The sequence below is a fragment of the Onychomys torridus genome, chromosome 19, assembly GCF_903995425.1.
Source record: "Onychomys torridus chromosome 19, mOncTor1.1, whole genome shotgun sequence".
NCBI classification, from domain to species: Eukaryota; Metazoa; Chordata; class Mammalia; order Rodentia; family Cricetidae; genus Onychomys; species Onychomys torridus.
In genome coordinates, this window is record NC_050461.1 from 45,957,111 (window position 1) to 46,101,289 (window position 144,179).

The following is a 144,179-nucleotide window of genomic DNA, read 5'->3' on the forward strand; positions in this document are numbered from 1 at the left end:
TCTAAATGGTGCCTTCCAACACTGACCCTTCTACCCCCTGTAAATACAAACCCCTTCCCTAGTTTTGCCGCTAGGAAACACATGCAATTAGTATCTTTCAGATCATCTTTTGTGTGTTAAACTAGGAAGTAAAAATATTGACGCCCTTGCGTTGCCAGGAACCGAACCATGCTATCGATACAAGTGCCCTACCACTGAGCTGTGTCTTCATTTTATAGTTTTCATTTTGAGACAGAGCCGCACTGAGTTATCCCGGCCAGCTTTGAACTCATGTTGTAGGCCAGACAAGCCTTTGAACTTGTTTGTGATCGATCCCTCAGCTACCTCCAGAGTAGCTGAGATAACAGGCCTGCTCCACAAAGCTCAGCTCTGCTTTTTATCTGAGGTTAATTACTGGGTACTGTATTTAAAAGTTCAACTGTGAAACCTCGGATGATCACATTTTGGAGGCCAGGGAAATGTTTAGAGTGGCTACTGCTGCCATTGCTTTAGATCCGTTGTCATAGTTAAATGTGGCTTCAACCCCTGCAAATCAAGGCCCCCCATCTTGTGCTTTGGTAGGTAGTTAAAATTTCAAGAGGCATGAAAATTCAGTGGACCATGTCTGTTGATTTGAACGAACTATTAAAAAAAAAAAACAAAAAACCACGGAGCTGAAGCTGCTTCTTAAGAGGCTAAGTCCCCACTTTAGAGCAGGGTAGAGAGGCCCACGAGAGACCCTTGGGAAAGAAGCAGGGGAATAAGGAGTAGATGCCTGGCCAAAGGCTGCAAAACCCAAACCACAGACCTCCAACCTGGAGTTGGAGAGCACCATTACCAAATTTGCAATTTGATTATATGAAATTATTTCGTAAGTATTTTCAACCTTCAATTAATCAGAATAATTACCTTTGGAACGCTTTCTATATTAGCACATTTTTTAAGATGTTAGAAAACTACTACTAAGCTTAAGAAAAGTTGTAATTCTAGAATGTATATTGTTCCCAATATGTGATGTGAAAACACTTATTTTTGGTAGTAAATTTGGCTCATGTAAGCATGCATTGATAAGCTAGGGGATTCTTGGTATGTGATGTAGCTAGTTTTCAAGGGGAGAGATCAAGTTGACATCTTTTGAAACAGCTGAACCCCACACTGCCCTGTGTGCATAGCAACTCACCTTATCTATTGGCTAGACAGTTCTGTTGTTTTTTTAAGATTTAAATTTTTTTGAGTGTTTTCCTTGATTGTATATGTGGATCCTATGTGCCTGGCGCCTTCAGAAGTCAAAAGAGGATGACAACCCCTGGAACTGCAGTTACAGATGGCTCAGTCACCATGTGGATGCTGGGAATTGAACCTGGGTCCTCTGCAAGAGTATCAAGTACTCTTACCCACTGAGCCATCTCTAGCCCCTGGCTACATAGTTAATTCACATAATTCTGCTTGGAGTCTACATTGTTTTTTGTAGAATTGTTAAGTTAAATGAAGTCATGTGTTGAACCACACTGGTACCCTTTGATGTTCTACGTTCTGAAGATCAATCATTGATCAGATTCTAATAGGGTTAGAGGAGGAGCCAACCAACAAGCCAAAACTGGGTACTGCCCCATTAACAACAGTTTACTGATTCCTTGCAAATACCACACTTGCTTATGATAGAATTTTTCACACGATGGAATTGATAACTGGGTTTTTTCACTTTCATGAAAATAGTTGTCTGGTAACATAAATGGCTTCTGCATCAGTCCCACAAACAAGACAGGGACCTAAAACATCCAAACTGTTTACAGACAGAGTCCTGCTGGGAAGCAAGCTTGTGATTTCAATTCGGTCTTTGGCAGGATCTGTGCTGAGCCAGGAACTTATTAGAGACTGGTGAACACTGGCCTGGTTACTTATACTATGAGATAGGAAAGTACTGCTTCTTCCTCCTGTGAGAAGAAAAGAGAAGGAGAAAAACCATTAAGAACATGTCCAAGGCAACTTGTAATACAGAAATGTTTATTGGGGCTCAGGATTCCTCTGAAGCAGTAGTTGTGTTTACATCCTGATCCACAGAAAGAGACACTTGGGAATGGCCTTTGCTTTTGAAATCTCTAGGCCATCCCTAGTGACATAGCCTGTCTAACCAGGCCACACCCCCTTATCTTTCCCAAATAGTTCTACCAACTGGGGACCAATCACTCAAATATATGAGCCTATAGTGGCCATTCTCATTTCAACCACAAAGACTAACTTCATATCACTAAACACAAAGCCTCTGTGGATATTACAAAAAGGTAGTAATTCCAGTGTAGTTAACTCCATTAAATCAGGGTTATGTGGGGCCTGAATAAGCACAAGATGATAAAAAAAAATGCTATTAACTCATCTTTTTTTATTTTGTTTTTTTGTTCTTTGAGATGGGGGTCTCTCTATGTAGTTCTGGCTGTCCTGAACTACTTACATAGACCAGGCTGGCCTCAAACATTCAGAGATTTGCCTACCTCTGCCTCCGGGTGCTGGGATTAAGGGAGTGTCCACTACACCCAGTTTCTATCAAGTCCTCTTAAAATATTTTATTACATTTATTATGTGTGCGTGCATGATGCATGTAGCCACAACCAAAGGAGAAAGCAAAAGGAAAGGTTTGTTTTAATTAATTATGTGTACGTGTATGTAGAACATAGAGATCAGACGATATCTTGTAGGAATCAGTTCTCTCCTCCATCACAGGGGTCCTGGGAATCAAACTCGGGTGTCAGCCTTGGTGACAGTACCTTTACCCGCTAAGCCGTTGCACTAGCCACATGTCATCTTTTTGACTAAGAACTTGTTCAGTGTTAGTAAATACTAAACATCTGAAGGGAAAATATGGATACCAAAGTTGTAGTCTTAAGGAAAAACAGAAATTTAGTTGTTCCCATTTTTCTGTTTTTATTGTCTTAATGAAAAATTGCAGAGAGGTGTCATAAACAACCAAAAATAAGGAAAAAAGAACCCAAAGTATACACACAAATTTAAGTTCCTCACTTGGGAGGTGAAGGATCTCTGTGAGTTCAATGCCAGCCTGGGCTACATAGAGAGAACCGGTCTCAAAACCAACCAAACTAAAGAAAGGTAAAGTTCCTAGTTCAAATGAATGAATTTATAGGGGCCCAAGAGATGGCTCAGTTGTTAAGAACACATACTGTTCTTGATCTGTGTTCAGTTCCCAGCACCTAAGACAGATGGCTCACAACAACCTATAACTCCAGCTTCAGGGCATCTAAATCCCTTTTCTGGTCTCTGCTGCCAACTACACATATATACACATACATAAATATAAACACACACAATACACAATTAAAACAAATCTTTCTTTTTGCTTTACCCTTTGGTTATTTTATGTGTCTGGGTATTTTGCCTGCACATATGTTGGTACACCATGTGTGTGCCTGGTACATGGAGACCAGAAGAGGCCATTGTATCCCCTGGAATTACAGGGTCCTCTGGAATGCAGCCAGGGCTCTTAACTGCTGAATCCTCTCTTCAGCCCTTCCTCTTTATTTTTTCTTGTTTGTTTTTGTTTTGAGACAAGGTCCCATGTAGCCCAGGCTGGCCTCAAACTCAAGTCTGTAGCTTAGGATGGACTTAAACCGATCACCCTGCCTGCCTCCACCTCAACTGCTGGGAGGTTCCTGTCTTGCCCTTCTCCTTGATCCTCCTGGTCTACCTACCCCTCTATACAGTAATTTTGTGTATTTTTCAGAGTTATTTTCCACTGTGGTCAGTGCTTTTAACCAGCTAGAATATGCCCTAGAGAGATGGCCTCTGTGGGCACTGCACACACTGGATCCCCTGAAACTGGAATTACAGACATACATGCAGGCAAAAGACTCATACATGTCAAAAAAAGTGAATCTACAACAAAAACAAAAACACAAGAAAATGTGAGCCAGTTTGGTGTCACATACCTTTAATCCTAGCACTCAGGAGGCAGAGGCAGGTGGATCTCTGTGAGTTTGAGGCCAGCCTGGGCTACATAGCAAGATCCTGACTCAAGTTGAGATTTAAAAGATCCTGAAGCAGCACCCAGGAACTTTACCTTGGTGAAAGAGAGAAGACTTTTCGGGTCCATTCGTGGAGGCATCCCAATGCCAGAGGGATCCATCTTCAGAGCAAGTAAACAGATGATCCGGGTTGGATGGGTGGAAGTGGACCTCCCACACTAAGAGACAGAGGGAATCGATTGTAATAGTCCATGAAATGGAAGTTCAGCGACTTAACAGTCACACATTTTCTGGCTCTCTCCAAAAGTACTGGCTTTTTTCTGTTTGCACGTTTGTCACCAAAAGATTACATTCTATCACTTTTTACCTTTGAAGCCCTTGATTTTCAACTGACTTCAAAGTTTATAGTTCCCCAGCTCATTTGCACAGGAATAAGCTACTTGATTTTTATCTATTAGTGTGATTCTAGCATCTGGGAGACAGGTTTGTCTTGAACTCCTAATCCTGCTGCCTCTGCCTCCCAGCTGCTGGGATCCCACATGCCTGGCTGACCATTTCTTAAACAGGGTCAAGCTGCAGTACTGGTTTGTTTCCTTTCTTGTGTTTCTATTTGAGCAAAGGCCAGAAGAGGGCGTCAGAACCTCTGGGACTAGAGTAATCATTACAAGTTACAGCAGTGGCGTATTTCTTTAGTCCCAGCACTCAGGAGGCAGAGCCAGAGGGATCTCTGTGAGTTCGAGGCCAGCCTGGTCTACAGAGTGAGTTCCAGGACAGGCACTAAAACTACATAGAGAAACCCTGTCTCAAAAAAAAAAAAAGTTATGAGTCAACACATGGGTGTTGGGAATAGAACATGGGTTCGCTGGAAGAACCATCTTTCCAACCCCTTGATTTTTTTGAATAATGAAATGATAAACAAAGAGTCCCTTTCTCAAAAAGCAAACAGGAAACAAAAGGATCAGTTGGAGCTTGGGCTATAGCTCAGGGGCACAGCAGAGCACTTGATGAGGTCCTGGCCCAGTCCCCAGTAATGAGGAGTGGGAATCTGTTTTATCAGAGTGGTGGCTCATGCCCGTGATCTCAGCACTTAGGAAGCCAAGGCAGGAAGACTGGTAAGGTGGAGTCCAGTCTGGGCTACACAGTAAGCACCAGGCTAACTTAACCTGGCTAACCCATCTCAAACTCCACAAAACTAATTAATTAATGAGCAAATTAGCAAATGTGAAGTGATAATTTTATACAGAACAACCAGTAATCTGACAACACGCAACAGGACAGTTTGGCCCATTGACTCTATTTCTAAAAAAAAAAAAACAAAAACAAACAAATGAAAATCAGCTCAGTAAGATGGGTAGTAATAGTGCATGCGCCTTTAATCTCAGTGCTCGGGAGGCAGAGGCAGGCAGATCTCTGAGTTCAAGGCCAGTATGGTTTAGAGTTGAGTTCTATGACAGCTAGGGCTACACAGAGAAACCCTGTCTCAAACAACCAAAGGAGGGAAAAAAGAGCATGCAGTAATACTGCAGTTCTAGATATGATGAAACATTAAAGAGCTTAAACACAGGAAAGGAATGCCTAGCTTATACTATGTAGATATTAACAGCTTTGATGTGAAATGATCCCTATGCATCATTATATGCTTATGTGAGTAACTCATCCAACAGAAACCTTCTGCATCTCCATAATACTTACTTTCAGCCTCGTGAGCCTTAAGTAAAGATACGGGCATGGTGCCTTGTCTAACATCCCAAATACTCAACATCCCGTCCTGGCCACCAGTAGCTACAACATGCTGCTGGTTGGGATGTCTGTCAACACAGTGGAGTGGCACTCGGTCACCAGTCCTTTTAAAGAAGATAGGACAATATCAAAGATGTGTGAAAGGACAATTTATCTTTGCATAACAAGAAACATACTTCATTTTATTAACCAAATGATAAAATTATGTGGCTGGAGATGCTAAATATTAGTGATGCCAAAAATTTTTAACTAAATTAAATATACTTATAAATAATAAAGTTTTAGAATTAAAGGCTACAATTACTCATTGTTCAATTTGGAAACACGGGAAGCAAAATAACAGAATGGTAAGATGTGTAAGAAAGATTTCCATTGAAAAGTACGTGTCAAGCTGAAGAGCTGGCTCAGCAGTTACTCACAGGTGCAACTCCAGAGACCTGAGTTCAGTTCACTGCACCCATATCAGTGGCTCACAGTCACCTGCAACCCCAGCTTCAGGAGCACCCTATAAACCTGTCCTGCGGGTACCTGCAATCATATGTACATAGCCACACAGACACATACAGTTTAGCTAAAAATAAATTTAAAAATAAAAATATGTATAAATTACACCGACTGTTTTATGCCTATGCTCTGAATTAATTTATATTTTTAAAAGTCTGATACTGCATTTCAGTTTCTTGAGAAAGCAGCAAAGGTTATACATCTAGAAAGGGGATTTCAGCTCTGAAAAAATTATCTTGAATTATATTTTCTTCTGAAATCACATCTATAGTGTATTTTACTCACTACCAATACAATCATTTGATAAAACAGCAACAAGCTCTCTGTTCAACAGTATACACTTCAAATATATAAGGCTCTGAATCAATACAACAAACACTTGCTGAATTTAGGATGGCAGAATCAACTCTATCACGTTATCCTTGCTTTATCAATTGAATCATGCACCAGTGTCTCTGAAATGCATTGAAATGCAAAGTTGGGGGACAGGAACAAAATGGCTCAGCAGTTAAGAGCACAGACTGCTCTTCCAGAGGACCTGGGTTCAATTCCAGCACCCACAGGGCAGCACACAAGTGTCTATAACTCCAGTGCCAGGGAGTCCAGTGCACTCTTCTGGCCTCTGAGGCACGACATGCATGTGGTGTGCACATACACAAGCAGGCAAAACACCCATACATATAAAAATAAATTTAAAAAATGCAAAGTTGACTGCAGTTACCTACCAAACATAACTGTATCACCCCAATGAAGTGACAAGTCAAAACTTACAGTGATAGTATCTGACAGGGCTCACTTCCCTGTTGTCTGAAATCCCATATTTTTAGCTGTCCAATTGAGTTTACTGTAACGATCTCAGGAGTTCGAAGGAAGGTCACAGCATGGAGTGTGCTGCTGTCCGCATTATCTGCAAGTTTCAGAAATGGTAGTAGGTGTTAACAGGCCCTTCTAGAACACTGGTTGAAGCATTACAGTTTCAGAAATGGTAGTAGGTGTTAACAGGCCCTTCTAGAACACTGGTTGAAGCATTACAGTTTCAGAAATGGTAGTAGGTGTTAACAGGCCCCTTTAGAACACTGGTTGAAGCATTACAGTTTCTAATGACTCAGCATACTTTTAAATGGAGAAATGGATAGTAAAATGCATGCCTAGATGTTCTCTTCCTCTCTCTGGTAGAGAGCATCACTCACAGGGCAGCTGTTTTCTAAATGCAGGGCTGATTTACCATTTTGTTTTTCTATTTCCTCTCAAGATTGCTATACTGTGGGGCTGGAGAGATGGCTCAGAGGGTAAGAGCACCGACTGTTCTTCCAGAGGTCCTGAGTTCAATTCCCAGCAACCACATGGTGGCTCACAACTATCTGTAATGAGATCTGGCACCCTCTTCTGTATACATAATAAATAAATTAATGTTTAAAAAAAGATTGCTATACTGAAATTTCTTTTTAATTTTTATTTTATTTATTTATTTTTTTTTCAAGACAGGTTTTCACTGTATAGCCTTGCTGTCCTGGAACTCACTCTGTAAACCAGGCTGGCCTTGAACTCACAGCCTCTGCTCCCAGGGTGCTGGGATTAAAAGCATGAGCCACCACTGCTTGGCTTTTTATAATTTTTTTTTCTTGGATTTCCTGAAGTGTTTAGACCTGAGGCCCATGATACATACTTCCAAACTTAACTTGTACCACTTCTGTACATTGCCAGCAGGCAGCAGCCCTTAGCAATTAAACAAGTGTTATAGCTCAGAAATTAAACAATTAGAACAAAGAACACAAGAAACTGATGCCTGGGTGCAGTCCTTGGAGATTCTCATCTAAGAGGTCTAGAGTGGGGGACCAAGACTCTCCTCAGGCAAGTCTGAGGGAAGCAGTTAAGAACCACCTCACTAGCACAGGTCTAAACAGCACCGGAGTCTACCATCCCCGCTGCTAAAGATACCTAACCTCTGTTGCTATGCATTCAACACTCTGCAATCGGATCCCAATTGACCTTTCTAGCTTCACCATTCACCTCTCCAATAACAAATATCTAATGTCAGCTCACCATATACTTTGTCATTTGCTTTCTGGTTACCACCTGACTATTACCATGCTATTCCCCCTTTTGTGGTGTATCATATTTTAGAATTGTTTATGGTGCAGAATCAAGAATATATTATTTGCCACTTGCTCCACAATTATGTGATAATTCCTTCTAGCTAAAAACAAAACACCACCACCTTATAATAATCTTTCTGCTTTTTTAACTGTCTTATGAAGGGACGCCGCCGTGTGTATTTTCACACTCTTTAAACACTTAGAACCATGTTTACTTAGTTCAGTCACTATGCAGTGGATAGAAGAAATAGGATTACCCTCACCTATCGTTCTTACAGCCTCCTTGTGGTCGACTCTGAAGAGATTGATTCGCCCGTCCTCTCCAACAGTGACAATCTCTGGGTTGTCGCACACAATCCCTGTACACGGCGCACTGCCGTAGGAAGGACTGCCGGGACCTGTATGGTGGTGAGCTGCCGGCCATTGCTGACTGACTGACAGGGTCTAGGCATCAGAGATGAGCACACTATTAACCAGAGCGAAGGTCAAAGGAATGAGCCCCTCTCCCCAGGGATTTTGGGTTTTTTGAGATAGGAATTCCAAGTGTTTGGGGTTGTAAGTGAGCCACCATGCCTGCCTAATTACAGTATTTTGTGTGTGTGTCTCATGTCCTTGTAGAAGAAAGAACAATTCTCCCTATTTCTTTGAATTTGAGCATACTGATGTTTAGAAAGTACTTCCATCAAATTTCTGTACATACTAACTAGACTCACCACTTTATCTCAAACTAATGATTTTTGTTACCAGGTAGCTGAATGTTCAAATATTTTTTTTTTAATTTATGGGAATAAAATAATATATAAGGGACTAACCGCTACATCTTTTTCTACATGTTTCCATTAAGAAATGGTGGCACACGCCTTTAATCCCAGCACTCGGGAGGCAGAGCCAGGTGAATCTCTGTGAGTTCAAGGCCGGCCTGGGCTACAGAGTGAGTTCCAAGACAGGTACCAAACGCTATACAGAGTAACCCTGTCTTAAAAAACAAAAAAGAAAAAAAAAAAAAAGGAAACTAATTAAAGCTGGGCATGATGGCACACACCTTTAATTCCAATACTCATGAAACAGAGGCAGGTGGATCTCTTAGTTTAACGCCAGCCTAGTCTACATAGTGAGTTCTAGACCAGTCAGAGGTACATAGTGAGCTCCTGTCTCAAACAAAAAGTGTGTATATGTGTGTGTGTGTGTGTGTGAGAGAGAGCGCGTGCGCCTGCCTGAGTTTATGTGTACCACATATATGCAGATGCCTGCTCAGGCCAGAAAGGTACATTTGATCCTCTAGAGTTGGAGTTTTAAGCTATTGTAAGGCACCTGGGATGGGTGCTGGGAATGGAACCAGGTCTTTAGGTCCTCTGAAGACCTGGTCTACCCATAAAAACAGCTGTCACCACCTCCTTCGTGGTATTTAAGCTAGAAGCTGAGCATGCATACATGCTTGCTTACTCACTTTCTCCCTTCGACCCTGTAAGACTATCAGAGGCGCTGACAAAACACTACAGGAAAACTGCCACCAGCAGATGTTGGAGCTAATAAACAGTTTATTTAAAGGATTCCAATTTCCGTAGAGGCAAACGTAAGCATGATGTAGACTTCATCAAAAAGTAATATGGGGCTGGGGGTAAAGCTCAGTGCAAGAATGCATGCTTTGACCCTCATCAACCCCTAAAAAGTGGACAGTATCCTCTCCTATTGTGACTTCTTTTTGAGGTAAGGTTGTGCTGTGTTGTCCAGGCTAGTCTTGAGCTACTGTGATCAAAGAATTCTTTTCTCTCAACCTCTGGAAATGTGGAGGCTCCAGGAAGTGTGCCCATGACTGACTCCTTTCATGTTTAAACACTGTAAAACACTATGGATTCATTACACACAATCTTCTGTAAGTCTCCTCAGGAATAATTAAAATACAAATAAGTAAATAAAATACAAGAAGTAAACAAAGCCGGGCGGTGGTGGCATATGCCTTTAATCTCAGCACTCGGGAGGCAGAGGCAGGCAGATCTTTGTGAGTTCGAGGCCAGCCTAGTCTCCAAAGCGAGTTCCAGGAAAGATGCAAAGCTACACAGAGAAACCCTGTCTGGGGGGGCGGGGGCGGGGGAAGTAAACAAAAAAGTTTACTTTCCCAAGGAAAGTTCCTTACCTGGTTATTTGGATGGTGAAGGAACACGGTTACACATCCCGTTGACGATGCAGCTACAATTCTTTCCTGGTCAAAAAACTAAACAGAAAATGTCTGCATATTACTATAGATTTGGAAATATTAATGAGAAAAATGTCCCTTACGTCAACTTGACTAATAGCAAATCCTGTAAGAATTTAAAGAATCAAACAGCCTATAAACACTAAGCAAATGAGATGTCTTAACATCTGAAAGTAAAAAAAAATTTATATAAATTAGGAGTATTTTCATGAAGGATGAATAGTAAGTTTAAAATTTTACTCCATATTTTTAATTTTGGGCTCCAATGATAAAAGTTTAGAAATGTCTTATTCCTAAGCATAGGCAGCTTTTTACTGACTAAAATGCATGGCATCTGAATTCATATAGAATTTTTTTTGATGAGAGGGGAGGGGCTCTCTGTTGCCCACACTCATCTTGAGCTCCCATTACTTCAGCTTCCTGAGGAGTTGGGACTACAAGCATCTGTCACCTGTCCAGCTTTGAAAATTTATTACTGGTTCTGAGATCTTTTTAAGTAACGTAAGTTCTCTGCGTCTTAATAAACCTTGAACATGGAAACACGAATTATTACCAAGTTGCTAAAGCAACCATAGAAGAACAACCCTGCACAATATTTTTTATATGTGTTCAAAAGACACCATTCTCATCTATCTGATTAGCGAGGTAGCACAGTGAACAGTACTTGAGGGCTGGGATACATACATTCATAGGTAGAGAGCACTTCCCTAGCACATGTGAAGTCCTGAGATCATCCTCATCACAACTCATAATAAAACATGACTCACAGACATGCAATGCAAATTAACATACGTGTATAAAACTCACCAAATAGCGTTTGGCACATAGATGGGCAAATACTATTGTTACTTTCTTTGAGATAAGGTTTCACTACGTAGCCCAGGCTGGCCTTGTGATCCTCTGCCTCTGCCTGCCATGGACTGGAATTAGAGGCTTGCGCCACTAGGCCGGGCATGAGCAACTAATTTTAAAACTGAGTGACCTGAATTCACTTTCTTAGCCACACTTCTGTCACTAAGTGCCTGAACAATGATGTGGCAAATTACAATTCAGAGGTTAGTGTCCCGTAAACCAGGGGTGAGAGCAGACAAACTATAAGGTACTACATTACCTCTAAATGTATTCTCAAATTTCCAAAGTTAGCTTTGGGGGACAACTCAGATTTACCTGCAAATCCATGACATCACCATGATGTCTGATATCGCACAGTAATTGATGGTCTCCTTCAAACCCTCCGTCAGAATCCAAATTTCCAAAATCTCCAATAGACCACAGTGAGACGCAATTTTCCTGCAAAGCAGAAAGTTTTATCTTGGGGTGACGAAAAATGTCAACTCTAGGAAAGCAAAATTCAGATTGCCTTTCGGGCGACCTTGCTTCTTCAAAAGCATCTCAGACAAACGGTATGGTAAGAGCCGGAAAAGATCAGAGATGTGGCCTGGTTCGGACGGTATGGCTACACACTTGGTGGGGGTTTAAAACCAGATCCGAGGCTCAGATACACCACCAGGGCTCTCAGGTAGCAGGCAGCCAAGCAGGAGACGGGCAAGCCAGAGGCTGCGTTCGCGCGCCAGCGCGGGGGGCGTGGAGCAGAGCAGCCGGGGCCGCCCCGGACCGGGTACCTCATTGTCCCAAGAGCCCGTAGCGAAGGTCTCGGCGGTCTGCAGGCTCCCGGAAGGCACCGGCCGCCAGCGGGTTTTGCTAATTTTCTGAGACACGAACTTAGCATAAATTTCCTCCATGCTGAAATCTACTTGAAGGTTCAGCAGAAAGCACACTGCGCGCCCCTCAAGCCCGCCCCTTCCTGCGCAGTTCTGATTGGATGAGACTTCACGAGGGAGACGGTGGCTGCAGAGAGCCAATTCTCGACAGCAGTAGGACGCGCCAGCCCCTGGACTGAAGGAATCTGATGCTCACTCTGCATCTGAACAAAGACCGGACACCTAAAACCTTCAGCAACAAGACATTTCTAAGGCGAAATCAGTCTAGGAACACTGACGATATACTATTTGTACAATAACTGTGTAATAATGCCAGAAGTTTGTTTTATTTAGTTTTTTCCTTCTTTATAAAAAAACTTTATTATAAAAAGGTTGCAAATAGGGTTGGGGATTTAGCTCAGAGGTAGAGCGCTTGCCTAGCAAGCGCAAGGCTCTGAATTCCATCCTCAGCTCAAAAAAAGAGTTGCAAATAAAAAAAAAAATCACACACCAAAATTAACTTGACCCAAAGACGATACAATCCAATGAGCTTCTATACATTTAGCACAGCCATTCAGAAGCTGTGGAGCTTCATACTGGATTTTATACTTCCACTATCTAATATATATTTATTTTATTATTGAATATATTTTTAATGTACTTATCCACCACCAAGCCCCCAAAAATCCATGACAGATTCAGATATAGGAAAACAATTAGATTTATTATTCTTTTTGACAAATCTTTAAAAATATTTAATTATTTTTGTTTTTGTTTTTGGAGTCAGGGTTTCTCTGTGTAGCTTTGTGCCTTTCCTGGAACTCACTCTGTACACCAGGCTGGCCTCGAACTCACAGAGATCCGCCTGCCTCTGCCTCCCGAGTGCTAGGATTAAAGGTGTGCACCACCACCGCCTGGCTTAATTTTTTAAAGAGACTTTTAAATTTTATGTATGTTTGTGTCTATTGTGTGTGTTCACGCCTGGTGGTGAGGCCAGAAGAGGGGGTTAGAGTCCCCAGAACTGGCGTTACAGAAGGTTGTGAACTGCCATGTGGGTGCTAGGAAATGAATTCAGGTCCTCTGGAAGAGCAACGTGTATTTTTAACTGCTGACCTATCTTTCTAGTCCTTAAAAGTACTTCATTTTTACCTTAAGTTATTCATATGTACATGTCTGCATGTGAGGGCATGTGAGGACATGTGAGGGCAGGTGCCTGAAGAAGCTCTGGATATCCTAAAGCTAGAGTTATTGGCAGGTGTGAGCCATACCTATGTGGGAACTGAGAAGCCAACTCTAGCCCTCCGGAAGAACAGCAAATGCTTTTAACTGCTGAGTCATCTCTCTAGTCTTGTCAGAGAAAAACCCAAGAGGAAAAAATTTTTAAAGAAAAATTGCAGGAGGAAACGTACCAGCCACAAGCACTTAGTGGAACTTGAGTGCACATAGAAAATGTTTTTAAAGCCTTAGGGCTGGAGAGCTTGCTAAGCAACTGGTAGCACTCGCTGTCCTCCAGATGGCCTGGGTTCAGTTCCCAGCATCTACATTGTCGCTCCCAACTATCCATTGGGACACACGTGGTGCACACACCTACATGCAGACAAAACCATGTCCTGCAGATCTTGGTCAGTTCGAGGCCAGTCTGGTCTACATAATGAGTTCCAAACAGCCAGAGCTATATAGTGAGACCCTATCAAAAACAAAACACTCATACACATCAAATAAACCTTAAAAAAATGTTTAACCCCCTAAGCCAGGACTGAGTGTATAGCTCGGGATTAGGATTCCAGTTAGCCACCTTGATGTGAGTGCCAGGAATTGAAGCCAGGTCCTCTGCAAGAGCAACCTGTACTCTTAACTGCTGAGGCATCTCTTTAGGCCCTCTGTTTAGTTTTGATACTTCTTTTTCTTGCTCTGTATACCTGGTCAGTTTACTTATACATGAAATTAATAATGTGTTTGCTGAGAACTGTGTCACCAGGCCCTGGATCCTAGTTCTGTGTTGCCTCTGAGCTGCTGGTAACACCTATAATATCCCTCCACTCCTTGCTACTTCTGATAGCCCTGTCTGCCCTTCAAGGAGCAATACCTCTGTGTACTTTCTTCTGATACCTCCAGCCCATGTTGTTATAACTAGACCCAGCACTACTAGCTAGAGATTCTAGATAATTTTAATCCTAGATTTCACGACTAGAATGTAAATTCTACATAATTTGAGAAGGACTTTTTGGTATACCTATTCTCCTTTATACTATAGGAATTCAAACCTGCATTGGCAGTTTCTTTAAAAGGGGTCGTGATACATTATGAGAGTTATCAGATTGTAAAGAGCTTGAGTTTTTTGTTTTTCAGCATGAAGACTGTTACCCAACCTGGCCATTTCTGTCCCCATACAATGTGCCAGTCACTGAAATGGTGGGTTTTGCAAGAGACAGTTTATGAGGTGACCAATCATTCACAAACGGTAATATCAAGTCTCCCAACGGCCTCACCTAAACCGAGGTTGGGTGATCGTTACAGTCTGAGGAGTGGGAAAAGGTAGCGATTAAAGCCATCTGTAACCATCATGACCCATACAGAAAAGCACAGTCAGATGAAGGTACCTAACAGCTAGGAGATTCTAGACTGACCTTTTACTCAGACTCGAAGAGAAGATAGTATTGGATAGGAAACAAACTAAAACTCGATGCTTGATCCTTAAAGTTGAAGAACACTGACATTTATTTATTTATTTATTTATTTATTTATTTATTTAAGAATTTTGCTTTTTAAAAAAAAAAGATTTATTATATACACAGTATTCTGTCTGCATGTATGCCTAAAAAGGGCACCAGATCTCATTACAGATGGTTGTGAGCCACCATGTGGGTGCTGGGAATTGAACTCAAGACCTCTGGAAGAACAGCCAGTGCTCTTAACCTCTGAGCCATCTCTCCAGCCCCAAGCACTGGCATTTATAGTGACAGGATCCATGAAAACAGATAATGAACATTTCAGACTGGAAGGATAGTGAGTGTTGCATTTGACTGAGTTTGGTAAGAACTGTAATTTGGACATTGCTCCTGAAGTCACAGCGCGGCACAGATGTCTTGTTTCCTTCCTGAAAGTTTACTGGAGTAATGGCTGCGTCTCAGTTTTAGTTAGCACACTCTGGATGCGGCAGGCAGTGTTTCCTGTCAACTTCTCAGAATCTAGCAAAGGTGGAAAGAATAAAACTAGTGTCCAGTCTCAGGGTGTAATTTGTGAGGCTTCCTCAGTTGAAACTCACACTTGGGTAGGAAGAATAACGCTGTCACCACAAGATACTTTGGTATTTTGTAACCAACTATAGCTCTCGGCTAGTCTTGCTCTCAACCAGAAAAACACCCCTACCCCCAAGTCCATGTCACAGTATTCTTCCACCTTGATTTTGCGCTTTCAGAGCTGAAAACAAACCAGAGCCGGAAAGTCTCTGCTTCGCCCAGCACCGTCTTTGTGACAGAGGCTGGCGGACTTAGCGCTGGAAGCGGGCCTTTGCCCTTGGGCTCGGTTAAAATGATTATTCTGGCCCCACCACACAAGCCTTGACTCTACCAGCCTAAATGTTAGTGCACCGGGTTGGGTGAGGCAGGACGGAGGGTAGCCCAACCATCTAGCAATCTGCACAGCCATAGGAGCAGACCCGCCGCTCGCAACAGCTGACGGAGCGGCGACTGCGGAGCCCGAAGCGGCGACACGCGTCGGCCCCGCCATCCCGCCGCCGCCGCCGCGCTGGGTCGGCCGGAGCTGCAGCCAGGAACGAGTGCCACCGCGCAGGACGCCACCCCGCCGCCGGCCGCAGGACGGAGGCAGGCGCCAGCCTCAGCAAGGGGAACCCAGCAGCGTTGACTCGCCCGACTTCGCCACGGTCACCCAGCACCGGCTGCCACCCACCGGCTCCCCGGACTCTCCAGGCCTCCCCCGCCGCCCCGCGCCTCCCCTCCGGCCCCGCCCGGCCGCACCCCGGGCTGCGCGGCGTCACAGAGCGCATGCGTGCCGCGGGGGATGCCGGGAGCGCGCAGTGGCGGCAGCGGCAGCGACGGCAGTAACAGCGGCCGCTCGAGCGGGGACAGCAGCGGGGCGGTGACCGTGTGGGAGGTGGTCTCACTCTTGGGCAAATTGCTGGGGACCGTCGCCGCGCTGAAGGTGGTTCTGTACCTGCTCCGGGTGTGCTTCGCGATGGCCTGGAAATCCGGCGGCGCCAGCCACTCGGAGCTAATCCACAACCTCCGCAGTAAGTGCCACCCCCGCCCGGCGTGGGCCACGGAGAAGGGCCAGGCCTGGACGCTGTCACACACACACACACCCCCCCCTCCACTTGACCGTCCGGAACGTTCGGTCTGCACCCCTGCGCCTGCTGGGAGGGCGTCTGTGCGCGGTTGCACCGGGAGTCCCGGGCGGCGTGCGTTTGCGGTCGGTCTCCTCCCCCGGGACCTGTGTGTCACTCGGCGCTGTGGACGGGAAGGGGAGAGAAGCCTCAAGGGGGCTGCTGCGGGTGGGACGGGGCAGTCGCCTCTTGGCGGGCTTGCGGGGGGACAGGGTGCGGCACAGGTGGCGGGGCTGTTGCTGGAGCCTGCCGTCCAACCGGCGAGGGGCGTGACTTCGGGGATGGGGAAGTGCGGGCTTGTGTTCCCGGTGACTGGGCTGGCACGGAGGGGCCGCCACCCTCAGCCCGCGGGTTCTCTCACTGTCCTCCTCGGGAGATTTATTCCCTGCGAGCTTTCTTCTGCCTCCCCCGCCCTCTGTTTTTTCCTTTGGAGGGAGATGCGGCTGTTTGATACCTGCCAGGGGAGGGAGAGGACGTTCCGAGTACTGCCGTTACGGGTGGGTGCTGGGAGCAGTCTCTCGGGCTGCTGTCCAGAGTATCGGCTCTTTGCGGGGGGCCAAGGGATTGATGGTCTGTTAGGGCTTGCTGTTCCTAAGAGACTCTTGATTGGAGCCTCTGGAGGTCCTGAATCCAGCAGACCATTGTGTATATAAAATGTTCTAACTTTTTCCCGGGACCGTCCTTTTCAAAAGCGTGTATGGAAAGTTTTAAAAAAGAATAGCATTCTCTGTAGTTATTGTATTCCTTCCTTTGATGATAGTTTTAGGGTGGAATGAATGCTGTGTCACGTAACCTTTTTAAATTGAAATAGAGCATTGTCTGGTTCAGAGGCTAAGGCGAACTACACCTTCATAGTCTCACTTTGGTCAGAATTCACGGTTCCTTCTGCCACCAATTAAAAAAAAATCATGGTTTTTCAGGGGAAGTTGTACTTTTTTTTTTCCCCCCGAACAATCACTGGTCATTAATATCCCTTTTTCTTGTACTTTTTTTTAAGAAAAACTTTTCATGTGTTTTCCTTACCTCTCAAGTCTATTCGTAATCACCTCAAGGGGCAGGAACCATAAAATTATTTTTAAAATAATAAAAATAAATACCTTTTATTGATGAAATTATTAAGGCCACTCCACGTAGTTAAAAGGGAGGTTTATTTTGTGGGGTAACTTACAAGTGAAGGGATAGGTAACAAGGTCGGGGAAAGGTACAGCACAGTCCGGCGGTGTTCTCTGGAGAACTCTGCTCGGTCTACCTCCAGCGTCCAGGGTCCCAGAAGCAAGAGCTATAAAAAATTTTGAATTTTCTCACAGTCAATACTCATTCTTTTCCCCAGGAGTGCCAATTCGGTGCCCGTTATATGCCGGGAGCTTTATAGAGAGCAAAAGGGTGAATGAGAGAAATAAGTAGGACTGTCCGGTACTTAATGTATTCATCATTGCAGTTTAGAAATAATACTTAAACAGAAGTAGATACTTAGTGCTTTGTGGTGCTTGAGTTTAAACCTGGTGTTTCAGGCACACTAGACAAGTGCCTTCCCATGAGTGTCTTGCCAGCCTCTAAAATTGAGGGCATTTCATTGAGGTCTTAGAAATGTCATCGTGCTGATATTGAAGTAAAGGGATCTGCAGATTGGAAGCCGGGGTTATGGGTTTTTTTTGTTTGTTTTTTTTTTTGTTTTGTTTTGTTTTTTTTTAACAAAGGTGTGCTCATGGTTTGCTTAGTTTTAATATTGTAATCGATTGATTTTGGTTGTGAGCCTAACCTTTAACAGCTGAGCCATCTCTCCAGCCCATGTAATCGATTGAAAGTATTTAATTTTTCTTTTGTATTTGAAGAAAGAAATTGTTTGATTTCTAGTTGATACATCATTTGTACACTTTGAGACTATAACGATAGATTCCTTGTCATTCATTGGCTTTGTTGTGGTAACTATTCTTTGGTAAATTTGAACAGTTTCTCCAAAGCTTGAGTATGCCTTCCAGTCCAGCAGAGCTGGTTCAACTGCTGGGGCTGGAGACTGTGTAGCTTACAAATTCTTTTTTGTTGTTGTTATTTTGTTTTGTTTGAGATAGGGTTTCTCTGTGTAGCTGACATGGAACTCTGTGATATAGACCAAGCTGGTCTGGAGCTCAGATCCACCTACCTCTGCCTCTAGAGTGCTGGAATTCAAGGCGATAACAAATTCTTAAGTTGTACATGTGCAGCTGTAAACCCAGGGACTACATAGAGGCAGAGAGTTGAAAATTACAAAGCTAAATCCTGCCACTGTTTTAGCTTTATCAGTTATATATTTTAAAATACAGTTTTAGAAAAAGTCTATAGTTGAGCTTTCTAGAACTTTCTTCATGGCTGACTCAGGGCTTGGGGGTTGATGATGGCAAACTTGTTTCTCATGCAGGCGCTCTTGCCAGGGCAATTTGGGCTGCCACCCTAGAATGATGGGTTGCTGGAGGGTAGTGATCTCTTTGTGACTGGTCCCCTTTCAGCAGTGTCTTCTTGGCTTGCACAGCCTTCCCTTTTGCTTTGATTTTATGAGGGGCATTTGCTTCTTGCTTGGATTTCCGTGTCCCATTCGTGTCCCATCCCGTCCCCCCACCCCTTTCTCCATGTAACAGCTTTGGCTGTCCTGGAACTCACTTGGTAGCCCAGGCTGGCTTCGAACTCACAGAGATCCCCCTGCCTCTGCCTCCTGAGTGCTGGGATCAAAGGCATGTGACTCCGTGTCATCTTTTACTATTTAAAACGCTACACTGGCCACTTAAAACAAGATGAGCAACTCCTCCTCCTCTTCTCAACTTGTTTTGTTTTTATTTGTAAAAAGAAAAAAAATACTTCAGTGCAACTCCTTAATGTATGGGTTATTTCTAATTTCTGTTTATGTTTCCTTTGTGCCCTTGACTGTTTCATTTTGCAAATATAATGTTTGTAGGATTACCATTCACCCATTGTATACTTGAATGCTTCCAAATACAATGTTTGAAGGATTATCAATCAGTAATGAATACTCGAATGCTTCCTCTTTATTGGTATTTGATTATTTATTTTTATTTTATGTGCATTGGTGTTTTTCCTGCGTGTGTGTCTGTGTGAGGATGTTGGAAGCCCTGGAACTGGAGTTACAGTCTTGAGCTGCCATGGGAGTGTTGGGAATTGAACCTGGGTCCTCTAAAAGAGCAGCAGCTAGTGCTCTCAATGCTGAGCTATTTCTTCAGCCTCATGCTTCCTCTTTGTTCTTTTTTTTTTTGGAGCTGAGGACTGAACCCAGGGCCTTGCGCTTGCCCTCTGAGCTAAATCCCCAGCCCCTGTTCTTTTATTTATAAAGATGTTCAGGACAGTGTCTCCCAAGCTAGCCGTGAATCTTTGGGCTCAATCATCCTTCTTCAACCTCTTGAGTAACTGGCCTACAGGCACTTGGCGTTGCATGCAGGGGGCATCTTCTATGTGCCAATCACTAGGGATAAAGGGAAGAGCAAAACAAATACCCACTCCTTTTTGTAGTTTTCTTCTACAGCAAGCAGCTAAGTAAAGTAAATAGTACCTCACAGAATGACCATTGTCAAAGCCTGGGACAGTGGGTTTGTAGTTGCTGGAGAGTTGCCTCACTAGTATATCCTTTGAGCAAAGGTTTGGTGAAGGGGCAGACCAGCCATGAGGATAGAGCTGAGGTATGAACAGCTCAGACAGAGGCAGTTGCAAGTGCTAGGTTTGGGTATGAAGTGTGGGAAAAAGACCGGCGAGAAGTCAAGTATAGAACCCCAGAGTTTTAGGCTTGGTAGCTGGGATGGTTTACTATTTCCTGGGTTGGAAATGAGTGAGTGAGTGAGTGAGTGAACAGCAGATTTTATTTTGGGTTGGCTGTGCAGAGAGAGGAGCAGATCAGGAATTTATTTGGGAGAAAGAACAGATTTGATTCATATTTGAATATATAAGATTATGATAATTTATAGTTGTTGAGTCCTAAAAACGTTTACTTTTTGTTGTTGTTGTTTCTGTTATTTTGGTGTTTTGAAATGGTGGCTTTTGTAGCCTACATTGTCCTCAAACTTGTGTAGTTGAGAATGCCATTGAACTTCTGATCCTCCTGTCTGTACTATGAAATGCCAGCTTTTTCCTCCCTCGTTCTGGGGATTGACTCTAGGGCCTCATGCATGCTAAGCAAGTGCTGTACCACTGAGCTGTATCCCTAGCACCTTTTTTTGAGTCAGGGTCTTGTGAACACACCGCAGGCTACAATGGCCTCAGACTGAAGGTGCTTGCAAATGTGCTTCCTGAGTACTAGGTTTACTGGTCTGTAGCATCATGCTGGCTCTAACAGGTTTACTTTTGCAAAGAAGTTCTTTGTCTGTCTGTCTTTCTCTTTCCTTCCTTCCTTCCTTCCTTCCTTCCCTTCCCCTTCTTCCCCTCCCCTTCCCTCTTCTTCCCCTTCCCCTCTCTCTTCTTCCCCTTCCCCTCCCTCTTCTCCCCCTTCCCCTTCTTCCCCTTCTTCACTTCCCCCTTCCCCTTCTCCCTCCCTCCCTCCCTGCCTCCCTCTCTCCCTTTCTTTCGGCTTTTCAAGATAGGGTTTCTCTGTGCAATTGCCCTAGCTAGCTGTCCTGGGATTTGATTTGTAGATCAGGCTGGCCTTGAACTCATAGAGATCCTCCTACCTTGCCTTCCAAGTGCTGGAATCAAAGGTGTGTGACACCACACCCCACTACAATGGTTCTCTTACCCCACTCACAGCATCTGTGCTTAGTTAGTGGTGTACCTAGTGGGAATGAACATTTTGTCTTAATAGCCCTTTACTCTTTACGTGCACATTAGATAAACATGACCAGCTCATAAGAGCCTAAGAAATTGGAGCTGTGTGTGTGTGTGTGTGTGTGTGTGTGTGTGTGTGTGTGTGTGTGTAGGTCAGAGGACAACTTTACAGAATCAGTTCTCTTCTTCCACTTTTACATGGGTTCCAGGCATCAAATTCAGGTCATCAGGCATGTCAGTAAGCACTTTTACCCACTGAGCCTTCTCCGGGTAGTTTTACTGACAGATAGTAGTAACTCATGGTGTATACATAGGACAATATTTAATTTTTATGATTTAAAATTTTGATATTAGATGACCTGGGGATGTTGCTCAATGGTAGAGTTCTTATCTGGCATTCATGAGAACAAGATTTAGTTTCCTGTACCATACCAAGGGGAAAAAACCCCAATGTATATCTACTTATATTTAACTCAAGTAAAAACTAATTTAAAATTTCAGTTCTGCCGTGTTTCAAGGCCTTGGTAACTTCATGAAGTTAGTGGTTACCCTGCTGAAAAATACAGTTATACACTATACCCTCTGTCACAGGAAGTTCTATTCGATCTAAATGATTGGCTCTTTTACATGCTACTTAAAGTGAAATTAAACTGTAGGAAGAGAAAGCTGCATTGTATTGTAACATGTATTTGTACTAGTATTTGTATCTTCTGACTGAGGTGCTTTAGGGGTGACAGTGAAAACCAAGGACCATTGAACAAGTGTGATGGAGAGCAAAAGAGTTGGCATATTAGATGATATTTTGATGGGACTGAAGTGCCCAATTTAGCATAGCGAAGGTTTTATGGAATAACAAAACACTTGAAATATGTAGAAGAGGGTGAAGCAGGTGGCAGATGTGGACTCATTATAAGGAAGGACTCAACAGAGCCTACCCAAACAATCAAAAGTTTGCTTTGAAGTCAGGTGGTGGTGGTGTATGCTTTTAATCCCAGCACTCAGGAGGCAGAGGCAGGCAGAGTTCTGAGTCTGGTCCAAACTGGTCTACAGAGTGAGTTCCAGGATAGCCAGGGCTACATAGAGAAACCCTGTCTCAAAAAAGAAAAAAAAAATTGTTTTGAAAATGATGCTTTCTATCACTAGGTATACTAAAGCAAAGGATGGCTGACTATTTCTCTGTAAGGGATGCTACAGAGGAATTTGTTATCAGATTTGAATATACACTAGTTCTAAGAGGAACATTCCAAATCCAAGATTGTGTGATTTTAAAATAGCATTAAAGATTGCATAATGCTTATGGAGTATGTATGTTTCAGGAGCTAGGCAAAGAAGCAAACATTTTAACATTAACTGCCAGTGTTACCTACTTTTACATATGGATGAAAAGGTACCTAAGAAACATAGCATTTTTCTGTGGGAAGTAACGTTGAAACAGTTTACTTTTATAGACCAACTAAAACGGACAGGTGTCGAGGACAGCACTGTACATTTGAATCACACCTGGTACTTAGATGACACACTTTGTCTTTGCTTGCTGTTACGTAAGCTACTTCTTTGATTATAGAGCAGTTTCAAATCTAGTCTTTTAGACTTTATGTCCTCAGTGTGTGTTGAGTGCACCTCATTAATCATTCTGGATGAGAAGTCAAAGGTGAAAAGTTTGTTTGCTTGTTGACACTTGAGAAGAAATGCAAGATAAATCATAAGTGGTTACTAACTCTTATAAACTAATAAAATGGGATAGTACTTCTTTTATTGAGACCCCCCCCCCCATAACACTAACCCCCCCCTTCATCTTTTGGCACTGGGAATCAAACTCAAGGCTTTCACATAGTAGGCAATTACTCTACCACTGAGCTACGTCCTTAGCCCTTGAGATGAATCTTTATAATGAGTTTGGGGAAAGTTTTACCAGATTTTAAATCAGTCTAATTTACATCTACACTGGTCCTCCTCATTTCTCCAAAGTTTATTTGTATTCCATGAAAATATTTCCATGCCCCCACTCCCCAGCAGTCCTTCCACAGCGACTCCTTTTGCTGTATTGTCATTGTTAGGTTTCCAACACTGTTATAGTTCCTTGAGATAACAGTTATAAAGAGGAAAGGTTCCTTGGGATGATTATGGAGGTCTCAGTTCATAGCCAAGTAGTAAGAGATGGAGAGGAGACCGGGTACCAATGACCTGAAGACTTCCCACTGATCGCCACTTCGGAGGCTTCTACCACTTACCACTGTTGATGAGCTGGGACCAAGATTTGGGGGGAAATTGCAGACCCAAACTATGACATTCTGCCCCTGACTCCTTAAGGCCCATGCCCACCTCACAAAAATAAAAGACATTTAGTCCTCCAAGAGTTCCCAGCTTTCACTGTTCTGGTGATGCTCAGTAGTCCAAAGTCTGAGACTGAAGGCAGAATTAGCTGTGATTCCCTGTAAGAAACCAAACATGCATATCACATTCTTGTAAACTGCATAGAGTGGTGGGAAGCAAAGGCATACATTTACATCCTGAGAGAGAGTAATTGGAGCCTAGAAAGATGGGACCACACAAACCCAAGGCAACACCCCAACAGGGCATGCGTAAAATCCTTTTTGTATCTGGTATGCAGGGTGTTCCCTAACAGACGTGATCACCCAGGGGTTTGGGTAGCCCCACCTACAGGTTTTTGTTTTGACACTCTTTCAGCCTTTGACAGGTGTGTACACTGCCTGTAGTTTTCTTTGGCAGGTATTCCATGTTCCTAGCAATTCTGACTTTCTAGAATCTTCCCTGCAGCCTACACTTCACTCCCTCAGCTTAATTATTTTTATGTAGTTCAGGGCTCCGTCCGTGCAGGGGCTCCCAACCCCGGCTCAGATTGCCTGGCTTTTCCTTTGTATTTTTAGGGAATATCTCTACCATTACATAATTTTAATTAAAAAAGATTTGTTTATTTAATGTCTGTTGAGTATTTTGTGTGCATATATGTATGGGCACCATAGTGTGCCTGTGCTTATGTAATCTAGAAGAGGATTTCAAATCTTGTGTTACAAGAGTTACAGGCATTGTAAGTTGCCACTGGGTGCTGGGACCCACACCTCCATCCTCTGCAGGAGCAGTAAGTACCAGTAACTACTGAGCCGTCCCTCCAGACCCATAACTGGGCCTTCTCAATGCCTGGAAAACGATTGTAAGGATAACGCCAAGGTCTGCCTCCATGTACAATGGAACCAACTGATGTCCATCCCTGGGTGGTCTTGCCACGGGTTCTTAAACAATAGGGCAAATCAAACATGGATTGAAGTCTTCAAAACTGTGAACCAGAATCTACCCAAACATAAATTACCTTAGGTACTTACTGTAACGAGAGAAAGCTGGCTAATAGAAAGTGGTATTACATGGTAGGGCCGCTGACTACAGCTATACCTGAAACAGTGCAATGCAGTCCCGGGAACTTGTTCATGGGAAGAATCTGGAAAAGATGGAAAAAGCAAGCTAGAAAAAGCTTCAGATGCTGAAAGCACAGTTTAGCGGGTGATTCTGGTAGAGGCTCGAAGGACTAGAGTACACATTAGAATGCAGACAGTAAATGCTGTGCAGATGAGGTTCCCATGGAAACGACTCTGTTGGCAATTGGACTGTCACCTCACCCGGTTAACCTGTGGGAAACAGTTGGACTACATTTTGTCCATGCCCTGAGACTGGGAGCCTGAGCTGAAATCAACAGACCAGTTTATCTTGTAGAGGAAATTTCAGAGCAAAAACAGCATTCAGGCTGTGGCATGAATATTACCAGCTAAATTAGCTTTTAGCCAAATTTATAGCGAGAAGTAGGAGTAAAAAGAACAGAGCAGAATGATTGGAGAAGCTTGTAGTTTGACCAGAAAAATACCTACAAAAGTATACCTAAAAAAGAAATACCGATGAGCTGTTTAAAAAAAAAAAAAAGATGAGCACCATTAAAAATAAGCCAAATGTTTTGCATCAGAACAATATGCATCTCAGGAATCAGTAAGACCTTACTCATTACAATAGAAATTTTATTTCAAAAACTGTCCGTGCAGGGCTGGAGCAAAAATAGAAAAAAAATATTAATGTCTGTGGAGCTAGGAAGGTAGGAAGGTTGGCAAGGTGCCTGTCTTACAAGCACAATGGACTGAGCCCAATCCCCAGAGCCCAAGTTTAAAAAGAAAAAGAAAAGAAGCCAAGCACGGTGATATATGCTTATAATCCCACAGGATGGATCCCTGTGACCAGTGGCCATCCGACCTAGCCCACTTGGTGACTTCTAGGCCAGTTATGGATCGAGAGCGACCCTGTCTCAGAAAAAAAAGGTGGACATTGTCTAAAGAAGAACACCCAAGGTGGTCCCCTGGTCTCCTTTTTTAAGTTGGCAAAACAGACTTATTCACTTTTCAGAATAAAATATATTATCAGCTTTAGTAAACAAATTGCAACTATGTTGTCCTAAGAACAGGCTGGCCTCAAACTCACAGAGATCAGCCTGCCTCTGCCTTCTGAGGGCTGGGATTAAAGGCGTGCGCCACCATGCCCAGCCTCTTGTGTAATATTTTTGTTGGGTTTTTTCCCCCTTAAATTTGATTCACCCTCTGTCCCTTTCTACATCCCAAATTGGAAGGAAAAATGTTAATATTAATTTTAATAAATATTAAAAATACATTCTTAATATAGCCCTTAGTTTTTCTAACTTTTTAAAATTTGGCTTATAATTTAAATTTTGTTAAAACCCTAATAAGTTCTTATTTGGATCAGCTGCAGATTTGGACTTACAATAGCCATTTTTATAGTTAATTAATTAGAGTTCCTGTTCCCTAAGGTTGCAAGCAGATTAGTATTGGTGGCTCCAAAGTTGCTCACTATTTCAGGTAGGCTCATGGTGACTGGGCTTAGGCCATACATGCAAAGCAGAATAGCACATTGCCTTTTTTGCACATCTAAAGACAAATCAGTTATATTTGAAAGAAATATTTCTTCACGGTGGTGGTTATATATGACTTAGATTGTCAAAAATAAGGAAGTCATTTGATGCTCCTTGGTTTAGCATCTAATGTGGGTGCTGATAATTGAACTAGGGTTCTTTGGAAGAGCAGCTGGTGCTCTTAACTGCTCTCCATCTCTTCAGCCCCTTTGCATTGTCAGAAACATTTTTATATGCCCCCCCTTTATTATCACAGTTATAGGGTTGTGACCTATAGTTTAAGAAGCTAGGCTCTAGAAGGACCCACAGGAAGAGTTGTGTGCACCCCTAAATTCTTGAAACAGTGGTAACTCCTTATTGCCATTTTTCATCTGAGCTTCTTGAAAACCACTTCATTTTTGCTTTGCTTTGAATGGTCCTCTAAAGAAACCTCATGTTGCCTCCTGCTTTTAACCTGCCTTGAGGTTCTAATTTGTTTCTTTTTTCTTTAAAATGGATCAGTTTTCCAGAATTTGTTCTAAAGTTGATTATGCCTGGATTGCTTACTTTCTGGGGAGCTTCAAATCATCTGTGTAGTCATGCATTGAAGTACTTTGATCTTCCTTTTCTTTTTAGAGTAGCCTTGACTGAGGCCAGCTTAGTTTTCCTTGGTCTCCCGTGAAGGGAGGGCTTCAGGCCACCCCCAGGAGCTCTGTGTGAGTGACTGGGTTGTGATAGGTGGTAGTGTCAGTAGTTGAGGTGAAAAAGGGAGGGAGAAAGAGGTGCTGCTGCGTTCATCAGCTTCTTCTTCGTTTTGCTTTTCTTTCTGTTTCCTGCTCTTTGTCACGTCATGCCCCAAGGCCGGGCTCTAAGCCCCCCTTTCCCTGTTGCACAGTGCCTGCTTGCTGCCTGCCCGTTCAAGTGGGTTTTTTTCCTTACACAGCTTTACTATGGTAAATCCCATGCAGTCTAATTTATCCATTTAAATCGTGTCATTCAAGGGTTTGCTGTGTTTACAGAGATGTCCAACCACTGCTGTGGCCACATTACCATTTTCATTATCTAGAAAGGGACCTACCTGTCTCATATTCCTAGTTTTCCGACATCCTCAGCTTTAGCAACTACTAATCTATTTTTAATGTGTGGATTTACCGATTTTGGATATTTTATTTAAAATTCATACAATATATAGCAATTTATAACTGAAAAATTTACAATTTTTTCAGGTTCATCTGCATTTTATGAATGAATACTTCATCCTGTTTTGTGATTAAGTGATGTTCCATTGCACAGATACACCACATTTTACACAATTCATCCATCGATGAACATTTGGATCGCTTCTATCTACTTTTTGACTGACTATTCTAAACAGTGCTATGAGCATTTGTGTGTATGTTTATAGGTAGTTAGAAGTTTGCATTTCTTTTGGAAATATACCTAGGAGTAGAATTACTCATCATTTGGTAACTTCATGTTTAGCCACTCTAAACTGGCTGTACCATCTTTTATTCCCATTAGAGATGTGCACAAGGATTCTAATTTCTCACATCCTTATACTACTTGTTAACATCTGACCTTTTTTTTGAAGGAGTCACGATCTTACTATGTTGTCCAGGCTGGCCTCAAATTCCTGAGACTACAAACTGACTTTGGCTTCTTATGTTATTTTTAGTCATCTTAATGAGTAACAAATGGTGTTTCATGGTGGTTAAAATTTGTATTTTTCTGATGACTAATGATGGTTGGCACATTTTCATATATTAGGGATCATTTGTGTATCTTTGGAGAAATGTCTAGTTAGATTTTTGCACATTTTAAAATCGTGGTTTTTTTCTAACTTATTTTTTGAGCTGAGGATCGAACCCAGGGCCTTGCGCTCTACCACTAAGCTAAATCCCCAACCCCCAACTTTTTTTAGAATTGTTTTTAAAAATTATGTTGTGTAGAAGAGGGGCTTATATGCATATGAGTATAGGTGCCTGAGGAGTCTAGAGGCTTTGGATCCCCGAGCTGGAGTTATAGATGGTTGTAAGCTTCCTGATGCAGGTGCCGGGAATCAAATATGGGCCCTCTGCAATAGTAGTATTTGCTCTTAACCGGGGAGCCATCTTTCCAGTCCCCGAGTAATCTTTAAAATTTTCTGGGTTTGATTTTTGGTAGAATCAGAGACTGATCCCAGGGCCTTGAGGCATGCTAGGCAAGTTCTCTGCTACTGAGTACAGTCCCCAGCTCTAGCTGACTGTTCATCCTAAGTCACTAGACTTCTAGGGTCTCATGTCAGCCTGCTGGCATGCTCAAGTTCACTGTGCAGTGGCAGATGACCTTGAACTTGCTATCCTCCTGCCTCTACCTCCCACATGCCGCCACACCTAGCCAAGACTTCTCAGGTGAATGATTCATAAATAGTGTCAGGCCTTTGGAAACACTATTGCTTTTCAGTTTGGATGCTTTTGTTGTAATATCTAAGACTCCATTGTCAGATCTAAAATTTTGAATACTTAGCCAATATTTTCTTTTTAAACATTTTATTTTTTAGATTTATTTTATGTGTTTGAGTATTTTACCTGCATATATGTGCACCATGTGCATGCCTGCTGTTTACAGAGGTGAGCCGAGGGCATCAGATCCTCATGGAACCCAACCATGTGAGTGCTAGGAATAGAACTGGTCCTCTGCAAGAGCAGCCAGAGCTCTGAACCACTGAGCCATCTCTCCAGCCCCTCATCATCTTTTCTTCTGTGAAGGTTACCAAGGTTATCATGTGGCTCTTATATTTAGGTGTGAGTTTTTGTTTTGTTTTGTTTTGGGTTTTTGAGACAGGGTTTCTCTAACTTTGCCTGGCCTCGAACTCACTAAGATCTGCCTGCCTCTGCCTCCCAAGTGCTGGGATTAAAGGCGTGTGCACCACCATCCAGTAGATACTTAGTTTTTGTTTTGAAATCTGCCTTTTTTTATATGTGGCACAGGGAAGGATTAAAGCTCAGCCTTTGCCTGTGGCTCTCTAGTTGTCTCGGCGTCCTTTATTTAAGTCCTCCTTTATCGTTGGATGGTCTTTGAACCCTTGGCCTGATGGCTTGTAAGACTTTTCCTGAAGCCAGTGCTGTGTTCTTCCAAACCCTGGACATGTGTTGAAGGGGCAGGGAGGGGATAGAGTGGGGAGGGTAGAGTGGGGAGGGTGCCTCTTTGACCTTAATAGGCTGCAGAGTGATGAGCCGGAGGGGAGGCAGGGATGCAGTTTGATTCAACAGGACTCTGTAGCCAGTGTTGGTTCAAACTTCGGGAGTCAGTCTAACCTTGAGTAGTTTATCTTAGACCTAGTTAAGCACGGTACAATTTGGTAAAAATTATTCTTGTGATAATGAACTCAATCCAGCATGCACAAGAAAGCATACATGAATCTCCTTGAGGAACAAAGTAAGCTAAGTACAGGTCAGACATGGCTACATCAGAACTCTTTGTAAAGGTAGGTTCTATAGATTGACTGAGAAAAACAAGCTTAAAGTAAGGTCTGGAGGAGGGTCAGGTGCTAGAAAAGTCTCTGGCCACAAAGATAGCGCAAAGGTCACCAGGCTAGAGAAGGCATATGGGCTCCAGGCTTCTGGGTGGATAACAGGTATAACATTTCTTCCCTTAATGGATTCCAGGTCCCCTTAGTGCTTATCTGTGAGCACAAGGCCTCTGTGCCTCCCACAGTACTTAGCACTGTACTTCCTTTTGGGGGAATAACTTTGTGTTCTCTTTCTGGGAGAGTGAGCTATACGTCATATTGGTTTTGTTTCTGCCCTTTTTTGATCTCAGGTTTAGGGTTTTATTGTATTGTCTTTTTTGAACAACTCTATGACCATCATTAATATTCCAAAATTGAAAGTTCCACAATTGATGAATAAATGACATTAGTTTGGATAAATAGTTAAGCTACTCATGTTGCTTTAACTGAAGTCTCATTTTTTAAAAGTCGCTATTGATAGACTGGGTAGTGGTTGTGCATGCCTTTAATCCCAGCATAATTTCTAACTCAGGATCTCCTGAACCTCAGCTTTGTATGTCTTGACTGCTGAATGCTCCTGATTGTGAGACCGCAGCTCTCCTTTACCCCTGACTCCTTTCCAGGCTTTCTCATATCACCAAGTGACTGCCCCTCACCTGTTACCCCACTTCCAGTCCAGTCCAGTCAGAGTCAGTTCAGTGTACATTACTGAATGTAACTGAAACCTTCTCGTTTTCTCCATCCTGACTGCTGTCATTAGAGTCAAGTGACCGCTACCTGCATGGCAGCGACTTCTGTGCTTACCTGCTCAGTCTGTACTCTGCAGTACAGCCAGAGTGATTGTGAAGTACATCTGATATCACATCTGCTGAAAATATCTGTCTCATTCATTTCAGAAAATGGAATCATCAAGACAGATAAAGTATTTGAAGTGATGCTGGCTACAGACCGCTCCCACTATGCAAAATCAAACCCTTACATGGATTCTCCACAATCAATAGGTAAGCTTTATATTTCTCCAAAGTTGCATTTTTCTTCAGTTACTCTGTAATTTTATGGAAATTAGCAGTATATAGATATGACTTAGAACCCCAGTAATTGGAATTTTCTTGCTCAATTTTATAATCCCAACCTACCCTTTGTAACAAAATGTATCTTCTATCTATGTCTTTAAGAATATATTTTGTGAATCAGGAAGTTTGGGGATTTTTTTTAAGAAAAACAAAACTTTATAGAAAATTAAGAGTTTTAGCTGAGTGCTAAGTTTGAGGATCCTTCTTTTGAATTTGCATATTGGCATTGATTTTTCAAATCCGTATTTAAAAGGAATAAGTAAGTCATTATTGGCTTTTCTGTTTTACTGCCACGATGCTTTGGCTTTCCTTTGTCTTTAGAAAGTTCCATATTTAACTCCTTGTCCTGAAGCAGGTTTTGCTGAGCTGCTGAGCCTTGGCAGTGGGCGCCTTTGAGGCTTAGAAGTGCCTCAGGGTTCTGTGGGCCAGCTGCCATGTCTTCTTTTGAAGCACTGTGACAGTCAGCAAGAAGATCCTGGGGAGCTTCTGAACCCCAAGGCACCTGCTACCACCGCTCAGTGAAGACTGCTTCAGAGGCAGAAGCAGGTAAATAAGTCTTGAGACTCTAACACCAGAAGGAAGACAGACATGGGCTGAAAACTAGGACCAGACAGTGATTGAGCACTGGACAGCAACAGAAGAGCACACTGAAGTGCTTTCTCGTCTCTAGCTGGTCGTCTGACTTTAAAGTGTTGTCCAAAGTATGAGACTAGTTTTGTTAAGATTTTGCATGCTTACTATACTTAAGCAAGTTTTTCTTTTCATAAATCTGAAGAAAATAAGTGAAAAATAATCTATCCGTTGTCAGTGTATTGAAATCCTTCCTGGTGCAAGCCTGTAGTCCCAACTACTTGGGAGGCTAGGGCAGGATGAGGCTGAGCTCAGGGCCTGTCTGGGGTCATTTGGAGATCCTTTCAAAAAGAGAGGAAGAAAGCAGCAGAGTACCCAAGCTGGACACCAGGCTTGTAAACCGAGCACCTGGGAGGTGAAGGCAGGAGGATCAGGTGTCCAGGGCTAGTCGAGACTAGCCTCGGCTATGTGAGACCTTGTCTCACACAGTGGTGGTGCTGGTGGGGTATCTCTCCTTTGTTAGCCAGCCATGCAGAAGGCATCTGTAGAAGTAGAGGAGTTGGTTTACTAGATGGCACATTACCCTTTGATGTGATTGTATTTTATAACTTTATCTAATGTCAATTTTCTAACAAAGTTTGCTTTAAGATCATAAAAACTGAAAAAGATTGGGACAAACAATGTGTGGCTGTTACAAAAGGAGCTGCGTGCATTAAATGGTGTATTCTGGTATCTGAGTGTGTCAATATTCTCTTCTTGTTTTGTAGGTTTCCAAGCTACAATTAGCGCTCCTCACATGGTGAGTTAATTTTGTTCACTTGATCATACGCAGGTCATATTTTACTAGAGTGATAAACTTATTTTTTCTTTTTTGAGACAATGTCTGACTATGTAGATCAGGCTGGCCTGTTGTTAGCACCTGTGACAGAAAAATTGAACACGGCAAAGTTTAGTAAAGGAGAGAGTATTTCCATAATTCAGAGGCTTGGCCTGTGTGATTCTTCTTGGGATGATGTGAACACCATGTCTGTTCTCTGCAGTCAGGCACCAGCAGCAGACCAAGAAACAGTTCCAACCAGAGAGCTTATTGGGGTTCCTTAGAGACTTCGAGGAGCTTGGTGACTCCGAGGCCACTGTGTCACTGCAAGAGCCAACCCAGCATGGGTCATAATGCTCAAGAGCCACATGTAGGGGCCCTGCATGGTCTTCAGGCAGTTTTGTCGGGATCTACACCTGCAGTTGTTTGCAGAGGCGAGCAGTCCATTATCTTCCTGAGCTCCCAGAGTGTTCAGAGCCTTCTTTCCCCCCAGTGGGAGTGTTCCTGTGTAGCACAAATCAAAAAAGGTCTTATTAATGACCCGAGGCCAGTTATTGGGGTGATTGCTGGAAGATCAGAGACACAGAACAAGCCACCTTGGTAGTTCCTCAGGTGATCCTGTTTCCTCAGGCTGGAAGCTTCTGAGTCCTCCTCCACATGAATCTCAGCTGAACTGTGTTGCTCCAAAGCCTGAATGCTTCTCCAGCCAAATGCTTAACTAACCAAATGTTTAACTAACTACATGCTTTACCTTACTAGTTCCTGGTCCTCACGCCTTATATACCTTTCTTTTTCTGCCCCCCCCCCTCCCTGGGATTAAAGGTTGGGTGTCTGGGATTAAAGGCGTGGTCACCATGCTTAGCTGTTTCTAAAGTGGCCTTGAACTCAGAAATCCCAAGTGCTGGGATTAAAGGTGTGTACCACCACCGACCAACTTCTGCTATGGCTTACTCTTCCCATTTTCTAGCCACCATTTTTGGCTTTGTTCTAGTGGCTGTCTGTTCTCTGACCCCAGATATGTTTATTTCGGGGAACACACAATATTTCAGGGAACACAAAACCCACCACATTCCTGACTGAGAGGACATAGCTACAGCAGCATGCTGTGGCAGTCTCCAGCTTTCACAGTTGATTTGGAAAGTTTAGGGAAAAGTGACATGTGACTTTAGAAAGACCTGTTTAAGATCTGGTGTTTTTGATCTATTGGACATTTTCTTGGGTTTTAAATATCAGTTTCTTGAATTGGTACTATATTGGATTTTGGTGAATAAAATAGTAGCTTTCTGATTCTTTTCAAGAATTTGAGTAGGAAAAGCTCAATGTGTAAGCTTACTCCTAAATAAATTCTGTTAATACATATGTATTTATAATGTACTGAAAATACTAGAAGAAAAAATACTCATAAAAATTGAATATAAAACATAACAAAAATATAGAAGCCAAATAAACAGAAAATCATGATATCTTTTTAAAAAGTGGTTTTATTATTTCGTTCTCTTGGGTGTGTAGAAGGGCATGTGGGGGGTGGGGAACAAGGACGGGTTTTATAGATCTTATCTCCTCCACCATATAGGTCTTGGGGATTGAATTCAGGTTGTCAGGTTTGGGCAGCAAGCACCTTTACCTGCTAAGCCATCTTGCCTGCCCTAAATATGTCTTATAATTCAAAAACAGAACTTTTAGAGTTGGATATGGTAGTTCATACCCTTGGGTGGTTGGGACAGGAGGATTGTGAGTTTGATGCCAGCCTTAGCTACATAGTGACAAGGTATCTTAGCGTTTCTATTGCTGTGAAGAGACACCATGACCATGGCGACGCTTTTAAGGAAAACATTTAATTGGGGTGACTCCCTTACAGTTTCAGAGGTTCAGTCCATTATCACCATGGTGGGGAGCATGGCAGTTGGAAGTGTGGCGGTGTGCAGGCAGACGTGGTGCTGAAGAAGGTGCTGAGGGTTCGTAGATCTTGATAGGCAGGCAACAGGAAGTGGTCTGTCTCACTAGGTGTGGCTTGAGCATCTGTGAGACCTCAAAGCCTGCCTCCACAGTGACAGACTTCCTCCAACAAGATCACACCTACTCCAACCTGGCAACACCTTCTAATAGTGCCACTGCCTTTGGGGGCCGTTTTCTTTCAAACCACCACACAAGGTCATCCTGAGCTCTGTAGTATGACTAACTCAAAAGGGGGGGCGGGTTGTAGAGAAAAATGTTAGAAACTAAGCTAAAGGGAGAAAACTGAGAAATATTTACAGTATATATGACAAAATAGGATATTTTTCAATAAATGTGCACAACAGATACATTTTTATGTGTATCCTTGAAATTAATTAGTAAAAGACCAGTAAGTCCCACAGAAAAGTAGATAAAGAACAATACTGATAGTTTGTTGAGAAAGAAATTCAATATTATTGACTAATAATAAATAAAGAAAAAGTTATCTTCATGGAAATTTAGTATATTTCAGATTATGTTAGCACAGGGCCATTTTTCATCTGTCAGGTTGCTAGAGATCAAAAATCTTATTAATATTTCACATTGGAAAGAGGAAATTGGACAGGCAGTGGTGCCTTTAATCCCAGCACTCAGGAGGCAGAGCCAGGTGGATCTCTGTGAGTTTGAGGCCAGCCTGGTCTACAGAGCGAGATCTAGGAAAGGTGCAAAACTACAGAGAAACCCTGTCTCAAAAAAAATAAATAAATAAAATAAAGAGGAAATTGGTAGTCATAGTCTTGTGTGTGTTGTGACAGTAAAATTGTGTTCGGAAGGCTGTATGGCCATATATATATATATACACACATACATACATACATACACACATACATACATACATACATATTTGCCTTAGTTACTTTTTAAAAAATTGTTTTTATTTTATGTGTATGTATATGTGCCATGTGTATACCTGGTGCCCATTGAGGTCAGAAATGGACTCTGGGGTGGGTGTGAGCCTCCATGTTGGGTACTCGGGAACTGAACCCAGGTCTCCTGTAAGAGCAGCAAGTGTTCGTCCTCCGAGTCATCGCTAGCTCCTTAGTTACTTTTCTGTTGTCAGGATGTTTATAAAAAAAAAGCATTAGATTTGGGGCTCATGGTTCCAGAGGGGTTGCTTCCTAGTGGGGAGCTTGGCCACAGACACAGGGATGGCACTGGAGCAGTAACTGAGAGCTTACATCTGAGCCACAAGAATGGGCATGAGGAGGAGAGACTGGACTGGTTAGCTGGGAATGGCCTGGGCTTCTGAGTCTTTAGAGCCTACCCAGTGACACACCTGCTCCAACAAGGTGACACCTCCTAATCCTTCCCAGACAGCTCCACCAGCTGGAAGCCATTATCATTCAAACCACCACAGTACTATAAACATAATGTGATTTTATCCATTTAATTTTACTCTTAAGAATTTAACATGCTGATAATTTTTTTCTTTTTCTCTTTTCTTGAGACAGGGTTTCTCTGAGTAACAATCCTAGCTGTCCTGGAACTTGCTTTGTAGACGAGGCTGGCCTCAAACTCACAGAGATCTTCCTGCCTCTGCCTCCTAAATCCTGAGATTAAAGGCATTCAACACTACTCAGGGGCCAGAATTCTTTATAATATTTTTTTTTGGCAAAGCCTATGGATAGTTCGCTGCATAGGTCTGGGCATGACCCGGGAATATATGTGCTACCTGCTGTCCTTGTTTCCACTGTGCTGGCCATATTGCTGGCCACCTTTAGTTTCACTTCCTTAGTCATGGATAAAATAGCTATTACAAAAGGAAAACTTCCCTCTGAAGACTCCTCTGAGTGAGCCAGAGGAAATGTTATTAAAAGTATACAGTGGACCTGATTCAGTCCCTAAACCTTAGATGTTTCAAGTGTGACCGTGAATTCGGGCTTCTGAAGAACAGTTGCCCCTCCAGCATACCCTGTAACTAGCCTGAAAGAGTCACAGTAGTTCATGAAGTTTAATGTGACATATTTGCATAACTGTTCTGTAGAGAATGATTTTAACCACAAGAGTCTAGGAGAAATGCAAATCAATAGATGATATCAGGAGTTAATGGGAACAGTCTAGAGACAGGGAATGAAGCACAATCACAGAAGCCCACAGTTCTCTCATAGCTGTGCCAATGCCCTGAGAAGTTGAGAACAGGGATAAACAGTGCCAACCATTAAGAGTAAGTTTCTAAGATAAGTTGCTTATAGATAGGATATTTGGAAAAACCTGGTACATTCCCAGAAGAGATGGAGTGGTACAGAGTGTAGAATGAATTGATCCAGCTTCAGCTGGTGAGTTGATTGTGAGAACCCCGACCTTACCAGTTGTAAATATTAACCACTGGAGACGAAACTGTCTCTCACCCCACAGAATGCTATATTGGCAAATGCTGCCAACTAGGTACACTGTTCACCTGTAGGTGTGTCTAGTTAGAACACTTCCTTTGTGGCCTGCAACACTGCTTATGCTTCTAACATTAGAGCTATGGGTCAAATAGGTAATGGTTACCTGTGGGAAAGTCAGGGGATGCAAGGGGAAAGAAGCAAAGAAACAAACTGGTAATTATTGTAGCCATTTTTAGAAACATAAAGGAACAAATTTGATTGTAAAACTTCATGCAAACCATTGAAATTGTATAAATAAAAATGGCCCAGGCTATCCAGGGCCACTTGTTTGAAACATGTGGTCACAGTTTCCTCATTGCGTCAACTTCACACATCTGTCCCAGGTCATTGGACCCTTCTGGAAGTAGGCTTCCAGCATCGGGGTCTTCCTGTGTAGCCCTGGCTGCCTGGCCTGGAACTTACTGTGTAGACTAGGTTGGCTTCTGCCTCCTGAGTGCTAGGAATAAGGCATGTAGCACCACACCCAGCACTTTATGCAACTTTTATGAAGAGTGTTATTATCTGACATCTATGTTTGATAACATTATTACATTTTTTTGTTATAGAAGATTGCAGCTAACTTAAATCTCTTCAATATTGATATTTGTTATAATGCATTCATACTTGAATATAGTCTAAGGTATAAAAAAAAATCTCTATTATACCTCTTTATTGAATTTTCCTTTAAAATGAAATAAACAAAACAATATTTGCTTGTTTATACACAGAGTGAGTACTTTTCCAGAAAAATTACAAGAAACTGGCAACGTTGATTGCCTTCAGGGAATAAAACTGTACACTTGGGAAGGGGTTGAGGGCTTTTCACTGAAAATCCGCTTTTTCAATTTTTTTTTTGAGCTGAGGATTGAACCCAGGGCCTTGCGCTTGCTAGGCAAGTGCTCTACCACTGAGCTAAATCCCCAATCCCCCCTTTTCACTTTTTTTACTTTGAATTTTAATTTATATAGTAGTTGTCTAAAATTACAGGATGACTATAAATGTAGGAGGTCTGATGCAACAGAACTACCTTATGTCGTCACTGTGGTGGTAGAGTGTTCCGTTGTCTTCGTAGGCGATAATAGCAGAAACTCGGGTAGGAAGTTGCCAGCTCTTTGTATGAAGTGGTGTGTGGGCTTCACCAAGAAATGAATATTTGGTTAATTTTCTTTTGGCAGCATGCATATGCACTAGAACTTCTGTTTGACCAGTTGCATGAAGGTGCTAAAGCCCTTGATGTCGGGTCTGGAAGCGGAATCCTCACCGCGTGTTTTGCACGGATGGTAAGAACTTTAATCTCCCTTGTGAGCCTAATAGACATGTAGTATGTGGTTTAGCTATGGTTTCTTCTTACTAGTAGTTTTAATTTGTTTGTTTTTGTTCTATTAATATGGTAATTTTAGCCAGGTGGTGGTGGCACACAGCTTTAGTCCCAGCACCCAGGAAGCAGAGGCAGGCGGATCTCTGAGTTTAGGCCAGCCTGGACTACAGAGTGAGTTACAGGACAACCATGACTACACAGAGAAACCTGTCTCAAAAAAACAAACACAAAGATGATAATTTTAATATGTGTCATTTAGGATTATAGTTGCAAGTGACAGAACATTTAAACCCAAAACTGTAGAACACAAAGAGAATTTATTTAGCTTGTCTAATGGAAAAGAAAAGCCTACAGGCTTCCCTGGCTTGTTATGTAGCTGGATTTAGAAAGCCTGGCTTTATTTTATTTTATTTATTTTTGTTTTTTGAGGGACAGGGTCTCTGCATAGTTCTGGCTGTCCTGGAACTCACTAAGTGGACCAGGCTGTCCACTGCCTCTGCCTCCCTAGTGCTGGGATTAAAGGCATGGCCACCATGCCCGGCTATGCTAGGCTTTATTACTGATTTGCTATGGTATGGTCTTTCTATATGCTGTGAATATGTTGCTACCATGGTTGATAAATAATAAGCTGCTTTGGCCTATGGCAAGGTAGCTTAGAGGCAGGTGGGAAATCCAAGCAGAGATACAGGAGAAAAAAGGAAGGGTTGGGAGGAGATGCCCAGGGAAGCAAGACAAAATCCAACACAGGTAAAGCCATGAGACACATGGCGATACATCGATTAATAGAAATGAGTTCATTTAAGATGTAAGAGCTAGCTAGTAAGAAGCCTGAGCCATAGACCAAACAATTTGTTATATATAAGCCTCTGATCCCAGGCGGGACTGAGAAACTTCCCCTACACTGATTGGTTTCTCTCTGGGTGTTGATTCTCTTTACTTCTTTCTGCATGTCAGCTTCATGATTACACAGCCTCTCTGTGATCCCAACATGGCAGCCATTGTCATACTATATTCTCCTAAGTTCTCATCTGACAGAAAAGAATGAATGGAGCAGGCCTATTTTTTAGGCATTCTTGCCTGTTTCTTAAGGTTGCAGGAAGAACTTTTCCCTTAGGAGAGGTGCTGGCAAATGCCTTATTTACTGTACTCTGGCGTTTAGCACAGAGGCTAATCTGGTGAGGCTGTTCTGAGTGTAAGCCAGAGGTGGGGTGGGGTGTGGGTTGCTGTGGGATGATGCTTTTGTACACTGGTTTAATAAAACGCTGATTGGTCAGTAGCCAGGCAGGAAGTATAGGCGGTGTAAACAGACAAGGAGAATTCTGGGAACAGGAAGCCTGAATCAGTAGACGCCAGCCTGCAGTCCAGGTAGCAACATGTAACAGCATATAGGTAAAGCCACGGAACACATGGCAACATATAGATTAACAGAAATGGGCTGAGTTTAAATGTAAGAGCTAGTCAGTGGTAGGCCTGAGCTAATAGTCAAACAGTTTTAATTAATATAAGCTTCTGAGTGATTATTTTATAAGTGGCTGCAGAGCAGGACCGGAGAAAACTTCAGCTACAGGGGGTAGGGGGAGGTTGTGCGGGGCCATTAAAGCACCTGGAGTGAAGGTTCCTCTGTACTCAGAGTCCAGACAGGTTGGTTATGAGAAACACTGTGTCCAGTGGCCATACTGAGAGGTCCTGGTCTACATGTGATGAGTTGCGTGCCTCTGTCTCAGATTAGAATTTGTGTCTAAATGTGCAGTAGATTCTGCAGTGTAACGCTATAGAGATGGGAGTTTTGTCTAAACATTTTTTCTTGCTGTTTGTTAAATATCTAAGACTAGTGCCCAGCACACAGCAAGTGCCACAAACTTGTCAGTTTTGTGGAGTTCAACCCTCAGAATTCTTTTATAAAAAGCTGGAAATAGCATTTAATTAGAAAGTTGTTCTCTCTAGTTGATAGGTTTTAAAGGAATATTCACTTTAAAAATATCATCAGGGGCCTGACAAGATGGCTCAGTGAGTAAAGGCACTTGCGGCCAGTCCCATGGTAGGAGAGGACAGCCTCCCACAAATTCTCCTATGACCTCTCCACATGTGCCAGTGCACATGCCCTCTACACACAAAATAAGCAAGGAAATGAAAAAAAAAAAAAAAAAAAAGACGTTTCTGAGTTATCTTTGAAAAACGATACTGTTTTCCAAGCACTTACCTGGGCGTATTCAGTGTTCAGTGTTCTGTGTGCTTATCATGTGTTCTTTCCTTTCTCATGTCCTCCGTGTGGTATAGACCCCCATTTCTTCTTATTTTATAGTTGAGGAACCTGGTTTAGAGAGTAAAGGGTTTGCATGCCTAATGTCAGGCAACTGTGAGTGATGAAATTCAGGTAGGGCCCAGGAGTTTGTTCAGGCCTGTATTCTGTTTACACTTTTGTATTGATACTTCGGTCTTTTTTATGTATTTATGCATTTTCCTTTTTTGAGACAGGGTCTCACTGTGTAGCCCTGGCTGCCCTGGAACTTGCTATGTAGACTGGGCTGGCTTCTGATTCAGAGATTGACCTGCCTCCTGAGTGCTGGGATAAAAGGCATGTGCCACCACACCTGGCATTATTTATTTTCATTAAGAGCAGTAGAGTTGGATATAAAAAAATTACATCTCACCGTTTGTTTGTTTTTTTATTGTTGTTGTTTTTTGTTTTTTGTTTTTTAAACAAGACCCTCACAGTACAACCCAGGATTGCTTCAAATTCACTGTGTAGTCAGACTGGTCATCTCCTGCCTCAGCCCCCCCAAATTATGGGATGATAGGTGACTATCATAGTGCCTGGCTTCTTAAAAGTTTTTTATATAATATCTTTTTTTAAAATTTAATTTATCTTTTGAAGACAAAGTCTAGCTGTATCACCTTCACTGGCCTCAGACACATAGAGATCTGTAAAACTTAAATCGTAAACTCGTGTACCACCATGCCTGGATCAATATTTGAGTAGTTTTAAATTATCCTTTTAGCTAGAGTTCATACAAAGTAAATATTATTAGTTAAATCCTACCTCAGTGTTCTGGAAAAGAATATATTAGTTTTTTGTTTGTTTGTTTGTTTGTTTTTTCAAGACAGGGTTTCACTGTGTAGTCCTGACTGTCTTGGAACTCACTACGTAGACCAGGCTGGCCTCGAATTCACAGAAATCTGCTTGCCTTTGCTTTGCAATTGCTGGGATTAAAGATGTGTGCCACCACCACCTGGCAAAAATCTATTAGTTTTTTGAGACAGGATCTCACCATATAATTGTGGCTGGAACTCACTGTGTAGAACAGGCTGGCCTGGAACTCACTGATCTACCAAGCTGGCCTTGAACTCACTGATCCACCTGCCTCTGCTGCTCAAGTGTAAGGACTAAAGGCATTTGCCATCTACCACACCTGAATAAGTTCTCAATTTAAAAATTAGAAATCTAGGCTGGGTTAAGCTCAGCACAGAGTGAGTTCCAGGACAGCCAGGGCTGCACAGAAATTAGTAGTCTAAAAAGGATACAATTTTCTTAGTATTATAAGGTTTTGTAATTTATTATAACTTTATAATTGCTTAATTAAAATTATTCAAAAAGTTGAAAAAGCTGAATATAGTAATTATGGAAAACTGAGAGTTTAGATTAATGACTTAAACGGTTTATTTTTATTTCTCATTGCAGAATATGATTTTAATTAAGGAAACGTTTTAAAGGCACTCCAGAAAAGCAAATTTATCCCTGCAAACTCTTGAACCACTTTTTGTTTTACAGGTTGGACAAAATGGAAAAGTCATAGGAATTGATCACATTAAAGAACTAGTAGATGACTCAATAAATAATGTCAAAAAGGACGACCCAATGCTTCTGACCTCGGGGCGAGTTCGTCTGGTTGGTGAGTAGGAGAAAACTTAGTGTTTCTTTTTAAGTGGGTTTTCATTTGTAGAAGTATGCAAGCTGAGCAATGCTTACAGCTAGAGTTGTATCCTAAACCTTCATGGAAATACAGGGTGTAAAAACCAGCTGATTTTTGTCCATTTTAATGACCACACAGCATTGCATTGCTTATGATCTCGACTTGGTGTTTCCCTGCTCACCATTGGGGTGAATTTGTTTTCCTATTTGCCCATTCTGTTCAGACATCCCGTTGGTGCATTTATCCTTGATGTGGGTGGTCGAGAGGTTAGTCTTTCGTTACTTGCCTACATGTTCCCCCTTGGTGGTATGCGTTTCCATTTTACTGTTACCTTACTTTTGTTTACACTGCTCTTGATCAAACCTTCCCGCGTGTTAGGTAGGTGCCGTACCGCTGAGCTATATCCCCAGCCCTTGTGCTAAATAGAAATTCTTAATGTTAGTGTATAATGGTTAGGCTAACCATTCTTCTCCCAGTGCCTTCTAGGTCTTAAGGATATGTGAAGTCATGCAGATCTCTTCTCCCACTCCATTTTCAGTTTCCTGTGAGGATTCTTCACAAAGTTTGATTGGACAGGTTTTTAAAGTGTAACTTCTTTTTCAGTGGGTGATGGAAGAATGGGATATGCTGAAGAAGCCCCATACGACGCAATTCATGTAGGAGCTGCAGCCCCAGTTGTACCCCAGGCAGTGAGTTGGGATTTTATTTTTTTGTATTTGTGTGTTTTAGTCCTAAAACTTAAAATATTTATGTATCACTGTAGCGATGAGTTTCAGATGAAGTTCAGAATATACTTAGATTTTTATACACTCTAGTTAATACTAAATGTTGATAGTCTATTAGATAGAAAGGAAAGTGTCTATGTGAGAGAATTTTGCAAGTAGTTAAAGAGGCATATGATGATGGAACTTGAGCTGGGTGTAAGAGTCATTGGAGCCTCCAGCTCAGAACTTAGGCTGTCTTCATACAGTCTTAGTTTAATGTGGATTAGTACAAATTATGATTGTTTGGCTTGGGCACAGTAAGAGTCTGCATATTAAGAGCTCAGTCCTTACTTAGATTTGAAGTATAAAAGTGATGCCAAGAAGATGTAGAAGACTGGCTTTGGGAGCAAGCCTGGGGGTGGAGGAAGATGTCGCCTATTTTTCATTAGAACTGTTAGAACTCGGGAAAATAAGTGAAGGGCAACTCAATAATCAAGTGTTCCTTAAAAAAATGAAAATGGAAAAAAATAAGATCTGGTGACCAAATTTTAACTGAAAGCAACCCTTTCTAGGGCAGTACTATCCTATCTAAAGTCAGGTTTCTTTCTTGCTGGGTTTGAATAACATAAAGGTTATATTATTCAAAGGGTAGCATATGATTTAACCATTTTCAGACCGGAAGGGTAGTCTGGTTCTGCGTTCATTGGATTATCCTCATCATAATACTGAAAGAGCCCAGCCCTACCTTCCCACTCTCCTGGTGCCAGGAATGCTAAATGGAGTCATGGCATTAGGATTCCCTTACCATTGTCTCAGTGATGCCCTAGATTCCACGGTAATAGGATAGCAGTTCCTTGTTCATTTTCTGTACTTTTCCCTTCTCTATCTGGAACACACTACACCACCATTTAGGATTCTCTGTTGCAGTTAGTTCTGCCCAAACATGTTGAGCTCTTCAGTTGTACCAGGGTCTCGGTCAGATGCTGAGGACAGAGATGAGTGCAGCACAGTCTGTCATCAGATGACTTGTAGCTTAGTGGGGGGCTGAGAGATAAACGGGTAAGTGGGAGTTGGTTACTACATTCAACCAACGGACTGGAAAGGATTTTTTTGGGGGTGGGGGAGGTCCATAAAGTTGAAAGAGCAGCATTTAAGTTTGCTGAACTGAGTGCTATGCTGAGTACATGCAGTGGAGGGATGCACAGGGCCTCTGTTAGTAATACTAGTAACCTAGAGATGGTTCAAATGTGGGCGGCTGTGCAGAGTGTTATATGCAAGTACTGCGCCACTTGTGGGGGCTTGAGCCACTGTGGGCTGTGTTATGCTGGAGGGGTCCTGGAAACAACCCCTAAGGACACTAAGAAGTTACCACACGAAGTGTGTTTCTGCTCCTGCCCGTGGACATTGGACATTGTTTATAATACTGTTGGATGACTGTGGCTGTTTCACTTCTGTAATCTGGTGTGTATGTGGGGGTTTTCTTTGTTCTTCCAGCTAATAGACCAGTTAAAGCCTGGTGGAAGATTGATATTGCCAGTCGGCCCTGCAGGAGGAAACCAAATGTTGGAGCAGTATGATAAACTACAAGATGGCAGTGTCAAAATGAAGCCTCTGATGGGGGTGATATATGTGCCTTTAACAGATAAAGAAAAGCAGTGGTCCAGGTGGAAGTGATTTTCTCTTCTGCTCTTTCTTCTTCCACACATTCAAGGTGAAAGGGTGTGGACTTTCAGACATTAGACTGCAAGGGCTGACTTTGGTGGCTTCCTTCATGCTACTCCATTAAAGCATCAGAAACTCATCACATGAAATGTGTGACAAGTGTTGCATGGTCTGCTTTTCTTTAAGTCTGACTCGAACCTTTAGAAAAGGGAGGGTGAAAAGCTGAGCCATGGTGGCGCACGCCTTTAATCCCAGCACTCAGGAGAGAGGCAGGTGGATCTCTGTGAGTTTGAGGTGAACCTGGTCTTCAGAGTGGTTCCAGGACAGCCAAGGCTACCAGAGAAACTCTGTCAAAAAAAAAAAAAAAAAAAAAAAACAGACAGGGAGACACTATTTTCCTGCATATTTATAAGTCATGTTTATAGTTGCTATAATAGGTATAGAAATAAATGCTTTGATCTGCAAAGGAGGCCATCATTTCTTGCCTTGTTTACTCTTAATAATACTGTGACAAGGAAAAAGAAAAATTTGGAAAGATGTCTGTCCCTGTTTTTAAAAACTGTCATAGTCCCAGAGAAGACAGTCTAGCTTTTGGGTTGATTTCTTTGGGTCAGGTCCTAGGTGTGCACCATGGTTTTAGAGCTACTGTAAGAAGTAAATGTGTCAGCATGCTATAGATTAGGCCAGCCAATTTGAGTTCTTGTGGCTAAGTTTGGGGAGGAAAGGGATTCCAGAGGCTGTCCAGTGAGTTCCCACGTCTCACCGCCTGCCTGGAGGACCTGCAGCACAGCACTGTTCTCACACTGCATTGCATGGCTCGTTAGAAAGCGGCTGCTGCCTGCTTTTGCTCAGCATCGCAGTGTCAGCTGAGTGCTTCCTTTGAAGCTAACATTTCTTCTCCTCCCCGTGGAGAGAGGTGAGGACAGCGTGTTGGAGCACTGTGGCTAGATGCTTGAAGCTGGTGCCCAAATAAAGATGGTCTGACAGTGTCTTTGCCTTAGACTCTTTTCTAGATGACAAGCTTCTTATTTCAAGAGGGTTTTGTCTTGTTTTTTAAAATAAGTGGCAATTGTAAGTACAACAGAACCCTTAATTTTGCTTTCTGTAAAGAGGACAGGCAACTTTAATGACTTTTAAAAATTTCTCTGTGTGTGTGTGTGTGTGTGTGTGTGTGTGTGTGTGTGTGTGTGTGTCACAGCATGGGTGTGGAGCTCTGAGAACAACTTGGAGAAGTCAGTTCTCTCCTACTATTTGGGACCCAGGCATTGAGCTCACATTCTTTTTTAAAATTTATTTATTTATTATGTATACAGTGTTCTGCCTGCATGTATGATGTCTGCACAACCAGAAGAGGGCACCATATCTCATTTTAGATGGTTGTGAGCCACCATGTGGTTGCCGGGAATTGAACTCAGGACCTCTGAAAGAGAGCCAGTGCTCTTAAACTCTGAGCCATTTCGCCAGCCCTGAGTCCAGATTCTTAGGCCGTGTAGGCACTAACTGTCTTTAACCAGTGAGCCATCTCACTGACCCTTGAGTGAGTATTTAATTGCAAAAGTTATAATCTAATTCAGTTTGCTTACAACAGTATTGGGTTTGTGGCTATCCATGAATATGTTAGACTAATTGGGCCACACCCTTAAAAACAAAAGAACTAACTTTTCACCTCCCACACCTATTTCACAATATCCTGCCTTTCTTCTTCATACTGGGATTTGTCTGGCTTGAGGTGGTGCATTGCTTTGTGGATGCTGTCATTAGTCTCTGTGAGTTCCTGTGTGTAACTCAGCTGTCCTGTTGTATCTGGAGAACAGTTTCTTTGTAGCCATCCACTGCCTCTGACTCTTCCAGTCTTTCCAAACCATTTCTGCAATGATCCCTGAGCACTGGGGTAGGGGTGTCATATCCCATTGAGGCCTGAGTATTATTCCACAGTCACTCATTCTCTGCACGTTGATTAGTTGCAGGTCTCTGTGTTAATTGTCATCTGCAGAAGGAGCTTCTCTGATGAATGAGGTTTGAAAGCTACACTAACCTGTGGGTGTAGTGAGACGTCATTAGGCATCTGTTTAATAATGTGTTACATTAGCAGAGTAACAGTAGTAGATTCTCCCCTGGGCCTATGATGTGTCTGAGCACAGGTTCCTGGCCCTGATGAAGGCACCAGGTCTGGGTGCCCTCTTGTGCAGGGGTCTTCAGTTGTTCACTCCCACGACGTTCCTGCCGCTGCTGCACCAGTGGGTGTGCCTGGCGGTCATTACTGTCAAGACAGACGATTCCTTTTCTCCTTCCAGTTCTGTAGACAACGTCTCCCAGTGCTGTGAGAGCCAGCCAGTAGGGATGGGTCTTCCAATTAATACTAGCTTGAGTTCCCATGGTCTACAGCTCAAGTGTGCAATGCCTTCAGGAACAGAGTCTTCCTGACAGCTTCTGGAAAGTAACCAAGAGCAATGGCCCCAGCCCTCAGCAAGCAACCCTTCCCCCACTTGTTCATAAAGAGAGTCCCTTCCTCCCTGAAACAGAACCCAAAACCCTGCATCTTCCTGGTTCAAATTATTCTGTATTTACAACATTAGAAAGACTATTAAACTGTTTAAACATATGTGGATTTGAGTTATTTCCTGGTAGTACATCTCGTTTGGTTTTGTTTGTTTGTTTGTTTAAATTTTTATATTTGAGTGTTTTGCTTACTTGTATGTAAGTACAACACGTGTGTCTGGTGCCAAGAGGCCAGAAGAGGTCATCAGACCCTCTGGAACTGGAGTTACAAATGCTTATGAGTGGCCATGTGTGGGCACTGAGAACTTGAACCTGGGTCCTCTGCAAGAATAGCAAATGCGGGCTGGAGAGATGCTCAGTGGTTAGGAGCACCGACTGCTCTTCCAGAGGTCCTGAGTTCAGGTCCCAGCAACCACATGATGGCTCACTACCATCTGTAATGAGTTCTGGTGCCCTCTTCTGGCCTGCAAGGAGACATGCAGACAGAACACTGTATACATAATAAATAAATAAACCTTTTTTTTTAAAAAAAAAGGAGCCGTGGTGGCACACGCCTTTAATCCCAGGACTCGGGAGGCAGAGGCAGGTGGATCTCTGTGAGTTCGAGGCCAGCCTGATCTACAAAGCAAGTTCCAGGAAAGGAGCAAAGCTATACAGAGAAACCCTGTCTCGAAAAGCCAAAAACCAACCAAACAAACAAAATAGCAAATGCTCTTAACCACTGAGCCATCTCTCTGATCCTCACTCATTCATAAATGACAGTATCTATGATTCAGTATTACTAACATGGAGCTTTAAAGCTTTTTAATTTTTTTCAAGACAGGGTTTCTCTGTGTAGCTTTGGAGCCTTTCCTGGATCTCACTCTGTAGTCCAGGCTAGCCTCAAACTCACAGAGTGCTCCGGAGTGCTGGGATTAAAGGCTTGTGCCACCACTGCCCGGCCTGGCCAAAACTCTTAAAGGAGCCGAATCCCTTTTTTATTGTTGTTCAGCTTTCTCGGGCTCTACATGGAAACACAGCCCACACTGGAATGCCAGAATGTTGTTGAGGTTTTCTTCTACTCTTTTGGGGGGCTCGCCACCCAGCTCCCAAATAAATTCACACACGGAGTCTTATTCTTAATTATGAATGCCAGGCCTTAGCTTGGCTTAGTTTCTAGTCAGCTTTTCATAAATTATCCCGTCTACTTTTTGCCTCTGGGCTTTCCCCATTTTCTTACTTCTGTAAATCTTACTTTTATTCTGTGACTTGCTGTAGCTGGGTGGCTAGCCCCTGGAGTCCTCCTCCTTCTCTGGGTCTTAGATTTTCCTTCATCTCTTCTCTTTTTCCTCCCAGATCTCTCCTATATATTCTCTCTGCATGCCTTTCTCTCTTCTGCCTTGCTATTGACTGTTCAGTTCTTTATTAGACCGTCAGGTATTTTAGACAGGCACAGTCACACAGCTTCACAGAGTTAAACAAATGCAACATAAACAAAAGTAACACACCTTGGGCTGGAGAAATGGCTCAGTGGTTAAGAACACTGGCTGCTATTCCAGAAGATCCAGGTTCAATTCCCAGCACCCACATGGCAGCTCACAGCTGTCTGTAACTCCAGTTCTAGGAGATCTGACACTTTTACACCAATGCGCATAAAATAAAATAAAAAAAAGTAACATACCTTAAAATAATATTCTACAACGCATCTGCCCATCTACCATCTCCCTGTTTGCTGCTCACACTTTCTACACATAAGTATGTTGTATTTTCCTCTGAATCTCTTGTGAATTAATTGCAAATCATACTGAGTGTTTAGTGATGTCTTTGTCACTTAAGTTACCTTCAGATGAGACTTTCGTGCTATCTGATGCTTTTCTTTATTTTTCCACACTTAATGATTGCATTGAGGTAGAATGAAATAGGCAGTTTCCTTTAGACTGCATTTTTCCTCCACTCCCCACCCCCACCCCTGTCACTGGCAGTTGCTGGTCCAGTGCTGCACGTGGCTGAGCGAATGGTTTCTTTGGAGCTGATAAGGCTGCCTACATGAAACAGCTGACAGGCAGAAGATACCGCCAGACATCTTTTCTCCAGAGGGTCCAGGCTGCACTTGACCCAGTCTGCCAGGGCTAACAGACTCTTCACCCAGTTTTGTGAATAGAACTACTAAAAAAAGAATTTGAACTCTCAATGTTTAAACTGTCATCTTAGAAGAACTAAGTAGATCAGCAAGATGATCCTTGGCAGAAGTCATAATTTTTCTGAATTTTTTGCCTCAAAGGAAGAAGTTTTACCTTTAGGTCTAAAATCCCTCTGGGCTTTGTGGTTTCCTGCTGTGCTGTGGAGTAGCATGAAAGATGCTGGGGTGGCTGATGTCCAGTCTTGCTTCGCCTTAGAGTTATATGTGCTTTCATTTCTCTTATTGTAGTGCTTGGAATCTGCATATTTTACCGACTTCAGTGTTGTGTCTAAATTGTTTGCGTGCCAGTTCACAGCCTGTAACTCCTAACTGCATTTTTCTCTTTTCTCTCCAGGGATGAACTGTAAAAGCAACATGAGCTTGACCAGTCTATAACATTGCAGTGGATTGCTCATCTCGGTCCCTAAAGCATTTGAAAACCAACAGCATCACAGCTTGTTTTGGACTTTGTTACACTCTTATTTTCAGCATGAAAATGTGTGGTTTTGTAGGATTTCCTAATTCAAAGAGGCGCAGAGCCAAGGTTGCAAAGAGGGCAGCAAAGTGTAACTTTGTGTGTTGTTTTAACACGCCCACATTTTACTTTAAAAATATTAAAAGAAAGGGTTCTCCACATGGAGAGCTTAGTTTGTGAATTAGTTTTGAGGAGTGGCTTTGCTTTTCTTGAACACTTAATTCTGTTCCAATATTAATTTATCAGATTTCTTTTGTGCATCAGATAACACCACCATTCACAAGTTTAGGTTTCTTGGTAGCCAATGTCTGTTAGATGCTACTAAGAAAATAGAGATGAGCTTTCTTTTTAAAGCTTTTGATGTGGTGTCATAGGATAGCATGTTGTAGATACAATCAGCTGCTGTTACCTTAAAACTAGGTGTTTGTAAATACTGAAACGGAAGACGACGGCAGGTGGTGTCCCGTAAACACTCAGCTGTTCAGATTGGACATCTCTGATGTAATTTTCCTCTCTCAAAAAATGATAGGAGGTTGTAGCTCAATATCGTTTTCTGTTTCTAGTTTGCTGCTGATTCTGTATCTGCGCCTAACACTGTGTAAACTGTTGCTGGTCTCTGCACAGTTTATGCAGCACTGCTTTGCCAAATAAACTTAAAAGCGAAAGAAGCATTGGTGGCGTTTGAATCTACAAGAACAGAGGTCTTGCTAGGTCCAGATGCTGCCCACAGCCATGAGGGAAACTGTCTCTTCTGCTGCTGCGTGTTGTGAATCCTAGGAGGTAAATATGCAGAGCATTAGTCCACAGTACATGGCTGCATTTCTTCAGGACAGAGACTGCATTCATTGTTTCTCACTGCCTTCGCAGCCCAGGGCTTGCTGTATAGTGGCTCTGTATTAAATGCCCAGTGAGTGAGTGAGTGGCTGAATTTAGTATTGGGGAAGAATGTGATTGAGAATAAACATACCAAAACCTATGTTTCATCTGTAAATAGACTCATTAATAACTGTAAAGTGTGTCTGTGAAGGCAAGGGCACTTTGAGGATCTTATTTAAATATGGTTTTATATTTTCTAAGAAGACTTTAGTTTTTATGAAGATTCTAGAACTTGAGGGAAGATGACAGCTTCTGATGGGTGGGGCTAGCATCCCCAGCAGAGCCTTCCTCCCATGGGAAAGGCACATGGTTCTTTCAAGTCTTCTATCACTGAGTTAGAAGTACAGACATCATCTCACAAGTGTCTTCTTAGCTGAGGTCTCAGTCACAGGTCCCACAGACTTGAAAATCTTACCCAGCTTCGGATTGCTGCTGGTTGTTGCCTTGGAATCCTGGCAGTGAACTCTGGTGTCCAGGATGCATGGTCATTTGAAGTATGTGTAAAGGTCAAATGTTCTTTCAGGCTTGAAAGCAAATGAATTTAAAACGTACCCACTAGTCTGGATCCTTGATAGGGTCACTACACCTTATTACATGCAGATCTCTATGCTGGGTTTTGCAATAGAAAAAGGCATTTCCACCCAAGTAGTTTTCAGTCTAGTTGAGATAGTTAATAAATACACATCATAAATTGCTACCCAATTTGTATAGAAAATGCTATGCCCAAATGTTGTTGTTGTGCTTTACACTTTTAGGAGATGAAATTTTAGGATACTAGATAAATAGCCAATTTTAATAGAGCATCATTAAGGGGGTAGAGATGAAAATAATAATTTTGTGAAGTCTGAGCCTTTAAAAAGAGTTGAATTTATGTATTTGTATAGGAGAGATACGAAATGTCTGATATTTAGTATACATAATTTCTGAAGCATTTTATTTTTCCTTAGTAGAAATTATGCCTGTATATAACATAAAGGGCAGTGAAGACACTTCAGGAAGTTCTAGGCTAGTGTGATCTTGTGAAATAAATTTTTCTTATAGATTTGATCTTACGAAAACCCAAACCTGACTATCAAACTTTGGTGGCAATAAGCTTATGTCAGGGTTCAGTTTCTATTAAGGGTTGCTGCTCTTTCCTAGCCAGGAACAGTACAAAACTACATCTGGGGAAAATTATTCATAACCACTGTCCATGTGAATACTTAAACTTCATTCCCCTACTAACTGCCATTGTTATTTGCTTTTTGGTGGGGGGTGGGAGGGGCTTGCTGCCAAGCCTGAGGACCTGAGTTTCAACCCCAAGACCCACATGGTAGAAGGAGAAAACTGACCCCTGCAGATTGTTCTCTGACCTTCACACACACTGTGGCGGAGGATCACAAGTCTTCCTCAGCTACACAGCAAGTTGGAGACCAGCATGGACTCCATGAGACCTGCCTTTGAAAAAGAAAAGGAAGTTCCCACAGAGCATCTCTTTACTAATACACCTTAAAATTCAGTGGAGTCTAAAAGAGTAAGTTTTTAGTAATAACTTTGTGAACTCTTCAAGGGATTCTTAGTGTGTGTTTACCACCCAGGAAGTGTAATTCCTTGGAGTTTGTAAGGCCTTTTTTTCTGTAGAAGAGGTAGGCTTTCCTAGTTTCTAGTTTAGTGTGCCACTAAAGGAACTCATGCCAGTGTGGTAACCTAGCACTAATAAACAAATAGCAAGCATGGGTCATTTTATAAATTGTTCTAGAATTCAACCAGTTAATAACTTATTTTAGATAAGTGCTAAAATTCTTGCAGCATCTAAGTCATTTCTTACAGCTTACTGTGTTCCTGATGACCTAACAGCTCAGCGTGTTCTCTAGTGAAGAGCTCTGACTGGAGTTTGGTTGCACCACTGGATTTCTCTTGCCCTTTTTCAGAAAGATGGCAGTATTTTGTCCTTAGTGTACTTAAAGGCTGTCAGTAAAAGGATCCGCTTAAAAGGGGACTGGCCCAAGGAAGCCTGTGACTGTGCATTGTAATATAATAAAATGGAAACGAAGCCTAATAATTTGTTCATCTTGAATTATTTTAATCTCCTTTTTACAGGAGTTGGTGGCTCCCCTTCCCCACCAGCCTCGCCGGGGTCTTCATCTTTCTAATTGGCTTTGTGCTTGCATCAGTATTCTGTGAAACCCCCTTCTTGCTTGTAGGGAAGAAAACAGAATGATTGATAGATTGATAGTGCTTACGGGGTGGTGCTGAACGGGGTTGCTGAACCCTGGGGGCCTCTGGTATCTGTCTGGCTTTCCACTCTTCCAGTACCAACAGGATGCGCGTGGCACACGTGACAGTTGTCAAAGGCTGGGTGACGGCGGTAGGAAGGACAGTTGTGAGCGGCTTGAGGCACCCCACGCATTTGGCTATGTCTTCCAGAACAAGCTTCCAGAAGCTGGGCTTGCTTTCTCTTTCCTCCTTTGTTTCCTTTTTTCCTGTCACTATTGACTTAGGCATTTCCCCCATTCTCATTATTTCACAAGGATTTTCCCTAAAAGCTGCGTAGGGATGGAGAGAACTCGGTCGGTAAGTGTGGCATGAAGCTACAGCGTGGCTGCACAGCACACAGTAGCATGATCTTGGCTCTAGTGAACAGTCAGGGGCGGGGCAAGAGCCGAGGAAAGCAGGCGGAAGCTAAAGGTGGTTTTATGGGACGTCTGACTACGCAGCCTGGTAAAATAAAAGCTGGAGACATGGCCTCAGATTGGGTCACTCATAGTTCTGACTTATTCTCCGCACAGACCTCTGTGTGACAGCACATTAGAGAGAACAGTCTAGTTCTATCAGTAGAACTATTTAAGAACACCACCCTTTTTAGAATTTGAGGTTTTTCAGTCACATAATCCCAGGAAGTGATGGCAGGAAGCAGAAAGGTATAAAAGGCATGAAAACCAGGAACTAGAGCTGGTTAAGCTTTTAGGCTTTTGAGCAGCACAGTTCAGCTGAGATTCATTCTGGATGAGGACTCGGAGGCATCCAGTCTAAGGAAACAGGATCAGCTGAGGAATTGGTGAGGTGAGGAAGCTGTGGCTTGTTCTGCTTCTCTGATCTTCCAGCATTCACCCCAATACCTGGCTCCAGGTCTGTTTTATTAATAAGATTATTTAAGATTCGTCTACATCTGGCGCCCTAGGTTCATGGTACGAAATTCACAAAAAAGCTGCTTGCCTTTGGCTCTGTGGGCCCCAGCTCAGGCCTGAGCTACACTCGGCCAGTTGTGGTGGCACACTGGTTGGATTTATCGAAGGAGACAGAGGCAGGAGGATCCCGAGTTTGAGGCCAGCCTAGGAGGCTTCTTAAGGAGAAGCTTCGGTCGGGGGCCAGCCACAAACGGTGGGACCATGGAGGCAGTGACTGCTGCTCCGAGTTGCCAGCTCCTTCTCATTGTGTTGTTGACTGCAGTGATGCTGCTACCTGGGAAAAAGGGTTTACCGCTGCTTGTCCAGAGAATTGCCAGGACCATCGTGTTTTAAGAAAGCATCGGCAAAGGTCAGTTTGGGAAAGTTTGGCAAGACAAATGGTGGGGAGAAATTGCTGTGAAGATTTTCTCTTCTAGGGAAGAACATTCATGGTTCTAAGAGACAGACATTTATCAGACTGATTGCTCCAAACCACAGAGGAGGCACACGCGCGCACGCGCGCACACACACACACACACACACACACACACACACACACACACACACACACACACACACACACACACACACACACACACAGATTCTGCAGGGAACCATGACCACACCTAACAGCAACTTTGAAATTTTCAAAAAGATGACAGGATCCCACAATGACGATTCCACATGGACTATGGTAAAACCATTAAGCTGATTAACACCAGGGAAAGATACATATTTGTTTTCATATTAAAATTTCATTTGTTTTGTTGTTTTTTTTTTTTGTTTGTACACAGGGTCTCACTGTGTCGCTCTGGGTAGCCTGGATCGTCCTGCCTCTGCTTCCTGAGTGTCAGATTAATGGAGTACACCACAACACCTGACTTAAAATTTGTTGAGAAATTTCATAAATTTAGAAATAACTGTAAAAATGTCTTTAAGCTGAGTGGTGTAATATGTAATATGATTTGAGAATTAAACAAGGCTGCAACCATGTATGGCCCTTGATGTCCCGATGTCCCAGGAGGCCATTCTGACCTCAGTCCATTTCTGAGACACTAGCTTTGGGTCTAACTTTATTTCTCTCCTCAGTGCTTTCTTACGTAGCCCAGGACAGCATTTAGCTGTTGAAGCCACTGTAACTCTGTCCTTTAGCCACACAGTACTAACTCACATAGGGTAAGAACTAGGAGAAGCAAGCCACAAGGCAAGAAGTTTGAAGCACTGGTTTAAAAGGCCAGCTTCATGGGGTCATCTGTGCTACATAGCTAGAGCAGTTCCTTGTTAGGAATTCCCATCGAGGTTAAGAAACAAAACAAAAAACTACAAAGCTTGGGGTCCAAAAGCACGATTAGAGCCATTGTGCTAGGAAGTGGTGTTAACCTAAACAGAAGTGAAACTTAGTCATCTAGTGTTCAAGGGTGGTCAGTTACAGCCACCCCAAGTCACAGAGGCTCAGGGGCAATGCTTGCTTACATTACGAGCATCCCTAGGATGATTCTGAAGGAGCACATGAAGGACTCAATCCGTGGTGTCCATATGGGAAATCCAGTCAAAGCCACCAGCAGGGTCTGCCCTGGATAGCCAACTTGAGGGGCAAATCGAATTAGGAACCTCTGTTTGCAACGAGGGCAAAGACAGAAAGAGCAAAGTCAGCAAGTGAAAGGTGTTGGTGTGACAGAGTAACGGGGCCAAATAAGTTCTCGGTCCTTACAAGGAAGAGATGGGGAGAGCTCCTACTGAAGACACCACATTCGGGACACGAATGGTCTCAAACATCAAAGGTGCTTACGGAAGGTGGGGTGTACCTGCTGTCACCTGTCCTGACAGCCAAGTTGACAAGTCAGTTTTAAGCTGCTGGGTAGGTAGGCCTCAGGAAAAGCTGTGAAAGAGCATGTTGAAGAGGTAAACTATGGGGGCTGGAGAGATGGCTCAGTGGTTAAGAGCACTGACTGCTCTTCCAGAGGTCCTGAGTTCAATTCCCAGCAACCACAGGGTGGCTCACAACCATCTATACTGAGATCTGGTGTCCTCTTCTGGCTTGCAAGGACACATTCAGGCAGAATACTGTATATGTAATAAATACATAAATCCTTTAAAAAAAAAGAGGGAAACTGTGGCCACTGTGCCCCTTTGAATAGTTTCTGAGTTGCAGAGGAAGACCAGATAGTCCCTGAGAAGTTGGCTCTTCAAGGTGTTGTCACCCAGGCTTTAGATGAGCAATACTAGGTAGGGCTTGACCTTCTCCAGCCCTTCATGTGGCTTGGGGCGATTCCCTTTTCTACAACCCTGTTTCCCTCTTTGTGAAAACAGTTGGTATGATTAAATCCAAATAAAATACTAACAATTTGGGCAAATTTAGTAACCTGCAATTTATAATAAAGGAGTTTTTAAAAGCATAAGAATAAAATAGTTTATTAAAGGAATAGTACATACAAGACATCTTTTCTCAAGTACTTTAAAACAATGGCAATACTAGATCGTAGTTAATTTCTTTGTATATAAAAGAAGTGCAGAAAGAAACATGCCTTGTTAGTTTCTATCTTACTGGCTATGGCTGTAGGTGATGTCCTCTATAAAAATGAGCCACACAGCATCAGAGTACAGACAAGTTCACTCACACAGCTCCTCTCTCAGACTAGCAGTGTAACATTTACACCATTGCTCACCTCTAAACATTCAGCAAAATGCTAGACTTGGAGTCTCAAGAGACAAAAGCAAACACTCGTTTTTCTACAACTACCCATTTATTACTGCATTTTGATAGGTTATATTCCCTCACCAAAACCAAGCCCCCTGTTAAAGGAACCACCTACTTTACATTCAGTCTAAAACAAATAAGACTACAGTGTTGGTTTTTCCCAATGTTTGCCACTTACAGTAAAGAAAAGAGGAACGTCATGATTATAATTGGGCACCACACCACGTAGTCCCCTCAGAATAATCTCTAGAGTGTATAACCCAACATTGAGTGATGAGGGAAAATCTGTCTTTACTGCCTACAAATTTAAAAGATGCTAAGCTGGACGCTAATTTCCTGTAATGGGGAGTTTGTGCAAAAGCGCTTTCTGCCCTGGAAATACATCCTGACATTAGCTGATTGTACATTATAACTATTTTTTTGTTTTGGTTTTTAGACAGCGTCTGTGTAGTTTTGATGCCTGTCCGGATCTCACTCTGTAGACCAGGCTGGCCTTGAACTCACTGAGATCCTCCTGGCTCTGCCTCACGAATGCTGAGATTAAAGGCATGTGCCACCACCGACCGGTTCATTATAACATTTTAATAACATAAAAGAGGGTGAAGGCAGGGGTGTAGCTCAGTGGTAGAGCACTTGCCTAGCACAAACAGGCTCCTGGATTCCACCTCCAGCCCTGTAAAACATCACAAGGGGAAGTATCTGGCTCATTCCATTGATGGCCTGTGATACTTAAACACCGTACCCAGATATCAATGTTTTGATTGATAATTCACACTTTTTCATCAGAAAGGCTCATGTTGAGATCCAGTGCATATATAAACCAGTCACTGCTCCACACTGTGAAGCAGCATTGAGCAGATGACACATTAATTAATGTCCTCACTTACCCCGTGGCTATGCCTCTATTTGCCTTCCAGGTCCTCTGCTGACACTATGATCTCATTCATACCCACCTAGGGTTGCTCCTAACCAAAAGGTGTTCTTCCAAGGTCAGGCAAACATGGCAGCTACCACCATGGCCTGATGTCAGAAGCATGGGGTGTTGTGAAGTGGAGAACCCATATTCCTCTCCTGTAGGACTTTGCTGACCTATTCAGAATGCTTATAAAATACAGACTTGCTATCAGTATCATCTCACTGAGTGTAATTTACTTAGGATCCCTTTTCAAAGCTATTTGGCAGAGAAAAAGAAAATGGAGCTCATGAGAACTCAGTGGAGAAGAGGGCTAGAAGACAAGGGGAAGCTGTGGTGGGCCAGCACTTGGCACCTCTCAAATGATAGGTCAGCATTGCCATCTGTCACCTCATGGCATACCGACTTTCTGTCTCAGCATACTATACACTTCAATCTCATGAATTCCTCTCTACCTTTCAAGACATTTACTTCCCAGGAAAAATGATTTCATGATAAAACAAGGTTTATAACCGCACTGTCTTCTAGCACAATTTAAAGCAACAGGTCTTAAGGATAGAATCCAGGGGGCAAATTGTAAATGAAGCCCACAGCTGTTTAAATATCTTCATTACAGATACATCCCATTGATGAGGTAGTCGGATTCCTCAGACGTAATGGGACGGGCCTTCTTCAGTTTCTGCTTCACCAGTCGGAGTCGGCAGGTCACCATGAGAAGCAACAAAGCAGTGATGGCCAGACCCAATGCCAGGGGTAACACTGCACCTATGCAAGGTTTGGGGCGGGGGGGGGACGGACACTGGTCAGTAGTTGGCAACAGTGACAGCTACTGGGTACTATATGATGAGCACCTGGCATGCATTATTTTACCCCATCTGAACACCTCCAGTTGGTACTAGTATTATTGGTGCTTTTCTGTCAAAGGTACAGAGAGGTTAATTCCCCTGTGTAGTTCTGTATTGTAGGTCTAGTCTTAAACCCAGCCCACTTAAAAACCAAATTCTCCACCAGGTTCCTGCAAAAGTTGCCTGGCATCAGGAGTAAAAACATGGCAATGAGACCAGCCTTATCTCCAACTATCCTAGAGACTGCGACCATGGGAAATGTCTTCATTACAGTCTTGTGACATTTATGGATTCACACATGCACGTCTTCTCATTAGCTATCATCTAACTCCTGATTTCTGGTTCTGACAGGGCTTAGGATATTAATTTCCGGGGCTGGAGAGATGGCTCAGAGGTGAAGAGCACTGACTGCTCTTCCAGAGGTCCTGAGTTCAATTCCCAGCAACCACATGGTGGCTCACAGCCATCTGTAATGAGATCTGGTGCCCTCTTCTGGCATGTAGACAGAACATTGTATACATAATAGATAAATAAATCTTAAAAAAAAAAGATATTAATTTCCAGGACTTGAAAGACGGTACCATGGTTAAGACACTTACTGCTCTTCCAGAGTACCCAGCTTCAATTCCCAGCACCCACAAGACAGCTCACAACCAACTGTAACTCTAGTTCCAGGGGATCTGATGCCCTCTTCTGGCCTCTAGAGGCACCAGGCACTCATGTGGTACATAGACATTCATACAGGTAAAATACCCATATACAGAAAATTCATTTTTTTTTTTAAATCCAGGGATCCTACTATCTTCTAGTAGACCATATTGAAAACTGTCATCAAATATGCTGGTGTACTTGGTCAGCCCTAAAAACAAATGTATATGGGCAACACTAAACAGATTCAGCAGGTTGTATTTGTGTGTGTGTGTGTGTGTGTGTGTGTGTGTGTGTGTGTGTGTGTAACAATAATAAAAAGGGGCCATGTGTTTTGGGGGGAAGGGAGCACAGAAGAAGTTAGAGAAAAGGGAGAAGGAAGTAATGTTATGCTTTACTTAAAACTAAAATTGTAAAAACACGCTGGTGTTCCTTTGGCCACCTGTTTTTCCTTTGGAGCTGGACCTGGGCAGCAGACCAGAGGAGCTTGCAGCTTTCCAGAGTCTGGAAGCGGCATGGAGATGTGTCTCCAGTCAAACTCAGCAGCTCTATCTTAGTCCGCTCTACAGTGGAGTAGGGCCAGGTTTGGGATGATCAGGAGGCTGTTTTTAGCTGCACCTTCCTGCAGCTGGACAAACTAAAGGAGCCAATATCTCCATGTGTAGCTTGGTTCTGAAACATTTCATTTTGCTTATTTATTCTGTGTTGATTAATAGCTTTCCATGTGCTGGACACTGGCCTAAGAGCTAGTAATCAATGATAAGCAATTGTTTGTTGCTCACAAAAAATACCCCAAGGATAAGCTAATACTAAATGCCAGCTTTATAGCTGAATAACTGAATGCTCACAATCACGTGAGCTGGTACTAACATTATAGCCATTTTACAAGCAATGGAAATGGGGGCATCTAATACTGTGTCATATGTCCTGGAGCACCCCCACCCATTCAGGACAGAGCCTGTGGTCTAGTCCTTTCAGTGCCGATTTCTCCAAGATGGATGTGAGAACATGTCTGGATAACTTCAACTCGAGAAGATAGGCATTTACTAGAAAGACTGCAAAGAAAGGTTAAAATATTATAGTGACAGAGTTGTATTTAAAATCTAATGATGGGAAGAAGTGTCTGGCTGGGAAGATTTTGGCTAGAGTGATTTGGATCTTATGTGGGAGCTCAGTTTGGAGGAGAGAAGAAGATAAGTTTGTTATGTATGTTTGTTCTTGAATATATGTATATACTTTGGAGCATTTTTTGATTAACATGCCTGTAGGGCGGTGGTTCTCAACTTTCCTAATGCTGCGACTCTTTTATACGGTTCTGAGTACTCATCTGTGAGCATATCTGTTTGTAGGCAGACCTGCCTGGGGATGGATAGAGGAGCGGTCTCACATGTTCCCAATGGTCTCAGGCGACCCTTTCACTTATCCTCAAAAGGGCTGCAACCCCCCTGTTGAGAACTACTGCTGTGAGACTCCAGGTGGAATGTCCCCTTCGGCTCTTTGATTATCTGGTCTAGATACCTCGGAGCTGTTGGCGTACTGATAGCAGCTGCTACAGTGAAAGTGAGATCAATAGATAGAAAGGAAGAAGGGACAGGAGCAGGCTCCAGAGGGCAAGATCTGTCAGAGGGCAGAGATGCAGAAAGCCAACAGAAGGAAAAGGCATCACAGAGACTGGTTCCTGTGAATGGGATGCCCCAAAGGGCACAGGGTGGAGCCTGGGGAGTCCACTAGATTAGCATTGGACATTGATTTACAGGAGCCTGGGCTATTTTCTTCTTTATGCACCGAAAGAGACGTGGTTGCTTGCAGCACATAGAGGGTGTGAACCAATGGAGATTAAGAGATGATGGCATAATGCCACTGGGGAAATGGCCACATCGAGACTCAGGAGAGGTGGCCTTGGAGAGGGAGGAAAGGGAAAGGGGGTGGGGCAAACACACAAGTCTGTTTGAGCGTGGGAAGCTAAGTTAGTTCTCTACAGACAGCCTTAACCTTAGGCACTTAAAACTGGCCCCAGGCTTCACCTTGACATGACCTCAAGCTGATTTCACACTAGGGGCTTCTCAAACTCTAGGTTAGTATCTGAATACCAAGGACTGTCCTGTGTCTGGAATGTAAGGAAAGGATTTGAAAGTTGCTTTAGTGTTTATGGATATCAAATTTTAGGGTAAGGCCAGTGGTCCCTTATAGAATTGTGAAAGGAAAACCTGAGGAAATGCACAGCTTAGAAACTGGTTCTAGAGCCGCCCATCCCCCAGCCCTGCAGTCTGGAAGCATCCAGAACCACTGCTTCTCCTTGCATTGAGGTTTTAGTGGCCACTACTGGCTCCTAGTGCCATCCTGATGAAAGATGTTTTCAAAGGGCTCAGTGGCCCACACGTGTCAGGTCCCAGACAAAGGAAGGCTTTGTTCTCCTCCCACAGGAGCTCAGAGACCCCCTAAACCACTTCAGCTTGGAATACAGCAGCCCCAGTTTCGCCTGCACAGGGAAGGGCTGTTAGCCTCCAAGTCTGGGTTGATCAAAGATGAAAAGCAGTGTTTAGGCTAAAGGCGGGGAGCAAATTTTGGGTGGACATCTCAGTCCTGTGGCTCAGGCCCACCTAGGGTGACAAAACAAAATTCATGAAAATCTCTGTTTTCCAAATCAGGTATGAGGTTGCAAATTCCTGTTTAGGGCTCTGTATCTGTGAGTGTGTGGGTGTCTCACACACACATACACACAAACATCTATAATGGAGTATTTGCCAGAATACTGAAACATACTCTTTCTTTTTAAGCTGAGTTGTGTGTATGTGCCCTTGTGTGTGTGGATGTTCACAGCCATTTGTGTGTGTGTGTGTGTGTGTGTGTGTGTGTGTGTGTGTGTGTGTGTGTACATGGGCTTGCAGATGCATGTACATATGTGTGGAGGTCATAGGTTGACACTGAATATCTTTCACTATTGATCCATCTTATCTTTTGAGACAAGGTCTCTCATTGAACCCAGAGCTCATCTATTGGCTAGAATAGCTGCCCAGTGAGCTCCAGGGACCTACCCATTCCCATTTCCCCAGGGCTGAGGTTACATATCTATGTGGCCATGCCCAGCTCCTGTGTGGTTGCCACAGGCCCAAAATTATGTTCCTGCTCTTGTATGGCAAGCACTTTACTGGCTGTGGTGGTTTGCAAGAAAATGTTCCCCAAAGGGAATGGAGCTATTAACAGTTGTGGCCTTGTTGGAGTAGGTGTGGTCTTGTTGGAGGAAGTGTGTCATTGTGGAGGTGGGCTTTGAGGTCTCAAATATGTTCAAGATACTGCCCAGTATCTCAGTTTACTTCCTTTTGCTTACATATCAAGATATAGCCAGCACCATGTCTGCCTGCCCATTGCCATGCTCCCAGCCATGATGATAATGGACCAAACCGCTGAAACTGTAAGCTGCCACCTCAATTAAATATTTCCCTTGTAAAAGTTGCTATGGGGGCTGGAGATGGCTCAGTGGTTAAGAGCACTGACTGTTCTTTCAGAGGACCTGGGCTCAATTCCCAGCATGTACATGGAAGCTCACAACTGCCTGTAATTCCAGTTTCAGGGGACCCAACACCCATGGCAAAACACCAATGCACATAAAATAAAAATAAATTAATTAACAACCCCACCCTGCAATTAAGAGTTGCTGTGGCTGGGCGGTGGTGGTGCACGCCTGTAATCCCAGTACTCAGGAGGCAGAGGCAGGAGGATCTCTGTGAGTTTGAGGCCAGCCTGGTCTACAGAGCTAGTCCAGGACAGGCTCCAAAGCTACAGAGAAACCCTGTCTCGAAAAAACCAAAAGAGTTGCTGTGGTCATGGTGTCTCTTCACAGCAATAGAAATCCTAACTAAGACACTAGCTGAGCTATCTTCCCAGCCCCTTGTCCTTTGAAACAGGATTTTGCTATGTAGATCACGCTGGTCTCACACTTGTGAGCCACCCTCCTGCCTCTGCCTCCCAAGGCTGTGCCTAAGGGGTTACAGGCATGTCCCACCACATAGCACTTGTGTGTGTGTGTGTGTGTGTGTGTGTGTGTGTGTGTGTGTGTGTACACGTGTGCACATTGGTGTTTTTGCCTGAGTTTGTATGAGGTACCAGATCCCTTGGAGCTGGAGTTATAGACAATTGTAATCTGCCATGTGGGTGCTGGGAATTGAACCTGGGTCCTCTGGAAGTGCAGCCAGTGCTCTTAACTGCTGAGCCATCTCTCCAGCCCCACCACATAGCATTCATTCTTTGCTGTTTAATCCTTAGTTGACATAGTTTCCTCAATACTTTCAGTTTGGGTAATTTGAAATTATTTTTTCTCCAACTCCTTCTAAAACACAGTGATAGAATTGTTAGTAACTATCTAAAGTGAAGCCTCTTTTTTTCATACCCATGCTTAAAAATGTATTAAAATGGCTTAATACATTCCAACTCTGTACCATAAAAAAAAAAAAAACCTAAGAGGATGAATTATGTATTCTGCTTGTATGAGCAGGAATGATATTCAAACCATCTTAACAACTAGAATAAAGAGCGCTCCACTAGAACTGGGCCTCCAGGGACATGTGGCCATGGGCTCCAGACGGGCTGGCTTCTCTCTCCACGCTGACAGGTGATAGGGAGTCATTCTAACACTCAGAGACAAGCCACATTCAATAGGCCAGCAGACTGCAGTGGATCAGACAGCTGGTGACATCTGCGTTACGCTCAGACGTCAGTTGTTTAAAAGTTATATTTGGTATTACCCAGCCATGAAGAGGAAATGACCACTGTTGTACAGATACTACGAAGAATAGTCTGAGGGGGAATAAAGCTTTGTCCACGTTCAGATCGATCATTTAGGGATTATGTTTTGTTCCCCTAGGTCTTTTTGTTGACTTAGTGAGAGATTCAGGACTAAAGGCTTTTTTTTTTTTTTTTAAACTTTAAAAAAATTTTTTTTATTATCTTTTTTTCTTGAGTATGATGACTTTAACAGAAACCTGAACTTTCTTTTATATATTTATGTGCATTTGTGTTTCTGCCATGGGTGTCGGGGTCCCCTAAAACTGGAGTTACAGGCAGGTGTGAGCTGCCATGTGGGTGCTGGGAATTGAACTCAGGCCCTCTGGAAGAGCAGCCAGTGCTCTTAACCCCTGAGCCATCTCTCCAGCCCCTCAGGGTGCTCTTCAAACAACCCAAATGAAGAAACTGACCTTCCACGTGTCAGTGTCTACCTGCCTCCTGAACTTCCCGTGTTCCTGGCATGTTCCGTCATTAAGAGCACACTCTCTTCCTCACTTTCCTACCTCACACGTAACTCCATCTTAACAGCCATCATTTACAACCAGTCCATGGAAACACTGTGGCGTTCACCCTCCACAGCCGCCCTGTGAGGTAGGATGAGTTATTGCTGTCGCCTCCCATGAAGTCACTAGAATCCAGAGATAAGAACCTGGCTGTGGTTGTGGAGTTGAGTGAAAGAGCCGGAATTTGAACCACAGTGTCTGATCTGTCCTGGATCTCGCTCTATAGCCCAGGCTGGCCTCGAAATCAGAGATCCACCAGCCTCTGCCTCCCGAGTGTGGGGACTAAAGTCGTGTGCCACCATGCCTTGCTGAGCCTGTATTCTTAACCTCTGTGCCTCAAGTGTGACTTTTCCCACAGAGTGATCCCTAGAAGGATGTGCAAAAGACAGAGTGAGATCCAAAGACAGAAGGCTGCTGTCAAGGGCACCATTGGCACGTGACCTGGAAGCTGAGAAGACAGCTCTGTTCCCCGGAGCACGGCTTCAACCTGAACTTCATGGCTCCACCCTGACAGGCAGCCAGGCTCAGGTGGTTCTGTGGACCTCACTGCTCTGCAGCATGTTTCCAAGGCGTACACTGACCTGCTTCTGGGGCTGGGTGGTCCCCTCGTGTGTGATCACTCTTGGACTTGAAAATGTAACTTCCCTCTTCTTGGTTCTTTCCTGAGGAATTACTGTCTGTGGGAAGTAAACAGATAGATGTTAAAGGGACATTAAAGACTTCCAGAAGTAGGCATGGAATTACTTTACTTTTTAATTTAGGCATATGTCTATCTGTCTGTCTGTCTGAGTGTATGATATGTGTGTGGGTGCCCATAGAGGCCACATGGGAATCCATTGGTGTGGGTGCTGGGATTCAAACTCAGCTTCTCTGGTTAACCACCAAGGAATCTCTCCACTCCCTTATTTAAGGTGGTTTTTTTGTTTTTTGTTTTTCCTAAACATGGTTTCTATTACAGCTCTGGCTGTCCTGGAACTCACTCTGTAGACCAGGCTAAACTTGAATTCAAAGAGATCTGCCTGCCTCTGCCTCTGCCTCTGCCTCCTGAGTGCTGGGATTAGAGGTCTGTGCTGCCACCGCCCGGCCCTTATTTACTTTTTAAAAGATAGACTTAGAGAAAGGAATGGCAGGGTTTATTTTTAAATAAACATAGGCCAGTTGGGCATGGTGGCTCATGCCTTTAGTCTTGGCACTCGGGAGGCAAAGGGAGATGGATCTCTGTCAGAGACCCTGCAAGCTTCATGGCTGGGAGTGAGATGATCTGCTCAAGGTGAAGAATGAGTTGGCGCCACATCAGGTGCTGGTCAAGAACTTCCAGAATCTGACCTTGTTTATTCTTACACATTTAAACACAGTAAAGCTTTGGGAAAGGTGTCCACGTGACACACACTGAACAGAACTCAGGGGTTGACTAATGCGCTGCCATGGGGCTATTTCCTGGCACCCTTTGCTCATTTTCATACCGAGGGACAGTACACTTGGAAAAGGCTCACTCCAAATGGTCTAGAAGTAATTTAAACAACCTTAAATTGATTACCGTGTTTTTTCCTATCAATGAAGGAAGGATACTAACATTGCAAGGGTTGGGGTTGCAGTGAGGTCCTCAGAAATGTGTTAGCATGCACCAGGCTTTGCCTGGCTTAAGTCCCTGAAGTCCAAACCTTACTCCCCTAATCACTGCTTATGAATAGTCAAGTATTTTCCCATAAGTTAGTGTTCTAAGATCACCATCTCTCCCTGTGCCCAAACGGAGGATATGTAAAGGAATCTGCTGATTGGCTTAAATGACATTTTCCACAGAAGTAAACAAGTCAAGGAAAGAGGGCCTACTCCTCTCAAAATCTCAGGGTCATAACCCTTGATTATCCTCATTTGTGTTAGGTTTAGATGAGGGAGGGGTGGGTCAAGAGGACACTGAGATGGGCTACTGAAGACTAAGGAGTTTCTTAGAGGAGGAGTTACTAATGTCAGGGACAGACAGACAGACAGACAGAGAGACAATAGTAGAGGTTCCAAGGAGACTGCAGTCTCCAATATAGAGATGGCAAGGTAGGGAATCTGAAGAGGATCAGGGACTTTGTGGCGTAAGAGTTTATTAGGACTCTTCAAGGCTGGGGGACTTCACAGCCAGGGCGGGAAGCCAGGTTCTCTACTTGTCAGACGGAAGGCAAGGGGGTGGGGGTTGGTGGGAAGCAGGATGTACATTCTGCCAATGCCTTAACAGTGATACCATCTGATGGAACTCACTTCCCGGAGGAGGAGTCCTGTCAGTACTGACCCAGTGGGGTGCTGTACTGGAGGAGGACATTCTAACATTACCTTCTTGGGGTTTGTGATAAATGAACCTCCTCACACTGGATATTTTGAGATAGATTCCCAGCACCATCTTGGAAGGACACAAGCTTTTATAGCTGTTCCATAGACCACACTTCACAGATCCAAACTACCTTCCTGGAACTGTGACCATATAGATTCCGATCAGTCGCCCCATAACATGAAATGTGAGAATTCTAGACGAGAACATGAGGAAGGAAACCTTTAAAACAAGGCTTTACAGCTTTTTGGGTTTTGTTTTTGTTTTTGTTTTTTCGAGATAGGGTTTCTCTGTGTAGCTTTGAGCCTTTCCTGGAACTCACTCTATAGATCAGGCTGGCCTCGAACTCACAGAGATCCGCCTGCCTCTGCCTCCCGAGTGCTGGGATTAAAGGCGTGTGCCACCACCGCCTGGCCTTTGAGGCTTTTTTTTTTTTTTTTTTTTTTTTTTTTTTGTGGCACCTTCTAGGAGGTTGGCCATTCAAGATGAAGTTGAATAACTCCTTCCTAGGCACCAGCTGTCAGAGACTCATCGAAGTGGATGATAAACACAAGCTTCACATGTTCTGTGAGAAGCGCATGGCCACAGAAGTAGCTGCTGATGCTCTGGGTGAAGAGTGGAAGGTTATGTGGTCTGAATCAGTGGTGGGAACCACAGACAAGGTTTTCCCATGAAGCAAGATGCCTTGACCCATGATGGAGTCCCCCTGCTGTTGAGTATGGGGCAATCTTGTCATAGAACAATGAGAACTGGATAGAGGAAATGCAAGACTGTTCAAGGATGCAGTGTGGACACCATCTCTATGTTTTCAACGTATATTTTTGATTATTATAAAAAAGGGGGAAGGGGGAGAAGGATATTCCCTACTGACAGATACTACTGTTTGTGCCCAAAAGAGCTAGCAGTACCTGAAGGTTTTCAATCTCTCTAAAGAAAATGATGTCCACTAATGTTTCTAGAAAGCCCTTAAACAAAGAAGGTAAGAAGCCCAGGACCAAAGTGAGGGAGACCAGCTCCCTCTTTTTCCCCCAGGGTACTCTTGAGGAGGGAAGAGTGAGAAATATGAAGACAGAAATATAGAGGAGAGAGACAGTTAGAAACACAGGATAGCTCGGGAGGGCCTGGGTCAAAACCCATTAGCCCCTTCTGTATCTTCTAAAGGGCTTTTAAAGGAATGCCAAGGGGTGGAGCAAAAGACCTCTCCGCAGCACAGCCAAGTGCAGACCATCCCAGGCACCTGGTGGCCATGCACGTGGTCAAGCCATCACCTAATGCAGCCCTGCTATGTAAAGCAAGCTCAGATCTCACTAGGAAGCTTTTGTGGGCTCCCACACCAAAGCACCCAAGATACAGCGTCTATTATTCTGCATGTCCTGAAACTCGATATTGCTCTAAAGAAACAATGCACTAAGGAAAGTAAAGAGTTGCTGCAGAATGTGCTAAAGTTATGGCCAAGAGGACGAAGGAAGCAAAGAAAAACACCCGGAACAGACTGCCAAGAGATGTAGGCTGTCCTTGGTGAATGCTTCTACCTCTGAGTTCAGTCCAAAACAAGTCTTGAAGAATAACAAGTAAATGATCAGACTTGAATCTCAAAAGAAATAATGGAGCCCCTAAAGCTGATAGAGTAGCTTACAATGAATGAGACCCTGAATTGGACTCCCAGCCATATAGAAATAAATAAGTGAATGAATGCCCTTTAAAACAAAGACCTTTTATATAACTATTACTCAAAAGATAAGCTAAGGTTCGAGGCTTTGGTGTATTTAGTAGAGGAAGAACACCACACCCATATGCAGAAAAGGTTTGGGTTTCTGTTCATGTTTTAGCCCAGTTCCTTGAAGGACTTGGCTGATCTGCTACACTACCCACAAATTCCTAAGTTCCCAATAAACAGAGCCCATGTAAACGGGCACACAGCACTGCTTTATACCACTGCTTTATACCAGGAAGGCCTGGAAACCGGCTTTCCTTCCTCCCAGCTAGACTGGATACAAGAAGACAGCCTTGTTAACGGTGACTTGGACCACACAGAGAACAGGCCCCACAGCTGCAACCACATTCAACGACAATCCAGCCATTGTGCCATGAGACGCTGAGCAAACACAGATAGCATCTGTGCTCCCAAACGCCAGGGGCGCAGGACATTCTGAGCATGCATTCACTGTGTAACCAAACATTTATACATGTTCTATACAATCTTAAAAAAAAAAACTGTTTGAGGTTGAGGGTGTATTTCAGTGGTTCAGTGAGTGTTTTGCATATGTAAAGCACTGAGTTTAGTCCTCAGCATGCACAAAAAATGGTGTCTGAATTGAGAACATACAGAGACTTATCATTAGTTCCTAAAAAATACAGTATAAGAACTATGTATTTAGTACTTATACTATATAAGGAATTACATGTAATTTGGAGATGGTTCGCAGCATACAGGATGTGTGTAGAGGTCACATGCAAATATAATGCCTTTTTTTTTTTTTTTTTACATTTAGTTATTTTGTTTGTATGTATGTGGGCGGGGCATGCATGTATGCCATGGCCCATGTGTGGAGATCAGGGGATAACCTGCAAGATTGGGTTCTCTCCATCCATCAGGTGAATTCTTGGGGCTGGAACTCAGGTCGTTAGTTTCTGCAGTAAAAGCCTGGACTCACTGAGCTGTCTCACTGCCCCATAGTGCTACTTTTATAGATGGTGCTTGAGCGTCTTTGAACTTTGGTGCTCACAGGCCCTGGAACCAATCCCTCGGGGACATCAAGACATCAAGGGAGGACTGTTTTTACTAGACATTCCTTCCCATAAACCAACACTTGGTTTCTTTTAAGTGCTGGAGATCAAACTGAGGGCCTTTGGATGCTAGACAAGCCTTCCACTGACCTACAGCTCCAGAGCTCCTTCACTGTATTAGTACAGATGTCAGGTTTGCTTTCTGTTTTATTTTGTTTTGGTCAAATTCTTCACTTCAATTTGTAAATCATTCTATTTTGGAGTACATTTCCTTGATGGTCTTCAAGCATAAAATATAACTTTGTTAGCCATCCTAACAACAGAAAACAAAGACTATTCATTTTCAGTCCTTACCTGGCATGATAGGACTGATTTGACTCTCTGGCGCCCTCTGGGTGGAGTGAATCCTCTTCTCTGTGTGGGATACAGTAGCTGGTTGGTTGCGGGGAGTGGCTTTCTGGGACTTTTCAAACCAGGGGTCTCCTTCACTCAGTCCTGTGGTTCCTGGCTGGGCAGAAGTAGCCGCTGTGTACGTCACCATCTTGCGGTCAAGGCCCACTGTGGAAGAACTCGGTTACTTGCTGGGTTTCTTCTCTCTCTGTCTTTGTCTCTGTCTCTGTCTCTGTCTCTCTGTCCCTCTCTCTGTGAGTGTGTGTGTGTGCTACACTGCATGTGCCAGCCTGAGGACAACCCTGTTGTTCCTTAGGAGCCATCCACCTCTGTTTTTGAGATAGATTCTCTTCTTTGTGGCTTAGAACCCAGAACTTATCAAGCAGCCTAGGCTGGCTAACCAGCAGGCTCCTGGATCCTCCTCTCTCTGCCGCCTCTGTCCTGGGATCACTACCACGGACCTCCACATTTACCTTTTTTACACAGATGCTGAAGAACTCTCACCTCCTCTGCCTTGCATTTCTTTTCTGAACTTTAACTGAGACCACTGTATCTGTACTTGATTTAAAATCATGGCTACTTGAGACTAATATCCTACTCAGCTAAGACATGCAGAGCCCAATAAGATCTATCGCTTACTTTTGAAATGGGCAATGTGTTCTTTCATCTTTTAGTAGCTTTCCTAACATGGACAAAGACAAATTCAACAGTGTGTGTGTGTGTGTGTGTGTGTGTGTGTGTGTGTGTGTGTGTGTGTTTCATAGCAATGGGGGTTGAACCTTGGACCTCAAGGCACATGAGGCAAACACTAAACCACTGAGCTACTTCTCGGCTCCTCAACTTTATGTTTTGGGTCTTTTTTCCCCTTCCTTACACTAGCACTTTATTAAACCATTTTCTACAGCTCTTCTTTCTTATGGTGCACTTTTAACTACACGAGCTTACAAAACTGGTTTATAGTTTTAACTTAGTCACACCCCAGTGTGTCATGAATAGTCCTTAAAAATTAAAAAAGCGGGGCTGGAGAGATGGTGAAAGGCAATGTCAAGCACGGTGAAAGGAAGCACATGCCTATACTCTGAGAACTTGGAAGGCTAAGGCTAGAGGATTGTGAGTGTGAGGTCAGCCTGGGCTACATGGCAAGTCTGTATCACCAAATGAGTAAGTAAATAAAAATAAAAAATAAAATCAAGGCAAAATGCTGATGTATTTTAGTTTTTTTTTTTTTTAAAGAGAGCCAGGCGTTGGTGGTGCACACCTTTAATCCCAGCACTCGGGAGGCAGAGCCAGGCAGATCTCTGTGAGTTCGAGGTCAGCCTGGGCTACAAAGTGGGTTCCAGGAAAGGAGCAAAGCTATACAGAGAAACTCTGTCTTGAAAAACAAAACAACAACAACAACAACAAAAAAGTGTATTACACGCTGGGTGGTGGTGGTGGTGGTGCATGCCTTTGATCCCAGCAATCAGGAGGCAGAACTCTGTGAGTTCAAGGCTAGCTGGTCTACATGGCAAGTTCCAGGACAGCCAGGGCTGCACAAAGAAACCTTGTCTCAAAACAAAAAAGCCAAAACAACAACAAAAAGGCATATTTCACCACCTGGTGGAGGGCAGAGGGAAACTTGTCAGAGTCCATTCTCTCTTCCCACCATGTGGGTCCTGGGGATTAGATTTGGGTCATGAGGCTCCCTCCAGCAAGCTCCTTTACTCACTCAGTCATCTTGCCAGCCCTGCTTCAGGTTTGTTTGTTTGTTTGTTTTAAAGTGTATGTTATATAATATTTTAAAGATAAGGAAAATCTTTGGAAAGTTGAAAAAAATCATATGCAATACCAAAAACCTGTTGTCTGCAACTCAGACTATATATAGCCTCAGCGAGTTCTCAAGCATAGCTGTTCCGTGGAAAGTTATTCCTGGAACCAGCGGTGGAAGGACACAGGGTTCCCATTGTACCGCAAGAACAGACAAGCCTCTGCCATCCCTTCCAGACCCCGCCTCGGGCAACTGACTCACAGCTTTGACAGAAGTCTTCATCAGATCCATCTGGACACTGACTCACTCCGTCACAAGCCAAGGTGATGTCGATGCAGCAACCATTCTCACAGAAGAAACGGTATCGCGAGCACACGCTGGAGCATCCTGTTTGTGAACAAGTCGCAGGTCGCAGGGTTGCAGAGAGAGTTAACACCCTGTCAGGACGACTGGGGAAAGGGAACTCCAAGCAGGGGTAAAGTGTCAGGGATGACGAGGAAGACACACAGAGCTGGGGCAGCAGATTAGCGGGTCCCTCCATCACCCACCCACCGCGAACTCTCAGGGCTGCCCCAGAGCTCTGTCTGAAAGTCGTTCTCCAAGCCTTTGCTGCTCTGGCTCCTTTGCCTGCTGCTCATTTTGCATCCATTCCCTCATTTATCCATCACAGGACCCGCGTCAGGTGGGTCACCTGATACCGTCCCAGCTCTTTGTGGACCATGTTTCAGTAGCGACACCATTTTATATAGTCTGTCTTGACTTCTTTTTCTAAGTAAGACTTTTTTTTTTCCCCTGACATTACCTTTCTGCTGCTGACTATTACATGTAGAAGACCAGATCGCCAGTGTTGTGGAGGATGATCTGTATGTAGCTACTGGCTGGTGTGGATATACTTTTGTAAAATAATGCCATTTTTTTTCCTCTTGGAGTTTTCAGTCTGCAGTGAAATGCATAGAAGCTACAGATGTTTCCTTTTTTAAACTTGTATTTATTTATTTGTTTGTTGGTTTGTTTGTTTGTTTTGGTTTGTTTTTTCAAGACAGGGTTTCTCAGTGTAGCTTTGCGCCTTTCCTGGAACTCACTCTGTAGCCCAGGCTGGCCTCGAACTCACAGAGATCCGCCTGCCTCTGCCTCCCCAGTGCTGGGATTAAAGGTATGCACCACCACCGCCCAGCCAGATGTTTTTTCTCTCCTCTTGATTAAGCCAACTTTGCTAAGTAAGATTCAGTGGGGGCTGGAGAGATGGCTCAGCCATTAAGAGCACTGGCTGCTCTTCCAGAGGACTTGGGTTCAATTCCCAGCACCCACATGGCAGATTGCAACAGTCTGTAACTCCATTTCCAAGGAATCCAAACACTCTCAGACATTCATGCAGATAAAACACCAATGCACAAAAAAGTTAAAAATAAATAAATTTAATAAAAAACAAAAAGAGGTAACACTCGAGTAATAGTTATGAAAGACAACAAGCTAGAATCAGGTCTTAACAGGTCCTACGATTTGATGGTGACGGGATGAAGTAAATGGCTCTTTCAGGAACATGGGTGGCAAGTTATGATAGTCCACTAACAGCAAAAGCTAAGCATTGTTGATACGCACAGACGAGATCGACACTAATTTTGTTGAAAAGAAGTCAAAGAAAAGACTAGAAAGTGAGTCTATCTGGGTGCGAGGCGATTGGAAGATAGTTTGATCCCAAAGGAGAAGGAAAGAAAGGACATTAATGCAGAAGGTGCCGAGCAGAGCAGACAGAGCTCAGGACTGCCGCCCCGACAGAAACTTGCGCCTGCAGAATCAGCGACCGCCACCAGGGGGAGCAGACGGGACCGAGGGGGCTGTAACCAAGCAACCCTTCACATGTGACAGGAAAACCCCGGATTGCAGGGCTGTCCTTACTTCTGTGTAGTTTTAGAGATAGACCTGCATTTCTAATATATATATATATATATATATTTTCTAAAATCGTCATCTCCAAACATTTTAAGTGTCTTACTAAATATCTGAAATTCACTCATGAATAATATGCATGTGCTTGTGTTCTGAGACACTGTACCCGAGAGGGACTGCAAGGCTGAGTGGGTGAAGGTGCTTGTCACCAAGCCTGAACACATGAGGTCAGTTCCAGAACCCCACATGCTGGAGTGAGAGAACCAACGCCCTGCAAGTTGTTCTCTGACCGTCACACATACCTGTGCAAGTGCAGGCATACAACACACACTGCATGTACACACATGTACACACAGACATCATACACCTTATCCCATAAACTGAAAATTCCCAGAAGACTGAAAATTAATAAAAATAAAAGTTCAAGCCAGGCGGTGGTGGTGCATGCCTGTAATCCCAGCACTCGGGAGGCAGAGGCAGATGGATCTCTGTGAGTTCGAGGCCAGCCTGGTCTACAAAGCGAGTTCCAGGACAGCCTCCAAAGCTACAGAGAAACCAATATTGGAAAAAAGCCAATAAACCAACCAACAAACAAACAAATAAATAAATAAAAGTTCAAGTGTCTTATTTTCCTGCCCTAAAAATGTCTTCAGCATCAGGTGGGGTTTGTTCTTATCTGAAATCACTGTTCTAACTCATACTGAAATGCTCTCAAGCCAGCTGGATATGTGGTCTCTCCCAGCATTTAAAGGTGTTAGAGATGTCAAGATACTAAAACACTGAACCAAGTTACAGTGTGTGTGTGTGTGTGTGTGTGTGTGTGTGTGTGTGTGTGTGGTGTGGTGTGTGTATACTAAAGGAGAGAAAAACATCAGTCTATGTCCTCTGTTTTTCATTGTTCATACATGGTATTTCATACATGACTTCATGGCACACTCTTTAATTGAACCAGTAAGTGGTCAGATAGGAACAGCACCGGACTGACTGCTTTCTGTTGTTGTTTTTGTTTGTTTATTTGTTTGCCTGGAACTCACAGAGATCTGCTTGCCTCTGCCTCCTGAGTGCTGGGATTAAAGGCATACATCACTATACCTGGCTTCTGTGAAATTTTTTGTGTGGGGCTTTTCAACTCACTCATGTACCTTGCATATTTTAGTCTAACTGTACTCATTAGTCACACATTTTTCTTCCTTATATTTTTTAATGATTTATTATATGAACTATTGATACAGTCAAGTCTCTATTCTATCCTATGACATGCTTTTCCTCCTTGCACCCCACATTTTATTTTTAATGGATGGACAATAATAGTATACAGATATATGGTATAGAACAGTATGTTTTGATATATGTACATATTGCAGAAAGACTAAATCAAGTCAGTTCATAAATCTATCACCTTACCTACTAATTTTTTTGTGGTAAGAACATTTAAGCTCAGTCTTTTGGCAATTTTGGGATGTATATTACTATCAGCCGTAGTCAGCATGCTGTGCAGCAGAGGTCCCTAAAACGTACTCCTCCTGTTGAACTGGAATTTAGACAAGCATTTCTTACAAAAATGACCCCAGCTTTTAGTAAGCACCATCCTGCCCTCTGCTTCCACTGGCTGGACTGTTTAAACTGTGGTCTTTGGTTGCACACTTCAAACACACAATGCGAGAAAGACCCTCCATCTTTACACAAAACCCTCTCCTAGAAAAGTCGGGCAAAAGGCGGAAGGTCAGCTCACAGGACCCACTAGCCCATGGACTATGCTCTGAGAATGTTCTCTACACTCTAACCGGTGGGGCCAAATTATCTTAAATATAGACCTCCGTAGTTGCTATTATATTTTTAGCAAAAACTTTAAGCATCAAAAATAAGATGAAGAGCTCGTGAAATGTGTCACCAGGATGTAAAATCCCACAGACACCATCCCTCCCTGAACAGCTGGGCTTTGGCTACCCGTGGGGAACTCAGTGGAAGCACTTCCTTCTCACCTCCCGTGGAGTGGATCCTGGGAAGTACGCTCACAGACACGTTGTCGGAGCTTCTCTGGCCCACGGTGTCTGTCACAGTCAGCTGGAAGATGTATGCTCCTTCCTTCAAGTGGGACAGCTCCAGGGTTCCTGGCTGAGGCACCTGTCATACAGACGTGTTTAGGGAAGAGAGCTGACCGAGCACAAGACCCAGGAACACACACGAACATGTACACTGCTCCCCCACCCCTCGCCCCACAATAAGCCATCGGCTCCTCCTTTCTCTTTAGAAATGATACATAGATAACCTTGAAACAGAAATAATAATAAATGATAGATGGCACTCAAAGTTAGAAATTACTTCTGAAGAGGGGTGGTGGTGGCGCACGCCTTTAATCCCAGCACTCAGGAGGCAGAGGCAGATGGATTTCTGAGTTTGAAACCAGCCTGGTCTACAGAGTGAGGACAGCCAGAACTACACAGAGAAACCCTGTCTGGGAAAAAGGAAAGGAAAAAAGAAATGACTTCTGGTGTACAAATTAACCAAAGAGCTGAGGTGTAAGAAGACAAACAGGAAGGCGGTCCTGTACAGGTTCAGTCGCTCACACAAACACAGGAGAGGGGGTGCCAGGATGGCAGTCACATAGAAAGATAAGCAGGTAGCAGGACCCCTTGCTAACAGAAGACTCAGTAAGAACCTATCGTATATCCCAGCTACTAAAACAGTTCATGTAATTACCCTCGTTAACAGGCACTTAGACAAATGTTCAGATCACAAGAGGGAGCACTGGGTCGGAAGGAGCCGCAGCACATGGGAGGAATTCTGTTAGGAGCTTCAGAGTTTATGAAGGATACACACCTAAGAAAATCCAGATCAGGCTAGAAGGTAGATGGTCTGAAAACCAGTATAAGAGCTTTTTATACAGAGTAAAATGATGCGGTCAGCATTTTCCAAAGGGAAAAGCTCATGCCAATGCAGACAGTGAGGTGTAGACTGTTTGGGCTGACTAACAATACTTTAGGCCACTGGTTCTCAACCTGTGGGTCGATACCCCTTTGGATTTCAGATCTCCTGCATATCAGTTATTCACATTAAGATTCTTAACAGTAGCAAAATTACAGTTATGAAGTAGCAACAAAATAATTTTATGGTTGGGGTCATCACAACATGAGGAACTAAGATAGGCAGTGATGGCGCATGCCTTTAATCTCAGCACTTGGAAGGCAGAGGCAGGCAGAGCTCTATGAGTTCAAGGCTAGCCTCATCTACAGAGCAAGTTCCAGGACAGCCAAGGCTATACAGAGAAACACTGTCTCAAAAAACAAACAAACAAACAAACAAAAAAAAAAAAAAAAAAAAAAAACCGAAAAGGAGGAGGAGGAAGAAAAGTAAGAGAAGAATTATTCTTTACACAATAACAATTTTATTATTAGCTCCCTCTTTATATTCATTTCTTTCATACTTCCTAGCCAAATATTTTAACTGAGGGTAGACAGGAACTTGTGATGTAGTCCATCCTGGTCTTGAACTTGTGATCTTCCTGTCTCAACCCCCTGAGTACAGGCATGTGCCATCACACTTGGATACTACCCAAATCTTATACTAAGAAAGAAAACCTTTTTAAAAATAATCAGAATTATTGAAATATGGTGTAAGTCTTTCCCCTTGAGCTGAAGGAGCAGGACCCTGGCAAGCTTCAAAGGAAGTGATCAAAACTATTTAAGCACAAAAGGGAGTTTATAGAATAACCATTTTTAGGATAATTGATTTTATAATTTCTTCATTTTATGCAAGCTCTGCTTGTTTACAGGCATTCAGGGACTATGAAGGACATTATAGAATCTACTTCCCAAGACAGGCGGTGGTGGCGCACGCCTTTAATCCTAGCACTCAGGAGTCAGAGGCAGGTGGATCTCTGTGAGTTTGAGGCCAGCCTGGGCTACAGAGCAAGTTCCATGACAACCAGAGCTGTTACACAGAGAAACCCTGTTTTGAAAAACAAAAAACAACAACAAAAAGAATGACATGAATCACCTTCATGTCCACTGATGGGTCACCCTGCTTCAACGTCCACTCATAATGGACTATGGCGTGGTCATCTGTGCTTTCTCGGCCATCCAGAACCACCCCGTCTGTGGGCAGATGCAAAACCACATCCTTCCCGGCCTTGCTAAGTGGAGGCTCATCCTCACCTGTGAAAGAGAACAGACCTCAGAGGCATGATTCCCTGATTTCCCAACCTACAAAAGACAGTTATCTTGTTTGCAGAACAGATCAGTCCATCAAAAACCTCAAAAAGAATAAATATCAACTAAAATCTATCTTCCCGTTAACTTTCATTATGTCCCCTTTATACACCAAACAATAAACCAGCAATCTATTCTGACATGAAATTTTAGCAAGTGGAAGAGGAAGTATGGAGTTCCATCACAGTAGCTATAGAAAACTAATAATATATTTAAACTTTTTTAATGATTTATTTTTACTCTATGTGCACTGGTGTTTTGCCTGCATGTGTGTGTCTGTGAGGATGTCAGATCCCCTGGAACTGGAGTTACAGACAGTTATGAGCTGCCATGTGAGTGATGGGAATTGAACCCGGGTCCTCTGGATGATCAGCTGGTGCTCTTAACTGCTGAGCCATCTCTCCAGCCCCCAATAATATTTTTTAAAAACCTTCAAAAGTTTTACATGGAAGGGTCAAGAAAGCACTAAAATATCTTGCCTATCATGAAACAAATTAATCTTGCGTCCCCTGAAGGAAAGTCAGGATGACACTGACTTGTGTTTAAGTGGGCCATAGATGTGATTTCTGAACCCAGGGAAACCCTCCCATCCCAACCTGACCTCTGATGACCTCTGAGATAACAATTCCTCCTCAGTTCCAATCCAGGCCAATTATACTGTAAAATGTACTTTGAAACAAACCAGAGCTCATCTACACAGAAACAGTCCCGGGAGCAACAAAGGACAGCAGTTACCAAGAGCAAGAAAAATGTAATTTTGAATTTTGATTATAAAAAATGTCATCGACCATGTTAGTACTATGGAAACATTGATTTCTCCTGGAAAGTAAACACAGCAGGTAAGACAGAGGTGAACTAAGACTCACACCAATCAAGCCTGAGTGTTTCAAGGTGGGATGTAATCTAGAGAACGATGTCAGCTGACCTCATTCTCAACACACTGCCGTGAATGGAACCTTCCTGATAAGACCTTCTGAATCTGTGCCAAGTGGTGGGAAGGCTACAGATTGGCTGAGAAATAAAAATGAGACTGCAGGATGAGGGACTGAGGTGGGGCCAGAGAAGGGAAGAGAGGTAAATACAGAGGAACACTATAGTGCATTTTATTTGTTTGTTTTTCTCTCCCAGGCTGGAAAGTTGATCATTTATTTCTTAAATTGCATCATTCCAGAAAAAAGAAAGAGAAAGAAAAGAAAAGACATCGACAATTCCAGTACTATTCTCATTCTATCTAATATGTGCAGTCCAGTTTTTCCCATAAGAGACTGAGGATCAGACGCAATCGTATTTACGTAATTATAACTTAGGGTGAGTGAGCTCTTTGTACCACACAGCATGCTGAGTGCTCTACAGGCACCTCCTCACTTGGCACCCACTGTCAGTCTGACATGGGCATCATGAGTGGCAGACATGGGCTCAGAGAAGCTGAGTCAGGTGACTGATATCACACGCAAGTGGTGAACCTACATCCGATCCTTCTAAATCACAGGCTGCTTCCACTATATTTTTTGTTATCTTAATAATTTATAGAGTTGGGTCAATTAATGTATTGCTCTATTCCACCCATTAATATTTATTCAGACATCTTGGCAATGTCAGTGAAATTACATAGACTCCACGACTTCCATTTTGACTTCTTTTGGGTTTCCAGGGATGAAACTCAGAGCCTGTGTACGCTGGGAATGTGTCCTACCACAGAGCCACACTTCCTGCACCCATTTTATTTCTCTCTCTCTCTCTCTCTCTCTCTCTCTCTCTCTCTCTCTCTCTCTCTCTCTCTCTCTCTCCTTCTTGGGTTTTTTGAGACAGGGTTTCTTTGTATAGTTTTGGTCCCTTCCTGGAACTCGCTCTGTAGACCAGGTTGGCTTCGAACTTACAGAGATTTACCTGGCTCTGCCTCCTGAGTGCTGGAATTAAAGGAGTGAGCCACCACTGCTGGGCCCATTTTTGTTTCTTAACCCCTAAAATTGGACATTTATTTTTCATCAACTTTATCACTATAAACAATGCCACAATAAACATATTTTTGCTCATACTGTTTCTCTAGCACACATCATTCTCCTTAAAAAACATTCTAGAAGAGTGGTTCTCAACCTGTAGGTCATGACCCTTTCAACAAATTTCTATCTCAAAAATATTTACATTACAGTTCATAACAGTTGCAAAATTAAAGTTTTAAAGTAGCAACAAAATAATTTTATGGTGGGGGTGTGTGTCACCACAGCATAAGGAACTGTATTAAAGGATCACAGCCTTAGGAAGGTTGAGAACCACTGATCTAGAAGAATGGATATTTTAAATCTCCAATTAATTATTTCCTAGTTGGTTTCCAAGATATTGGTACCAATTTACACTGTCAATGACCTTGAGTATATAGTTTCCCACATGCCTGCCAAGTTTTAAAAATGTATTTTTGTTTTTTTACAATTTAGTAAGTGTAAGCTGACGTTTACATTTGATCCCCCCTGCCCCTTTTTAGGTGGTACTGGGAACTGAACCTAGGCCCTCTCCTATGCTAGCTAAGTGCACTGCTGAAAAGCTATATGCCAGCCTCTAACTGTCTTTAACATTGGACACTTCCCATGTTTATCAACTCTATTTCCTCTCCAGGAATTGTTTACTTGAATCCTTGGCTCATTTGCTTTTGTTAAACCAACCTTCAGCTCTATTAATATTTTAAGATATTTCCTAGACTCTTGTTCATAATTCCTTATTTATTGACATGAAACTTTTGGGAATTTGAATAAAATCTATCTTTCCTGTATGATCTACTTAATTGATTTGAAGACATCTTTCCTTCCAGATAGGTAACAGTGAATTTAGCTTTCAGTTTTCCTATCTAGGGGGTAGACTGTGTTTAATTTTAGAATACATGTGTATATAGGGCCAGTGAGTGTGTATCGGGCCATATCAGGAAATGAGGGCACTCAATGCCAAGTTTAATGACTTGAATTCGACCTCCAAGACCCACACAGTGTAAGGAGAGAACCAATTTCCTACAAATTTGTTTGTCTTCCACATATATGCTATGGCAGACATGACCATAAACACACCTAGTAAATAAATGATGTAAAAATAAATAAATATACATCTGGGATTTGGATGTGGTCAGAGCTGTAAGTCTCAATGCATTTTCTCCAACATTGCCAACAAATAATCTTAGTACTATTTATGAACTGTAAGTGATGACTCCTAAGGCAAAAGAGAGAGGATGAAAATGTGAGCCAGATCCTTGGAGATGAGTCAGGAGCCTGCAGAGGGATCAGCCCTGAACAGGAAGGTCAGTCCTTGCTTTGTGTTTGAAGACAGGCAGCCAAGAGAGATCTGTTTGGAAGACAGCAGAATTCCACCTTACGGCTTTGGTTTTTCTAACATGAAAAGGGTTGCCTTTCCAAGCTCTACCCAGAGAGTCTGGGTTTCAGGCTAGTCAATCCAAACAGCACACAGGTTCTGGCCCCTGAATGCTGGAAGATCAGCTCCTTCAAGATCCCAAGGATTTCAGCCTCCACACCACAGCCCTCTTTTCTCCATCTTTCCAGTCAGTCACACCAGCCAACCAAGTAACTAACTATGCCACAGACACCTGTACCACCTTGATAACTCACAAGAAACATACAAGCTTGGTCATTATGGCAATTTAAGCTAGAACACAAACAAAGCATAAAACAAGTTCCAAGATGATTGTCTTGGGATGGGAGAAGCCTAGACTCAGGAGTTCAAGCATTTTCCTTTCTTCAGATGTTCTAGCGGGTAGGTTCTGTCTCATCAAGATATCTCCCCCTCATTCCTATATTCTCCCACCATCCTGGATGGCTACCTCATTACCCCAGCTGTGGGTGACAGACCTTCAGGGGCTGCTAGAGAAAGCACTGAGCTACTAGGTGGCTCAGTTCAGCAAACTGCTTTTGCTGAGAGGACCTCAGACAAGTTGCTTTCCAGGTGAGCCTTCCACACAACAGGATTTGACTTTTGAGCTGTTCTGGGGACAGAGTGACTTCACATGTGTAAAGAGCTCAAAATAGCTTTTAACATCAAACTCCATGAGCATGGCCAATATACTGGCTGGTGGGTAATGCTATAAATCTATTCTAGTCTATCCCATCCAGCCCTCCTCCACGTCTTCTTGAGCCTTTAACTCACCCCAAATGGACCAGTCACAACTCCCTACAAGGAGCCTTGCTAAATCACTTTGACTTATTTAGGCTCTAACTCCACATGCTCACAAGAGTCACAAGGAGGGGGGAAGAAATAATAATAATCCAGAACGGAAAACTGAAGTAGTCTTAGACACATAAAGAACTCCATAGGTTCTGCCAAACACCCTTTGCCCTCCATGCAGGGGCCCACAAATGCAGCCTATGGGCCTAGGCTGCACCTTTAGCATCCCCGTGTTGCTGAATATCTGAAGAAGTCTTGGCATGTCAGTGCTCCCCGGAGAGGAGGCCATGCCAGTGGTCACGGCAAGCTCCCTCTAGAGAAGGGAAGGACGGAGGGGAGAGGAGAAAAACGAATATTGTTCTTGCCTTACTCTTAACCCTGCTGACTTTTCTTTCCCCAGCTTTACAGAAAGCTCCCGTGGCAATACCAATTTCTTCCAGATGAGCACAAAGAACCCGGGGCAGGGTTTTTGTTTCTCTGCTACTTTTTTTTTCCTTCACTGTCTTGGCTCCTCTGGAGCACCGGCATATAAAACCACAGAATCGACAAGCTGTTTAGGTCTTTTAAAGAGACACACTTTTTAACTTAGTACCCACTGTGCATCCAGTGCTGAACCCAGTAGGCCCCAGGACAGAGTTCCTAAGCCCCTCAGCACAAGGCTGGCCCTGCTTAAACTCAGGTCAAAGCCAAAAGGGTCATCAATGTGGAAACATCTGTAGGGAAGGGGTGGGAGAGAAAAGTGGAGGAAGTACGTACAGGCAGAGAGCCAAACCAGGAAGCAGTGGGCAGGTGCTAGGGACAATTTGGCATCTAATCAAATCTTGTCCTTGCTATTTCCTGCCGTAGAACACTCTTTATAAAACACACGAGACGAAATAAAACTAATCATTATTGGAAAAAAGAGGCTCTTTTTTGAGATATCCTCTTAAATAGAATTTCCGCTAGTCCTCTCTAATCAGCCCTGCAGAGGCAGCCCACCACACCTGCCTCTGCCCATCTACTGGACTTTCTCAGCACCTATCCCTAAGTCTGAGAAATGTGATCCATTTTTCCAATCAGCCGCAGCTACAGTCCTCTGGAAGCAGAGGACATTACATGCTTGGTAGCAGATGCCCGGACGGCGGGACACTCGAGGCGCTTACCCGGCCCGGGAGAGGCTCCGGCGGCGTCCCCGGCGCGGCTGAGAGTGTAAGTACGGTAGCCCCGGAGCGGCGCGAACTTGCAGACGCTGCGGCCCCGCGCCGTGCAGTTGAACAAGTAGCAGCGGGGCGCGGGCATGGGAGCGGGCGCGCTGGGCCCCCGGGGCAGCTGCACCACCGCCACGGTGCAGCGCGGCTCGGAGCAGCAGGCCGCCACGCACTGCCGCCAGCCCCGCACGGTCCCCGGTGCGCGCAGGAAGCTGGCTCCGGCCGCGATGGAGTCCTGGGTGCGGATGATGGTATCGGGCACGGCCCGGTAGACCGCCGTACCGCCCGCGCCCGGGCAATCCTCCCGCGGGCCGCCGACCAGCTCCGGTTCTAGCTCCTCGCGCGGCCGTGCCCGCTGCAGCTGCCGGCGAAAGTCCTGGAGCAGCCGATCGACCCCCGACGACGGAGCGGCGGGCTCTCCGGGCCGGCCGCTCGGCAGCCAGAGGCAGAGCAACAGAAGCCCGAGCAGCGCGCGGTACCGGGAGCCCGGGCCCGGTCCTCCCCGGGCGGCCATGGCACGAGCGCGGCCTCAGAGCACGGCAGCCCCGGGGCCTGGCTGCTGCACGGAGGCGGCGGGCGTGTGGGCTTCGAGAGGCATCGTGCGCCGAGCCCGGCGGGGCCTGGCACGGCCCCGGCCCTTCTACCTGGCTGCGGGCTGCGGGCGCCTCTAGCTTCGCTCCCGCCGCGGAAGCGCACCGGGGCGACGAGCGGCCTCTGCGTGGATCAGCACCGGGGAGCGGACAGCGGCTGCGGCGGGGCGGAGCCTGGCGTGCAGGGGCGGCCCCGGGGGCGGGACTTCCGCGGGCCGGCGTGTCACCGGCGGTGCAGAGGAGGAGAAGGGACTCCCTATACTGCCTGGCTGCTCCGTGGAGTGATCTCACCCTGGGCAGCGTGGATGTTGGGCCTAGCAGGCCTCATTAACCAACCAGACTTGCGGAAGGCTGTAGCTCACAGGACAGGGCGCTTGGGGATGGAGGGGCAAGTCAGTCCATCCGTCTGAAGTCAAGGGCTACTCCAGAGAGCTACAGGCACAGCCAGGGAACCACAACTTTGCCAGTCTTTTACACCCAACTTCTTTGCATTATGCTTTATTAAAGAGATTGGGACTATGGTAGGTGATAAAGGAAACCAACCGTTTACCTTCAAAGTCTAATTTGCCTTTCAGTTTCGTTTAGAGAGCTTAAACATCAGAAACTTAGCAATGGAACACTGAACGTGTAAGTGAGGAGACAGCGGCCAGGGGGCAGGAAAAAGATACCCTTTTCTGTAAGGGTGAGGGTTAAGCGGATTGAAGTCTGCACATCAGTTTACTGGCTGTTGAAATGGATGGGACTTGACTTAGTCAGGACTGATAGAACGCAGTACTGTTCAGTGTGTGGCTCATAGATGCTGTTTAAGATCAAGGTAACATCGTATCCATTTTGCAAATCAATGACAGTCCTCACAGGGTATCCTCACAGGGTAGAAGGTGCTTCCTAGGGTTTCCTAATCCCACTCAGAAGACCACACCCTTATATTCTAAGTCCTCATGTCAACAGTAGAGTGCCTGTATATATACAAGATCTGGAAATAAATCCCTAGCAACACACACACACACACACACACACACACACACACACACACACCTCCATCCCCATATACTATCCCACTGAGGATTAGGTTTCAACATGTGAATTTTAGTCTATGCTTTAAGTCTATAGTGACCCATGTTCAATGTCTCACAGACATTAAGTCAGTATTACTAATTTTGGACTTACCTTTTTGTGTTTTTAAATGTTTTTATTCTTTGAGAAGTACATACAACGTATTTTCATATTCTATTCCTCCCCCCAACTCCACCCAGATCCTCCCTAAGCTCCCAACTTCTTGTTTCCCTCAAGAAATAAAACAACAAAAACAAAGACAAAATAAAACCCAGAAACACGCACTCTAATCTGTGTTAGCTAGTTACTCCCAGACCAGCTCTGGAGTCACTTCCTGTTTGCAGCTCTTGCAAGGGGCGGGGAGTCACTGCCTGTGGTTGCTAAGCTGCGGTGGCCCTGATGTGACATTGTAGCCAGAGCTGGGGGGGGGGGGCAACCTGCTGCGGCTTGACACTTCCCTCCACTAGGGTTATGAATACTTGTGATCATTTAGAGGGGTTGGTTATAAATTACTATCGGTTAAGGTGAGAAAAACTGCTGCTAGTCTCAGATGCTTCACACTGGTACAGGTTTTAAATGTGTTGATGCAAATTTAGAGTTATTTTTGTTATGGTATGTGTATATTTCATTTCTGTTTTTGTTTAAAGTATCATAGCATATTCTAGGCTACTGAAGGAAACCACAAGAAGGACTTTGATACGAGTTTTCATGTTATCTGGAAAGTGAGAGAGAAGGCAGGGGAGTGAAATCCAGAAGAGACAGAAGAGGAGAGGAGAGGAGAGGGGAGGAGAAGAGAAGAGAGGAGAGGAGAGAAGAGAGGAGAGGAGAGGAGAGGAGAGGAGAGAAGAGAGGAGAGGAGAGGAGAGGAGAGGAGAGGAGGAGAGGAGAGGAGAGGAGAGGAGAGGAGAGGAGAGGATGAGGAATTTGTCTGAAGTAAAACTGTCAGGCTGAATCAGAGGAGCAGAAATAGGAAAAGCCTGACCTGAGGATATATAGAAAGTTGTAGAAGGCCAGACCAGATGTGAACTCTATTTGCTTTGGTTTCTCATACCTATGAATATTGAATTTGAAAAGAAACCATAAAATATGTTGGAAATTTGACCATATTAGGTTAATTCTGTTTTTTTTTTTCATTTTTAAAAATAGCTGATGATTCTTCACTGCAAAATGTTTATGTTAGAAATGGAGTCATGCTCTTTAAAGGACGAAAGAGAACTGAGGTCCCATGTCAGACTTATTTAAAATATAATGTATAATTAAAAATATAGGTTAATAATTAATCATCATGTTACAGCCCTCTGGGTTATAGGGTTATAATGACTGGCCTTCTATTAAATGGCAGGACCTAAGCCTTTAGCTATTCAGAGTTTCCTAGAAATGGTCAAACCTGTTTTCATCTATGGCCTATAAATGAAAACTGCAGCCTAACTGCTCCTGTAATGTCTGAGGATATACACGTGTCTATGGATAGGGAAAAATGCTTATAAAATGAAAGCAAAACAAATGCAGAACTCTGGCCTGCAAAAAGCAACACTTCTAAAGAAGCCACTTCAGAAAAATACGGCTCTAACTTTATGTGTGGTACCAGGAATGGTTGCCATGAGACCTGGAACTGCAGCAGCCCTTGTATGGACTATTGTATGATGATAGAATGTAAGGTTAGATTTGTTACAACATACTGTACATGTGATTCAACTTGGTGTAGGATGTACTCTATATGGTGATGATAATTTAAGGTTACAAAGGTCTATTCAGATGAACAGGAGCTAACTTAGAGATTTACACCTAAGCACCTTTGTCTTTGTCAAATGTTCAACACCAAGCTTCTAGAGAATTTAGATAAGTGCAAACATACATATGCTTGATAAATAATGTATTTGATAAATTATATATACATATATTCTATAATGGAGTTTCTGGTCCCCCAAGAGGGTCCTTTTCCCAGGGTTGGGCATTTGGGTAGGTGACCCTATGGCTTATCAAGGGCAGTGCTGGCCTCAAGGGTCCCCCAGTCCCTGCTCACAGGCTACACCCCAACTCACAGGCCACACCCCAACTTACAGGCCACACCCCAACTCACAGGCCACACCCCAACTCACAGGCCACACCCCAACTCACAGGCCACACCCCAACTCACAGGCACACCCCAACTCACAGGCCACACCCCAACTCACAGGCCACACCCCAACTCACAGGCCCCACCCCAACTCACAGGCCCCTATTCTTCTGTTCCCATTTGGCCCTGGGGATCTTCCCCTTGTCTCTTTTCCTTGCCTTCTCAGGAGACAGCCTTAGTTGGTACAAACTTGTTCCATTTTCACCCACAAAATGGTTATTTTGGTTCCTTTACTGAGCCTATTATCTATGATTTAAAAGTTTTATTTTGATACTAGAAGAGCTTCAATTCAAAAATCATTATTTTTAAGGCTAAACCTGACAGAAATGTAATGCAATGTCCTAATCTTAGAAAAGTTGATAACTTATTGTAGACTGTTAAGGAACACAAGTAAATAGTCAGTTATCTTATAAATGATCAAGTTCTTTATTGTAGTCATGCTAAGTACTAATATAATAAATTATATGGATAATGTTTTATATTATATATTTTATATTTTTTATATTTATATATTTTATATTATATATATATTGTTAGAATATGCCATACACATATTTCTAATCTGGCTCGAGATATTGTACTTATACCATTCATTCAACAATGTAATGCAATTTGCTAATCCTAGAATGTTATTATTACCAACTTTTAGGATATATAGAAATGAAAGTTAGTAGTTAGACATTACAATCGAACTTGTAGTCATATTAGGTGTGTTTTCAAGATCGAACAGATATATTTTAGATAGGTCAACTTCAAACCCTTCAGAGATCTACAGAATATGGCATTTAAAATGTTTTAATAACTTAGAAATTTTTTCTTTTTTGTTATGACTATGAGACATGTCAGCTCCTGGCAGTACCAATCTATTTCAGAGAAAATATGGGCATTGAAGAAACTACATATGGAGTTAACTTTCATTGTGGCTAAAGTTAAGCCACTGGACAACAAAGTATCCTTGAATCAGCAGCTGACAAACAGGACAGACAGGACATGAAACAAAAGACAGGAAATAGGCCTCTGGTGGAGAGGAAAGACAGCAGAAGCAGTGAAGGGTAAGGTTTTCAGCTCTCAGCTACTGCTCTGACCTCTTGGTTTTTAACTCTGCAATTGGCTCTATGCTTCTTATTTAACAAGATAGTTACACCTACAGGATAAGCCTTACTTAGTCTCCTGTATTTGTTTACAAAGTAAAGCTTAAAACAAGTAACTAGAAACAAAGTTTGTCTATTCAGATATAACTAATAGATAGACAGTCCTCAAATGCTTCAGAGGTCTGCAGAATATGGCATTTAAAATGCTTAATGAAAAGCTTATTATGTCAGACAGAGACACCCAGCACCTAGCAATGACTCCCAAGGTCTCCAAAGAAGAACACAACAACTCCACTTGCATTGTTGATAACCCTGACCATTGGACAAAATTCCCCACAGCAACACCCCAGGACCTGGTCCAGACTGTGGACAAGCAGGACACTAGAGAATTGGTTGCCCCCCTTTGCCTGGACAAAGTAGGATCAGTCTTTCCCATGTTCCTCTTTCACAGGAAAAACTCTCACCTTACGGGCCTGACAGCCTAAGAGACTGATGCTGTCCTAATACCTCTGCCTTCCAATGCTATGGAGACACAGGAGCCTGGGATGGCTAACTGGGTAGTGGACTCATCTCTGTCATTTTTAATAGATTCAGAAGCTCTTCAGTCTGCACTTCTGTTTACTCAGGTATGATTTATCATTCTCAGATCTCTGGCAGTATTGATGGCTAGGCTACCTATAACTTTGCCAGCTTGGCAGCATCAGACAACCAGATTCTTCCATAATGCTATATAGCCAGCTTGTTAGCTCATTTTGTATGTGAAAATCAAGTCTTGGTTTCAAATATGATTTGAAATGACTGTTCTTGATAATAGTTGCTTATGTCTCTGATAAATGATTAGATGGCTAAGAAAATGTCCTAAGATAAGAAAATTTAAATAAGTCATGAAGGTTTGGATAAATGATTTATGGGTCTGAGAAAGTAATTTAAGATACAAAGTTTATGTAAGGTCTTAAGATATGAGAGTCTATGTGAATTCTGAGGGTCTGAGATATATAAAGGTCTGAAGCTATGAAAGTTTAAGATATGAAAGCTTAAATAAGTTCTGAGGGACTCAGAAAATGATTCAAGATGTAAATACAAGTTACACAGGTATAAATGATGATTTAAGATATGGAAAATGCTTCAGATTTCTTTCTCTTTCTATGGTATTGTTATATTAAGATTCCAAAAGTTCAAAGTTGAACATTAATAGAGTTCTGGTAAGCTAATAGAGTAATTACTATTACTATTTAGGTCAAGATTTTTAGATTGCTTTTTGATTATCCTCTAACTATAAACTTAAAGGTGTTTCTCATGAGGCCAAAGCCATCTCTGTCCAACCTAAACCTAGCTCTCTGGACAGAAGGAAAATATACATGCTTGTAACCCAAATCTGTAGTTTTTGCTAGGACTCAAAGGTATGAGTCTACTTCTGCTGTTTTACAGACACCCATTACCTACTTTTTCTACAATATAGATTTCAGTACAGATTGGTAATACTAATGTATCTAAAACATTTATGTCATTGTGTAAAATAAGAGTTCATATAAGCTTCAGAGGATTGAAAAAGTCATAAATCTTGGATCCACTTCACACAGTTCAAAATACTCCAGATAAGTACAGCCTAAGTTTTCCCCACCCACCTGTCTATTACTGAGGAGGGTATTTTTCTCTCTCCTGGTCTTGGGACTCCTAAGACTATGGGCCTAAAAGTTCCAAATAAGTTCATACATTTTAACTTCTGTTCATAGTTTGAACTTGTCTCAACAGGTTTCCACTTGGCTGGCAGACACATCCAAGCATCAGTTGCTGACTACAACCTGCTCCAAACAATGAAGAGCTCTGGACTTGCTAAAAACTGATGTGGACTAGTCCAGCCAATGTAATTGCTCCCTGTCTCTACAGCTGGATCAGATAACCACATGCTTCTGATAAATGCCCAATTATCCAGCCTTTGACTAGCCCTTTCGGCCTTCCTGGGCTGACAACAACACCCCAGTGTCAGCTCAAAGCAGTTCCAGAAGAGAATATGTCATCCTGTGCTCCCTGCCCCATCACAGGTGGAGATTCTGAGTCAAAAGGAAACTCCCTGGTATAGGAAACGAAATGGCTAACTATAATAACCATTGACATACCAGAGAAATGGGCCCAGAGTTGTCAATTGATGGACTCATTAACTAAAATGGTTCTGCACTATGATAAGACATTTGGCCTTCTTTATGCAGAACCAAAGAGGTATTATAATGGCCTTAAGAAATTATTATTTCTGGGGTTGGGGATTTAGCTCAGTGGTAGAGTGCTTGCCTAGCAAGGGCAAGGCTCTGGGTTCAGTCCTCAGCTCCAGAAAAAAATAAAAAATTAAAAAATTAAAAAAAAATTATTATTTGTAAATAAAATATTCATAATCTGGCTGTACTCAACAATCAGAACTATAGGGTTTTATGAATGGCAATAGATGCAGATGTCGCTGCCCCAGAAAAATCTATTACACATTTAGAGGAATCGCTCTCTTCTCTAGCTGAAATGATTTTCCAAAATAGAATGGGCCCTTCACCTATTGTTCCTTCAACAAGGAGGCCTTAGGAGAGCAATGCTGTTTTTATGTTAACCATTTTGGAGTTATTAGGGTCTGTTGTTTCAATTGTCTGATGATACAAGGGTCTCTCCTTAAAACGTATTTTCTCCTGCCAACGTGGTTACAACCTTGATGGTCCTGCCTCTCACTCTGACACAGAATAGGCATCCAGGGACCAAGAGGCAGTTGTGAGCCACCCAACATGGATGCTGGGAATTGAACTCAGGTCCTCTGCAAAAATAATATTCCTTTTAACTGCTGAGCCATTGTTAGGGTCTGCAAGAAGTCCTATAAAAGACCACCACTCGTGATGCAATCAGCAACAATGTTTATTACCAACATGTTGGGGTCTAACCATCTGACAAAGTGGCAAAATGGTGACCCTAAGAGAAGTTCACAGGTTCCTTTTAGAAAGAGGTTGCTAGCCAGACAACAAGATTGACAACAAAATAAAGGATGGTATGAATCCCCATTTAACTGGTCACCATGGTTAACTATCCTCCTGTCAGCCTTAGCTGGGCTCTTAGTCCTCTTACTGTTGGCTCTGACCTGTGGACTATATATAATTAATGCCTTAGTCAGGTTTATCAACAATGTATCTCCACGGTCCAACTGACCGTTTTAAAGCAACAATACAAGCCTGTAAACTTAGAATAAGCATCTCCAGTCTTTGAGATGATACACTATTCAAGGGGGGAATGAGAAGGCCAGGCAAATACCATGACAGGCTCATAATAACTCAGTTAAGAACTAGGCTTCAGTTCCTGCATGTGCTAGGCCTGGGCCAAACCCATTCCCCTCCCCACAGGTAATAACCAAATAATGACAAAGCCTGGGACTTGTCCAGACTTAATCAAGAATGGAAAAGCTTTATATAGCCTTAGCCCACCCCTGCTAGTCCTAACCAATTAGAAACATGCTACTATGATTGCTACTTGCATAAGCCAATCCTAGATACAATGATCGCAAAATGCTTTTAGAATTCCTTCAACTGTGTATAGAAGGAACCTGTGAACTTCTCTTAGGGTCACCATTTTGCCACTTTGTCAGATGGTTAGACCCCAACATGTTGGTAATAAACATTGTTGCTGATTGCATCACGAGTGGTGGTCTTTTATAGGACTTCTTGCAGACCCTAACAATGGCTCAGTAGTTAAAGGAATATTATTTTTGCAGAGGACCTGAGTTCAATTCCCAGCATCCATGTTGGGTGGCTCACAACTGCCTATTGGTCCCTGGATGCCTATTCTGTGTCAGAGTGAGAGGCAGGACCATCAAGGTTGTAACCACGTTGGCAGGAGAAAATACGTTTTAAGGAGAGACCCTTGTATCATCAGACCATTGAAACAACAGACCCTAAGGGACTGGGTTTTATCAGGAATCTTGTGGCGGGTGTTCCCTTCACGTGGTCTGTGTAAGAAACAGGGTCACTCTAGGATGATTTTTAGCCTTTGAGGCCTCAGGGGAGTCAGCCTCTGATGAAATGACTGACTGTAGCTTTGCAAAAGGCTTTTTTATTGTTATACAATTTACACCTTAGCAAGTCAATTTCTGAATACCAAAACCTCTTATCTAAAGCTCCCCAAAAAGACAAATGCTAAAGCAATTCCCAGTCACAGGACATCTCAGTTTTCTGAGCCCTTCTACAACCAAATTTTGCATAGGTTTTGCACCTTTTAGGAAGCACCCAGATAAGATTTACATGCTTTAGGCAGAGGTAGCAGATCAAGGCCGGGTGCTAGAACTCCAAACTCCAACCAGCTTTGCTGGGGAACTCCCACTACATCTCAGGTTGGTTGAAGGGTAAGGTGTATAAAAGGCAAGGTGAGCTAGGTTTAGGGTACGTTAGGGGTAGGGTGGGTAAGGGATAAGGTAGGTAAGAAGAAAATGGATAAGGGACAAGGTAGGTATCCTGACTAGTTTTATGTCAACTTGACACAAGCTAGAGTCATCTGAAAGGAGGAAACCTCAATTGAGAAAATGCTTCCATAAGACCCAGCTATAGGGTATTTTCTTAATTAATGATATGGGGGAGGGTTCAGCCCAATATGGGTGGTGCCATCCCTGGGCTGGTGGTCCTAGGTTCTACAAGAAAGCAGGCTGATCTAGCAAGCCATGGAGATAAGCCAGTATGCAGCATGGTCTTCCATGGTCTCTGCATCAGCTCCTGCCTCCAAGTTTGAGTTCCTGTCCTGACTTCTTCAGTGATGGACAATGATGTGGAAGTGTAAGCCAACTAAACATTCTCTTCCTCCAAGTTGATTTTGGTCATGTTGCTATATCACAGCAATAGTAATCCTAACGAGGACAGTGGGTAAGAGATACAGTGGGCAAAGGGCAAAGGTGTGGCCTTGTGCCTGTCAGGGAAGTAGCTTGTTTCCTAGAGAGAGAGTTCACACAGTTCTGACAAGTTTTCAGACCATCTGGCAAGGCAGATGGTCAGTGATGGATAGGACCTCACATGGAACATGGCTACTTAGTTATGCAGACTTCTTGCCTTCTATTTAAAGCTAAACCTCATGGACAGACCCAGAAGGTGGTCTTGGGGTTTGGGGGTGTCTTAGGGTTTCTATTGCTGTGAAGAGACATCATGACCCCAGCAACTCTTTCTTTTCTTTTCTTTTTTTCTTCTTAAAAAAATATGGAACTCTTCACAAATTTGCGTGTCATCCTGTGCAGGGGCCATGCTAATCTTCTCTGTATCGTTCCAATTTTAGTATATGTGCTGCCGAAGCGAGCACCCCAGCAACTCTTATAAAGGAAACATTTCATTGGGGTGGCTTGCTTACAGTCAGGGTTCAGTCCATTATCATCATGGCAGGGATCCATGATGACCTGCAGGCGGATGTGGTGCTAGAGAAGTAGCTGAAGTCCTAGATCAAGCAGGCAGCAGGAAGTCAACTGACACTGGGTGGTATCCTGAGCATAGGAAACCTCAAAGCCCACCCCCACAGTGACACACTTACCACTCCAACAAGGCCACACCCACTCCAACAAAGCCACACTTCCTAATAGTGCTGTTCCCTATGAGATTATCAGGGCTAGTTACATTCAAACCACCACAGAGGGATGTAGACACATTTTCCTTTGGGCCTCCAGCTCACAAATAATGACACAAAGACTTTTTATTAATTATGAAAACTCGGCCTCTAGCTTAGGCTTGTTCCACTAGCTCTTATAACTTAAACTAACCCATTTCTGTCAATCTACTTTTTGCCTCGTGGCTTTATTACCTTGTCTCCATACTGCCCATCCCATTTGCTCAGTGTCTCCTTGCATATCCTCCTTCTTCCCAGCATCCGCCCTGCCTGGAAATCCTGCCTAGCTATTGGCCATTCAGCTTTTTATTAAACCAGTCAGAGTGACACATCTTCACAGTGTACAAAAAGGTTATTCCCCAACAGGGGGACCTTGTTATTTATCATTTTTTTCTTTAATTAGTGCAATGGGGGTGAGTGTAGAGCTTGGATTCTTACGATTGCCAGACTCCAAGCTTTGACCCTCAAAAATCTGGCACTCAGATGAGGCATATGACTGGGTCAGACAGATGGACAAATGGGCTTCTCTCAGCAGTTAGATTGTACCACATCAAACAGTGGTGATCATCTGTGCTGGGGCCTGGGGACAGCTGGGAATTCTTTACCTGTTGGTTCCTGGATGTGCACACGGGGTAGTCAGATGACAGGTCCATAGACAGTGACTGACAGGCTCTAGCAGGTCCAAGCATGGCAAACGCAGCACTGAGGAGGGGTTTTGCCTTTTACCCTTCTTTCCCTTGCTAAAACATTAGATTACATTCGTAAAGCTAGCCCCCAAGGTCCATTCCCTTATTTGGCCACTGACTCATTCAAGAGACAAAAAAACACCAAGGCCCAGCAATCAAAATTCATTATTTGGCTAACATGTCCGTTCAACTCACCCTTGCACAGCTCTTCCACTTTTCCCCCTTAAACCCACTCCCGCTGAACATCTGCTCTTGCTCGTGCGTTTATCGATTGCTGCCAAGCTTGCAGCTGCTGCCTCTGCTGCCATATCGGTCCCCACCCCCACCCCCGCCGCACTTTGCCCCTCCGGTAATAAATCTCCTTTGTGTTAAGAATTCGGTGTCTGGGTATGTCTTGTACTGATTCTGGGGGGGCCAACTTCCCCTACATTGGTGTTGTGACTCGGGTAATGACTCAGATAGGTCTGCAGGATTCACCCCACCAACCCAGTTCTCCCACATTCAGGACCTTCTGGCGCCCGCTCTGCTCTCTCCACCCAACAGAGGATAACTGGCGCATTTCCCCCCATACTCCCTACACCCCAACGCTCCTGATTAGCACATCCCATTCAGTTCAGTGTGGCTGGCAAGCTTTCCTTCCACTTTTGGTAACGATACTGCTGGAATCTGGGGTCTGTGGTTTTTTTTGTTTTGTTTTGTTTTTGTTTTTTGTTTTTTTTCCCCTGCGGAAAAAATCCTGTCGACAGGTCCCTGGATCTCTCATTGGACACTTGTGCTCCTCCTCTTTGTGAGGGTGATTGGGTGACGATCCCTCCCACCCAGAGGCCCCCTTAATGGCCATTAGAAACTAGGGGACGCCCTCAAGTCTTCAACCCTGGCTCACTAGCTTCCACTAGAGATAGAAAGTGCTCCTCCACCTAGAGAACTCATACCCAATATTATTGTTGCTCTTTACACCCCAAATTGGTCCTGGCGCCTGAAGGTGCCTCCGCTGATCTGCTCTCTGCTCCAAGCCCTCTGTGTGCCTCTTACCCTCTCTGAACTTTCTACTCCCTCTTGTCTTTCCTTTTCTTTCTTTCTTTTTCTTTTTTCGAGACAGGGTTTCTCTTTGTAGCTTTGCGCCTGTCCTGGAACTCACTCTGTAGCCCAGGCTGGCCTCGAACTCACAAAGAGCCGCCTGCCTCGTGCGCCACCAACTCCCTCTTCTTCACGTCCTGTTTAAACCTCCACGCGCTGCAGGAACACTAACAGCCCAGCACTTTGTGCCCAACCCCGACCTGGGCCTGTCACCCCAGCTGCAAAAACACACACCTCTGCTATGCCCGCGCCCTGGTGCTGCAGGGAGTCACTACGCAAAATCCTGATTTGCGTATGCTCTGCCAGCACAGCCCCGCCCCGCCCCAGCCCTACAGCCCCTGCTACTTGGGGTAGCCCAAGTCTGCGGCTCCAGCAGCGCCACAGGCCAAGCTCCCTCAGTCACTGCAGGCAAGTCTCAGTGGCCAAGTGCCTCCGGCCCCGCCAGCAGCCTTTAAGTCTGCTCTGAAACCTGATGGCCTCTTCTGATCCCCTCCCTCAGCTCGTTCTCCCCTCCCCCATCGCAGCCAACTCGGTACTGTGGTCAGCCGCTGTGCCCCACCACGCTTTGCTGAAGCCGGCACCCTCCCCACCCCTGGACAGTTGGGGATTTTTTACCTGTTGGTTTCTGGATGCCCGCACTGGGTAGTCAGATGACAGGTCCATAGCCGGTCCCCATCACAACTTCAGCTGGCTTTCTTCTATGGGGCTAGCTGTCACCACGTGCTGTCACCACGCCCAAAGAGCAAAAGAGCAGAGAAAATAATGAACAACATTTTGGCGTCCAACGCGAGACTGGAGCAAAAGAAAATCCAACAACATTTGATAAAATACCTGGATAAAGCAACTTGAAGGAGAACAGATTTATTTTGGGCTCGTGGATTGAAGGATGATCAGTCTGATGGGGAAGGCTTGGTAGCAGGAGTGGCTTGGGGCTGTAGGAGCTCGCTGCTATCTGGGTAGATGAGCAGACACAGAAAGGACAAAACTCGGGGCCCAGCCAGGAAGTGGAATGAGACATAAACCTCAAAGCCAGTCCCCAGCAACCCACTTTCTCCAGCTAGACCCAACTCCTAGAGGGACCATGACCTTTTCAAACAGTGCTCCCAGCTGAGGAACCCAGTTCAAACACATGAATGTGTTTAGGACTTTTCCATCCTAATCATAACACAGTCCAAAGAGAGACAATATGATAATATGATACACAAGACACACACACACACCACATCACATATCCAGTTTGGGTTTTTGGTTTTGATCTAAAACAGTGGTTTTTGACCTTTCAGGGATGAATGACCCTTCACAGGGGTCACTTAAGACCATCTGCATATCAGATATTTACATTATGGTTCATAACAGCTGCAAAATTACAATTATAAAGTAGCAACAAAATGATTTTATGGTTGGGTTATGGTCTCTGTAACATGAGGAGCTGCATTACAGGCTTGCAACAGTAGGAAGGTTAAGAACTACTTCAGATTCTAAAGGGTCTCCACCCTCCCCAGTGTTCATTTGTCAGATGCTCATTCAGTGAGTGCCACAAACTGACACAACCTGACTGTCATGGCTCATTCCAAACCTGGACAGCTGTGCTGAGATCCACCATGGGATAGATGGGAAGCTTGCTCTTTTCTTTTCTTTTTTTAAAGATTTATTTATTTATTTACTTATTTGTGATGTATATAGTATTCTGCCTACATGCCAGAAGAGGAAACCAGATCGAACTATAGATGGTTGTGAACCACCTTGTGGTTTCTGGGAATTGAACTCAGGACCTCTGGAATACCATTGTTGTGGTTCATAGGCATCAGCTAAGCAAGATTATTTATTACTTCTGTCCTTTAGCAGTTTGCATAGCACCTTCTGGTACAGTAACTGCTAGTCCTCAGGCTTTCCAATCAGATCCATTACACTCATTCACACTTGGTCTCTTTCCCCTTCTCCACTGGTTCCCTTCCTTTCAATTTTTTTCTTTGAGATAGGGGCTGGCTCTACAGCTCAGATTGGACTGGAACATACTATATAGCTCAGGCTGACCTCTTAACTCACAAACTCCCTTCTCAGCCTCCCAAATTTTAGAATTACAAGCTACCCACCAATCCCACAGTTCCCCAGAGTTTTCTTGAGTGAGAGCAGCAGGAAATATTTTCCCTCATTGCACAGCTATTAGGCAAAATAAGGTATTTCCTCAAAGGAGCCAATAAAGTCAAAAAGCGGCATAGTTCCGAGTTCCGTATTCTTACAATTTTTCCTTAGAACTAATATTCAACAAAATCTGAGATGATTTTTCTCCTTCTTATTCTTTTAAAAGCTGTATTTTAAGTTTACTACGAACGTCTTTTCGAGCTGAAAGGTTTTTTCAGGCAATGTTGCCATCTTTAGTGAAAAAACTATCTTTCCCAGAATGCATTTCTCTTATATCAGTCCGTTGTTACAAGCTAGCTTTTGGACTTCATTTCCCATAGTTCTTTTTAGGTCTGGGAATCAACTTCCGCTTCTCTCTTTCTGGGCTTACTTTCAGAGTTTTTGCCCTGGGGGTTTGAACCAAGTTTTTTTGCATTTTCAACCAAGGGAGATCACGAGGTTTCTGCTCTCTTTTTACCGGGCTTGCATTGAAAATTTTCACCTGAGAGGTTTGAACCAAGCGTTTTAGGTTTTCAATTACGGGACATCAGGAGATTTCTGTTCTCCCAGAGCTGGCCTCAACAGGTGTCTCTTCTGTTTGGACACTTGCGCGGGATCAGAACTGCACCTGCCTTGTTAGCTCGCATTTGAGGTGGGCATTTCTGATAGCAACTTTTCTTGGGGCTTGTGTTTTTACTGAGCCAGTCAGTGAAAAACAAAAGCATTTGTAACAGAGCTTTCCCACACAGTTCTTTCAGAGAGTCTTTCACGGATAGATCTTTGTCTCATTTTGCTCATTCCTTCCCCGACAGATGCAGAGCTTCAGATACCTCAGGCTATGGTTCTATTCCTCTGCTAGCTGCTTCTGGAGACAGGGACTCCCCCTGCCCCCACAATCTGGCAGCTTTCCTCAGGTCATGCACTTTCTGGGGAGGAATCTGTCCCTTCTCCATTTCTTCTTCAGAGAGTTTTTCTCCCAGACAGTTCCCAATTTGGTCTCAGTTTATCCCCTCTACCCTCAGAAACAGTTTCCAACACTACAGTGGTGGCTTTCCCTGCTACTGAAGGTAGGGACTTTTTGACTGTTTCTGTTTTCAGGGTCTGTGAGGTTTGTGTACATAAATCAAGCTTAGCAAGGGAGGGTTTTGTTCCCTCAACTTGCATTAGGACAGGTGTATATATCATTTGTCCCTTTGCTCTCAGACAGCTTATCGCTGGAGGCAATCACCCTTCAGGGCTACACTCCCTCACCTCACCTGGAGTCAGTCAGTGGAAACAACGCTTTTCTCAAAAAAAAAAAAAAAATGCTTTCTCTGATAAAAAAGAAACCTTTACTCCTGGATAGTTCTGTTTTGCCCTGGCTGGGCTCTTTCCCCAGACAGCTTCTGACTCAGCAGCACACCTGCTTCAGACACAGTGCAGCTTTGTTGTTTTCCTCAGCAGCCTCTCCTGTCAGGGAAGGATCTGCCTTGGCTCTTTGCAGCTCTCTGCCTGCAACTCTCCCAAGTCTATGGATAAGTTCTAGCTGTAGGAGAATTCTAGTTAGTCGCTTCTCGGTTGTTGGTTAGAAGCAAAGATACAGCACTCAACAGAGAGAGTTTCAGCTCTGCTTCAGGGGATCTTTGTGTTAGGGCAATTAGGAGCACTCTTTCATTCCGACAAGGGCTCACTCAGAAATAAAAGCCTTGGTGCCTCAGCTCAGCTAAAAAGGCTAAAAAAGGCTTGGCTTTTTGCTTTTCCCATGTAAACAGTTTCCTGCCATATTGGGCTCTTTGTGGCTCTTTACCTGAACTCTCCTAAGCCTTTCCCTCAGGGGAGTCTGACCCGCTGTCTTTTACTAGCTTGAAGAGCCAGAGCTTAGAAGACAGGTTTTGGGGAACTCAAGCTGATAGAGAATTACATGTCCACACGGTTGGGCTTGCCAGGCGGACCGTCTAACTATTTCCGGTTCAAAATAGCCATCTCCGGGTCAGACATCTCGTGGGACCGGGACTCTGTGGCTTTACGTGGTTGCGTAAAGCGCAAGCGCGCGCGCGCGCAGCCATGTAATCTACGCGCATGCGTGGAGTACCACACGAGTTCCTGTACGCATGCGCGGCCCAACCTTTATAAAGCCGGTGCCGGCTTGCATGAGCCCCCCCCCTTATCTCCTCACCCACGTGTCTTTCAAACAGGCCTGTCACCTCTATCCTCTTTAATAAAACTCTTCTGTGGTCTTGTGTTCAGGACGTGTTCCTCCCGAGGTAAAGCGCCTTTAATAACTAACATTGGTGCTGTGCGGGAACGGGCGCTTCCGGACGCTCTGCGCCTGGAAACCCGGGAACCGGGACGGAAACTCTGCTCCGTTCGCAACAGATCACTCTCCATTTGCTTGGTCGCACAAATCCGCATGCAACACCGCTACTGATTGGTGAGTTTTCCTCTTTTTGGCTAGCATGAACGGTTTCCTGAATCCGTGAGAACGACCGTTGAGTGTCTGGCGCCTCACTGGTTATAAATTTTTTGTTTTTGCCTCTATACTGCAGACATGGGAAATAAGGCTTCTAACTCGATCAGCCCTTAATTCTCCTTTAGGCTGCCTTGTTGAGGCTTTGAAACCTCTTACCTTAATGCCTTACTTAAAGATTCCTAAGCTTATCCGTCTCTGTACTAAGAAATGGCCCAAATATGCTTTAGAAAATAATAAAAAATGGCCGCCGAGCGGCTCCTTGGATCCCGATATGTTACGGGAGTTATCTAATTTCTGCCAGCGAACAGGCAAATGGAAAGAGTTGCCCTATGTTATTGGCTTCCTCTTCCTCAGTGCTAAGCCTTCTCTCCTGGATTCCTTCTCTCCTGCTCATGTGCTCCTGGATATGCCTAAAACGGATGATTCTCTGACTCCGGAATCTCTGACTCTAGTTCCTGCTAATGAATCTCCACCTATCCGACCTCCGGCTCCCACCCCTACTCCTAGGGTGTCTCTTCCTTCAGCTCCTCTTCCGGATTCTTCTTCCTCAGAAGTGGCCGTTTCCAGAGGCTCTGCTCTGGCTCCAACTTTCACTCCGCCTACTACATGCTCTCAAACTGCTAAAGTGCCTGATTCCAGCCATCCAAATCCATCCACTGTTCTCCCTTTGCGAGAGGTGGCTGGTGTGGACGGACTGATTAAGGTTCATGTTCCATTTTCTCTCGCAGAACTCTCTCAGGTAGAAGCTAAGCTGGGTTCTTATACTTCTAATTCTGCTTCCTTTATTAAACAGTTTCAATATATAACTCAATCCTATAGTCTCACTTTTCATGACATATACATGATACTTTCTAATAATTTACTTCCTGAGGAGCGCAGGCGAGTATGGGAACAGGCTAGAACTCATGCAGATGAAGTTCACCTGACCAACCCCTCACATCCTCCAGGAGCTGAGGCGGTTCCTGACCAGGAACCACACTGGGATTTTAATACTCAGCATGGAACCCTGACCAGAGATAGGTTTATCACCTGTCTCCTGACAGGCCTCCGTAAGGCTGCCCTAAAGCCAGTAAACTATAAAAAACTAAAAATGGTAATTCAGGATAAGGACGAAAATCCATCTCACTTCTTGGAGCGGCTCACCAAGGCTCTACTTCAGTTCACTAGCTTAGACCCAGAGAGCCCTGAGGGGAGGCAGCTCCTAAAGAACCACTTTGTCTCACAGAGCTTCCCTGACATTAGGGAAAAACTTAAACGTTTAGAGAATGGCCCTCTGATCCCACAGGCAGATATGCTGGCGATAGCATTTAAGGTGTACCATGGGAGAGATGAAAAAGCTCAAAAGAAACATTACCAGATGCTGGCAAACACTACCCGACCGGCTCCCCGAAAGCCATCTGGCCCCTGTTTCAAATGTGGGAAAGAAGGCCATTGGGCCCGGGCTTGCACCATTGCCCAACGGAGGGCACCGACAAGGCCTTGTCCAAAATGTTACCAAAAGGGTCACTGGTCAGCTGACTGCCCTAATGTCCCAAGCGACATAGGAACGCCAGATGAAGACCACCCTCCGGCTGACTTTGTAGGCTTGGCTTACAGAAACGACTGATGCTGCCCGGTTTCTGCCCCGGCCACTCCCATCTCACACAGGAAACTAGGGTAGTAATAAAGGTAAATGGGCGCCCCATCTCGTTCCTTTTGGACACCGGAGCTACCTACTCTGTCCTGAGAGAGTTTTGGGGACCTACCTCTCTTTCTCGTCTCCCTATTGTCGGGGTTGGGGGACAGCCTTACCTATCTCACCAGACACCACCACTCAACTGCATTTTCAGAGGTATCCCTCTCACACACACACATTCTTAGTGGTGCCAAGCTGCCCTGTACCTTTAATGGGAAGGGATCTTCTAGCTAAGGTAGGAGCGTCCATTTCTTTTGCTCCACACATTCGCCTCATCCCAGACGCACCAGCAGCTCCTCTTCTTCTCCTAGCCACTCACTCTACTGACTCTAACAATTCTTTTCCCTTGCCAGCCTCTCAGGTAGACCCAAAGGTCTGGGATACCCAGAACACCTATTGCTAGACACCATCAGCTTATTACTATCCAGCTACAAAACCCCACCAGATATATCACCCAAGCTCAGTACCCTCTCTCGCTCCAGAGCCTAAGGGGTCTTAAGCCTTTCATTTCTGACCTTCTCAGGAAAAAACTGCTCCACCCAACCTCTTCACCCTTTAACACTCCCATACTTGCAGTTAAAAAGTCTAATGGAACCTACCGCCTGGTTCAAGACCTCCAGCTCATTAACTCTGCAGTGGTCCCCCTCCACCCTGTAGTGCCTAACCCTTATACCCTCTTGTCCACTATCCCTTCAGGAACCTCTCACTTCTCCATTCTAGATCTCAAGGATGCCTTCTTTTCTATCCCTCTTAGTGCTCAGTCTCAGAATATCTTTGCTTTCACCTGGACTGACCCTGACACTTATCTGTCCACGCAGCTGACCTGGACTGTTCTGCCACAGGGATTCAGAGACAGCCCACACTTATTTGGTCAGGCTCTGGCATCTGACCTGCTTTCTGTCTCCTCCTGGCTCTAAACTAATACAATATGTAGATGATATTTTACTCTGCAGCCCATCCTTTGCAGGTTAGCCAAACTAACAGCTCTGCTCTATTTTATCCAGCCGAGGTTACAGGGTATCTCCTTCTAAAGTTCAGCTGTCAACTCCCCGGGTCATTTGGGTCTAACTATTACTCTAACCCATAAGGTTATTACTGTACACAGGAAGTGTCTAACCCAGTCTCTTACAGTCCCTTCTACTAAACAGGAGATTCTGTCTTTCCTAGGAATAGCTAGCTTTCTACAGCCCTGGGTTCCATCTTTTTCTCTCCTTGCTCGCCCCTTATACGAGGCATCTCAGGGCTCACCACAGGAGCCCCTCCTCCATCCTGTCACTATACCTTTTCAGAGGCTCCACCAGGCTCTTCTTCAGGCCCCAGCGCTTCATCTTCCAGACTTAACCTGTCCCTTCTCCCTCTTTGCCCTGGGAACTCTAGGGCATCAGCCGGGACCCTCCTTTGCACCTGCAGCCTATCTGTCAAAGAAGTTAGACCTAACCAGTCAGGTCTGGGCGCCATGCATCCGTGCCCTAGCAGCTGCTGAGCTCCTTATTCGGGAGTCAAAGAAGCTAACCTTTGGGTCACCCATTACTGTCTTGTCTCACCATAATCTGTCCCATCTCTTGACTTATAAAGCCTTACAAACTTGACCTCCTTCCCGGGTTCTTTCTCTCCAGGTGGCATTACTAGAGGATGCCACACTTACTTTCCAGACTTGTCCACCCCTTAATATTTCAAACCTCCTCCCTCAACCTAACACTAACTAGTCTCCTTCTCATTCCTGCACTGAAACCTTGGAGGAACTATTGCCCCACCCTTCACACATATAGGAGGGCACATTGCCCCAGGCCACTTATACCTGTTACACAGATGGCAGCTCCTTTTTATATGAAGGGACCTGTAAAGCCATAGTGTCAGATACTAAGATAATAGAGACACAGGCATTACCCACACACACCACTAACCAACAGGCTGAGCTGATAGCTATCACCCATGCCTTCCAATTGGCACAGGGACAATCTCTAAATGTTTATACAGACTCCAAATATGCTTTTCATATCCTTCTGTCCCACACTGCTATTTGGAGGGAGCGTGGCCTTCTAACAGCAAAAGGGGGATCCATATCTAACTCAGGCCAAATAATGGCCATGCTGGAGGCCTCCCACCTCCCCAAGGCTATAGGAATTGTCCACTGCTGGTCTCATCGGACCGATAGCTCTATCATCTCTAGGGGAAACAACCGAGCTGACCAGGCAGCCAGGACAGCGGCCCTCCAGCGCCAAGTCTCACCTCACCCACCACAGGGAATCCATACAGTACAGCCTACACCCTCAAAGGAAACTCCTGACACTAAGCAAATTCTCTCCTACCTACACCAGCTCTTTCATCCTAATAATCTTGCTCTGTCCCAATTCGTAAAGGCTCACTTGCAGCCCACTTCTGAGGACTTACAGTTTTTAAAAACTATTACTGCCTCATGTGATATCTGTCAAAAAACAGATCCCAATACCAAATACAGGTGTCAGCCTTTTCCCACCCATCAGGCTAGAGGTTCCCTTCCAGGTAATGACTGGCAGCTTGATTTTACCCATATGCCCACTGTCAGGAAAGTTAAATATCTCCTCGTAATGGTGGATTCATTTTCAAATTGGGTGGAGGCATATCCGGTTTCTAATAAGCGGGCTCAGACAGTTGCAGACCTCCTACTCCGAGAAATTATTCCTCGGTTTGGGGTTCCTGCTTCTCTTCAGTCTGACAATGGCCCGGAGTTCACCTCTCAGATTTCTCAGACACTAGCTAAGGCTCTTAACATCCCTTGGTGCTTTCATATCCCATACCGTCCTCAATCCTCAGGAAAGGTGGAACGTGCCAACCGGTCTTTAAAAACCATTCTTACTAAGATGTCACAGGAGCTTCACCTCGACTGGGTAAGATTATTGCCTCTAGCTCTTCTCAGGCTCAGGGCTCTTCCTAAAAAGCCTCTTTCAATTTCTCCATTTGAACTAATGTATGGAAGGCCAGTTCTAGCACCAGGTCTTTTATCCAACCCTCCAGCTGTTCCAGATAGCCTGTTAATTCCTCTCTTATGTCACCTAAGGTCTATCCTCTGGAGCTACATAGAATGGTCATTACCCCAGCCGTGTGACAATCATTGTCCACCTCCAATCCACATCAGGGACCAGGTTCTTCTCTCTTCTCCAGGCCAGCGCCCTTCACCCCTCCCCCCTAAGTGGCAGGGACCCTTCAAGATAATTCTTGTGACTGACTCCTACAGCTGCTAAACTCAAGGGCTTTCCTCACTGGGTCCACCTGTCTCATCTAAAACCTTTTATCTCACCTCCATCCCAGAAAAATCTCTCCTCATATAGAGTAAAACAAACAGGGCCTTGCACTCTCAAGCTCCAGAAGACACCAGGGTCCACTGCTTTGTCACCAATTCCAGAGGAATAAGGTATCACCCTTTCCTTTCCCAACTAGGACCACATAGAGCCGGAGGCAAAAGGGACCATCAAAATATCCAGGCGGTAAGGATGTAACAGTCTATCACTGTTCAATACTCAGCAACTGATCACCTGTGTATCCCAAATGCTAAACTAACAAAACAAGCAGGTGCCTTAAATAAACCACCTCGAATAAGGCTTGTCTCAGGTAAAAAATCAAGCAGAGTACTAAAACATCACAGCCACTTTTAACATGTCTCCAACCAGACAGACCAGATCTACCTCAGATAAGTGTCCTGTCTCCAACCAGACAGATCAGATCTACCTCAGATAAGTGATTTGTCTCCAACCAGACAGGCCAGATCTACCTCAGATAAGTGTCTTGTTTCCATCTGGACAGGCCAGATCTACCTAAGATAAATGTCAACTCCAAAAACAAAATAATAATGAGTCTTTTGTCTAAGCTTTTTATGTCACCAGTGTCATAAGACAGAAGGTTCCCAGCCACACCATGGAGGATGGACACAGCTGCAGGACTTCATCCCAGGACTTCAGGCAGCTTCCCCATCTTCCCCCAAGAACCAATCAACGTCCACCATTCAGCCTGAAGCAGTCTTTGAGAGGAACGGCGTCCCATACCCATCTATCCACATTTTTTTCTTTTTTAAAAACATCTGAGTCGGGAATGATAGAAAATTACGTATCCGCACGGTTGGGCTTGCCCGGCCGACCGCTTAACTATTTCCGGTTCAAAATAGCCATCTCCGGGTCAGACATCTCGCGGGACTGGGACTCTGTGGCTTTACGTGGTTGCATAAAGCGCGTGCAGCCATGTAATCTATGCGCATGCGTGGAGTACCCACACGAGTTCCTGTACACATGCGCGGCCCAACCTTTATAAAGCCGGTGCCAGCTTGCATGAGCCCCCCCCTTATCTCCTCACCCACGTGTGTTTCACACAGGTCTGTCACCTCTATCCTCTTTAATAAAACTCTTCTGTGGTCTTGTCGTGTTCGGGAAGTGTTCCTCCCGAGGTAAAAGCGCCTTTAATAACTAACACAAGCCCTGTCTCCCTCATTACAGGGAGGATTTTTAAAGCTTAAAAGAAAGACAGAATTTAGAGAGGTTTTGCTGTCTTAAGAGGTTTGTTTTCCCTTAGAACTAATCATAGGTGATTCCCATAGTAATATCTTCAGGTGATTCTTATTTTTTGCACTTTACTGAAATAAAACAGAAAGCTCTGAAAGGCTTTTTAGAGAGAGATTAAGTTTTTCCCAAGAGAGAAAGATTAAGGCTTTTTAGACAGTTTTTTTTTTTTTTTTTTTTGTTTTGTTTTGTTTTTTTAAAAAAGACGGTTTCTCTGTGTAGCTTTGTGCTTTTCCTGGAACTCACTTGGTAGCCCAGGCTACACTGGATACATCCCTTTTTCCACTGGCAGGACCTAACTCAAACTTTTGCCAAAACTCTGCATAAATGTAAATATTACTATTATTTTCCTTTGTCTTTGGTCCCTCTTCATGGTGCCATTCTGTGGGGCGTTTACCCACGAACCCCACAGTTCTCCAGAGTGTTCTTGAGTGTGAGCAGCAGGAAATATTAGAAGGATTTAGAATGTGGAGATAAACAGATAGAAAATACAGGTTAGCCTCGAGACTGCCTGGAACCTATTCCAATGGATCCCAATGGTCTCTGCCCAAGAATATTTATAGAAATGCCAAGGGATGGAGCAAAGGACCTCCCCCAGCACAGCCAAGTGCAGACCATCTCAGGCACCTGTACTCAGGCCCATGGTCCTAATAATCTTCTATGTGGACTTGCTGGGTAAAGCCACTAGGAACCTGAAAATGGGCTCCCACACATGCCTGTATTCATTATTATCCAGAGGCATCTAGTCCAATCATTTGACTCCTTTGGGACACACTAAATAATGATTTCAGGCTACACTTCAAACACAGAGGTTTCTGTCCTGTGGCCAATGGCTGTGAAAACAAGCCTAAATTTTCCTCTTTTTTTTGGGGGGGAGGGGTGGTTTTTTGAGACACATTTTCTCTGTGTAGTTTTGTTGCCTGTCCTGGATCTCACTCTGTAGACCAGGCTGGCGTTGATCTCACAGAGATCCATCTGGCTCTGCCTCCTGAGTGCTGGGGATTAAAGGCATGCACTACAGCCACCTGGCCAAGCCTACATTTTCTATGATACTGCAACGTAATGTGCTATCCTGAGATGTGGGATGGAACTCAATTTTGTTTCATAGAATGGTTTAAAAAGTAATGTATAGCAAGCTGATTTAGTGGGGAAAGTTGCTGGCTGCCAACATGATGAATTTGATCTCTTGCACTCACATGGTGGGGGGAGGGAACAGAGTCCTGCAAATTGTCCTCTGATCTATACATGCACAGAGATATGCATGCACCCCTCCCATAAACAAACAATAAATAAATAACCTCTATGTTTCTTGGGAAAATGTAATGTGTTCTATAGTTTTTATTTTGAATGTGCCCCAAAGGCTGAAGTGTTAAAGGATTAAGTCCCCAGGGTGGTGACATCTGGATCTGGTGGAACCTACCTCTGAGGTTGTCTCCCAAGGCAAGCACAGACTCCTATGCTGTCTTTGTAAAATTCTCAACTATCTTCTCTTTTAAGTGTTCCTTATTCACTTCCACTCAGGGGTGACTCTGTCTGTGGCTCTTCCTGGACCAAAGGGAGTGAGATCTGTCAGAGTATCCTTATGCTTTTGTACCCACACAGCATCTGGAAAGCAAGTCTTCAGGTCTGCTCCACCCCAAAGAGACCACCATATATTCTACATTTATCAATTTCCAGGTCCTTGGTCCTCTCTTCAACCCTTGTCTGTGGTCCTCAAACTATGCAGAGGGGCCCTGGGACCATCTAATAGTAAGAAAACACAGTGTACCGAAATGTTTGAAGAGCATACAGTGTTCTTTGCTGGACACAGTAGGAAACAATACTTCAAAGTATTTTAAAGTTTTTAATATTTAGACTGTGCAGCATTGCTTCAAATTACCTTATGTTAACAACCTATGTTTTCCAGTCACTGTGATAGAAACTCAAAACACTGCTGTTAATACTTGTGAGAAGTATAAAGCAAGGATGGCAGCGTCTTCCCTGACTCCCAGATCGAGGAAGTTGATTAGGGCCAAGTCACTTCATGTGTTTCATCAGTAGACAATTATGGTAAGAGTGAAGTAAACATACTCTTTTAACTTTTGTGTACACTTTTTCTTTTTTCAAGACAGGGTTTCTCTGTGTAGTTTTGGAGCCTGTCCTGGATCTCACTTTGTAGCCCAGGCTGGCCTCAAACTCACAGAGATCTGCCTGGCTCTGCCTCCTGAGTGCTGGGATTAAAGGTGTGTGCAGGGATTAAAGGCGTGTGCTGCCGCCGCCACTGCCACCACCTGGCTGTGTCCACTTTTCTAAAGTAGTCATCAAAATGCCCATAAATATGCATTATTTGGCTCTAATTACTAAATAAACAAGATTTTCAGGTATTGCTTTTTTTTCCCCCTAGGGTAACTTAGGCACTCATGGTGCCATAAACCAGAGAGCAGGGGAGCTTCTAGTACTGTGAAAGGCCCCAGCTCTGTTACTCTGACAGACTTACATTAGTTCATTTTCACCTGCACAACCCCAGCAATGTCTGCAGTCTGTTCTTCTCACCCACTGCTGCTGATTGGCTCCTGGCCTGACCCTTCCTAAACCCATTATGTCTCATTCCACTTCCTGGCTGGGCCCCGAGTTTTGTCCTTTCTGTGTCTGCTCATCTACCCAGATAGCAGCGAGCTCCCACAGCCCCAAACCACTCCTGCCACCAGGCCTTCCCCATCAGACTGATCATCCTTCAATCCACCAGCCCAAAATAAATCTGTTCTCCTTCAAGTTGCTTTATCCAGGTATTTTATCAAATGTTGTTGGATTTTCTTTTGCTCCAGTCTCACGCTGGGCGCCAAAATGTTGTCCATTATTTTCTCTGCTCTTTTGCTCTTTTGGGGGGCCCACCACTCAGTTCCCTAATAAATCACACACAGAGGCTTATGCTTAATTATAAGCGACCAACCTTAATAGCTTGTCTCATTTCTAGCTAGCTTTTCTTAACTTTTTTTTTTTTTTTTTCCTGAGACAGGGTTTCTCTGTGTAGCTTTGGAGCCTGTCCTGGATCTCACTATGTAGACCAGGCTGGCCTCAAACTCACAGAGATCTGCCTGCCTCTGCCTCCCGAGTGCTGGGTGGGATTAAAGGTGTGTGCCACCACTGCCTGGCCTGCTTTTCTTAAATTATCCCATCTACCTTTATGTCTCTGGGCTTTTTCCTTTTCTCACTTCTGTAAATTTTACTTTTGCTCTTACTCCATGGCTGGCTGTGTGGCTGGGTGGCTGGTCTCTACTGTCCTCCTCTCCTTTTCTCTTGTTCTTTTCTTTTTCCCCCCACATTTCTCCTATTTATTCTGTCTGCCAACCTCGCCTATCCTTTCTCCTGCGTCTCTATTGGTTGTTCATCTCTTTATTAGAACATAAGGTGTTTTAGACAAAGAATCACAGCTTCATAGAGTTAAACAATTACAAAATTTAAAAAATGCAACACATCTTTGTATCATTAAAGCAAATATTCCACAGCATAAACAAAAGTAACACACCTTAAAATAATACTCTACAACTATCATAGCAATAAGGAAAGCAACTAATAGAGACTGGCTACGTTAACGTCATCTCTCAAAGTTGATCTATATTCATAGGTCAGAATCTCCTTTTTTGTGAAGGGTTAATGATATTCCACTGTGTGTTGCACCACATATTTGTTATGCACCACATAATGGTTACATCACTGCCAAGAACATAGGTGTGTAATGAACTCTTCAGGATCCTGTTTCAGATATTTTTCAATATGTACTCAAAAGGGGAATTGCTATTTGGAATTCCACTTTTAAGATTTCAAGGAACCATCCACTTCCATAGCTGTTAGCACCTTGGAAAACTCCACCAACAATGCCAGGCATGCTGGCAAAAGCCTTTAATCTCAGCAATTGGGAGGCAGAGGCAGATGAATGTCTATGAGTTCGAGAACAGCCTGGTCTATATAGCAAGTTCCAGGAAAGATGGGGCTACATAGTGAGACTTTGTCTTAAACAAAAACAAGAACAAAACTGCACCAGCAGTCACAAGAGCTATCATTTCTCCAAATCCTATGGGTAGCCACTCTAACACATATGAAGTACCTTTCTCACTGTGCTCTTGATTTACATTTCCTAGTGCTAAACACTGTTGAATGTTTCCCCCCCTCCCCTCTGTCTCTAACCCGTTTATTTCTCCTTATCAGAAGGCGGGCAAAACTATAGGTGGACAAATATCACTAAAGATGGATAAATACAGAACACCAAGTACAAGAGTGCCCCAAGAACAGCAGTGCAGGTATGTCAGACCAGCACCCAAGTAGAGGAACCATTCCAGCTCACATTGGTGGCAGTAGCGGTGTTTAGGTCATAATAGTTGATGTAGATCCAGTCTGGGCTGCTGTGCAGGTCATTAGCTAGCAGGCCACACAACAGCTTTCTATAGGGGTGGGTTGTATGAGCTGGCAGCCAATCTTGTTGATGCTGTTCAGGCTGCAGAGGGCATGAGGGTCACTTGATCTGCTAAAAGTCCTGAGCTGGTCCAGACTATGTGTACTGCAATGTACTATGTTAGCATGCAGCAGCACCAAGGTGTGGGCATAGTCACAGTGAACATTGGCATGGTGGCAAAGGGACTGTGTTCATGGACTAGAGGCCAGTGCAATAGGTGATATGGCCCAAGCCAGGGATCTCAAATATGTTTTCATATGCTTTTTGACTGTTTACATACCATCTGAAAATAAATATCTATTCAAGGTCTTCCCTTATGTTTTAGTTATATTATTTTATGTTGTTTACTTGATGTCTCAAGAAATAAAGACAATTTGACAATGGTAAAAAGGTCATCTTGACAAGAATGTATCACAGAGCCCCAGACCTTAGTAGGACCCCAGATCTTAGCACAACTGACTCCATGATGGAAGCACCGTTCAGGCTGTAAAACTCAGCACATAGACAGCACCACCTGCCAAAACTAAAGCAAAGGCCTGATCCCTCCCAGTCCATAGTCAAGGGAAAGTCTCTGGATGTGCTTATCTTGATTTTTGGCTTCTGTAGCTCCACTTCTGGCTGACTATTTTCATTAACTGAAGTATGTCAACCCCTGACATGGTTTTTGTGCTTAAAATCTCACCCTGAGCAAAGCTCAGTAAAACACTGGGATCCCAAACATCCAATGTAGTTGCTAACCAACTGAAAAAGACTTTCTATTGGCTTAAACCCATGTCTGAGCAGTCTTCTCTGGTGAATACCCCACAGCAATAAGTATTCATTTAACATCAGAGTCCCCAGTTGAACAAATTTTCATAACTGAAGTGAGAAATCCACAGCAACATCATAATTAGAGGAGATTTCAATCCCTCACTTTCATGATTTTTCTTTATTTTGTTTTGTGTTTTAAGACAGAGATCCACCTGTCTCTGCCTCCCTAGGGCTGGGATTATAGTTTGCGACATTACACCTGGCTCAATTCCTCACTTTTAATAATATAACAATCAGGTGTCAGTGAGGAAACAGAAGGCTTAGGCCACCACTGTGTCCATCCAGACCCCAATATATTCACAGAACAATACAGCATAAACTATTTACTTTCTTTTTTAAAAGATATTTATTTATTTATTATGTGTATGGTATTCTGCTTGCATGTATGCCTGCACGCTAGAAGAGGGCACCAGATCTCATTACAGATGGTTGTGAGCCACCATTTGGTTGCTGGGAATTGAACTCAGTACCTCTAGAAGAGCAGCCAGTGCTCTTAACCTCTGAGCCATCTCTCCAGCCCAGCATACACTATTTTCCAAGTATACATAAACCTTTAAAGTATGCATGCTTAAATATAGTTAAGATTAAAACAATAAAAATTATCCTCTCCAGTGAAAAGGGACAAAACCAGGAATTAGCAAGTAGAAAGACAATAGAATTAGCAAGGAGAAAGACAAATCATTAAGAATATCAAAATTAAACAACACGATTTTTGTTGCTGTTTTGTTTTGTTTTTCAAGACAGGGTTTCTTTGTGTAAACCAGGTTGGCCTCAAACTCAGAGATTCACCCACCTCTGTCTCCAGAGTGCTGGGATTAAAGGCTTGCACCATCACCACTGGCAAACACCACAGTTTTTTACCACAGTATTTTATTCTTTGAGATTGTCATGACTGCATACATGTATTTTGATTATATTTATGGCCCACGTTTCCCCCTTACTCCTTCTAGATTTATCCTCACCACCTCCCAACTTTGTGTCTTTATAAAAAAATTTATTTTAGGGACTGGAGAGATGGCTCAGAGGTTAAGAGCACTGGCTGCTCTTCCAAAGGACCTGGGTTCAATTCTCAGCACCTACTGGTAGCTCACAACTGTCTGTAATTTCAGTTCTAGAGGATCAGTTGCCTCTTCTGTCCTTTACCAGCATTGTGTGCACATGGTGCACATACATATGTGCTGTGGAACAATCTTTGTACACTGTACATATGTATTGCTCTCATTGTTAATAAGAAGCTGATTGGCCAATGGCTAGGCAGGATTTTAGGGGCAAAGAGAACGCTGGGAAGAAGGATAGAGTGAGAAGAGTTTCCAGCAAGACAGAAAGGAAGCAGGACATGCAGGAGAGGTAAAGCCATGAGCCTTGGGGCAGAACACAGATTAATAGAATTGGGTTAAGTTGTAAGAGCTAGTTAGTAATAAGCCTGAGCTATTGGTTGAGCATTTATAATTAATAAGTCTCTGAGTAGTTATTTGGGACGTGGTTGGCAGAACAGAGCTGATCTCAGTCCTGACAAAAAACTCCACCTACACATATTTGCAGACAAAGTACCCATAAACATATGATACAAATAAACATTAATGAATACATGTAACATAGCAATAAATCTATTTTTATTAAAAAATTTACTCTTTGTGTCTTTCACATTATGCATCCCAATCCCACCCATTTCCGGTCCATTCACATCCACCCTCTACCCCTGCAACATCCCTCACCCAAATAAAACAAAATAAAATGTATGATAAAAAGGGAAAATCTCATTATGGAAGCTGCACTGTGACACAGTGAGTCACACAGTAAACCCCTTTATCCATACATCTTCACATGCAGGTGTTCATCACATAGAATCACTCACTGGTCTGGTTCGAGGCCCTTGGTCTCTGCTTCGAGGCCCTTGGTCTCTGCTTCACTATTGACAATGGGCCCTCACTAGGACTCTTCCTGGACATCCTGTTGATGCCTTACACCCAGGGTGGAGATCCCATAGCCCTGGGTCCACAGAACTGTCCCGTCCCCTGACCTGTGCTCCAGCAGATCACAGATGGGGTGCATGTTGGGGTGGGCCTACACTTAACACTGGTTTCTGGTCCTGGGTAGTTGCAAGGTTGGTCAGTTTGTCAGCTCTCCCCTGTCTTCACCCCAAGGTGAGTTCTCCAACATTGCCCTGGATAGTTCACCCCTTGTAGTGATGAGCAAGGGGTGGGGCCAATTTCTCCTGCTTTCATATCCTTAGGTTCGATTCTGCCTCACCTATACCTTCAGGGACAGCTCTACTGGGTTGACCGGTTAAGGCATAGGGGCCACTCTCCAGAATACTTCAGCTGATGAGGGGCAGGGACAGCTCTCCCACCTGAGGGGGTGGAAGGGATCTCTCCCCCACCCATGCCACATGGCAGATGAGTAATGGTGTCAGCTTTCCCTTTTAACAACTTGGTGGCTGGCCTACCCACAAACAATTCTGCCAACATGATCAGCTCTACTGTGCTGCCCAGGTGAAGCACAGGGTCCACTTTCCGGAGTGCTGCAGCTGGTAAGCGGACCCTCCCACACCACAGGTTGCAGGGCCAAGGTGGGGAAGGGCATCTTTCCCTAGCTTTCACCACCACATGGCCAGGGGGTATGGCCTGCTATCCCCCTCTCACACCCTCAGGGCTATCTCACTGTGCCATCAGGGTCAGCTTTACTATGCTGCCCAGGTAAGATGTAGGGAGGGCTCTCTCTCCTGAGTACTTCAGCCTATGAGGGGCAGGACCAATTCTTCCTAGTGTTGCAGCCAGTGAGGGGTGTAGCCAACTCTGTACAGCCTATCCTTTCTGTCTTGGGTGGTATCAAGGACATTGTATGTCAACACAGACCATGGCTGCATCAGGGCCAGGAAGCTCCGCATGGGCCCTGGCCGCAGCCCAGGCCCAGACATCACCATGTCACTAAGTGGCAATCAAGCCACCCACCTCAGTCTGCTCCTCACCACTTTCACCTCTTCAGATATGCCTCAGTCCACAGAAATTAATCATTCTCTCCCTCTCTTCCATAACACACCACACCTTTGCTCACTGTAACAGTTCCCCGTCTGCCTGGAGCTGCAAGTTGGAGGGTGGTTGCATGTTTTCTTCTTGAAGATTGGGGAAGGCCTGAGTGTGGGTCTTTTTAGACTGCTCAGTCTATCATGGCACTGGGCAGGAACATCAATAAATCATTTTTTTAGAAAAATAAAAACTATTATTGTAAGAACTAAATCAGGCATTCCTTCTACCATGATGGTTCCTGAGCCTTGGGGGCAGGGAATATGTCATATTATGTCCCCTTCTATGACTAAGTGTTTTGCAGATACACATTCTCTGCACTTTGACAATAAGTAAAACATTTCTCCTTTTTGGGGGGAACCAGGGGAAGGAGGTTTCAAGACAACATTTCTGTATAGCCCTGGTTATCCCTCTGTATACCAGACCTACCTCTGCCTCCCAAATGCTGGGATTAAAGGTGTCACCAACTATCTAACCACTATATAAAAGATAAAGCAGCTGGGCATGGTGGCACATGTCTTTAATCCCAGCACTCAGGAGGCAGAGGCAGGCAGGCAGATCTCTGAGTTCGAGGTCAGCCTGGTCTACAGAGTGAGTTCCAGGACAGCCAGGGCTGTTACACAGAGAAACTCTTGAGTCAACCCCCAACCTCCCCTCCAGACCAAAAAAAAAAAAATGTTTATACTGAATTTGACAGGTCTTTATAGATAGACAAAGAATAAAGAAAATATTACAGCTATTTTATCACAAATGATTTTGCATTGCCACAAACTTTGTGAAGTAAAATAATTATAAGAGAGTTCTCTGAAATTTTTATGTAAAGATCATATAATGTAGACATTCACACATTTGTAGAAACATAAACATCTCTAAAGGAATCTAAGGAGAAAGTTTATAAACATCTGAATAGAAAGATGGTATTTTAAAGATGCTAGGTCAGCAGTCAGATGGCTTCCAGTAAGGAAAAGGAAGGACAGATACTACCAGCAAGTTCTACTGAACTAGTCCTTGATTTCTGTTTCCTATGATTAGATGTTACAGGTTACCTTTAATGATATCTGAGAAGTTTGAATACTGTCAGTCTACTTAATGCCACTATAGTTTATAAATAAAATTGGGTGAAATAGTAAATTATACATTAGTAATACTTTAGTAGCACACCGTCAGAGCTCAAAGTCCAAGAATCAGTCAGGCAGGCACGGTGGTACACATTTAAGCCCAATGCTGTAGAGGTAGAGGCAGACCAGCCTGACCCACGGAGTGAGTTCCATTCCAAGTTGTGATACAGTTAGACCCTGGCTTTAAAAAAAAAAAAAAAAAAAAAGAGCTGTTTTCAACAGTGTACTCTCCAAACTTTAGGGTCCTTATGTTGTCACTGTGTGTGTGTGTGTGTGTGTGTGTGTGTGTGTGTGTGTGTGTGTGTATGTTTGTGTTAGTGCACTTGTGCAAAAGTGCCCATGTGGAGTCAGAGGAAACTTGTGTGAGTTCACTCTCCTCCATCACAGGTTCTGGATGTGCAGAAGCAGCTTCTCTGCGCACAGTGGAGAGCAGCCCTGACCCAGAACCTGCATCAGGAGGATGTGGACCACATAACCATGGTCTTTTCCAGATCTCTAGTTCAAGTAGTTCCATGTTAAGGACAAATCCCACCAGGGAGCACCAAGAGAAACAGTACAAGGTATTAAGGAAGACCCAAGTGACCAGCACAGAGGGAAAGACCATGAAACACTGTGTCTGCAGCATCACGATTCCGGTGAGAAGGAGAGTGGCTGCATCAGATGAACTCTCCCGACCTTCTCTGCAGCATCTTCAACCTACAGCAAGGACACAGATCTACTGCAGGGTCTGAGGACAGCCTGGGCCAGTTCTCCTGGGTCCCCAGCACCAGTCATCTCCACCCCACAGACACCCTCACAGAGGGACATCCAGTTCCCTCCTCCATCTCTCCTGGGCTCTGCATCCCTGGAGTCTCTACTGTCTTCCTCCCTTCTTTCCCATGTCCCAGAGTCAGCCCAGGCCCTGCTGCAGACCTGAAGTTCAGAATAAAGTAGTAATGGCTGGCTCTGCTTCCTAACTCAGGGCTGATGGGAGGGGCTTGAGGAGCAGGGAGGAGCCCTATCCAGAGAGGGGTTGTATACAGCTTTCTTCTCCATTCTTTCTCAGCCTTAGAGGGACACACACAGATGTGTGTGTGTGTGTGTGTGTGTGTGTGTGTGTGTGTGTGTGTGACTCTCCCTGCCCCATCTTGTCCCTTTGGGCAGCCCAGATAGGAGCAGTAGACTCCAGCAGCAGCTCAGTCCCACAGGCTCCAGTGTGGACACTGCTCCAGGGGTTCCGGAGGCTGCTGCTGCTGCTTGACTCATTTCTAGTTTCTGTGTGTGAGTGTGAGCCTGAACATCTCTAAGTGCACTGTGGGAATGCCTGGGGTCTGTGCAGAAGAAGGGGCTGGATCCCCTGGACCTGGAGCTGTAGGTTGTGAGCTGCCATGTGGGTGATGGGAATGGAACCCGGGTCTGATGCAAGAGCAGATAGTGGTCTTGCCACAGGGACATCTCTTTATTATATCTTCTTTATCTTTATATGAGGGATGGAATCTTCTTCCCTCTACACATTGAGTGGAACTACCATGTTCTTTTGTGTTTCTGCTGTCTTCACATCTGCATCATGGGACCTTCCTGATTAGGAACCTGCTGTGTTCCCTCCTCATTTCCCACTGGTCTGTGACATGATTCCTGTCCTGTCAAGGCTGAGCACGCAGAAGCTATTGCTAGCAGGTGACATGAACCAGATCTCCTGCCTCCTTTCTCAATAAGATGCTATAGATGAGGGACAAGAGCAGGACTCCAGGAATTCCCTCTTGCTTCCTCACTCCTTCTATCTGTCCCTTACCCGACTCCCAACACTGCCCTCAGTACCTTCGTTATCAAGGACTCTCCTCAGAAACCACAGAAGAATGGAGTAGGGGAGGATCATCGGCAGGACAGAGATTTTGGGCTTGATGGCCATGGATGAATACTGGTCCACATGTGGAGTATCAATTGGTGTGGCTGAAGTGGAAACACTGGTTGAGTCTTGGACCAGACCTGAAATTGAAGAAATCTCACCTTAGCTTCTGGGTGCTTAGGTAATTCAGTAACACACACAGTTATGAGGTGGGTAAGGTCAAAGCACGGGGCCACACCTTAAGCAAACAATGAGCTGTGACATGGGTGGAGAACACTCTGACCAGAGGAAACCTGACCCATAAACTCCAAACTGGAAAATGATTACAGATGCCAATAAAATGAACTTTGGCTGGCTGGAGAGATGGCTCAGAGGTTAAGAGCACTGACTGCTCTTCCAGAGGTCCTGAGTTCAATTCCCAGCACCTACATGGTGGCTCACAACCATCTGTAATGAGATCTGGTGCCCTCTTCTGGCCTGCAGTCATACATGCTGTATACATAATAAGTAAATAAATAAATCTTAAAAAAAAAAATGGGGCTGGAGAGATGGCTCAGAGGTTAAGAGCACTGACTGTTCTTCCAGAAGTTCTGAGTTCAATTCCCAGCAACCACATGGTGGCTCACAACCATCTGTAATGAGATCTGATGCCCTCTTCTGTATACATAATAAATAAATCTTTAAAAAAAAAAGAAGAAAAAAAATGAACTTTGGCCTAATAATCACAATGCCCAATAGCAAAGAAATAACTCATTCAACTCAACCCAGGCTCTGTCTAAATGGGAGAACTCCTGGCCATTCTTAACGTGCTGGAGTTGAGCCAGCCAGTGCCCATAAATATTTTTTTCAGACAGCTGATATGTGACTCAAGCATGTAAGCTGTTGTCCTTTGCTAAACTAAAAACCCTTAGAGATCCCATCTGTAAGGATTCTGTCCTTAATTATGTCATCAGCCTGCGATGGCATCCCAGCCTAAAAATCTGGCGGGTGGGTGGGCCCTCTGTGTGTTCCTTTTCCGCACTCTCTCCTTCCATACTCCCTCTCCATGTGGTCCTTCTCTCCCTTTCTTCTCTCCTCTCTCTCTCTCTCTCTCTCTCTCTCTCTCTCTCTCTCTCTCTCTCTCTCTCTCTTTCTCTGCCTCCCTCTCTCCCAATAAAGCTCTAAAAGGTAACTATGGTGCCCTGACTCTTCTGTCCAGCACTCTCCAGCATGGCCGCAAACCAGCGAATTGGCAAATAAAAAGTTACGTTATCTCCAAGCTTTCCGCTAAAGCTCTAAACCCTTCTCCCTCCCCACTTCTGCATCTGCCCTGTGCAGCCTTTTCTGTCTGACTTCTGCCGGCAGTGGGCGGGCTCAAATGGGCGGGCTTGGGCGGTTTCTAAGACTCTCTCCCTAAGTCACCTTAACTCCACTCACTCATTCTCAAACCGCCTTGAGAGACACAGGGAGGTCTGGTAGCAGCTAAGATCCATATAAATAAGTTTACAGTAGTCAAGATGGCTCTAAAGTGAAAAATCAACTTATAGCCTCAGACAAGTCTTCAAAAAGGATCGGTTTACAGTCTGCCCCCTGGCAGATCTTCCAAAAGCTGTCCTTAAGCCATCAATCATCAGGAAAAGTAAATTCAGGACACAGAATAAAATCTGTCTCTTGTTCCCCACACCCTCCTGACTAAAACTTAAGCATCTGGAGAGCAAGGCTCCTGACCCCACAGGCAAAAGAGTCATCTGTGGCGTTTAAGGTGTGCCAGGGAAGAGATAAAAGCCCCAAAACAAAATTGCCAACTGCTGGCGCTTGCTGACTCCCAAAAGCTGTTGGGTCCCTGTTTTATGTGAAAAAAGGCCATGGGCTAGTGAATGCCCTGCCAGGCTAACACTTTTAATAGTGCCACCTAGAAAGACAACCAGTCAGCTGACTGCCCCCAGGTGCCAAGACGCATGGGTACACCACACTAAGACCTCCAACAGACCTAGGCTTGGCTACAGACATGGGGGGAACCCAGAATGCAGCAGGGAAGCAATCTGTTTCTTTCCTTCCGGACACCAGAGCCATTGACTCAGTCCTGGGAGTTTTGGGATGTCACCTCTCCTTTATTGTCAGGTACAGAGGACAGCCTTACCTACCTCACCAGATTTAATTGCACTTTCAGAATTACTTAATGAAAAAAGATTCCCAGCTAAGATAACAAGAGCTCATTGTCTCATTTCAAAGTTACTGCCTGTGTTTCTCATGTGCATACAGACAGGGCCCTGATCTTTGCCTTGTCTAATTCCAAAAAAAATAAATTCTCATGTACCCTAAGCTTTTCTCTTTCCAGTTCCTTGTTCTAACTCACTGTTCAGCTAATAGTACAGGACTACCACAGAACCAGAGTCCAGAGATCATCAAGTAAATAACTGTAACAGCTAAAAGGTATTTACACCCCCAGACCCAAAAGTGTCTAGGTGCTACAAAAAAGACTTTAATGCAAACATCTATTCCTGTGAGATGCTTTTAACAATGGATCACCTGTCTCCTGGATGCTGAACTAGTAAAGTAAACAGGTGCTTTAAAATAATCTGTCTCTGATAAAGCTTAACATGTTTCAAAATCCATCTGGACAGGCCAGATCTACCAACATAAAATAATAATGATTCTTTTCTCTCTAAGCTTTTTTCCTATGTTACCAGCATCTTGTCAAACAGAAAGTTCCCAGCCACAGCTAAGAGGGATACATGCCTCCAGAACAAACGGATGATAGACAGCATCCCACAACACCTGTCTACCTCGGAAGACTCCCCTTCTCCATTCCCCCAAGAGCCAACCAACGTCCAAATATTAGCTGGAAGCAGTTTTTGAGAGGAACGACGCCCCTATTCCCATCTACCTGCTTTTTTTGTTAAATAATAATTGAAAGTCTGGGATGTAAGGATTCTGTCCTTAATTTTGTCATCAGCATGCAACGGCATCCCAGCCTAAAAAGCAGGCGGGCCCTCTATGCGCTCCTTTTCCTTTTCTGCACTCTCTCCTTCCATACCTCTGCCCCTTCTCTCCTTCTCTCCCTCTCTTCTCTCTCTCTCTCTCTCTCTCTCTCTCTCTCTCTCTCTCTCTCTCCCCCCCCCCCCAATAAAGCTCTAAAAGGTAACTATGGTGCACTGGCTGTTCCATCCAGCACTCTCCTCCGTCAGCATGGCCGCCTTAACCAACACCATCTTCATGACCATGAAAGCAACATAAGACATGCTAGAGAATAGGAGGCATCCCTGGCATATATCCCATATTCAATCTCACTTGGGGCTGCCAGGAATGCTTGCTTCAGACAATGACAGGGTTGACAAGCTCATCATGACGCTAAACCTCTCCTATTGGAACAAGCTAGACTATTTCATCAACAATTTCACTTGTCTCCTCATAACCTGCACAGGCTGTTGCTTGATTTGTCTGTAGCACAATGCAAACATCTTGCCCAGACTTGCACAATCTGTACTCCTCCCCAGCACCCCTGGGACCACTAAATAGAGCAGGAGTTAACTCTAGGGACCTAATGCCCAATGTGCTCTGGCAAATGGATATTACCTATCACCCCCACTTCAGCAACTTAAAATATATACACGTAATAGTAGAAACATACTCCTCACTTGCCTTTGTCCTAGCACAGACTGGGGAAAATGCTTCTCAGGCAACCAAGGCATTAAAAACCGCTATGATGGTCATGGGAGTGCCTTGGAGCATAAAATAGATAGTGGCCCAGCATGTACCTCTCAACAGTTTAAGGATTCCCTTAGGGAATGGAAAATAGAGCACACCACAGGTATTCTGTATAACCCCCAAGGACAGGCAACTGTAGAAAGGACAAACTGCTCACTAAAGGATGACTTACAAAAAATACCCAAGGAATCGAAGAGGGATCCACACTTGGCCCTAGTGGAAACTCTGTTTAAGAAGAACTTCTTGTCAGCTGGGCGGTGGTGGTGCACGCCTGTAATCCCAGCACTCTGGAGGCAGAGGCAGTGGCAGGCGGATCTCTGTGAGTTCAAGGACTGCTTGGTCTACAGAGCTAGTCCAGGACAGGCTCCAAAGCTACAGAGAAACCCTGTCTCGAAAGAACTTCTTGTCATTTGATAATAAAGGCCTAAATCCGCCTATAAGCATTGGGCCTCTCTCCCCTGAGAAATATCACTCCCTCTAGTCAGATGGAGAGATCTGATATCTAATCTCTGGCAATCTCCTGTCCCCTTACTAACATATGGGTGAGGATATGCTTGTGTGTTTTCACAGGGTCAAGCTAAGTCAATATGGGTACCAATCAGAGACATATGGCCTGCTATGCATCAAGAAAATTTCGAGGAGGACCTCTCCTTTTGCCAACATTCCTGCTACTGATTCAGGCTGAAGTTCTCTGGGCACGTGTCCCAGCCCCTCTGATACCAATGCTGGTTTTGGTAACTGCCTTCTCCTTTCCCAGTATATATATACCACCAATAGAATCTTGGGCCTCCTGTTCAGCCTTTAGCTGTGAATTATACTGCTGGACTTGTAAACCTAACAGAGGCCATCTGTTTTGATGTGCACCCCAACAATATGGGCTGATTTCCCCTTTATTCCTACTCCACAGGGGATTTTAAAGGAAACAGAACCTCCCGGAATCTGTGTTGTTGACTTTGCATCTACCCATCCTCTGCCCCTGGGTATTAGAGACAGCAAGACGCCAGCTGCAGAGCTTCCTGCAGCTGTGGTAGGAGGAGCAGGGTAATAGTGGGACATCATCTTTCTTCAGTCAGGAGAGGAGCTGTGAGGATTACCTGTGAGGCTGGTGGCAGGGAAGAAGAAAGATCAGGTGAGATGAAAGGCAGCAGTGATTCTAGAATGAGGAAAAGGACAGGAAATAGAAGTTTGCTCAGACAGTGACAGCCTGCGAGAACCACAGTGAGAGAACAATGTGATGAGATAGGAGAGGGTGAGAAAGGAAGTGACTGATAGAAAAAGTGGCCATAAACCCAAGAACTCATGGTGATTAGATTATCACACACACACTCTCTCTCCCAGACACACACACACACACACACACACACACACACACACACACACACGCATGCACCCTCATATGCAAAGAACTTCCTCCCCTTCTTCCCAGTTACCTGTAGGCTCCAGCTTTTCTTCTCAGTGTGACTTGATCTCCTCAAGCCAGGACCTGCAGTCCCCCTGTGAGGTCATTTTTAAGAAGGCAGCTACATCCATGTTTTTCTCCCACATCTTCTTTCATCCAGCTGGATCCAGGATCAACTTCAGTCCATTGTCCAGTGACTGAGTCAACGTGAAACATTTTGTGTCCATTGAGGTCAAAGTCCCAGGATCCATTGAAATGTCCATCTACTTCATGCCAACAACGCATTGTGGCCTGCAGAGTGAGGGGCTCTGTGCCCATGGGATAGAGATCAGCCTCTGGGGTTGATGAATCCTGCCTGCCTACCCACCTCCCTTCCCATCCTCTGACCTTGCTCTACCCTCCACATTTTAGCCTTGCTGCTGGACCTCTTAGGTCGGACTACCAGTGATTCATTATTTTTCCTCCATGAAAACAATGAATAGTCATAACCTGTCACAAATCGTGTCTTTCCTTCAGGGGCCCATCTGCTATGTTCTTTTACTTAGTTTGTAGCAGTGGAGACTGAACCTAGGGCCTCATGCATGCTAGGCAAGCACTCTACTACTGAGCTACATCTCTAGCCCTATGGGGCCATTTGAAACTCACCTGTGATTGTATTATTCTCCTGCTTCATGAGAATCACTTGTTCTTTGAAAAGGTCAACTCCATCTTTCAGAGTGTCAACCTGTGGTTCCCAGGTCTTTGTGACAATCAGTCTGTTTCCCAGAAGGTCAATGGCATGGCAGTTGTTCTTGTCACAGTCAATAAAAGTCTCTTTGTTCAGTTGGCCTCGGACTTGGTGACACCATGGTCCAGACCCTGACTTGCTGAGAGTGAATCTGTAGCAGAGAGAATCAGCATCTGTGAAGAAAACATGCAGTGAGGTTAGGATGCAGAGCAGGGGCTCAGAGACAGTCTCTGCCTGTGGAAGTGTGTCTTTAAAAAAAAAAAAGAGAGAGAGAAAGAAAATAAAGACAAACGTCTTTGCTGGTTAGCTTTAACTGTCAGTTTGATACAGCCTAGAATGACCTAAGAAGGAACTGTCTATTGTGGGACTGTTTTGACTGTTAATAATATAGGAATGCCCAGCCACTGAGGGCATTGCCATTCTCTGGACAAGTGGTCTCTGTCTGGATAAGAAATCTAGCTATGCAGGAGGTAGTGACCTAGACAGTAAGCAGCATCCTCCATGGTTCCTGCTATACCTCTCTGGCTGTGAAGTGAGTTCCTTGGTCATAGATAATGCTGTGTAGAATAGCAAGTAGACCTACTTCTGAGTACATGCCCTGATTTCCCTCAGTGACTGACTGGCTTAGAAGTAGAAGTCTGAGACCTCCTCCTGGAGGGGTCGGCACTGGTGACTGGGTTTAGGCTTCAGCTGATCCCAGTGGTGCTGAGGGCATCACTAGCTACCCCCTCTGCTCCCCTGCCCTCCTCGTTCAAGCAGCCCTTCCTGACCCTCCCGTGGTGACTTTCCCCCTAACTTTGTCAATGCACTGAAGAGAACCGGGGAGGGACATGGTGAGGACCAGGGTGACCAGACTTAAGTCCTGGTGATTGTGGGAAGCCCAGGAGCTTCCTGTGAGGAGACTGTGACCTTCCTGACTCAGTAGTCTGATGCTCCCCTCCCCCACTTCCCCCAGTTAACTCTCAGGAACTCACCAGCACAAAGCGAAAATCCCAGACAGCTCAGTACAATGAAATGCGACAGAAGCAGGGGACAATGGCTCCCTGTGGTGGCTGCAGCCTTTGCCATGGTCCCTTCGTGAGACTCAGCTACTGACTGGGGCTGCGGAGAGAATCAGGGAGTCCTCAGTACCTCCTTGCAGAGGACCCTGTGCAGAGACTCTCAAAGTCCTGGGCACCTGGGCTGAGAATTCAGTCCTTCCCGTGCTCCAGACATGCTAGTTTCTAGTTCCCATCTTTTCCTGCATCTTTTAGGGAATCCCTCAGGGCCATGTGGCTCCTTCCCAGAGGACCATGGTTTCTGGCACACTGGGGCACATGGAGGGTGCTACTGTGATCAGAGAGGTGAGGATACCTCACTCATCTGCATTTGTGCACAGACCAAACAGGCTCTCCCTGCACCCTGTGCTGAGATCCTGAACTGGGTTCAGGTTTTTATCTACAACTGCCCATTTTCCATCTGCCCAGCCACTGGGTTGCTTCTTACAACACTGGCTACTTCGATTGGTGAGTTTTCCCTCCACCAGTAGGTGTAAACGCTGTCTTGGACCCTTAGAAAGGACTGTTGATCGTCTGGTGTTCTATTGATGTTCTTGCAAAATGGAAAAAACCTCATCCAGGGTCTTTAAGGCTACTCTCCTTCCCTTTAGCCGACTCTCACCTCCAGCCATTCCCCATGATTAAGGTCTAAGGCTGAGTTTTTTCCCATCTCTTGGATTTCTGTCCCTTGGGCTCAGGCCCTGGCCCCTACTCTCAGTTTGTAGGATCATTGAGTGGCTTGTGCCATTTAAATAGATCCCCCCTTAATCTCTGGGATGGTGGAGATCAAAAAGCCATTGGATCTTGTTTATTTTTCTCTGCCTCAATCATGGGAAATAAGCCTGATATCTCCTCTGGATGTCTTTCAGAAACCCTCAAACCTCTAAGCTTAATGCCCTGCTTAAAGACTTCTAAGCTTATCTACCTTTGTGCTAAGAAATGGCCCAAATACCCCTTAGATAACAATTTAAAATGGCTGCCTAATGGCTGGTTGGACCCTGAGATTAGAACTTCCTAATTTCTGTCAGCGAATGGGAAGATGGAAAGAGTTGCCTTGTATTCAAGCCTTTTTCTATCTGAGTTCCAAACCCTCTCTCCTATTCACCTGTGCATGTGCCCCCTAGCTGTGTCACCTGAACTAGAGGAACCTCCTCACTACTACTCTAGACCCTGCTAAGGAACCTCCTCCTTTCCAACCCCAACATACAACTGCTTCTTTGGCTCCTCTAACTCCTCCCTCCTCTCCAGTACAGGGCCACTCCAACTGCCCCGACTCCGGCTCCCACTTTCACTCCCCCTGTCAAGTGTTCTTAAGCTGCTAAGGGGCCCTACCCTAGCCAAACCAATCCGGCTAAGTTCTCCCTTTGTGAGAGGTAGCCAGAGTGGATGGATTGGTTAAGGTACATGTCCCTTTCTCACTAGCAGAGAACTCTCTCAGATAGAAAAGAAACTGGGGGCTAGAGGGATGGCCCAGAGGTTAAGAGCACTGGCTGCTCTTCCAGAAGCTCCGAGTTCAATTCCCAGCACCCACATGGTGGCTCATAACCATCTATAATGAGATCTGGTGCCCTCTTCTGGCATTCACTAAACATGCAGGCAGAACACTGAGTGCATAATAAACAAACAAACAAATAAATCTTTAAAAAAAGAAAAGAAACTGGATTCTTATACATCTAATTCTACCTCTTTCATAAAAGAATTCCAATATATCACCCAATCTTATAATCTCACCTTTCATGATGCAAACATGATCCTAACAGTCTAGTTCCTGAAGAGCACAGGTGAGTGTGGGAGCAGTCTAGAATACATGCAGATGAAATTCACCAGACTAATGAAGCACACCCCCCACCCCAGGGCCGAGGTGGTCCCCGATCAAGACCCATGTTGGAATTATAACACCTTAGGTGGCTCTCTAGCTAGAGATCAGTTTACAACCTGTTTCCTTTCCTTCATAAGGCTGCCCTCAAGCCAGTGAACTATGAGAAACTCCAGGAAATTATTCAGGAAAGACAAGAAAATCCATCTCAATTCCTAGAATGACTTACAAAGGCCCTCTTACAGTATACTAATCTACGTCCTGAAAGCCCAGAGGGCAGACACCTCCTTATAACCCATTTCTTTTCCCAGAGCATCCCTCACATTAGGGCTAAACTTAAGCATATGGAGAGTGAGCCCCTGACCCCACAGGCAGAAGTCTTAGCTCTGGCCTTTGAGATGTACCATGGAACAGATGAGAAATCACATAAACAAAATACCAAATGCTGGCCAAGGCCATCCATCCGACTGCAGGGACTGCCTGGGCTTCCTTGCCTCCCGGGGCTTGAGGACCACTGAGGCCCTGTTTCAAATATGGTCAGGAGAGTCACTGGGCCCACACTTGCCCTAATCCTTACCTTGGGCCACTGGGCCATGTTCTAAGTGCCATAAAGAGAGACATTGGTCAATTGACTGCCCCTGTGCACCTTGTAGTATAGGGACATCAAATGCATACCACCCTCCAGCCAACCTTCTAGGCCTGGCCATGGGCAACTGAGGGTGCCTGAGCTCTCTTGTCCTGACCACTGTCATCTTCACAGGGAACCCCAGGTAATCATTACAGTATCTGGGCAATCCATTTCTTTTCATTTAGACACCAGGGCCATATACTTGGTCCTGAGGGAGTTTTGGGGACCCACTTCTCCTTGTCTCCTGATTGTTGGAGTAGGAGTCAGCCTTACCTATCTCATTAGACCCCACCACTCAATTGCATTTTCAGGGGCATATCCCTCTTACCCACACATTTTTGGTTGTGCCAACCTGCCCTATACTCCTAATGGGAAGAGATTTTTTTTTTTAGTCAAAGTGGGAACTTCTGTTTTGTTTGCTTTCCCCCATTCACCTGACTCCAGACTCACCAGCAACTCCTTCCCTCTTCCTTCTATCCATCCTACTGGTTCTAACATGTTATTTTCTTTGCCAGTTTCTCAGGTGGACCCCCAATTCTGGGACACTCCAAACCCCTCTGTTGCTAGACACTATTCCCCCATTGGTCATCCAATCACAGGACCTTACCTGGGACATTACTGAAGCTCAGTACCCACTCTCACTGTAGAACCTTAGGGGACTTAAACCTGTCATCTCTGACTTCCTACTTCACCCTACCTCTTCTCCTTTTAACACCCCTGTACTTGCAATTAGAAAATCTAACAGAACCTACCACCTGGTTCAAGACTTCTGGCTCATGAATTCTGCAGTGGTCCCCCTCTATCCTGTGGTGCCTAACCCTTACACACTTCTTTCCACTACCCCTTCAGGGACCTCTCACTTCTCAGTTCTGGATCTCAAGGATGCTTTCTTCTTTATTCCCCTTAGCATCTGACCTCAAATTATCTTTGCTTTCACTTGGACTGACCCTGACACTCACCTCTCCACACAGCTCACTTACACTGTCTTACTCCAGGAATTCAGGGACAGTCCACACCTATTTTTCCAGGCCCTAGCTTCTGACCTGTTCTCTTTGTCTCCCCCCAGCTCTAAACTCATACAGTATGTAGATGACATTCTACTTTGCAGTCCATCATTACAAATTAACCAAACTAACACCTCTGTTCTCCTAAATTTCTTGTCCAGCTGGAGTTATAGAGCCTCGCCTACCAAGGTCCAGCTGTCCACCCCTCAGGTCACCTATTTGGGTCTAACCATTATTCCAACCCACAGAGTCATTACTTTAGATAGAAATCACCTGATCTAGTCTCTTGCAGTCCCCTCTACTAAAGAGGAGATTTTGTCATTTGGGGAGTAGCTGGCTTCTTATGTTCCTGGATTCCCTCTTTTTCTCTCCTTGCTCACCCCTCGTATGAGGCAGTTCTTGGCTCCCCACATAAACCCATCCTTCACCCTGTTACTAAACCCTTTTAGAAGCTCCAGCAGGCTCTCCTCCAGGCTTCAGCCCTCCATCTCCCAGACCTAATTCACCTCTTCTCCCTCTATGTAACAGAAAAAGAGGGATATGTCCTCGGGGTCCTAGGCCATAATCTTGGGACCTTCCTTTGCACCTGTAACATACCTATCAAAAAACTAGACCTCACCTGCTAGCTTGTTATTCATGAATCAAAAAGACTAACCTTTGGATGACCACCACTAACTTCTGCTGCAACCTGTTGTACCTCCTTCCTGAATTCTTTTTTTCCAGGTGGCACTACTAGAAGATGCCACACTTACTCTCCAAACTCAATATCTCAAGTCTTCTCCCTCAATCTAATACTGACTATTCCCCTATTCTCATTCCTGCACTGAAACCCTAGAGGAACCACTGGCCCATCCTCCACACACACAGGAGGGCACATTGCCTCAGGCAACCTATGACTGGTACACAGATGGCAGTCCTTTTTGCATGAGTGGATCCATAATGCAAACTATGCCATAGTGTCAGATACTGGGGTGGTTAGAGCACGTCACTCCCCACCCACACTACTAAACAGCAGGCTAAACTAATAGCTCTTAACGCATGCCTTCCAATTAGTGCAAGGACAATCCCTACATGTTTACACAGACTCCAAATATGCTTTTCATGTCTTCCTGTCCCATGCTACCATCTGGAAAGAGCTCCAGCTTTTTGCAGCAAAAGAAGGATCCATATCTAATTCAGGCCAAATAATGGCCAAGCTAAAAGCTTTGCATCTCCCCACAGCTATAGGAATTATCCACTGCCGGGCTCATCAGACTGACAGCTCCATCATCTCTAAGGGAAGTAACTGGGCCAACCCTGCAGCCAGGACAGTGGCCCTCCAGGGCCCAGGCTCACCCCACCCACTGCAGGGAATCCATACACCACAATCCACATCCTCACAGCCATTCCCTGACACTCAGCAAATCTGTCCTCTCTATACAGCTCTTTCATTCTAATAGCCAGGCTCTGTCTCATTTTGTCAAGGCCCACCTACAGCCTACCTATAGTCCCAGTTCAATTAAAAATTAAAAATTAAAGGCTGGCTTTGCAGTTGGAGCATGGCTTTCTCCTTCTGGTCCCAAGAAAAATAGTAAATTGGCCGATTGGTATATCACATATAAAACTCCATAAGTCTTCCTAAATGTGTGTTTCTGATCTTCTCTACAGACACTTAACACAAATGGGCTTTATGTAGTCCCAACATTGCAGAGGAACCTCAGGTGACTGTCCAGGCATCCGGCTGTTTCTGTCATAATTCACATTTTTTGGAAGTCACTTGTTTGCACTTTCTCCTTACTCAATTAATATTATTTCCTTCTCAGGTCAATGAGGGAGTTGAAGATTAGATAGTTATAGTTATAAATTTCCTTGTTAAGAAATTCAGAAAAGAAACTCACTAAGAGGTGTAAAGTGTATAAGTTTGAAAGACATCAAAAGATAGTTTTTGGTTGGTAATAGAAGTTAGGATAGAAATGAATTAGGTACATTTTGGACTCACCAAAATAGGATAAATAATGGAGTATTTTTGCTGAATTTGTCAAATGCAAATGGACTAGACATTGTTGATATATTTATTATCCATATATTTTGTATATAATTACTGTATATAGTTTTTCTTTTCTTTTCTTTTCTTTTCTTTTTTTTGGTTTTTCAAGACAGGGTTTCTCTGTATAGCTTTGCATCTTTCCTGGAACTCGCTTGGTAGACCAGGCTGGCCTTGAACTCACAGAGATCTGCCTGGCTCTGCCTCCCGAGTGCTGGGATTAAAGGCATCACCACCACCACTGGCGTAGTTTTTCGTATATTAGTTATAACTTTTAAAAATATTTTAGACAAAAAAGGGGAAATGTGGTGATATTTTATTTGTGCACCCCAATAAAGCTTATCTGAGGATCAGAAAAAAAAAGCCAGCCACTATATTAAACATAGAGGTCAGGCAGTGGTAGCACATGCCCTTAATCCCAGCATGTAGGAGGCAGAGATTTATCCAGATCTCTTGAGTTCAAGGTCACACTGAGAACAGAGCCAGGCATGGTGGCATACGCTTTTAATTATCAGCACTAGTTAACCATAGAGGTCTGGAGGTCTGCTCAGACAGACAGGAAGTGATAGAGCTGGGCAGAATGAGGAAGTGATAGAGCTGGGTGGAGAGAGGAAGTGAGATGGCAGGGACAGAAAGGCATATAGGTGTGAGTATACAGGAAGTAGCTCTCTCTTGGGCAGAGGATTTCCTAGGGTAAGAACTTGTGGCTGTGGCTTGTTCTGTTCCTCTGATTTCTTGGCTTTCACCTCAATATCTGGCTCTGTTTTTTTTAGTTTTTTTTATTATTTATTATTTTTTATTAATAAGACTTTTTAAGATTCATCTTATACCTACCCACAAGGATTTACAGTTCTTAAAAACTATCACTGCCTCTTGTAAAATCTGTCAAGAGTCAGATCCCAATTCCAAATATCAGAACCACCCCTTTCCTGCCCACCAGGCTAGGGGGTCCCTCACAGGGACTGACTGGCATCTTGATTTTACTCACATACTCACAGTCAGACAGGTTAAGCATCTACTGGTTCTAGTAGATATGTTCTCATCCTGGGTTGAAGCTTTTCTAACTAATAACAAATGGGCTCAGTCTCTGACTTACTTCTCCACGAGATTATCCCCTGATTTGGGTTTCCCTCTCTCCAGTCTGACAATGGTCCTGAGTTCACCCTCCCCCCTCAATCACCAGGATATAAGGAAAATTTTTCTAAACTTCATCTTCTGCCTCACCAGCATCTTAATGAGGTCCAAATTGTCAGGTCCAAGTGGAGAGCTCAGATAACATGGAAGGCAACTAGCCACCTCAGGACAAGCTAGGCCAAAGTGGACCAATGTCCACTAAGTCAACCAGGAGCAGTTTCGAGAAACCTGCCAACCCCATTCCCTATCCACCTGCTACCCTTAACCACTCACTTTTTATAATAAACAAGAAGGGTGGAATGTTATCATTTACAATATCCTCCTAGCCACTTCTGTGATCCCACAGCTGCGATCCCTCAGGCAAATGTCTAAGCACCCCAAAATACGTACTACGTGGCATGCGTGGCCCAGTAATCTAAGTGCATGCGTGGCATGGCTACGTAAGCCCCTATGCATACGTGCATATGCGAGGTTATCCTTAAAAGTGGACTCTACCCATTGCCTCCCCCTTTTCTGCCACACCTCTTTCCAGCAGCTCACTCTTCCTCTTCCTATTCCCCTAATAAAACTCTTAAAGTGGGTTTTGTTTTATCGTGTGGTCTGTTCTCACACTTGGTAAACACTACAGGCAATGAACCTCCCTCCCCCTGCCAAGCTAGTTCAGTCACATTTGGAGGAATTAAAACATTTGGTGTATTAAATGGAGAGTCTGAAATTAATTGTGCGGTGGTGGAAAGTGACACTGTTTGCAGGAATGGTGACTAGGGTCACTCTGGCAGTCACCACTGCTTGCTCCCCCTCCCTTTCTGAGGCAGGTTCTTCAACTGTTGATACATTCCCACCTTAATCTTTTCCTGCCCTGATACTGCTTATAATTCTATTTCCACAGGGAAGAAAAATATATGATTTTTGGTCATTCAGATTTGGTGGGTTATAAATATTTGTCATCATTAAGGGTGTTGGTTTAAGTTGTCTTTGTTGTACGATAAAACAAATTTAAATTTATCAAGATCTATTCAGATTAACAAAAGCCAACTTAGAGATTTACACCTATGTCTTTGCAAAGTGTTCAACACCAAGCTTCTAGAGAATTTAAGTAAATGGTTGATAGGAATTCCAAACCACGCCCCCATGGTCGGTCGCACATGCCCAGTGGGACACTTAGTCATTTCTGGGGTCATATGTCCTGTGTAACCCATGCCCCATGGCTGCATGGTCACATAATTGTGAGGCATGATCACATGATTTATGTGCATGCATGGAGCAGCCACATGGGCCTGTGTGCTCAGGTGTGAGCTGGCCCTCAAAAAGACAGTCTCCATGATCCCCCGCCCCCTTCTCACACGTGTCCTTCCGAAGGCCTGATCGCATCTATCCCTTTCTCTTTGTCTTAATAAAACTCTTGTTAGTGGATTCTGTTATGTTTTGTGATTTTTCCTCACAAATGCTAAAAACCACCATTGGTGCCATGCACAGAAGGCCCTCCTAGGAGCTTTGCACCTGGGAACCTGTACTGGGGGCGTCTTCTCCATCCACGACAACCCATTGTCCATTTGCCTGGCTGTGGGATCCTGCACACACCACCAGCTACTTCAATTGGTGAGTCCCCCAATTGTCAGCCAGCATAAACAGTCTCCTGGATCTGTGGGAATGACCGTTAAGTGCCCGGCACCCCACTGGTGTCCTTGAGACTGGGGGTACCCCGGCCATGGTCTTCACTGGGTATAGTTGGGTCCCTCTCGCAGGCTAAAATTTCCAGCCATCTCTCACGTCTGCAGTTTGAGATATAATTCTCGAAGTTGGACCCCCACTTTGGGTGTGTCTTCAGGCTGTATAAGGCCAACACATTTTTCTGGCTTGATGAAGCAGTAAATGCTGTTGGACTTCCAGGGAGTCCTTGCTTTCACACGCCTTAGCCCCTCCCCTCCCCCCACCTTACGTCTGATGAGATGCCTGGCGGTTTGTGCCTAGTTCAGATCCATCCTTGGCATTATGGATGCCTGAGGCTTTGACCTTGGATCACGTTTGGTTTTTCTAATTTTTAAATTTTTTTTCTCTCTGCTGCAGACATGGGAAATAAGGTTTCCAATCCCAGCAGTCCCACCTCTCCCCTAGGCTGCCTCCTGGAAGCTTTAAAACCTCTCAGCTTAATACCTTGCTTAAAGATTCCTAAATTTGTTCATCTCTGTACTAAGAAACAGCCCAAATATGCCTTAGAAAATAACAAAGAATGGCCACCGAGTGGTTCCTAAGACCCCGATATTTTACGGTAATTATCTGACTTCTGCCAGCGAACAGGCAAATGGAAAGAGCTGCCCTATATTAAAGCTTTTTTCTATTTAAGTTCTAAACCTTCTCTCCTGGATTCCTTCTCTCCTGCCCATGTGCTCTTTGCTATGCCTGAACTGGACAAAGCTCTGACTCGGGAACCTCTAACCCTAGATGCTGCAAATGGACCTCCACCTAGGGGCCTTTCTGCTCCCGCTCCTGCTCCCAGGGCGCCTGTCCCTTTGGCTCCTCCTCTGGCTTCCTTCTCCTCTTCAACAGCAGGTATTTCCAAGCTCAGCTCTGGCTCCAACCTTCACACCTCCTGCTACCAGCCATTCAAACCCGCCAACCATTCTCCCTTTGTGAGAGGTGGCTGGAGTGGATGGACTGGTTAAGGTCCATGTCCCATTCTCTCTCGCAGAACTCTCAGGTAGGAAAGATACTGGGTTCTTATACCGCTAATTCTGCTTCCTTTATTAAACAATTTCAATATAGTACTCAACCTTATAGTCTCACCTTTCATGACATATATATGATATTTGCTAAAAATGTACTTCCTGAGGAGTGCAGGTAAGTTTGGGTGCAGGCTAGGACACATGCAGATGAGGTTCACTAAACTATCCCTGCACACCCTCCAGGGCCTGAGGCGGTTCCTGATCAGGACCCACATTGGGATTATAACACCCAGGGTGGCGCTCTAACCAGGGATAGGTTTATTACCTGCCTCCTGGCAGGCCTCTGTAAGGCTGCCCTAAAACCAGTAAACTATGAAAAACTAAAAATGGTAATTCAGGATAAGGACAAAAATCCATGTCATTTCTTAGAATGGTTCACTAAGATCTGCCTTCAAAATACTAGCCTAGATCCTGAAAGTCCAGAGGGCAGGCAGCTCCTCATGACCCACACTTTGTCTCACAGAGCTTCCCCGACATTAGGGTGAAACTTAAGCGCTTGGAGAGAGGCCCTCTGACCCCACAGGCAGAAGTGCTAGCAGTGGCATTTAAGGTGTACCATGGGAGAGATGAAAAAGCCCCAAAAAGGAACTGCCAGATGCTGGTACATGCTGCCCGGCTTGGCCTCCCGAAAGCCGCTGGGTCCCTGTTTCAAGTGCAGGAAAGTTGGCCATGGGGGGCACCGATAGGGCCTTGCCCAAAATGCTGCCAAAAGGGCCACTGGTCAGCTGAATGTCCTAATGCACCTAGTGGCATAGGAACACCAGATGAAGACCACCCTCTGGCTGACCTTCTAGGTTTGGCTTTCAGCGACCACTGACGCTGCCTGGGTCACACCCTGGCCACTCCCATCTCACACAAGGAACCCAGGGTAGCAATAATAATATCTGGGCACCCTATCTCCTTCCTTCTGGACACTGGAGCTACCTATTCTGTTCTGAGAGAGTTTTGGGGCCCTACTTCTCCTTCTCATCTCCCTATTGGCAGGGTTGGGGGACAGCCTTACCTACCTCACCAGACACCACCACCTAATTGTATTTTCAGGGGCATCCCTCTTGCACACACATTCTTAGTGGTGCCAACCTGCCCTGTGCCTCTAATGGGAAGGGATTTTCTAGCTAAGGTAGGAGTGTCCATTTCATTTGCTCCCCACATTCACCTGACCCCAAACTCACCGGAAACCCCTTTCCTCCTCCTTCTAGTCACCCACCCTACTGAGTCTAACAGTTCATTTCCCTTGCCAGCCTCTCAGGTAGACACCCAGAACCCTTCTATCGCTAGGCACCATCTACCTATTACTATCCAGTTACAGGACCCTACCAGATATATCACCCAAGCTCAGTACCCTCTCTCGCTCCAGAGCCTGAGAGGACTTAAACCTTTCATTTCTGACCTTCTCAGGAAAAAGCTGCTCTGCCCAGCCTCTTGGCTTTTTAACACCCCTATACTTACAGTTAAAAAGTCTAATGGAACCTACTGCCTGGTTCAAGACCTCCCTCTGGCTTCTCATTAACTCTGCAGTGGTCCCCCTCCACGCTGTAGTGCCTAACTCTTATACTCTCCTGTCCACTGTACCTTCAGGAACCTCTCACTTCTCAGTTCTAGACCTCAAGGATGCCTTCTTTTCTACCCCTCTCAGTACTCAGAATATCTTTGCTTTCGCCTTGACTGACCCTGACACTCATCTGTCCACACAGCTGACCTGGACTGTTCTGCCACAAGGATTCAGGGATAGTCCACACCTATTTGGTCAGGCTCTGGGCTCTGACCTGTTTTCTCTGTCTCTTTCTGGCTCTAAACTTACACAGTATATAGATGACACATTTACTCTGCAGGCCCATCCTTACAAGTTAGCCAAATTAACACCTCTGTTCTCCTAAATTTCTTATCCAGACAAGGTTATAGGGTCTCCCCTTCTAAAGTCCAGGTGTCCACCCCTCCCCGCCCCAAGTCACCTATTTGGGTCTAACCAATATTACAACCCACAAGGCTATTACCATAGATAGAAAGCATCTAATCCAGTCTCTTGCTGTCCCTTCTACTAAACAGGAGATTCTGTCTTTCTTAGGAATAGCTGGCTTCCTATGGTCTTGGGTTCCATCTTTTTCTCTCCTTGCTCGCCCCTTATATGAGGCAGCTCAGGGCTCCCCACAGGAACCCCTCCTTTACCCCGACACTAAACCTTTCCAGAAGCTCCAACAGGCTTTTCTCCAGGCCCCAGCGCTTCACCTTCCAGACCTAACCTGCCCCTTCTCCCTCTATGTAGCAGAGAAGGAGGGATTTGCCCTGGGAACTCTAGGGCATCAGCTGGGACCCTCCTTTGCACCTGTGGCCTATCTGTCAAAGAAGCTAGACCTCACCACTCAGGGCTGGGCACCCTGCATTTGTACCTTAGCAGCTGCTGAGCTCCTTATTTGGGAATCAAAGAAGCTAACCTTTGGGTCACTTATTACTGTCTTCTCTCACCATTACCTGTCCCATCTGTTAACTTACAAAGGGTTACAAACTCTACCTCCCTCCCAGGTTCTTTCTCTCCAGGTGGTATTATTGGAAGATGCCACACTTAATTTCCGGAATTGCCCCACCCCTTAATATTTCAAGCCTCCTTCGTGGACCTAATGCTGTCTATTCTCCTTCTCATTCCTGCACTGAAACCTTAGAGGAACGGTTACCTCACCCTTCACACACACACACACACAGGAGGGCACATTGCCTCAGGCTACTTATACCTGGTACACAGATGGCAGCTCCTTTTTACATGAGGGGATCTGTAAAGCATGCTATGACGTAGTGTCAGATACTGACTGAGATAATAGAGGCACAGGCATTACCCACACACACCACTAACCAACAGGCTGAGCGGATAGCTCTCACCTGTGCCTTCTAATTGGCACAGGGACAATCTCTAAATATTTACACAGACTCCAAATATGCTTTTCATATCCTCCTGTCCCATGCTGCTATTTGGAGGGAGCATGGCGTCCTCACAGCAAAAGGGGGATCCATATCTAACTCAGGCCAAATGATGGCCAGGCTAAAGACTTCCCACCTCTCCAAGGCTATAGGAATTATCCACTGCCAATCTCATCAGATCGAAAAGCTCTATCATCTCTAGGGGAAATAACTGGGCTGATCTCCAGGGCCACATCTCACCCCACTCACTGAAGGGAATCCATACGTTACAGCCCACACCCTTACAGGGAACCCCTGACACTAGGCAAATTTTGCCCTACCTACACCAGCTCTTTCATCCTAATAATCTTGCTCTGTCTCAATTCGTAAAAGCTCACCTGCAGCCCACCTCTGAGGACTTACAGTTTTTAAAAACCATTACTGCCTTTTGTGATAATTGCCAAAAAAACAGATCTCAATACCAAGTACAGGAGTCAGCCTTTTCCCACCCACCGGGCTAAAGATTCCCTTCCAGGGACTGACTGGCAGCTCGATTTTACCCATATGCCCACTGTCAGGAGAATTAAATTTCTCTTCATGATGGTGGACTCATTTTCGAATTGGGTGGAGGCATATCCTGTTTCTAATAAGCGGGCTAAGACAGTTGTAGATTTCCTTCTCCGAGAAATTTTTCCTCTGTTTGGGATTCCTGCCTCCCTTCAGTCTGACAATGGTCCAGAGTTCACCTCTCAGATTTCCCAGACTCTTAGGCTAAGGCTCTTAACATTCCTTGGCATTTTCATATCCCATCCTGTCGCGCCCGCCTCGACCAGCAAGGAAGACACGATACCGGGATCCTTCTTATCACAGTTTAATCAGACCTTTGATTAATTGCATTGTGTCTCTCTCTCCTGGGACAAGCCTCTCCCAGCACCTAAGTAGGGCTGGGCTGCCAACCCCAAGCAGCCACGTGGGCACTGTCCACAAGTTCACGCATATGCCAGCAGCACACGAATCCAGCCATAGCCAAATAAGGAGCTGTTTACCATAAAGAGTGTTTGCCATCAGGAAGGCAGAGGGTGAAAGCCAGCACCATCTTTAGGGTGCGGCTACACGCAGCTCTCTACACCATACCATCCTCAGTCCTCAGGAAAGGTGGAGCATACCAATAGGTCTTTAAAATCTATTCTTACTAAGATGTCACAGGAACTTTACCTTGAGTTGGTAAGACTGTTGCTCTTTTCAGGCTCAGGACTCTTCCTAAAAAGCCTCTTTCAATTTCTCCGCTTGAACTTATGTATGGAAGGCCAGTTATTGGTGAAATTATTAAGGCCACTCCACGTAGTTAAAAGGGAGGTTTATTTTGTGGGGTAACTTACAAATGAAGGGATAGGTTGTAGGGTCTGGCAAAGGTATGGTGCAGTCCGGCGGTGTTCTCTGGAGAACTCTGCTCAGTCTACCTCCAGTGTCCAGGGTCCCAGAACCAAGAGAGACCTCTCCTCTCGATCCTGGATCTTCAGCTTCCTCCCTAATCCCCGCCTTGTGTACGTGACCATTACTGAAGCCTCAATGGGGGTTGGAACTTCCAGGCCAATGCTGGGATGGCTACCCATTACAGCCAGTTCTAACACCAGGTCTTCTATCCAACCCTTCAACCATTCTAGATAGCCCGTTAACTCCCCTGCTATGCCACTATCCTGTGGAACTTCGCAGACCATTTCTTATCTCAGCCATGTGACAGTCCTTGTCCACCCCCTATCCACATTGGGGACCAGGTTCTTCTTTCCCCTCCAGGCCAGCACCCTTCACCCCTTTCCTCTAAGTGGCAGGGACCCTTCAAGGTAATTCTTGTAACCCCCACAGCTGCTAAACTCGAGGGCTTTCCCCACTGGGTCCACCTACCTCATCTGAAATGTTTTGTCTCACCTCCATCCCAGAAAAATCTCTCTTTATATACAGTGACACAGACAGGGCTCTGTTCTTTCGAGCTCCAGAGGACATCAGGATCCACTGCCTTGTCACCAATTCCAGAAGAATGAGGTATCACCCCACAAGCTCTTCCTTTCCTAATTAGGGCCACCACAGAGCTGGAGGCAAAAAGGACCATCAGACATATCCAGGGGTTAGGGAAAAAAAAAAAACAGTAATAATCAAAAGGTATTTACACTCCCAGACCCAAAAGTGTCTGGGCTCTGCAAAACAGTCTCTAATATAACAGTCTATCACTGTTGAATGCTCTCAGCAATTGATCACCTGTGTCTCCTGAATGCCGAACTGATAAAGGAAACAGGTGCCTTAAATACTCTACCTTTAATAAAGCTTATCTCAGGTAAAAATTAAGCAGAGTACTAAACAGTACAATGGTCATTAATTTCCTCATGGCTGTTTTGTAACATGTTCAAAATTTTTCCCAAGCCCCAGAAACCAGCTTAAATCCATCTGGACAGGCCGGGTCTATTTCAGATAAGTGTCAACTCCCCTGGTCTGGAAACACTCCAAAGAAAATAAAAATAATAATGATTTTTTTCCTAAGCCTTTTCTATCTCACCAGTATCCTGTCAGCCAAGAGTTCCAAGACAGAAAGCATGGACAGTTCCAGGGCAGTGGACGACAGACAGCCCATCATCCCAGGACTTCAGAAGCTCCCTTCCCCGTCCCACACAAGAGCCGACCAATACCCACCAAGTCAGCTGGAAGCAGTTTTTGCGAGAAACGATGCCTCATACCCACTCATTCGCTATTTTCTATAAATCAAAGCGTCTGGGATGATGAGAATTCCGACCACGCCCGCATGGTCACCCTTGATACTTAATCCTTTCCGGGTCATACATCCGGGGTAACCCATGCCCCATGGCTGTGTGGTCACGTAAACACGCAGCGTGACCATGTGATCTATAGGCATGTGTGGAGTAGCCACATGGGCCTGTGTGTGCAGGTGCGAGCTGGCCCATAAAAAGATAGGCACCCTGTTCCCCTGCTCCCTTCTCACACATGTCCTTCCTCAGGCCTGATCCCATCTATCCCTTTCTCCTTGTCTTAATAAAACTCTTGCTAGTGTCCTGTTTTGTGACTTTAACTCGCAGGGTAAGAGCGCCGCTAAAAACCATTAATGGTGGCATATATTTGATAAATATTTGATAAACAAAATATATATTTTATAATGGGATTTCTGGTCCCCCAAAAGGGTCCTTTTCTCAGAGTTGGGCCACACCTCAACTCACAAGCCCCCTTTTCTCCTGTGCTTTCTTAGGAGACAGCCAGTTTGATACAAACTTGCGGTGTTTTTACTCACAGAATGGTTATTTTGGTTTCTTTATTCAAAATGTCTAAGGCTAAACCTGACAGAAATAGAAAGCTGTAGCTCTGCATTCACAGACAGGGTTGAATCTTTGCTGGCAGCCAGATTTTTTAACCTAAGAATATGCCCATTGATATTAAAACTAAATTGTTTACAATGTGAAAACTTTGAACCTCTGAAATTACATCTGAAACCAACCAGTTTATACTGTACTATGGAGTCTCTGTATTTTAACAGGTAACTTATTAATGAGCTATAAAGTGCTTTTGGTTGGGAGAGAGTTGTAAAACTGGCAAACACCATTAGATCTGAGAAGGGCAAGTAAGTGAACAGAAGGGAAACAGTTTTCCAGCTATGTAGGCAGTCCCAGGTTTCTCTTAAATGTGAAGGATGGGGTCCCATCCACCCCGTGACAAGAACTGGTGAGGGAACTGTGGGGTCTGAGGAAGAGTTAAAATAGAGTAGGTAGCTCCTGAGTCCAATAAAAATTCAACAAAAAAGAATTCAATGAACTTACCTGATACCTGTGGCATCATCCCAAGCTTGGAGAGGGGCATAGGAGTCACCAGTCTAGTGCTGTCAGTCTTCTGCCAGGCTTAGGAGTTCAGCAGCCAGAAGAGTAGTCAGATGCCAGTGTTGATGAGGCTAGAACTCTGGGGTATGGCATAGAGGAAGAGCGTGCGTGACTGATTCCAATCTCCAGTGTCCAGTCTGTCGGCAGACAGAGCATGGCTTTGTAGGTGCCTGAAGGTCAGGGCAATACAGTGACCAGTGGCCCCAGGCTGCATTTGACACAGGCTCCTGGCAGAAATAACTTGCGCTGTGCTCTGGAAGGACGGAGCCTCATGGTTGACTTCCCTTGTCCCCCTTGTGGGGACCCTGGTGGCCTCAGCGCAGCTGCCAAAGCATGAGCTTGGAGCATTGCCTTCTGTTGCGGTTTGGAAGGAAGACTCAGCCAAGGTGCCCCATTGTGGGTGAGGGAGACACTGCAAGAAGACATAGCAGGCAGATGTCATGGCAGGTAAGAGCTGCAGAGAAAGACACTCCATGCAGGCGGCACTCACATGGAGAGTTTTATTAAGGCAATAGAAAGGGAGAGGGCAAGAGAGAAAGGAGAAATAAGAAGAGAAGAAGAAAAAAGAGAAAAGGGAAAGGGGGAAGAGAGGCAGTGCAGACATGACCTTTACCCTGTGGAAAGAGAAGAGGAAGAGAGAGAGAAGGGGAGGGGTTTTCTCTTCTGGGGACTTTGCGTTGTCAGGGCACTGGGCAGGCCAAGGTATTGCCTGCTTATTGGCCAGATCTCCAAGGGCCAGGTCTGAATGCTAACAATATCTGTAATCTATATATTTCTACTCTTGTTTAAGACTAGAAACTATAAGAAAGACTTTGCTAAAAGGTTTCATGTTGTCTAAAAAAAAATAAGAGAAAACAGGAGACTAAAATAATAAAAAGAAAAAAATGTTTGTCTAAAATAAAAAAAAAAAAGTCTGACTGACAGAGGAGCAGAGATCAAAGCCTGACCTGAAAATATGTAAAAAGTTATAAAATGCCAGAAAAAATGTTTAAAGTTTGACCATAATAGGTTAATTCTTGTTGGTTTTCTTCCATTAAAAAGCTGGTGATACTTCAGTACAAAATGTTTATTTTAAAAATGGGATCACGCTCTTTAAAGAAAAGAGGAAAACGTAGGTCCAATGTCAGACTTATTTAAAAATATAAGGTATATTTAAAAATACAGGTTAATAATTTGTTGCTGCAAGCCACAGAAAAAGGTAATGGAATTCATCTACTATCACAAAAGCTACTACTTGGAAAAGTCAAGGACTTTTCTGAAGGATAAGCCATAGCTTAAGTCTTATTGATATATATATATATATATATATATATATATATATATATATATATATATATATATATATATATATATATATACTGGTTCCTAACATGATTTTCTTGTGTGCTTCCAAGAATCCTAACAGTGTATTTATCTAAAACACCTATCAAGCATCCAAGGCCAAACGATCTCCCGAACTAAGGTAACACCCTTATGGAAACAACACCTGTCTCCTAGGTCAGGCAGATAGCTTTATTTCTTGTGCGATTTAAAGTGAGACCCTCCTTTCTTATACAGCCTTACTAACATTATAGACTCCTAACTTCTTACCTAACCACTTTCAGGATTGTAGACTGAGTACACAGACCCCCTTCTTGATATACTAACTGGTCATTAGCTCTCAACCGACCTCCTCCTTTACCACTCCATTTTCAGGTTGTAAAAGAAAACCTGACAGTCACTGCCTGAGGAAAATTCTTTCCTGCCTTCATGACCACATAAGAATTCAAGCCCGGTGACCTTGCTCTGCCAGAGGATCACTATTGCTTGTGTTTATAACTGAATACCTCAGGGACGGGAGGAGAACTTAGAAGTATAAGGAGACATAGCGGAAGATAGGACTGGAGAACTTGAGGACAAGATGGAAGATGAGGAAGAGCCAGATGGGAAAGTACTAGATGGGTAAGAACGAGATGAGAAGGATCTAGATGCAGAGCTTCCTGGCCCTGATGCAGCCGTGGTCTGTGTTGATGTACAATGTCCTTGATACCACCCAAGACGGAAAGGATAGGCTGTGCAGAGCTGTTATTGAGGACAGTGGTGACAGTGAAACTGTTAGAAAAATCTGGAAGAAATGGACCAACCATCATTAGCAAGTCAGCTCTGCATGGGTCTTCAAGAGATGGCGCCTGTCATCTCCTGATCATTTTTTTGTACTAATAGGATTAAGCAGATAGGATTTGTGTGCACAAATAAACCATGGGAATGAACTTTTTCCAAGTGCATACCAACATTCATGCATTGCAGGAGGCCTTCAAAACATAAAAAAAAAAAAAGTAACAATGTCAACACCATCCAGTGGGTAAGAAGAAATGTGGTTGATATATTGTGCACCCCAATCAACTTATCTGGGGGTCAGAGAACAGAACAGCCACTGTATTAAACTATATTAGGTTTAAGCAGTGGTAGCACATGCCTTTTATCCTAGCATTCTGGAGGCAGAGATCCAGAGGTTCAAAGCCACACTGGAAACAGCCAGGCATGGTGACACACACATTTAATCCCAGGAAGTGATGTCAGGAAGCAGAAAGGTATATAAGGCATGAGGACCAGGAATTAGAGCCCTTTTTAAGCTTTTAGCTTTTAGCAGCAGTTCAGCTGAGATCCATTTGGATGAGGACTCAGAGGCTTCCAGTCTGAGGAAACAAAATCAGCTGAGCAATTGGCAAGGTGAGGTTGGCTGTGGCTGGTTCTGCTTCTCTGATCTTCCAGCATTCACCCTAATAACTGACACTAGTTATTTCATTTTTAAGACCTGTTTAGCAATTTGTCTTACAAAGAAATACCTAAGGAAACCATACTTTTCTCCCTTGTCAGAAACTTTGGATCCTGAAATAAATTTTGTTACAGATCTCTTGCCTCTATAGGATTAAATGCAGGTATAGCTACGTCACCCATGTCATATGGTTTGAAGAAGAAAACACAAATAATCCTGCCATGCAAACTGTTGCCCTTTCCTGCCTATGACTTCACATCTTCACCAGAGCCCACAGCAGGTCTTGGCTAATTCCCCCACTAGTGCAGGTCAGTGAATCTGAACAATTCTACTTGTGTACTTGTAGCAAGTAGACAGGTGATGGGCTATTGGTGAAACACTCCACATACTTGAAAGGGAGGTTTATTTTGTGGGGTAACTTACAAATGAAGGGATAGGTTGCAGGGTCTGGGAAAGGTATGGCGCAGTCCGGCGGTGTTCTCTGGAGAACTCTGCTCAGTCTACCTCCAGCGTCCAGGGTCCCGGAACCAAGAGAGGCCTCTCCTCTCCATCCTGGGTCTTCAGCTTCCTCCCTCAGCCCCGCCTTGTGGGCGTGACCATTACTGAAGCCTCAGTGGGGCTTGGAACCTCCAGGCCAAGGCTGGGATGGCTACCCACTACAATGGGCCTTTTATCATAGTCATTTATCCCATCTCTATTTGGGAATAAAGTAGAGACTATATTCCTTCCATGAGTTTTAGTTCCTTTACTCACTGGGGAGTCCTGGGGGTTGCTTGTATTAGTCCTTTTTTTTTTTTTTTCTAGTATGAAACCACATCATTTTTAGACTAAGGGTGTGTGTAGCTCAGTAGCAGAGAACTTGTCCTGAGTTCACTCACTAGAACTGGAGAAGGGAGGGGACTTTCTCCAGGCATCAAAATCATCATACTGATGAGTCAACAATGTTCATTTCTAACTCACAGTCACTAGTGCCTTCACTTAGGGCAACTCCCCAGGGGCTCCTGGTGTAAAGATTACATGAAAACCTTCTGTCTCTCACAACAGTAGTGACCACAGTAATGTCCAATGCTGTCCTTGCCACTATAGAAACCCAGCCAGTCCATGGAGCTCTGAAGCCTCACAAGGTCCAATTTCAGTCCAGAAATTTCCACAACGTTTTGCGCTGGCAGCCAGGGAGCTCCCTCACCGCCAATGGCAGTGTCTTCTTTGCGCAGTACAAAATGTAAGTAGATTCAGTTGGCAGAGAAGACCACGGGGTCATGTGTTCTGGAATGCAATGGAATGTGAGGAGCTGAGGACCTCTGGATTTTGCTTTATTTGGCTTTATGAGGAGTTCTGGGAGGGTTGAGAAGAAGCAGAGGTGGGGACAGAAGGTTGTCCTGTGACACAAAGGTGTGATGACGTGTGCTGTCTTTAAGACCGATATGTAAGCTCTAGGGAGCTCAGGAAGGAGTCGGTCAGCTTCATGCATTTCCAGCACATGACAGCTTTTCAGTTTGTCCAGTGAAGGTTGGCAGCCACTTTCTCAACCTGGAGCAAACATTCATTAAGGCAAAGCTACTGGTGGTTGAACTTGAGGCAGACATGAAAGTATGCAAAAGATGTTTTCAGTGGGTCAGTTTGTGTTTGGATAGGTTTACTATCTAGAAAATTCTTTGTAAGTATTAATGACTTCCGTGAGCATGTCCATACACTAGGACACGCAGCAGCATGCTCCTGTCACAGGATCTTCATACTTGTTTTGCAGGTCAATGTGAAAACTCAGATGTAATCAACTCCGTTCCTTTGTCAAGGTTGAGAAATAGTCAGTCCTGATTGGAGAGAGGCTGGGATTCAACTTACACATTCCACAGGGGTTTTTGAGATTTTCCTTTTTTTAAATAGTTTGGGAACTTGGCTAAGTAAAAGGCAGGAGCAATTACAGCTTAGCTTTCATGGTCTATAATAGAAATTCAGGAAATCAAGGGTAGATATGAGCCAGAATACCACCTCTTAATTCATAAATTCATCCATGTCCCTTCAGTTGGGGTGGGCTGGGGGGATCCTTGCTCAGATTTTCCTATCA

At 44.3% G+C, this 144,179-nt stretch overlaps 3 protein-coding genes and 1 non-coding gene across 5 annotated transcripts; 1 reads left to right on the forward strand and 3 right to left on the reverse strand.

The window, feature by feature from the left end:
• Positions 1 to 1,581: 1,581 nt before the first annotated feature.
• Positions 1,582 to 12,281, reverse strand: Nup43 (nucleoporin 43). The gene is made up of 8 exons (XM_036168547.1): positions 12,110 to 12,281; positions 11,655 to 11,777; positions 10,428 to 10,505; positions 8,557 to 8,737; positions 6,969 to 7,104; positions 5,646 to 5,797; positions 4,049 to 4,171; positions 1,582 to 1,913 (listed from the first exon to the last, which is right to left on the reverse strand). The coding sequence occupies exons 1-8, from the start codon at positions 12,227 to 12,229 to the stop codon at positions 1,684 to 1,686; spliced, it is 1,143 nt and encodes a 380-aa protein (XP_036024440.1). The 5' UTR covers positions 12,230 to 12,281; the 3' UTR covers positions 1,582 to 1,683.
• A 3,588-nt stretch (positions 12,282 to 15,869) lies between these two features.
• Positions 15,870 to 49,878, forward strand: Pcmt1 (protein-L-isoaspartate (D-aspartate) O-methyltransferase). 2 transcript variants are annotated; one of them, XM_036168853.1, is made up of 8 exons: positions 15,870 to 16,436; positions 30,553 to 30,657; positions 32,067 to 32,098; positions 37,656 to 37,760; positions 41,568 to 41,688; positions 42,313 to 42,398; positions 43,908 to 44,077; positions 49,088 to 49,878. In XM_036168853.1, exons 1-8 carry the CDS (start codon positions 16,208 to 16,210, stop codon positions 49,098 to 49,100), a joined length of 861 nt encoding a protein of 286 aa, XP_036024746.1. In that variant the 5' UTR covers positions 15,870 to 16,207; the 3' UTR covers positions 49,101 to 49,878. The 2 variants fall into 2 exon arrangements, with proteins under 2 accessions (XP_036024746.1, XP_036024747.1); XM_036168854.1 differs by having other exon boundaries at positions 15,871 to 16,436; positions 43,908 to 44,124.
• A 6,642-nt stretch (positions 49,879 to 56,520) lies between these two features.
• Positions 56,521 to 82,825, reverse strand: Lrp11 (LDL receptor related protein 11). Its single transcript, XM_036168982.1, has 7 exons — positions 82,192 to 82,825; positions 76,680 to 76,837; positions 74,666 to 74,807; positions 71,058 to 71,183; positions 69,014 to 69,217; positions 64,200 to 64,295; positions 56,521 to 57,605 (listed from the first exon to the last, which is right to left on the reverse strand). The coding sequence occupies exons 1-7, from the start codon at positions 82,748 to 82,750 to the stop codon at positions 57,451 to 57,453; spliced, it is 1,440 nt and encodes a 479-aa protein (XP_036024875.1). The 5' UTR covers positions 82,751 to 82,825; the 3' UTR covers positions 56,521 to 57,450.
• Positions 82,826 to 92,278: 9,453 nt separating this feature from the next.
• LOC118570737 lies at positions 92,279 to 92,384 on the reverse strand. Its single transcript, XR_004943231.1, has one exon. It is a non-coding gene; the product is annotated as a U6 spliceosomal RNA (small nuclear RNA).
• Positions 92,385 to 144,179: the final 51,795 nt, after the last annotated feature.

Excerpts from the sequence above, each read along its gene's own strand:
- Nup43 (XM_036168547.1), bottom strand. The coding sequence starts at position 12,229 with ATGGAGGAAATTTATGCTAAGTTCGTGTCTCAGAAAATTAGCAAAACC. Across the intron at positions 10,506-11,654 it reads GTGATGTCATGGATTTGCAG|TTTTTTGACCAGGAAAGAAT; the intron begins GTAAATCTGAGT and ends TTTTCTGTTTAG. Across the intron at positions 4,172-5,645 it reads TAAGGCTCACGAGGCTGAAA|TGTGGGAGGTCCACTTCCAC; the intron begins GTAAGTATTATG and ends TCTGTCTCTTAG.
- Pcmt1 (XM_036168853.1), top strand. The coding sequence starts at position 16,208 with ATGCCGGGAGCGCGCAGTGGCGGCAGCGGCAGCGACGGCAGTAACAGC. Across the intron at positions 37,761-41,567 it reads CCGCGTGTTTTGCACGGATG|GTTGGACAAAATGGAAAAGT; the intron begins GTAAGAACTTTA and ends TTTGTTTTACAG. Across the intron at positions 41,689-42,312 it reads GGGGCGAGTTCGTCTGGTTG|TGGGTGATGGAAGAATGGGA; the intron begins GTGAGTAGGAGA and ends CTTCTTTTTCAG.
- Lrp11 (XM_036168982.1), bottom strand. The coding sequence starts at position 82,750 with ATGGCCGCCCGGGGAGGACCGGGCCCGGGCTCCCGGTACCGCGCGCTG. Across the intron at positions 76,838-82,191 it reads CGGAGCCTCTCCCGGGCCGG|GTGAGGATGAGCCTCCACTT; the intron begins GTAAGCGCCTCG and ends TCTCTTTCACAG. Across the intron at positions 69,218-71,057 it reads TGAAGACTTCTGTCAAAGCT|TGGGCCTTGACCGCAAGATG; the intron begins GTGAGTCAGTTG and ends GTTCTTCCACAG.